The sequence below is a fragment of the Magnolia sinica genome, chromosome 10, assembly GCF_029962835.1.
Source record: "Magnolia sinica isolate HGM2019 chromosome 10, MsV1, whole genome shotgun sequence".
Lineage (NCBI taxonomy): Eukaryota > Viridiplantae > Streptophyta > Magnoliopsida > Magnoliales > Magnoliaceae > Magnolia > Magnolia sinica.
In genome coordinates, this window is record NC_080582.1 from 13,720,458 (window position 1) to 13,829,031 (window position 108,574).

Here is a 108,574-nt window from a genome sequence, read left to right on the forward strand (position 1 = left end):
ATGGTGAACTTTTAATGTCCACTTATTCCCATAGTGTAGTCCAACTGAGACTTGTATCTACTTCATTTCTAGCCTCACAAACTAAAAAGAGCCGAAAAAACTGATGGACGGTGTAGATATTCTAAATATACATAAAGGTGGGCCCCACAGTCAGGGCCGCACCGTGTTGGGTGAGGCGGGGCTGTACCTAATCTGCTCCCTTCTACGATGCGGCATACATCCACATCTATTCAGATCGTTCAAACCGTGATCCTGGCCGTGCATGGGCCAGAACCCACAAATTGGTCTTATAAGATGATCCTAACCATCGAATCGATTGTGATAAAATAGACTTCAATCTATCGGTCAGATGGCTCAGGCAGTTCCATTATCCAGGGTTCTAGGATCCATGTACGGATGAGTCACCACCATTTAAGAATGGTAAGAAAACGCAAGTGGTAGTGTGGACTCTGGCCCTTTATAAAGAGACGATCGTACCTCTGTTTTTCTCAATTTTCTTCGTTATGCTAAACAGATGGACTCTCATTGTCTCTCGCTCTCACCTAAGGTAAGCATTTCGACTTCCAAGTGATTTGAGTTTTGAGGGTGCGTTTGGTTGCACAAACTATCACCATAATTTATCTAATTTCTTTGGCCATGATATGAATACTCTCATTTGTTCATTTGACTTTTGAGGGTTCGTTTGGATGCACAAGCTATCACAATAATTTTGCTAATTTCTTTGATAATGATATAAATACTCTCATTTGTTCATTTGAGTTTTGATGCACAAGCTATCACAATAATTTTACTGATTTAGGTTGATGCAAAAATTTGGTCCATCCTCTTTAACCCTTCAAGTACCCATGTACAGGAAAAAGATAAATGAGACCCTGGCTAGAGTAGTGGACCCTCCGATGCCAAAGTCAAAGTCAAGCTAGGAATCTAGGTTTTGTAGTATTGACGGGTTTTGGGTGAAAGATTCTACATACCTTTCACCGTAGGCAGATCCCTTATTTATAGCCTTTTAGGGCGGCGACGTATATGGCAACGACTCTTAGATGGTTATTGCGTATTACGGAAGATATCATCCTCCGGACGTGTCTTAATTGATTTTCCGAGATCCTCGAAGAATATCTTGGAGGGTAATCTTATCATATCTTAATATACTTCAAGTGTATTTGAATTTCAAGTTGGAGGTTAGTGACCGAGGCCGATGTCAATATTCGAGGTCGACCTCCAAAGTTAGTAACCAAAGCCAAGGTCGATATTTGAGGTCAACATCAAAAGTTAGTAACCGAGGCCGAGGTTGATATTCGAGATCGACCTCCAAAGTTAGCAACCGAGGCCGACCTCTGAGGTCAAGGTGACATTTAGGGCCAAGGTTATTTTTTGGCTCTCAAGCAATCTATAGACTTCAAGTATGTACATCTAGTCAGTCCATTTTTACTCATAACAATAGCCCCCTAATTCCGAGCGTTCTTTAGGAGGTCAGGAAGTAAGTTAGCGTGGACTGACACTGTATGATGCCTTACGCCGAAGAAGTCGGATGGAGTAGAGCTAGTGGGACAAGTAATCGTTGGATCAATAAGTCGATTGTTCAGTGGTAGATCGCGCATGATAGAATTTTTATTCCTTTCAACTGAGGGAAGTCTCAGTCATTCACATAGTAGTAGGCCGAGCACTTGGTAGAAGGACTTTCTTCCCTTATACTAAGGGAAGCCCTCATAATTGATCGTAAAGTCGGATAATAGGGAATTGAAAGAAATTCTCTCCCCTGATCTGTGAAGGTTCTTTCATAGTAGAATTCAGAGCGGATGACTTTCTTCCCTTATAGTAAGGGAAGCCCTCGTAGTTAGTCATGTAGTCCGAGTAGGGTTGTCAATTAGTGGTCCAACCTTTTTTCTATGTGTCAGGTGACTGGTTGAGGACTATTTTTTCCATGTACTAAAGAAAGTCCTCAACAGACTGTATAGTTCGAATAGTCGAGAGATCATTTAAAAGAATTTTCTTCCTAACTTAGGGAAGTTCTTTTGTTATAAAAGCCCGTAAAGCAGTAGAAAATATAATAATAGAATCATGAGCATATTTTTCCCCTTTTAAAAAGGAAGGTCGCTCTTAGTCGAATAGGTTGATCAATCGACATGCTCCTTAGTATCTGATGTCGAGGTACACTGCCATCGATCTTATCGTCCTCTTTCTTTTTCTTGGTGTTAACAGTAGAGGGCTCCCCTTATTCCATTTGCTTCATATCCTTAGCCATATTGTTTCCTTTTCGAGTAGCTTTTTGTGAACTAAAGAACTCATCAACATTGAAATATTTTTTATCTCAGTTAAGTGGGTCAGCGAGGGTAGTTAGGGGGTTCTTACCAATAGAGAAGAGAAACTTTCTTCGTTTAAGGCCGGCCACCATGGCGGCCAATGTTATCTGGTCAGAATAACCATCGACTTAGACAACTTCAGTATTGAAATGGATGACGTAGTCTTTTAACAGCCCGTCCTCCCTCTAAATAATCGTAAGGAGGTGGGTCGATGGCTTTCTCATATCTTTCCCACCGATGAACCGAGTGATGAAAGCTTTGCCGAGTTGTGTGAAGGAGTTGATGGATCTCGGCTTCAGCTGACTATACCACTTTCGTACAGTCTCTGACAAAAGCAGGGAGAAGGCTCGACACATAACCGAGCTCGACATGTCATAGAGCTCAATCCATGCCCTGAACGATTCCAAATGCTCGGCTTGGTCACCAAATTCTGAGTAAAGGGCAATTTACGGCTTTCGAAATTTTGATGGGAGTTGGGCTCCCATAATATCATCGATAAATGGCGGCTCGGTCTCCTCCAGCATAGCCTTGATGGAGGTTGGTATTTGGGTGCGGTAGACTTTTAGTGGATATCATCAACCTGACCTCACAATTCATTGAGTTTTGCCTTCAAATGGCCATCATTCTTGGCTACCGCCATGGGAGCCTTTCCACGCCTCTTCTTCTCCAATATGTGACGTAAGTTGGAGTCGGCGAGCATGACAGTTCACGAGATATGTGGGACCGCATGGCTTGGTTGCCGAGGATGTTGCATGGTTCTCTGCGAGTAGACTGGTGCTTGAGGTGGTGCAAAACCCTCAGTGGTTTCCCGTGCATCTATCCCCTGGTTGGGAAGTAGGTTTTGTCTCTCTAAAATCTGCATTAATCAGTTAATGCTTCGACTTAATGTTCTAGAGAGACGAGCCAACCTCCTCGATTTCGGGACCGATGCGCAGGGCCTACAGGCGTAGAATCAGCCTGGAGTTGGGAAGGCGAATCTTCTTGGTTTGCGGACTATTCCGCTGGCACAAGAGCGGTTGCAGTAATTGCGGCCAGAGCTCTCTTTCTTCCTTTCGCCATTGTGATTTTCTGGTAAAGTAAAAACGACGCAACTTTGATGTCGTTCCCATAGACGGTGTCAAACTATTGATGCAAAAATCTGGTCTATCCTCTTTAAACCTTCAAGTTCCTGCATAGGAAGAAGACAAAGGAGACGGTGGCTAGAGTAGGGGACCCTCCAATGCCAAAGTCAGGCAAGGAATCTGAGTCTGGTAGTATCGAGGGGTTTTGAGTGAGAGATTCTGTGTACCTTTCACTATAGGTGGATCCCTTATTAATGGCCTTTTGGGGCGGTGGCATATATGACAATGACTTTTGGATGGTGATTGCGTATTACGGAAGATATATTCCTCCGGACGTATCTTGATTGATTTCCCGAGATCCTCGATGAATATCTTTGAGGATAATCTTATCATATCTTAATATACTTGAAGTGTATTTGACTTCCGAGATAGATGTTGGTGACCGAAGCCGATGTCGATATCTAAAGTCAACCTCCAAAGTTAGTAACCAAGGCCAAGGTCGATATTCGAGGTCGACCTCCAAAGTTGGTAATCGAGGCCGACATCCAAGGTTGAGGTCTTTGGTCGAGGTGACCTTCGAGGCTGATATTATTTTTCAGCTCTTAAGCAATCCATAGTTTTCGAGTCTGTACATCTGGTTAATCTATTTTTACCCATAACAATTTCTTTGGTCATGATATAAATACACTCGTTTGTTCATTTGAGTTTTGAGTAGAGGTGGGCATCGAGTCGAGTCGGACTGGATTGGGTCCAACTCGACTTGATCCGAATTTTTCAAGTAACTGACCTGAACTCGATCCGATCCAGGACTGAGTCTGTGTCAGCTGACTCGATCCAATCCGAGACCGAGTTCAGGTTAGCTGACTCAATTCGATCTAATGCACTGTTGGCCTGACCCGAATCGAGTCGGATCAAGTTGGGTACGGTTCGGATCGGGTTGGGTCAGTGGGTCAAATTATGAGGTATGTGTTATATCTAAACCGTCCATCCATTTAGAGAACTTGTCTTAAGGCTTTAGCCGAAAATAAGACAGATCTAAAGATCAGTTGGACCACACTGCAAAAAACAGTGGGGGATTGAACATTTACCATTGAAACCCTTTTGGAGATCACGGAAGTTTCGTATCATTATGAAATTTGTTTTTCCTCTTCATCCATGTATTTTTAACCTTATTAACAGATTAGATGGAAAACAAAATTATGGTGGGCCCTATGAATTTTTTAACAATGAAAATCATTATCCTCGTATTTTTGGTGTGGTCCATTTGAGCTTTCAATACGATTTTTTTTTTCTAAAGCTCTAAAATGATCTCAAAAAATGGATAAACGGTATGGATATAATAATACATCATTATGGGGCTCATGTGTAACATCCCGAATTTTCACAGCTAGAGTTTAGACTCATGCCCGAGAAAACTGGTTGTTAATAATGTAAGAAATGGATGTCTCGAGGGCTTGCCTTGAGATTTCTCTTATTTAAATTTCATCCAGTCACATTCGTAATGGTAATCATTCACAAGAATAAAATTAACTGCATATCTCATTCCAAAAATAAATTATCAAATGCTCTCACAATGGGAGCTTATTACAAGGTTCTGAGTTGTGTAGTGGAAGCATAAATAAAGGAAATTATAAACTATATTTTTATTCTATTCAGCATGATCTTCTATCGGGAACTGATCTTCGGAGTCCTCAACTTGTATGTCACCTGCATCATCTGTACGGTTGGAGATGGTCAACGTCTCATTCATAGTGATGGTTATCCTTCAAGATTAATGATAATTCAAGAGATGTATAATAGGAAGGTAAGGGTTCTGATACGTCTCGTACTCCACCACTACAAGAGTATCAGCACATGCAAACAACCTACATGAGATGCATATCTAGCAATGCGTGTGCGACTCATCATATATAGTAATCATTATGATGCAGAATGCAATTCATAGAAAACTCGGATCACCCCGCATTCTTACACTATGGAGATTCACTGGCATATCCAACGCTATCGTAGATTTACGTGAATACCTCGAGGTGGCACAACACATGAGTCAGATGAATTATGTGACACAATTTGTTCATGGAGCAACTATTTGCTGCATCCAATTCTGGAAGTGATGTGACACTACATTTGCGAATTACACACATCGATTTATGCACCACTATCCAAAACCCATGAAATTATGCGTCGACTAAGAAGGTCTTTACCCAGAGCACATTACGTCCATGATAGAATACTTAAATCACTAGTTGTCATACCTCTTAACACATAATCACTTACATTATTAGATAACATAAACTGAATCATGGAGATTTTGGAATAACAAGACACATACCCAAGTCCTTTAAAGATAGCACAAGGCCAATAACATAAAGAGAAAGTGGCAATGGCCAATTCAATAAAGATAAAAGTGGTAATGGCCAACATAATAAAAAAGAGAGTAACAATGGCTAACTCAACAAAGAGGAGTGGCATTGGCCAACTCAATAAAGAGACGAGTGGTATTAACCAACTTATAAATAAAGAGAAGAGTAGGCCAACTCAATAAATAGATGAGTAGAAGGCTAACTCAACAAAATTGGTAAGGGCAAAGGCAAGGCTTGTATCCATCGCCTTACATAAATTTATAAAAATCACTTGTAATCAACATTATACTGTAACGCAAAAGGGCAAAGAATTAATGGTAACCCATATAATTACAAGGAGAATTTATAGTAACATGAAGGCATGTAAAGGCACGATAAATATAACAACTTAAATTAATGTAAACTTAAAGGATAAAACCTCACCTCTAATGTTATTCCTTTCTTAAAGGTAGGTGGGCATTGAAGGTTTAAGTCTTTAATCTAGGATTAACGATTTCTTTTGAGTGATTAGCTTTGATTTAACATCATTGGTTTTTTAAGTTGAAAAAGGAAAAGAGGAAGAATTCTAGGTGTTGAAGAGGGTGGGCAACCTACCTCAGATCTTAACTCGTCGTGTAGCGAGTCACTCACTCGAACAGAGTCGGTTACCAACAACCTCTTTCTCTCTCCCTCTTTTTCTCTTTCTTTTCTTTTCTTTTCCTTTCCTTTCCTTTCTTTTCTTTTCTTTCTTACTTTCTTTTTGTTTGCTTTCCTCTTGACATGCTTCCTACCAATGTCGTGCGAGGGTCATTTATATAGCAGCGGGGAGAGCTTTCCAGACTCTTCTTGCGAAAGTGTGATAGCATGCATAAACCACACGTTGTGTTGCGCAGCACGAAAATACATTGCATTGCTACCCTGTTTTTTCTGCGCAGCATCGATCAAAACCATGTGAAGGCCACCGTTCTTCTTCTGATGACTTCTTCCAGCGTGGGAGTGGTCAGATTCAACGTTTCTAGAGTTGATATGGCTCGAATCAAGGCTACGATCCAGATCTTGATCGCCCAGCGAGCTGGAATTTCGGGTTGCGTCCGGTTCTTCCGCCAATTGCATTTGTTGCAGAATTCGTTGATCTGCGTTATTCGGTGGGGCCCACGATTGGGAATGTTTGGGAAATTCACTCCTTCCATTGGGCTCCTCTCGACATTCTGGTCTAGTATGGTGTGGTAAGGATCAAGTTTGAGGTGGCCCATGCGATCCTCTGAACGGATGGAGATCTGTTTTTGCCTCCCTCTTAGCAAGTATTCTCCTAGGCTTTGATTGGAAGGTCCGTCTAGGCCTGATGGACGGTTCAAATCTATCATATGGGTCGATTAGGTGGCCCATGAGTGATGTCAGCAACATTTGTTTAAATTCTTGCTACGGAGGGAATGTTTGTTAGAGAGAGAGGACTCTCTCTTTTAATGGAAAACACGGGTCAAACCTAGTTTGATCGTGCTTACGAATGTTGTGTACCATGGGTGTGTGTGTTCTATGCACACGCACCTTGTATGTGGGGTCCATGGTAGTGTTTGGGGAAAATTTACTCCACTCATTCATTTTATGGAGTTGTAATATTGATCGCCTTGAAGTCTATGGGGTAAACAGATCTTAATTGGCCCATATTCATCAATTATTCCTCTAATCTAACTTACGGGTCATTACACATTGTAACTTTGATCTCATTTGAGTCGTTTATACAACTCAGAGCTCGAGGCATGTCTGCACTCGTCTTTGCACGACACATATCTACACCAGCTGTACAACTGGTGTGTTGTACACGAAATTGGACTCAGTATGCTCTTATCATACTGAATAAACTTTGTTGGGCCCACCGTGAATGCGTGTGATTTATCCACGCCATTCATTCGTTTTTCCAGATCATTTTAGGGTCTGAACCCAAAATTGATGCATATCCAAAGCTCAAGTAGACCATACCACAGGAAAAAGTAGAAGTATTGATTTCCACCATTGAAAACTTTATAAGGCCCAAGTGATGTTTATTTGTCATCCAACCTGTTCATAAGATCAAAAAGACATGGATGAAGGGAAAAAACAAATATCAGCTTGATCTAAAACTTCTTTCGCCCCCAGTAATTTTTCAATAGTAGATGTTCAATTCACACTGTTTCTGGTGGTGTGCTCCACTTCAGGATTGGATACACTCCATTTTTGGGATAAAGCCTTAAAATTATCTGTTTAAAGAGATGGACGAATTGGATAAATTTCATGAATGACAGTTGGGCCCACAGAGTTTACTCAGTACACCCGCTTCCATGGTACACCAGTTAATTCGCTTCTGAACCAAGTTTCAAGGTCTAGTACACCTACCCAACGCAGGCCTCATCAATGTGTCACCCACTGGCCAGCGCCCTCACGTCACCTTTCTTGGGAAATGGTTTAACCCTGGCCCTTTGTTTCTTGATGGTTAAAGATGCAAACATCCAATGGCTCTATTTCAACTTCATACGACTTGACTGGATCAGATCGGATTCAATCGGATCGGATCGGTTTGGATTGGCCATTGATCCGAACTCAATCCAATGTACGGTCGGATCTGAGTGGGCCTACTCGATTCGACCTAATCTTGGCCTTCAGTTCTGATCAGATTGGGTCAAATCCATCAGATTGGGTCGAATTCTGCTAAGCTCTAGTTTTGAGGATGCGTTTGGATGCACAAATCATCACAATAATTTTGCTGATTTCTTTGGTCATGACATGAGTACTCTCATTTGTTCATTTTAGTTTTGAGGGTGCATTTGGATGCACAAACCATCACAATAATTTTGCTGATTTCTTTGGTCATGATATAAATACTCTCACTTGTTCATTTCTGATCAATTTCAGCTCTGAAATTGATGGGTACGGAATGACCGTGAACCGGACGGTGGGGCCCACCGTGATGTTTGTGAGAAATGCACCCCGTCCATCCTTTTCCCAGCTCATGCTAGTACATGAATCCAAAAATGAAGCAGATCCAAAAATCAAGCGAGCCACACCACTGGAAACTGGGGATTGAACACCTACTGTTGAAACATTTACGAGCCACAAAAGTTCTCGATCAGGCTAATATTTCGGCATTTTCAGTTCATCCCAGTAGAATAACCTTATGAACGGTTTAGATGGCATATAGACATCAAGGTGGACCCAAGAAGGTTTCAATGGTCTCATCACTTTTTCCTCTCGTTTACCTCTCTTCAGCTTTGGATCTGTTTCTTTTTAGGGTGCATGTCCTAACATGAGCAGGTAAAACTGATGAACGGAGTGGATTTATCACAAACGTCGTTGGAAAATTTTTCGCGGGCCACTCACCGAAAAAATTATACCCACCGACTGTTGGATTTTTGTTCATTTATCGTAATTTAGAAAACACGAAAACTAGACTCGACCCCAAACGACTCAAAACTCCGAAGAGTTTCTGAAAAACTCGTACGAGTTGTTTGATTTTGCAGTTGTATTTAATATTTAAAGATAAATGATTACATACAACTGGTTGGACAAACAGTTCCAGTTCATCAGCGGATAACTTTCAGCTTGTCATTTGCATGAGGAATCCCACCCGTCCAATAGGTTGGCCCTCATAAGATCCCCTTTTGTAACAGTTAGCACAATCGACTCATCAGTTGGAAAAAAAACTTGTACTTCGTTAATTATCAGCAGCTGTAATTTTTTTTATGGCATGGCCCACCTGATGAGTGGATGGAGCTGATTTTCTGCATACGAGTGACCCTTAGGTGGTGCCAACCTATTGGATGAGGTGGATTTCCTACGCACGAGAGACCAGTTGGACGGATGTTAGGATCTCTCATGTTTGAAACGCGGTGTTCTCGAGTCCAACCGGCTGGAAATCGGATTGCATACTGAGTTACTCGGTTGGCCCCACTGTGAGTGAACTCAATATGCTTTTATAGTATTGAGTAAACTCTGTTGGGCCCACCTTGAATGCGTGTCATTTATCCACGTTGTCCATCCGTTTTACCACTTCATTTTAGGAGTTGATATAAAAATTGAAGCATATCCAAAGCTCAAGTGGACCACACCATAGGAAACAGTGCGAATAATGATTTCCACCGTTGAAACCTGCTAGGGCCCACAATGATGTTTATTTGTCATCTAACCAGTTCATAAGATCACACGGATATGGACGAAAGTTAAACACAAATATTAGCTTGATCCAAAACTTTTGTGCTCCCTAAGAATTTTTCAATGGTAGAAGACTAGAAGTTCAATTCATATTGTTTCCTGTGGTGTGGTTTACTCTAGGTAGGGCTGAAAGTTGGGCCGGTTCAACCTGACCGACCTGACATTGGGTTGGGCTTGGGAAGGATATATCGGGTTTAGTCTCGACCTTGGGCTATATAAACACCAACCTGATAAAACTTGGGTTGGGCTTGGGTTAAGGTCTCGGGTTGCCAGGCCCAACCTAAAACTGATCGATATATAAATTACTTATAAATTATAATGAGTGTAGATAGTATCTGTTGAAGGCACAAGAAATTTCAACGCCATCAAGTCTCATTGGTCCACGTCATTTTCGATTGCTCAAGCTAAGAAGATATGCCAAATTTCTCTCTCCCAAATAGATTGTGTGTTACACAACACGACTTTTAAATGAATATTTGTCCTATATTTTAGCTTGTTTGTTTAGATAAAATGAAATTCTTTACTATAAATAACTGTATATATAATTAAGAAAATCATGGGTACAAAAAATAAGATGTGTATTGAAATATAATAGACTGATGTAATAATGAAATATTAGCATGTATCTACTTGACCAACCCGACCGAGCCGCTTGGATTGGGCTTGGGTTGAGAATTCCCAACCCGAGGTTGGGTTGGGTTAGGGTTGAGGTATAGGAACCTTGGGTTGGGCTAGGGTTGAGCACCAACCTGACCCAAACCAGCTCGACTTTCAGCCCTAACTCTAGATTTAGATATACTTTATTTTTGAGCTTAAGTCCTAAAATTATCAGATAAAGTAAATGGATAGAGTGGATAAAATACATAGATTACGGTGAATGGACGGAGTAGATAAAATACATAAATTATGGTGGATCCTAGAGTGGACTGAGCTACTTGGTAGGCAATCCTCTTCCAATCGACTGAACCTAAGTCATGGTCTACTCAGGGGATAATTTCTATGCTAATAAATGCATATGATGTCACGACCTAGATTCCGGGTACTTGGCATATATTTTAGACTCGAGATCCACATCATGACTTGTACACTAAGTGTACTTAAACTATTAGACATGCTTACATAAATTTGCCTAGCTAGTAATTCTACAATGAATTTAAGTTCTACTCATACTAAGCCATATCTCATGAATAAGAAATTGACCATTCATTCCAATCATAAGTCATTAACATAGTTAAGAACCCTCCCATTCGAAGTCTTATGTAATGAAATAAAAAAATTTCAACAACTTGGAAAAAATAATTAATAATCCAAGAACATTAAATATATTTAAAGTAAAAAATCATGTATAGTCTAGAGCAGAAACTTCTTCCTCTATCAAGTAGGGACACGTGTCCCTTAAGTCTTTGCAGCTCGACCATGTACTCATGTTCTCATGTTCTTAAGCCACTAGCTCACCCTTAATCACATCGGTTCAGTTTTACATCAATACAAGGTAAGCTGTCCATGCTTAATGAGAAGTCTCAACATGGTTCTTTACATCAAATTAGAATATAATACCAATAATCATGCACAATGTAATTTTTAAAAAATGCAAATATTATGCAATGTATGAATGCATTAATGTATCAAGTGGAAATTCGTCTACTTGTCTAAGTTGAAAACCTGTCAACCCATATCTGCCCCTTGACAGGCTTATACCATCTGGTAGGCATAGCAAGGCTCACATCTACTTCTTGAGTAAGCTTCCACTAGTATAGTGGGCTTCTGGTAACGATTCTACCATGTATACCATTCAGAGAGGTTCCTCAAGAATTCAGTACATGTTATGCATAAAAATGATAGATGCATAAAGCATAATAAGTAGTCGTGAATCTTGCATTATATAAATCATTCTGATTTTCATATGTGAATCAACACAATCTCATATTATCCAGTAATATCAGTGTATTATTCAATTCATGTCTAATTAGTAATTCAATATATAGGTTGCATCAATACAGTAACTCAGATAATTGATTATATTAATACATTAATCAAATCATATCATTATTATTATATTAATACATTAATCAAATCATATCATTATTATTATATTAATACAGAAATCATATGTTCATCCAAATCAAGTAAGAGTACATGCCAACTATATTAGGATAAGTAAAATCAAAGAACCGGTGACATTGGTTCGGTTTCAGTTTGGGGGTATGTAGAACCAAACTGAACCGTGAACCGATCTGTAGAACCAAACCGTGGATCCAATCCGTAGAACCGAACCGATGTATTTTTGCACACCTTATAATTATTTTCTCTAGAACAATTATTTTTGTAAATGTATTTTTGCACACCTTATACAATATCTAAAGAACCGAACCAAATCGAACCGTGTGCACCCCTAGAGGGAAACACATCGAGATCACTCAACTTGATGCGGTAGAGATTATTTCGTAACTAATATTTTGATTTGAATTAGAATTTTCTAAAAACACATAAATGAATTTTTTTTAAAAAAAATTTACTAGTTCACATGGTGGGGCCCACCTTTAATTGATTTAAATTCATTTAGTATGTCTCATTTTAATGAATTTATATATTAGAAAATAATATTTCAAATATTAAGGTGTTGTTAGATTTAGCCCTTGTGAATTTCTGCATATTCGGACTGTTTTCAGTAACAGTACTTAAAACTGAATTTTTCGAAAGTTCAGGTGACATTTCGTAATATTCTAGAATATTATGCTAGAACTCCATGACTTTACAAAAAAAAAGAAAAAAAAAATTATTTTTAACCCTGAAATTCTGAATTTTATGCAGTTTGTGATTACTTACATGAATTTTAGGGAATTTATTTACTTTGATAATTTAAGGTTCGAATTACCTTTAGTAGATGAATCAAGGCCAACCATTGATTGTCACTTGATTAATTTCAAGGGACAACTGATGATCATCTTGATCTGATTATCTATACCCTAATTTACTGCAGTTCTAATGATCACATTGATTGGTCAATGTGGCCCACTAGATAGTTAGATCGATCATTAAATTTTGATGCCAACATCATCTAATATTCAAATTTTGATAGTCAATCGAGATCAAATTAAATATCAACCATATAATGGTTCCACATAATGAATCAACACATGATTCATTATCTACCATTTCTTCAGATCAATGTGGCTCATCCAATGGTTCGATCGGTCTGGAATTTAGGATTTAAATTTATTTTATTCTTAAGAATCTAATGAATTGTGAGAATTTAATCACGCATTTCGGATTATGTCATATAATTTTCTATATCAAGTTATAGCTTGCGCAGAGAATTACTCTTTCAGTATTAATTCAATTTCGTTAGATTAATGAAGAATCTTGGTAGATCCATGATCGATATAGTCTATTGAGGTATCGAATTGGTCTGATTCTTAAAAATATTACAGGATTGAGTCTTAGAACACTCATGAACTGCACAGATCATATTAATCGTTGTCCGTAATGAAAAAATTCCACCTTTTGTTCATCAGCCCTAATGCCATGCGCATCAGTGTACCTTTCCACATGTATGAAATAGACCTACAAAATGGATGTATTATTTATTCATTCCTTCAAATGTATAGATCAGTGCCAAATTAATTACTTTAGAAAGAAAACAAAGAAAAAAAAAACATTACGCTAACCTTAATAGACGAATTCCAAAAACCACCTTCCCATTTTCCCTTTTGTTTTTTTTTTTCTATGAGTTTTTTCATTTGCTTTTTTAAGTTTTAGCAGGATTCTCGTTTTCACATGCTCCCTATTTAAGAAAGAGGGTTCATTAGGAGATCATGGGATATGAGGGAGAGTTTTGAATAAAGAGATATAAAAGGAAAGATGATGAGATCAGTGGATCTATTTCTCACTCAAAATTAAATTTAAAATTTTTAAATTATACACACGCACACACACACACATGGGTGTTACATGTGACATCCAACCCTTTCAATGGGTTGGCCCACCATAAGGATCATTTTATAAGAAAATAAGTTGTATACCTCTCAAGTGGGCCACAAAATGGAAAACATTGTCAAGACATCCATAAGTAGCAAAATACAAGTGTGGCACTCTCTCTAAGAGTAGATGTGGTTGCTTTTTGCAAAACATGATCATCGTGATGTGGCAAGCCTATTACACGGTTTGAATGTTGGATGCAGATGAAAGGTTGGAAATTATCCTCCAGTTGGATAGTAATTTAGGTCCAACCGAATGGACTTAAGACCTCTGGAAAATAGCAAGGGAATTTCGTAAAAGGTAAAAAGAAAAGAAAAAACTACCATATGGATTTTACCTTCTCATGTCTATTTCAAAAATGTTATCAAAAGCTACCTCATTCAGATATATAATTTTCTTCCACTACGTTCCATTCATAGCTGTCATGCGAAAGCAAATGGGCTAGTGGATATAATGTTTATGTAAAATTCACCCATTCTTCAATCTATGTTATGCCAAGGGCCCAAGGGCCTAAAAATCAACTCCATTTACAATTTGAATGAATCATAAGATTAGAAATAATATACAGGGCAGCGCTCACCCTCCAAAATGTTTCAATTATTATGCTTATGTGAATCATGGGCGTGTATGATTTTTAAGCCATAGGCCTAATTTTTTTGTGGAATCTGATTTCATATAATAATCATTGTTAAAAGTTAAGGGTGGATGTCTGTCACACCCCAAAATCTGGGTACAGAGTGTGCGCCCTCTTGATCATTTTAATCAAAGGTGATGATTACATTTAGTCTAAGTTCCACCATAATTCCAGTCACACATACATAACACTTAGCACCATTCAACCAGGCATATATAAATCTTGACGACCATTAAAATAAAATAAATCTTAAAAATCATTCATTTATTATATCATCATACTATGAATATGTTTATTCCATACTAACATTGCTTCAATAAAATAAATCTAAACAATTTATTAAAATCTCATAATCAATATCAACATGCATTATATGCTAATCAAACTATTCTAGCAAATAAATTACATAATCAGAAATGGTCTAATACCGCAACTTCGTCTTCAGACAAGTATGACCACGTTTCACATGGGTCGTGTTCAAGTGCGGTGGATCATTCCGGCTCCTGCGCCACATTATCTGCTAATGGCTCCTCTATACGGTTTTTTCATTAATAAAATGGTAAGCTGGTCAGGCTTACTAAAATAACCCAACATGATTCATATTTATTGAAATTAAAATATAACAAAAGCAGAGTATGCACAATGATATGGATGTAAGATGTATGAATGCATCAGATGGGATGATTGTCCATCTGCTTAGGTTGGAGGTTGTCAACCCGCATCCACCATTTGGGTAGGCGTCCACATTTTGTTAGGCATGAGCATGCACCACATCTGGTAATGCTCTACCAGGATTACATTTCTTACAAGGAGGGCCCCTAGGATGGACAATGCAATATGTTTGTATGATGGATGATATGTAAATGCATCATTTTCATATTTGGCATAGTTGTCTTGATCAGAACATTCACATATGAATTTAGCGCACAATTATCATGATAAAATATTCAAATCAGTATATAAATCAATCAAATAATCACAAATGATTTATTTTAATTTTAATGAATTATAAGACACGTTGGGTTACTCATCGGAGTCTGTTAGTATAGACTCCGTAAGACAATTGGGTTGGTTTGAATTCCAAGGTCCTATCAATTATATCAACGATATTATTATTCATCTAATTTTATTACATGGTAGGGCCCACCTTTTATTAACATTTTGGCCAAATCCTAAATAATCAAATAATTAAAATTTTTATTTAGATTTTTATCTTTTATTTTCTTTTTAAGATTATAAAATTGAATGGAAATTGCTTGATCGAGGTGGCCCATTGGATGATTAGATCATTCAGATTCTTGAGGTGTTATCATGTTTTACCTCTACACATTACATGAATGGTGTAGATCTAACCACACGTACATCGATGGTCCATCTTGATCTTCTATACCAAGTGATATCAACACTTGCGCAGAAATCTAAACTTTCCTTATTAACCATTTCTAGATCTGACTCTTGTGGCCCATTCGATGGTTGGATTGATCTAGAAATTAGGAACCTTGTATATTTTGGCTTCATGGATCGTATGATCCGTATAGATCTAATCTGATCCGATCAGATGCACATCAATTACAATTACATAATTTTAGACTTCTCTCACCTTTACATCGAATCTACCTATAATTCAATGCAATGAACGTGTGGCCGATTGACACCGTTCATTACATAGATCGAATCAAATTACGTTAAATATATAAAAATAGTAAAAGAATTACGATATACATATCTAATATAAGCTATTCAAAATTCTTTCTTAATGTATCTGTTTTCGCAGGTAGCCTTTTTATTAATATCTAATTTGAATTAGAACTCTTTTTACGACCTACATCTGAGTGTTTGAATCTTGAGAGATGCGGGGAGAGTTATGAATATATATAAGGTAGACGGATTAGTAATATAGATAAGATAGGTAATAAGATAGAGATAAAATAGATATAAGATTTTAAAAAAAAAAATCTTTTATTATTATTATTATTATTATTAAATTTTCACAGGCGTTACAATGTCCCTCTCCCAATTGTGTTCAAACCAACAGAATCACATTTCAGCCTAAATTTTCCTCTTTGAACCTAATATGAGAGTAAATATCTAATGGTTGGAGTGGATCTCACGTAAACTTCACTTATGGGTTCCGTTAAATTAAGAGCGGTGTCCCATATGGTGGTTCCCTTTTTCTCTCTTTGAATAATCCCTCTAGAGAGATGGGGCGAAAAAAATAGTTGGGAGAGAGACATCCTCCCCTGACTTTTATATGGCCCACCAAAATGTTAATATGAAATCCACTCAACCATTAGATGCGACATTAAAATTTGGGCTTAAAAATTAGTCCATTGTAATTCAGGTGGGCCATACCAAGTGAAAAGTTTGAAGGGCTATTGTTGCATTGCACAGTATTTACAATAATATGGTCCACCTGAATCATAGATGGGGGTTAAATTTTTGACATTGCATGAAATGACGCACCTAATGGACATCAGGGTGGGGCCCACCTACCCTGCTGACCTCTTTGAACCCGCCATTAAAAGAAATGCAAGGCAGTGAAATGATAATCATATTAATGCCATTAGTGAGGTAGCTTTTTGAAAAAAGATAGCAGAATGTAAATTCTAGGTATCTTTTTGTAAAACACCCAATTACAAATAATTCATAAATTATTCGAGTTGTGCCGAGTCAAGCTGGGTTTTACGAAATTCTATCTAGTTTTACCGAGTTTCTATACATGAATGTCTAGATCTTGTATATCTGTGCCACGTGTATAATATTGAAATCCTTTCTGTTTTCAGGGTTCTAGACAATCTTTCCGGTCATTCGGATCAGCGGTTGAGATTTACCGTCAATATGCTCGAGAAACCCATCTGGGCCTTCCAATCAGCATCTCCAGTCCATCAGTCACCGATTTCATCCGAGAGATAAGCAGTCCTTCGGTCACCGACTTCGCCCTAGACTTCGGTCAAGATCAGGAAGTGGGGCCCACTGCTGAACCAACGGCATCCGAGAAGCAAAATGTCCCACAACCATGGGCTAAAGTAATCGTCGTGATGGCCTTCACATCCGTAGTGGGCCTTCTGAGTGTCAGTTACACAATCAACGGTAATGGCAACCTTACCCCAGCCACCCTATTTAGTGGACGGCCTGTATCGTTCGGATTCTTTCTCTTGGTAGTCATGGTCACATTCTATATCTCCATCATAGCAATGATCATCCGGCCAGTCTTGCCATTGATAGCCAAAGTCCTTAACACAATGGCCTTTGTTTGTGTGGTTTTAGGGGTCACGGTCCTGTTGTGGGCCATGCTTCCTAAAAGCATAAGCTGGGTCCCATGGATTTTTTTTGCGGTCACGATCTTGATTGCTTTTGGAGTGATAGTTTATGAGTGGTTCGTTTATGAAAAGAAGGTTAAAGAGAAAGGGACTACAATAAGGCCCACTACATAAGATGGGCCCACTATGTATATAGATGAGGAATTGGATGGATGGTTCGTTTGTATGAGTGGGTCCATGGTTGGATGATCAGCACCATTGATCTGGTAGGCCCCACAAAGGAACCAAAAAATATCTCATTTAGGAATATCCTAGCTGTCCATTCTCTTTAGATTTTCATGTAAAATGGGACGGTTTTTGTATTTTTTATTTTTTATTTCCTGATCTGTCTATTTGTACTCGCCTGATTAGGCCTGGGATTGTCGCATCAGGGATATTCATGTATGCCCATCAGATCAACATTCGGACTATAAACTATGGACGTGTTTGTACTGATTGAACGGTTCCTCGTTGGGGTGGCTTCAGGCCAAGGTATTGATGTGTATCCAGTTGTACACTTTCCAATAAATTTTAGATTATTTGTTTATATATATATATATATATATCTGTGTGTGTGTGAAATGGTTCTATGCGCTGTGAAATGGTTCTATGCGCCCCCTTAAATTATAGGATATCCCAAGAATCAGCCGTATATGGAACTCAGGTTGGCCATACCATTTAAATTCATGTGAAGACATGTCTAAAACATATAAAAGCACTTGGTGAGGCCAGCCTAAAATTCAGATGCATCTTAAACTGGGTCTAACCCCTCATCCAAGTGGGACACACATAATGAATGGGCTGGATTTGTGAACCACACCTCCGTGGGCCCAAAAAATGATTATGAATGTTTTAATGGGAGGGTAACCCTGCTCAACTTTTGTTCGTGGTGTGGCCTACAAAAGTCATCAATTGACTTCAATTTTAAGCCTAAGCCCCACCATGGAATGGTGCATCACAGTGGGGCCCACATAGCTCGACCTCATGGGAAGTTCCCATGAGTTTGATGTATTTAAAATTAATGTTTTTACAACAAAACTCAAGTGAGCCTGAGCTACAGGATATAATGAGGATTGAACGTCTGCCTATGTAAATATTCATGGCCATGGAAGTTTTAGATATCCCTATATTTGAAAAATATAGCTCGTGTCAGCAGGCATTTCTTGTGCTTTCTGAGAGTGGGACGCGGATTTCCTGCCAAAGCCTTTTGCAAGTTCCTGCGCAAGGATGCAGGTGGGCCAGCCGAGATGTTTTTGAGAAATCCACCCCGTTCATCCACTTTGAGAGCACATTTTAGAACCTGTGACCAAAATTTATGTCTATCAAAAACTTAAACGGGTCACACGAGAGGAAACAGTGGGTTTTCAGTGTGAATCGTAGTTACATTCTTTGGACTATAAAATTTGTGTCACGCAATTTTTTCGGTATTTTCACTTCATCCTAGTGATAATGACCTTATAAACAGTTTAGATGGCATATAAACATGAAGGTGGAAGGTTTCAACGGTAGAAATTTATTTTCCCAATTTCCCCTCTCGTGTTACCCGCTTGAGTTTTGTATCCACCTAATATTTGGTATCATTTCTCAAAACGGATAGACAGTCTGGATTTCATAGAAACATCTAGATGGGCCCCACACAGCATCCTTTAAGCAGGAACTTCCCGCGGAAGGCTTTGGCAGGAAATCCGCGTCCCTAGAGTGGATCAGGCCCGGCTTCACTCAAGACGGTGCGGCCCTTGCCGTGGAGCTCACTTTGATAAATGTATTATGTATCCATGCCGTCCATCAATTTTTACATATCAATGTAGGGCATTATTCCAAAAATTAAGTAGATCCAATTATCAGGTGGACCATATCATGAGAAACACCACCTTAATGTTCCCTCAGGCTTATGTGACTTTATCAATCTTAATAAACATTACAGGAACATTAAGGTGCGCTCTAAGAAGTTTGTAATGGTAGGACGGTCAATCATCACTATTTGTTTCTTATGGTACGGTCCACCTGAAAATTGAATCTTACTTCATTTTTTTTTGGATAATACTCCACAAGAATCAGGAAAAAACAGATGGGACCGAGTGGATGCATTATCCGCTCTCTCGCTTTTCATGGGTGGGATATGGGTGCAAACTGTCCAAGACCTAGCTAGAGATGGACGGTCTTGTTATGAGCTCCATGGGCCCACCATAATGTATGTGTTTTATTCAGGCCGTCCATCCATTTTGAAAGAAAAAAACTTTAGATGATGAGATTTTAAAAAAAAAAAATGAGGTAGATTTAATGTTGAAATGGACCATACCATAAAAAAACGGTGGGGATTGAATGCCTACCACTGTGACTGAAAACTTGTTGTGGGCTATAGAAGTTTTGGAGCAAGCTGATATTTATTTTTTCCGTTCATATATGTCTATATGATTTTACATTACTGTGGGCTCTTGGAAGGTTTTAATGGTAGGGTCCTTGTCACCACTGTGTGGTCCACTTAAGCTTTCAATCTGCCTTCTTTACAGTCTTATGCACTAAAATATTCTCTCAAAATGGATGGACAGCTTGGATAAAACACTTATCATGATAGACCTCAAAGAGCCCCTACCTAGATAGAGACAGAGGGTGATATTAGGGGCCACGTGGGAGGTGTTAGCAAACCAAATTACAACGCACGTGTATAAATTAGTAGGTAGTAGGGGTGTGCATCGAGTGGAACTGAGTTGAGCTGGCCTCAGCTCGACTTGGCTCAGCCACTAGCTGACATCAGCTCGAACTCAGCTCGGCTCGGTCCTCAAGGCTGATTGGCCGGCTCGACTCGGTTCAGTCAGTAGCTCAGGCCAATTCGAGTTGAGTTCGAGCCGAGTTCACCATTGCAGCATTTTCACAAATGCTTGGATTGCACTTTCAAAATCTCACTGTATTTGAGACAACAACAATGGTTTTACATGTATTTTATCAAACACCTTCTAAGCAACATAAAAATCAAGGAAAAAAGGGTGTTGGTTTCATATACATGCCTTCCTTGCCACCAGCCACACTTCTTTGAGTCATTTCATCAAACAATTGGTGAACAACATCAATATCAAAGTAACCGAGTCACCGAATTGATTCGATCCGAGTTCGATTTGAGCTGGGTTCGATCCGTGTCGAGTCGAACTGGGCCCAGCTCAAACTTGGCTCGAACTCATTTTCGAGCTCAAAAATTCAGCTCGACTCGACTCGAACTCAGCTTTGAACTGAGTCGAATCGAGCTTTTTCAAGTAAAGTCGAGTGAGCTAACCGAGCTAGCTTGGTTCGTGTACACCCCTATTAGGTAGGAATGCTGTCAACATTTTGAAAAATGATTTTAGGTGATGACCTTAAAGATGAAACAAATTGAATGCTCAAGTGAAAACAATAAGGATTAAATGCCAACGGCTAAAAAACCTCTTAGGAGTGACGGAAGGTCTGGATCAAGCTGATATTTATGTTTTCCCTTCATCTAAGTTTATGCCCGGTTGTAATACTTTTGCACCAGCAGTAGACTCCCGAGGGTTTCAACACCAGGTCAAGGGTTGGAGTACTTATAGGTGGTGAAATCCTACCACCGCGTGGGTGTGTGCATGTGAAAAAAAAAAAGTACATGTAATTGCATGCTAAAGTATCATAATTACATCTTCTTTTCTTCTTTTTTTTTTTTAACTTGAAGAGATAAATTATTCAAATAAAACCCAATCTTATTTCATTGTTAAAACTCCATGAGCTGCACTCTGATGTATGAGTTATATCCACACTGTTTATTCATTTGTTTATATCATTTAGTATATGATCTTTAAAATGGGCAAATCTATAGCTCAAGTGGACCACACCACATAAAATAGTAGTTCAATAGTGGCGTTATTATTCCCACTACTTATGATGTGGTCCACTTAAGCATTGGATTTGCCTCATTTTTAAAGTCATGCCTTAAAATGATCTGGAAAAAATAGATGGACGGTATGGATATAGTGCACACATCATGGGGGCATACTTGGTATGCCTCATTTTCCGAGTCAAGATCCTACATTAATTTCTATTGACATTTACTATTTACTATAGTAGTTAATAAATATTAAATTCATGCAAAATACAAGTAATACATTGAAACAAAAACAAAAACAAAAAAGAGGTAGACCCAAATCTCAAGTGGGCTGCACCAGAGGAAACAGTGGTGATTGAACGCGCACCATTAAAATCTTCATGGGCGCCATGGAAGTTTTGGATCAAGCTGATATTTTTGTTTTTCCTTCATTCAAGCGTGTTACATAATCAGCAGGTTGGATGGCAAATAAAAATTGCAGTGGGTCCTAGACATGTTTCAACGCTGGGTGTTCAATCATCACTTTTTTCCGTGGTGTAGTCCACCAAAGATTTGGATCTACCTCATTTTAGGGTTCATGCCTTAAAATAATGATGAAAAAAAAGAAAAAAGAAAAAAAAGATTGGACAACATAGATAAAATATGGTGGGACCATTTAGCTTTTCCAACATCGACTGCTTGCGAGATCTTGGTGTTGAAGTAGTCAAATATTCTAAATCGAAATCCAAATATAAAATTTCCAAGTAGTCAATGCAGAATCGAAATCTAAATATGAAATTTCCAGTCATGTTTTTAGGGGTGCCAATGGGCCAAGCTAGCCCCATCAGGATTTCGGGCTTGGGATGGAGTATCAAACCTAGGGTTAGGATTAGACTTAAGTTTCAAGCTCATTTTCAAATCGGTCCAATCTTAGGCTAAGGCATCCAAAAAAACCATTAACCTGCCATGACCCGCTAGAATTAAACTTTTGGCAGAAGGTAGAGAGGGAAAGCTATTTCACCATTGCCTAAAAGGATTTGCCAATTGGGTGGGTCCCACTATGGTGTTTATACAAAATCCACCCGACCACAAGCTGTGTCACCCCATGTTAGGCCTAGGTATCAGAAGTCAGTCCTATCCGTGTTTCAGGTGGATCACACAAATGGAAAAGGTGTATAGGGTAATGCTTACCATCCAAATTGTTTCCCTTTGTGTGGATCATATAAATAATGGATGGACCTACTATTTCGGCCCTAGGCTTTAATTTTGGTTTGGTATATAATGGTTGGAGTGGATTTTAACTAATCATGATGGTGTGCCCTATATATATCAAGGGTACATGTCTCTGGTGATTGTTTCCCTAGCGTGGCCACATGAATCACGGATCATCCCGAGATTTTGGCCATTGACATAAGATAGGATTACATATATAATGGCCGGAGTGGATCTCACATAAACATCACGGTGGATCCCCTATAAAATAAAGGGTTGGTTCCCAAGAAAAGTTATGTTGTACACCTAAGGGGATAGATTAGGTGCGGTCCCTACCTTACCCAAGATGGTGGGGTCCTTACTGTGGAGCCCACCTTGATATCTTTATTTTATATCCACTTCAACCATTATATGTATACTACTTCACTATGCATGTGGGAAAAAATATATATGAGGGTGACTAGTGATTTAGGTCGACTGCAAGAAGGGAAAGAGGTTGGAGAGATATGTCTCCTCTTTATGTTTACATGACCTAATGTTGTTATTATTATTATGTAAAATTCACTGCAACCAATCGATAACAAACTGAAACTTAGGCCAAGGGTCCAAACATCAGCCCCATGCATTATTCAAGTGGACCACACAAAGGGAAATATTTAGAGGGTGAATGTTGCCCTATATATTGTTTTTCAATCATAAGGTGTATAATTGAAACACATGTGGGGTGATGTTTGGGCCCTAGGTTTAAAATGAGGTGACACACCTTGTGGTCGGAGTGGATTCAATAAAAACAAAATGGTGGGACCCACTTGAGGTAGCAACCCTCATCAATTAGCTCATTAAAAGTACCCGACGAAATACAATATAGAGTATCCACCATTCCTTGGTTAATATCGTCGATCCATAGTGAATTCCACTTATATACACTGTGGACCATGGATATTAATAATGGCCTGCTAATATTATTTGCAGTCCATAGTAAATATCAACGATCCGCTATTAATATTTGTGGTTTACATGGAATATCACTAGTTCGCATTCAATATTCGCGATCCATGCGGTTCACCATTTATATAATTAAAAAAGAGACCTACACTCTCCTCCCTTTCACAAACTCTTTCCATTCATATAATTTAAAAAAATAAAAAAATAAATAAATAAAAATAAATAAATAAAAAACTCATAGCTCACAATCCACTTCTAAACAACATTGAGGACGTGTAATATATAAGTTGATTTTTTTATTTTTATTATTTTTTTTTTCACGTAAGTACAAGTACACAAGTGCTCTTTCACATGTGTATTTTAGATAATATAATTTTTTGACAAACTTACATAGATACACACGTATGTACACACATGTGTATTCGAATACACCTTATAATAAACTTCACACCTTCATATATCATCAGATACTCGGTCAAACCAACTATTGAAAAGCCTACTTGTTACTAGATTAAGATATTCAATGGTCACTTCACTTTTGGTCCACATGATCACAATAAAAATTGACTACAAGATCTTCATAACTACTTGTACATACATCCATTTAAAAACCCGATTTGTTCATCTTGTTCGTCACCTATGTATATGTTTAAACTACCATTGAAAAATCGATATAAGGAACTTGCTTAGTATACAAAATACCTAAATCTAACAGTGCATAAGCCTTACCCATGGAATAATCTAAAACCCATCTTTTTTACTTATGTGATACATCGAACTGACTTACATTACCTTATATAAAGATTATAGTCCTACAATCTGATTACTCTGATTATAACTCATCATCTAACCATTCATCATATTGGGATCTGTTAATTGGGCCACTAAAATACCAAGGTAAACCATCTAATATGAAGCTCATGGAGTATACTTCTAATCTATAGGTTAGTTTCCATATGGGCAACGCACACATGTCGCCAGACATGAAGTGATGTAAGCCGTTAAAATGCGCCTTCATGACCGTCGAGAGATCATTAGTGATATTGGGTTTGTTGAATAACAGGCCACAATCAAGATTTGTCTCGGACAGTTTTCCAACTAGAGATTTATGTTTGAAACTAGAGAAACTTGGAGGTCTCCATCATATCCAACGCATTCAACGTATGGGACGAGCATCCTGCTATAATAAAGACTTGAGAACAACGCCTACTTTACACTTGAAAAGTCTATTGTAGGTGGTATATCATTATTTTAGAGAGACTAGGCACGAGGGGATGACCTTATACAGAGGCATTGTGTGAATAGTGAGCAGGTTCATAGCAATAGGTGAAGTATACCAAGTTTGTAAGCCGAGTACAGGTTCTGTGCTGGCAACATAAGATTGGCAAGTGATCCTCACTTTTGGTTTTCTCCTCTTGTTCTTTTATCTTAAATTGTAATTTTCTTTTTTAGGTCCTAAGTAAGGGGCCTCATATGAATGTTTCTTCTTGAATTTAGCTTAATCAAGTATTTGAAACTACTTCCTTTTAAGTTCATCTTTTTGTCTCAATTTTAGATTTTTTGCCTCAGGTTTAGCCCTTTTGTTTAGGGTTTAGCCATTTCGCTTGGAGGAATGCCTTTTTTTTCTTTTTTTATTTTTTTTCCTTTTGACTCAGGAGCTTTCCTTTAATGTCTTTACTTGATTCCCGGAGTTTTTGATTTGTTCCTTACATTATTTAATTCCTTAGAGCACCCTTTTGTTAAATCACTTAAATATTAATAACTTTTCAAATTTCGACTTTTATTTACTTCCTTGTACTATGTTTTAATATTGTATTGTTACAATTGTTGCATTGTTAATCTCTCTCGAATTATTGTTGAGTATAGATTTTTTGTTAAGTTGTTCATTAATGGAAATTACATGCATCATGATTATAGTGTGCTTAAACTTGATTTTGGATTACACTATGAGTGCTTGAGAATTGATTTATATTGTATCACCATGAAATACATATTATTTGATTTGAATAATTAAAATTAAGAACTGTGGATATTTGTATTTGAAGTTTGGTTAGATGACAAATCAGTGATGTATGGTTGATTTGCTCACCTACGTGCATAATTGATTTGTTGCCTTGCTTGACTGGTTAGGTAAGCATGGTTGATTTTTTAAAGGTTCTTGACGTTTATAATCGTGTGAGATTTTGTCGCTCCATTGGATTGTTGAGCATGGTTGATTTATTCACCCATGTGCACAATTTATTTGCCACTTCGATATGGACCGGTAATGTGAGCATGTTTGAGTTACGAAAAGTTCCTAAGATTTAGAGCCATGTAAGATCTTATCTCTCCATTGGATTGTTGAGTATGGTTGATTTGCTCACTAGCGTGCATGGTTGATTTTCCATTTCATTGGACCAATTATGTGAGCATGGTTGATTTACAAAAGGTTCTTAACGTCTAGAGCTGTACAATATCCTGGTTATTGTATGTCCTACTAGAACGATTCAATGAGCATGGTTGATATACAAAAGGTTCCTAACTGCAAGATCGTGGACCGGTGAATTTAAGTATATGCATCGCTGGACTGGTTAGATGAGTATAGTTGATTTATGAAAGTTTCTTAACATCTAAAGCTATGTGAGTTCGTGGAAATCTATTAATTAAATTTGGATGTGATATACAATTGTATACACTATTACATTTATGGTATTGTGACATCATTCATGATATCTTTGTTGTCAGAATAGATGTCTTAAATCTGTTTTGACAGGCTCAACCGGTCGAGGGCCTGACTCAACCGGTCGAGTGGGTTGCTAAACTAGTCAAGGCCCGCTCGACTCAAAGTCCAACGAGCTTGTGTTTTGGGTGTCCGTGATGCTCAACTAGTCGAGGGGATGGCTCGACCGGTCAAGGAGGTCCCTCAACTGGTCGAGGCCTCGACTTGACTAGTCGAGGTTGCGCAGAGCCTGCGCGGACTATGTAAAATTGAGGCAGTTTCCGGACTTTTCCAAAGGAGGTGCGTAAGTGGAGTTTCCTAAACTATAAATAGGGGTCCCTAGGGCTATCATAAGGTATTATAAAGCTTTCTAAAAATTTTCCAAGGGTTCTAAGGTTATCAAAGGGACTAGCAAGGGTGAGATTTGAGGTTGTTTGAATCGGGTAAGTCCTCTCTCTTGTAAATTTTTTTTTTGATAGTGGATTTATGTCGCTTTGTGCCGTAATTTTTTCCCATAAGGGTTTTCCATGTTAAATCTTTGTGTTCTCTTGTGTGTGCTTGTTGCCATTGGATTGCTATCCTAGATCTAGGTCTGTGTGATTTCGCAGCACAAATCCCCAACAAGTGGTATCAGAGACAGGTTGGGGCACAGATCTGAATCTAAGGGATTAGTAATAATGAGAAGCACTAGGTATGAGATTGAGAAGTACTCAGGGAAAAATAATTTTGAGTTATGGAAGATCAAGATGATGAGTTTGTTAATTAAGGAAGGTGAAGATGGTGCTCTTGAGGAGCGAAAGTCTACTATGACTGATAATGAGTGGAATACTCTTGATAAGAAGGCTTTATCATCAATCCATTTATGTCTCACGGATGAGGTTCTCTATAACGTTATGAGGGAAAAAACTGCGGCTAAGTTATGGGCGAAGTTAGAGAATGTCTATGCGAAAAAATCCTCTAAAAACCGCTTAAACTTGAAGCGGCAATTGTATAACTTCAAGCTAGCAAAGGGTGGAGATCTGGAGGCTCACATCAGCAACTTTAATAAATTGGTTTACAAATTGCTAGATATAGAGGAAGTAATGAAAGATGATGAACAAGCATATATGTTACTGAATTTTCTCCCGGCATCTTATGAGTCATTTAAGGACACAATGTGCTCGACGAATAAAACCCTGAGTGTCAACACTGTTATCTTAGCCCTTCAAGGGAAGGTTATAAGAAAGCTTAACGTCAATATGTGGATATCTATTGATGCACTAGTTACAAGGGGTAGGCATTATGAACAAGGTTCATGTTCTTCAGGTTCTAAATCCAAATCCAAAGGCAAGGGCAAGGGAAAGGTAAAGTGTTAGAACTGTGGGAAAGAAGGACATGTGAAGAAAGATTGTGAAAATTCTAAATCGAAGAGAGAAGATTCTGAGGTTCATATAGGGAGGCCAATGATGCCACATCAGATGGATCGAGTAGATGTGATGGTGATGTTTTGTCTGTGTCTTCGCTCTGACGACCATACGACGATCGTACGGATGAGTGGATGCTAGACACAGGGGCATCTTTTCACATGACTCCTCATCAGAGTTGGTTCACCAACTACAGGGAGTGCGATGGTAGACAAGTATTTATGGGCTATGAACGTGCCTGTAATGTTGTGGCTGTTGGTACGGTGCGTATCAAGATGTTTGATGGGGTGGAGCGTACCTTGACTGATGTCAGGCACGTTCCTGACTTGAAGTAGAATCTGATTTCTCTTGGTGTGCTTGAGGCAAAAGGATACAAGTACACAGGTATTGATGGTATTCTTAAGGTATCTAAGGAGGCATGGGTAATCATGAAAGCGCAACGACTCGGTAACATGTACAGGTTGATCGGGAGCACTTCAAAATGTGGAGCTAGCTCCAATTATTGTAGCGGATTCCACCTCTACACGTGTGTGGCATGTTGGGCATGGCCACATGAGCGAGCAGGATAGAAAGGCTGAGACGTGCGGACGGAGATACAGAGCAGATGGAGCAGCCACCTGTGAGAAGAATCACATGGCATGATCACAAGATATCGACAAGGTACATGGACGACTCCAATATCGCAAGAGTATCTGTCTTCTATTCTGATGGCTCTAGGTGAGCCTGGTGCTGAAAAGTGGAAGGCGACTATGGGCAATATGATGGATTTGTTGTACCAGACCGACATATGGGAGCGAGTGGAGCTTCCAGTGGGCCGGAGAGCGGTTGGATGTAGGTGGATTTTCAAGATGATATAGCATAGATACAGGGCGAGGTTGGTGGCAAAGGGTTATGATTAGAGAGAGAGAGAGGATCAACTTCTTAAAGATATTCACGACGACGGTATAACAAGTGTCTATTAGATCCGTGATTGGCGTTGGTTGGCCAATGTGATCTTGAGCTGGAAGGATAGATGTGGAGTCTACACTTTTCCAAGGGAAAGTGAAGAGCAGATATACATGAAGCAACCAGAGCGGTTTGAAGTTAAAGGGGCTGAGAAAAGACTTTGCAGGAGGTCGTGGTTCGACCTGTCGCCTAGGCAGTGGTTTGATTCATGGTGAGTCAAGAATTGATGACATGTATATCGCCAATTATGACATGTTTGAAATCAATGTACTCAAAACTCGGTTAAGTGGGACATTGAGGATGAAGAATCGGGGGGCTGCAAAGATGGTTCTCGGCGTTGAGACTGAAAGAAGAGTAGGCTTTGGTTCTCTCAGGTAGAATACCTTGGGTGTAGGTATTGATCAAGGAGGTGATGAACCATGTAAAGCCGGAGAGCGTTCCCTAAGCGTCTCTCCTCAAGTTTTTCTCAGGACATGTCCTAAAATAGATGATGAAAAGTAGGATATCTCATAAGCCTTATTCAAATGTGGTTGACAGTGTATGTCATGGTCTATATTAGATCAGTTATTTCACAGGCTATCAGTGTTGTGAGCAAGTACCTTGGCAAGTAATATTGGGTAGCAATGAGATGGTAAGAAGACTACGTCTTTACTTTTGGGAAGACAGGAACAAAGTTGGTTGGGTATGTGGATTCAGATTCGGCAGATATACTCACCAAGATCGTTCCTTAAGAGAAGTTCAAGTTTTGTACAACTTCTCTAGGCTTGACGATGACATAAAAGGAAGATGGAATGTGCATGAGAAGCTATGATGTGATACAAAGATAAGAGAAGAGGTCAAGGAGTTACATGATTGAAGATTGAAGACATGGTGAAAATTGTTGTCAGAACAGATGTCTTAAATTTGTTTTAGCAGGCTCAACCGGTAAAGTGGGTCACTAGATTAATCGAGGCCTGCTCAACTCAAAGTCCAGCGAGCTTGTGTTTTGGGTGTCCATGATGCTCGACCAGTCGAGGGGATGGCTCGACCGGTCGAGGGGGTCCCTCGACCAGTTGAGGCCTCGGCTCGACTAGTCGAGGTTACGCAGATCCTGCGCAGACTGTGTAAATTTGAGGTGGTTTTCAGACTTTTCCAAAGGAGGCGCGTAAGTGGAGTTTCTTAAACTATAAATAGGGATCCCTAGGGCTATTCTAAGGTATTTTAAAGCTTTCTAAAAGTTATTCAAGGGTTCTAGGGTTATCAAAGGGAGTAGCAAGGGTGAGATTTAAGGTTGTTCGAATCGGGTAAGTCCTCTCTCTTGTAATTTCTATTTTATAGTGGATTTGTCGCTTTGTGCCACGATTTTTTCCTACAAAGGTTTTCCACGTTAAATCTTTGTGTTCTCTTATCTGTGTTTGTTGCCATTGGATTGCTATCCTAGATCTAGATCTGTGTGATTCCGCAGCACAAATCCCTAACAATCTTGACGTAAATTACATTCGTGACGTTATTTTGTTGATATCCTATTTACTTTTGTCTGTTATTGAACTATTCTGTTTGGTGCCTATTTTGGAATTCAATGGTAGTTGATATGATCTTATTGGGCTTCTAGTTCACCCAAATTAATTACTCTCACAAGTTATCGAGATGAGAGTGGAGTACTGGAGGAAAAATACCTTAATAAATACTTCCATTAGATCACAATCATTTATATTATTTTTATTTAATTAAAAATTTATATTAAACTTAAAGAAGAAAGTAATGAAAGAGATTTAGTAGGAGTAAATGATTTTGATTTAAAATTATAAAGCTTATTTTGAAAATTAAGTTGTAATTATGGTTTGGTTTAGATAAATGATAATGTTAATATAATAGATAATTGCATAAATATTAGTTCATACCCTAAAACTAGGGATCATGATCACCGTACTCAGGTTCTGAATTTTGAGGTGTGATGAGATAATGCCTTTAATTGAACACTCGTGAGAAAAAAAAGGGAGGGTGACAATTCTTTGAGGTCATTTAGATGCTTGTAAAAATTTTAAGTTGTAAGGGGATTACAAATAATTAAACTGTAGGGATTGTTTGGATACCTACATTTGCATGTAAAGGCTTTGTATGCCATAAACACATTATAACTTTTAGTTATAATTTAAAACTTGACAACAAGCTATGTTTCAAATTCTAGGCAAAGTCTTCACAACTAAAAAAATTATTATACATAACATAACACAATGATTGGTGCACTCATGATGTGTTGGGCCCACCGTAATGGTACGGTACATCCAATCAGTTTCATGTGCTTCCCTTGATGCTTTCCCTGTTGGAGATTTGTGTTGCGGAATCACACAGATCTAGATCTAGGATAGCAATTCAATAGTAACAAGCAATTATAGAAGAATACAAAGTTTTAACGTGGAAAACCCTTGTGGGAAAAAACCACGGCACAAAGCGACAGAAATCCACTATGAAAAGAAACTTACAAGAGAGAGGACTTACCTGATTCAAACAACTTCGAATCTCACCCTTGCTACACCCTTTTAATAACCCTAGAACCCTTTAGAATACTTTAGAATAATTTTCCCTTATCACTAAAAAAGCCCTAGGGACCCCTATTTATAGTTTAGGCAACTTCCTTTCGCACCTTGCGAAAGACTGACTCAAATTTTCGCAGTCCGCACCAGATTTAAAAACGAATCTGTGTAACTACGACTGGTTCAAGGATGGCCACGACTGGTCGAGAGACCCCCTCGATCGGTCGTGGTATCCATTCGACCGTTCGAGCATCCCGGACACCAAAAAACTAGGCTCGCTGGACTTTGAGTCGTGAGGGCCACGACTGATCGTACAACTCTCACGACCGATCGAGACAGTCCCTCGACCGGTTGTGCACAGTAATAACCAGATTTTAGATATCTAGTAACAATCTCCACCATGTCTTCAATCTTCAACCGTGTATCTTCTTGACCTCTACTCTTATTTCTATATTACATCATAGCTTCAATCAACGCTTCTCGTACACACTTCGTCCTTCTTTTACCCCATCGCCAAGCCCAGAGAAGTTGCACAGAACTTGAACTTCTTTGTAGGAACGACTTTGGTGAACATGTCTGTTAGATTTAAGCTGGTATAAATCTTTTTCAGTGTAATGCCTCCTTCCTCAAGCACCTATCGGATAAAGTGGTGACGAACATTAATGTGTTCAGTACGTGAGTGATAAACAAAATTTTTAGCCAAATTGATAGCGCTCTCGCTATCACAGTTAACCGGCACGGCCTCCTGCTAAAGCCCCAACTGATTTATCATGCCTCTGAACCAAACACCTTCTTTAAACGCTTCCGTCACTACCATATATTCTGCTTCGGTCGTGGAAAGAGCCACCACGGACTGAAGCTTCGACATCCAACTGATTGCTCCACCCACTAGTACAAATGAGTATCCTAAATAGACTTCCTGGAATCTATACTGCCTGCGTAGTCGGAATCCACATACCCTACCAACTTTGTCCCTATTTTCTCAAAAGTTAAGACGTAGTCTTTCGTATCTCGAATATATTGAAGTAGTCATTTCACCGCTTCCCAATGTTGCTTATTGGGGTTTGACATGAATCTGCTCACAACACTGACTGCCTGTGAAATAACCGGTCTAATCCAGACTATGACATACACTGCCAACCGCATTCGAATAAGGCTCATGAGATATCCTGCTTTTCCTCATCTGTTTTGGGACATGTCCTGAGGAAAACTTGAGGAGAGACGCGTAGGGAACGCTCTCCGGCTTTACCTGGCCCATCACATCCTTGATCAATACCTACACACAAGGTATTCCTCCTGTGATTACCAAAGCCTACTCCTCTTTCAGTCTCAACGCCGAGAACCATCTTTGCAGCCCCCGATCCTTCATCCTGAATGTCCCACTTAACCGAGTCTTCAGTACATTGATTTCAGACATGTCATAATTGGCGATCTATATGTCATTAATTCCTGACTCACCATGAAGTAATCAAACCACTGCCTAGGCGACAGGTCGAACCACGACCTCTTGCAAAGTCTTTTCTCAGCCCCTTTAACTTCGAACCGCTCTGGTTTCTTCATGTAGATCTGCTCTTCACTTTCTCTTGCAGAAGTGCAAACTCCACATCCATCCTTCCAGCTCGAGATCACATTGGCTAACCAACATCAATCACGGATCTAATAGACACCTATTATACCATCGGCGCGAATATCTCTGAGAAACCGATCCCTTTTCTCTTAGCATAACCATTCGCTACCAACCTTGCCCTGTATCTATGTTGTATCCTCCTGAAGATCCACCTACATCCAACCACTCTCCGGCTCATTGGAAGCTCCACCTGCTCCCATATGTCGGTCTGGTACAACAAATCCATCACATCGCCTATATTCACCTTACACTTCTCAGCACCAGGCTCACCTAGAGCCATCTGAATAGAATGTGAATCTCCTGCGATATTGGAGTCGTTCATCTACCTCGTAGATATCCTGCGATCATGCCGTGTGATTCTTCTCACAGGTGGCTGCTCTACCTGCTCTGTATCCCTGTCTGCGCGTCTCAGCCTTCCTGCCCTGCCCGCTCATGTGGTCATGCCCAGCATACCACACATGTGCAGAGGTGGAATCCACTACATCCACTGCAGCTCCACCTTTTGAAGTGCTCCCGATCAACCTATACAAGTTACCGAGTGGTTGTGCTTTCATGATTACCTGTGCCCCCTTCGACACTTTAAGAGCACCATCAATACCTGTGTACTTGCATCCTTTTACCTCAAGCATACTAAGAGAAATCAGATTCTGCTTCAAATAAGGAACGTGCCTGACATCAGTTAAGGTACGCTCCACCCCATCAAATATTCTGATGCGCACCGAACCAACAACCACAACATTACAGGTAATGTCATTGCCCATAAATACCTTTCCACCATCGCACTCCCTGTAGCTGGTGAACCAACTCCGATGAGGAGTCATGTGAAAAGATGCCTCTGTGTCTAGCATCCATTCGTCCTTATGATCATTGTATGGCCGTCTAAGTGAAGACACAGACAAAACATCACCATCACATCTACTCGATCCATCTGACGTAGCAGCATTGACCTCTCTGTATGAAGCCTCAGAGTCTTCTCTCTTAGATTTAGGATTTTCACAATCCTTCTTCACATGTCCTTCCTTCCTACAATTCCAGCACTTTACCTTTCCTTTGCTCTTGCCCATGGATTTGAATCTAGAATCAGAAGAACCTGTACCTTGTTCAGAATTCCTACCCATTGTAAGCAGTGCCTCAGAAGATATCCCCATGTCGACGTTAAGCTTTCTCATAGCCTTCCCTTGAAGAGCCAAGATAATGGTGTCGACACTTAGGGTTTTATTTGCAGTGTACATCGTGTCCCTGAAAGACTCATATGATGCAGGAAGAGAATTCAACAATATACATGCCTGTTCCTCATCTTTGGCCACTCCTCTATATTCAACAATTTGCACATCAATTTATTAAAGTTGCTGATATGGGCTTCTAGATCTCCACCCTTTGCCATCTTGAAGGTATAATACTGTAGCTTCAAGTGTAGGCGATTTTCAGAGGATAACTTCGACCACAAACTAGCCGCAGTTTTCTCCTTCAAAACATTATAAAGAACCTCATCTGTGAGACATAAATAGATAAAGGCTAAAGCATTACTATCAAAGTTTTCCCATTCATCATCTTTTATGATAGATTTTCGCTCCTCAAGAGCCTTAATCTCGACTTGCTTGGTTAACAGGCTAATCATCTTAACCTTCCATAATTCAAAATTATTTTTTCCCGAGTACTTCTCAATATCAAACTTGTCGTTTCCCATTATTACTAATCCTGCAGATTGAGATCTGTGCCCCAACGATTGCTTTGATACCACTTGTTGGGGATTTGTGCTGCGGAATCACACAGATCTAGATATAGGATAACAATTCAATAGTAACAAGCAATCACAGAAGAACACAAAGTTTTAACGTGAAAAACCTATGTGGGAAAAAACCACGGCACAAAGCGACAGAAATCCACTATGAAAAGAAACTTACAAGTGATAGCACTTACCCGATTCGAACAACCTCAAATCTCACCCTTGCTACACCCTTTTGATAACCTTAGAACCCTTTAGAATGCTTTAGAATAATTTTCCTTTATCACTAGAAAAGCCCTAGGGACCCCTATTTATAGTTTAGGCAACTTCCTTTCGCACCTTACAAAAGATTGACTCAAATTTTCACAGTCCGCATCAAATTCGGAAACGAATCTGCGTAACTACGACTGGTCGAGGGACCCCCTCGACTAGTCGTGGTATCCCTTCGACCGGTCGAGCATCTCAGACAACAAAAAACTAGGCTCGCTGGACTTTGAGTCGTGAGGGCCACGACTGGTCGTACAACTCCCACGACCGGTCGAGACAATCCCTCGACCGGTCGTGCACGGTAATAACCAGATTTAAGACATCTGGCAACATTCCCATGGCCTAAAAGCCTTAAAAAAGAAAAAAAAAGAAAAAAAAAAAAAAAAAGACAGCTTAATTGATCATCCAATGGATCACATGAAAGAGAATGATGATAAGTCCCCGTTAAAAAATTTAGAGTGCATTTTGGGGCCCACTGTGATGGGTGGAGGACATCCAATTCATCAGTACATGCCTACTTTAATGCGCTTAAGTCCTTTTCGCATGATTTAACAATTTTTGTAGGATTTACTATCTTAAGCTCTGTGTTGTAAATATACTTTATACATTATAAATATTTCACACTTGAAATTTCAGTTCTGAAGTGTTTACACCTTAATACATTAGAATTTTCGGTATAAAGTGTTTTCAACTTAAAATTTTATTAGTATCAAATCACTCTTTTAAGGGCTATTTGATTTTCCTAAACCAGTAAAATGCAAATGGGTCATCATTATCTTTTACAATTGTATATATATATATATATATATATATATATATATATATATATATATATATATATATGTTATACATATCAGGTGGGGTGGCCAACCACGTGGGACCCACCTTACAAAATATTTGTAGACACATAAATTTAGGTCCTACTATGATGAATATGTTATATCTATGCCGTCAATTCGTTCCACAAGCTTTTTAGAGCATATATTAGAAAATGAGGCAAATTCACAACTCAAATGGACCACATCACATGAAAATATTGGTCATAACGGACCACAACAGTTGAAAGTTAATGCATTCATAGAGCATGCATTGATGTTTATTTGGCATTCGACTAGCCCATGAGATCATACGGACAAGATAGAGGGAAAAAAAAATCAGCTTGATCCAAAATTTTCGTGGCTCGCAAGCAAGTATCAACATTAGCCATTCAATTCTCACTTTTTAATATGGTGTGGTTCAATTGAGCATTAGATCTGCCTTAATTTCAGGCCCGTGCCATAAAATGAGTTGAAGAATTGGAATGGCAGGCATGGATAAGATCTATACAACATGGTAGGCCATATAAATTTTGCACCCAAAGTTTCTTCCCAGCTTCAGTTTTGCGCCCAAATTTGTGACGTGTCAACGTCAACTTTGGGTAAAGAGGAAATGCGAGTGGAAGGAAGTGGATTGGCTGGTGTATACATCAACAAGTTCTGTAGATCTGATCATGAGGTATGTGTTATATCCAAACCGTCCATCCATATGGCGAGCTTATCTAAAGGCATGAGACAAAAAATAAGACATATAACTACCACACTGCAAAAAGCAGTGGGGATTGAACATCTACCATTGAAATTCTTTTTATAATCATGAAGTTTTTGATCAACATGAAAATTTTTTTTCCTCGTAATTTAGGTTTTTATGACCTTATGAATAGATTAGATGGAAAATAAACATTATGGTGGGCCCTACGAATTTTTTAACAATGAAAATCATAATCTTCGCTCTATTTATGGTGTAGTCCAGATGATCTTTGGATATGATTCATTTTCTTAATCATGCTCTAAAATGATCTCTAAAAATAAATGAACGGTATAGATATAATAAATACATCACTATAGGGCCATGTAACTTTGATCTCCTTTGAACCGTTCGTCGGAGCTCGAGGAACTTCGGTGCTCGTCTTCCCACGACACGCTAGTGTGTGGTACAGCTGCGAATCTCTTCCCAAGTGCCAGCAGTACCCGGATTAGCTACCGCCTACAGACAGGTTGAGTAAAAGTAAGTTACCGAGTTACGTGAGTCTCACCGGGACGTATTTTTGTATCCACACCCTCCTCCTACTCAGAGAGATACTTCAGGGCATGAGCCAATATATATGTTGTTCAGTCTTTCACGTCTTTTTGCACTTTTGAACGAGTTGGATTTCAAATAAACATTATGGTGAGGCTTACGATAGTTTCAACGGTGGGAATCATTCTCCCCGATGTTTTCTGTGGTGGGGTCCACTATATATTTTTATATGCCTTATTATTTGGCTGATGCCCTAAAACGATATCTCAAAATGGATGTACGGTGTAGATACAACACATAAATCACAGTGGCCCCACAAGACTTAGTGACGTCACTTCAGTAGCGAGTCCCGCTACTCAACCTGTCAGTAGCTAATCCGCGTCCGTCTAAGTACTGATAACTATTTCCAATGCTTTTACATTATAAATTTATAATATAGAAATCCAAAAGGCCTTTAGGGTTTTCATCACCGACACTCCGGCCTGGATTTTTAGGCCCTCACATTGTCAGTACTTGTTCCTCTCTCTTTTTAACATCTCAGCTCAATGCTTAAATGAGTCCCGTGCAGAGATTTCCTGATCTGGTTTGTGTCAACTGCCTGTAATGTGTTTGATAAAATGCTTGAACGGGTTTCTTGGTTATTTTTCTTTTAGGTTTTCTTGTTTTGATTACTTATTTGTTCTCCACTAGTATCCTCTGTTATTAACCATGTTGAGGCCCTATTATGCCCTCTTTATATCATCAATTCATCGTCCTTAGTGTGTGAGATGAAATGTCCAAACGGAAATCCGATCATTATCCTTTGAGCATCCGCCATGTAATGTCTGATTACCTTTGTCTATGATCTTTGCCTATAACGAGTTTGATGGGATGTCTAAGTGAAACAAAAAACGAAACCCCCTTCTTTTTACTCTCCTTGAGTCACTAGCCATGATCATGTTTGTCGTTGATGCTCGTTCTCATGCTTAGGGTCAACCAAACAAATCGAAGCGGACTGTCACTTTATCCGGGAGAAAGTTAACAACGGTAAAATTTCTACACTCTATTTCTAGTCTTAAGATCAACTTGCAGATGTGTTCATGGAAGCTCTCAGTCTGAAGGTCCAACCCTAACCACTCTTCTCTTTTCTGTTCTTTTTCTTTCCACTCTCTTCTCTTGCCTCTTATCTTTGTCTTATATCACAAACCAACAGAGGTCACTAGATTGTGAGCGAGCATGTGTGTTGGGGTTGGTCGACCTTACTGTTAAGTAATGTTAAGGTTGAGCTTTGTGGGCCACACTATGATGTGAAATGGACATCCACCCCGTCCATTAGATGTGTTGGCCCCTGTGCAACCATCTAGTAGGTTGTCCGCATCATGAGGAGTACCTTGTGCAAAATTCAACCACATCTACTTGAGTGTAACACACTTGTATTTTGTTATTTACCAATGGACAAACATTGTTTTCTATAGTGTGGCCCAACTGATGAGTGGATGCGGCTGATTTTGCACAAGATGATCCTCATGGTGCAGCCAATATATTGGAAGGATTGAATATTGCATGCACTTGATAGGTTGGAAGTTATTTGCTAGGTGGATCATAAAGCATGATCCAACTGTTTGGACCTGAGGCCTCATACATACATACACAAATATTGGGTTTTGCTAAAGTCCCCACCTTCATGGGGATGTTAGCCATGTCTCCAACATCCTAAAACCTTTTAAATGGCACATAAGGTGATCTATTGTTGATCTGAACCATTCATTCATACACCTAGGAGCAAGCCATGATGCAAAACTCGTGCCAATTGGGTCATCCCAAGCGTCCAATCAATAGCATGAAAAAGACAATCAATATTGATTTGAGAAACATATTAATTTGACGATTGTAACCATGTGATTTATGGCTCGTAAACAATGGACAGTTGTAACAAATTGGCCCCATTGCGGGGGAGCCCATTGCAAGGTAAGGAGCCCACTGCAGGGGAGTCTGACTCACTGGAATGGAGCCATTCCAACAAAGGGGAGTTCTCAGTTAGGTCGTCATATTTGTGCTGTCTCGTGCGTCGGTGGTCAACACTCTCGGCCATGCTTTTTTATTCGTGGTGTTGTGGTGCGCCTCCAAAGGTGGTGGCATTTGCCTGGTTAGCTGGTAGAAACACAATCCTCACCATTGACAACCTTTGAAATAGGTCCTCCATAATCCCAAACTGTTGCCCTCTTTGATTAAGTGCCAAAAAATAAAAAAAATCAGTGGACCACCTTTTCTTCCATTACTCTTTCTCTCGAATAGTTTGGTCAGCCATTTTGAGACTTGCTTCAGTCTTCTTGGTGATGCCTCTTGCGGTCCTTGATTTGCTTCTTATTTGGCACTCTGAAGGAGGCTCCCTCGGAAGAAGAAAGTGGAGAGTGGCATTGTTGGCTTCTTTTTGGTCTATATGGCTGGAATGAAATAATCGCTACTTTTGTGACTCTGCTGAGTTGGGTGTTAGGGTACTGGATAGGGTAGCTCTCTCTGTCAGGGAATGGGCTCCCTAGTATGTTTGTTTCTGTGTATTCCTCTTGGGTTTGCTTTCTAGCAGTTGGGGCTTTGTTTCTGCTTCTTTTAGGCTTCTTTTCTTTGCTTTCTATGTTCTCTTTAGTTTCAGTTTCTTTTCTTTCTTGTTGCGTTGCTCCTCGTTTTTGTTGTTGCCAGTTTGTCTTAATAAAATTATCATATTTCAAAAAATCAAATTGGCCCCATTCAATGGGATCCTATCAGCGTGATTCTTATACCATGGCTTGCTCCTAGTTGTATGAATGAGTGAACAATTTAGATTGACAATAGGTCACCCGGTGTGCCATTTGAAAGGTTTGGGGACGTTGCTCATGTCCCCACGATCAGGTCAGATTGACGATAGGTTACCATGGGTCTTGTTTTTCCATTTCACTATATGAAGGACGTCCATTAAACCATAGGTAAGTCTTATCTTACTACATCTACCCATGTCCTTTTGGACCTTCCCCTTACCCTTTTAGAGCCCTCAACTTGAAGTAAGTCACTCCTAACTAGTAAGAGAAAACTGCTAACACAGGGTCAATTGCAAAAGAGAGATTTCTTCCTTCCTAATAGATGTTCTTTGTAGAAAAGAGCAAAGAATGAGCTTGTCATTTCTTGTCCTGCCCTTTCGGGTGGTAGGAGTCATTCCTCAACGACTCTCAACCATGCTGGTGGGCATAATCGAGAAGGGCGATCATCATTGGCAAAGGTTGTACATGTATCATAGAGGTCTCCAAGGCAAGGTGTTTGGCTCAAAATTTGGTTGTTGGTATTTGTTTATGGTGTTAGGCATGCTAGAGTTTAATACGACTCCATTCGAACCAAACGCCTTTGACCCCAAGCGTCGAGATGGATAGAGAGAGACGTTGAGTGATCATTTATGACTGAGAACTAAGAAGTTCGACTGTCTATTTAGACACCTATAAAAGAGACCAGACAATTTGTGAACGGGAGGGTTCGTCATTCTAATGAGTTCTTTTTACCTTTCAGCCGAAATGATTTTTTCTTACCGTGATAGTTGTGATTGATTAATTAGAAAAAATAAAAGTAGGAATTGAATCACATTAAGAAAAGATAATAAAAACTTACAAAAGACAACCCTTGACGATCCAACGATTGTAGGTAAATGATGAGGTCATAAAGTTAATATCTTCCTTGATGTAGCGACTTGGGTGTAGACGAAGGGAATTATACTACTAGAAGAAAAAAGAAAAAGGTCTTCCTTGGTCCAGTCTAAGGACTTGGGCGTAGACGAAGGAAATCACACTACTTCTAAAGTAAGTCGGTCTGGAAACAACGTAGACAAGATAAACTGACTGGATTACACTATTCCTAGGCTAAAGCTAGTCTAGCGCAACAACGTAGTTAGGTTAGATTACATCAAGTTAAGTTAAGCTAAGATAAAGTAAGACAAGATAAGCAGCATTCGCTATAGAGTTGTGTTGTGTTGGGTTGGGTTGATGAGGGCTCGAAACTTTTCGATATTCCTCATATTTATAGGACTTTGGGTCAGTAACTGAAGAGAGATCTTCATTGCCACTTCTCACGTCTATTGATGTGGAAGTAACTATCTAGTCCTGTAAACAATTATGACTTGTTATGTAATGTCGCATGTGTTAGTCATTTGTCATGGGTTGGTCATTGGTTGCGTGCATGTCCTGCACCCATGACACGAGGGGAGAGTTCTCATAATGCCACGTGTTGGTGATCGTTATCATTTCTTCGCTTAAGCGTGTTATGCGCCATGAAACTTGACTAACATGGTATTGTTGTTATGTTGCTTTATAGTTCCTTAAGCGATTTTGGCTGTGAAAGTTTTTTTTATGCGATGCCATGGTGCATTGATCGAATCCATTATTAGCCATGACCGTATTTCGGTCTATACCCATTGTCGGTCATATGGGAACTATGGTGAGTAGTCGACTTTACCACGTGAGCGAAATACGTGATACGTGTCCCATGTCAGTAGCTAGTTAGACTTACCTCTTTTAGGCTACTCATGAGTTTTCGGATTCTAATCAAATTTGGCCATTAGAGCAGCCAAAGAGATCTTCCATTTGTCTCTTATTGAGATCTCACTGATATGTTGCATCATTTGAGTCGTTAGATTTGACACGGTCAGATTAGGCGTAAACAATGCTCCCACATCTCTTCGCATCCAACTAAAATGTGAAGAGACGTAGCCGCATTTCATGGAGAGTCGCGCCAACGTCTCCCATGTGACAGTGTTTGGTTGATCTGCAATTTACAAGGGCGATGAAGCGGCGGATCTCTCCCACAGGAAGACGAATCAGTGTTTCCATGTGGCGTAACCCCATTGATTCGTTGACCGCCTTCACCGTCTTTGCTTTAAAGGTCACTTATTGTCATGATTCCACATTGAATGCGAGCACAATCTCACGACGATCTTTTTTCTGTTTAAGATCCTCCTACCCTCGTTCCTTCCTTCGCCCTACTCGTTCATAGACTATTTTGGTGCAAGTGCTTTCCCTAGCAATGGCAACAGATGCCTCATCCCCTCTGGAACTACATTTGAGATCCATACTACATCTGATCGGTCGAATGAAATTGGCTTTCAATACCCGTTCGACCTCTTCTTTGATCTTTAAGGTCACTTCAACTTCAACCATCACTAGATGTGCGAGCTGCTTGAATGGCTGGGTAACCTTCCTTGATTGGGAGATGATGCTTGACCAACCTTCTATCGAGCCCTGACATCTCACGGTACTCCCAAGCGAAACAATCAGAATACTCCTTCGATAGAGCATTATCTTTGCTTGGACTTGCGGCTCCAATAATTCGTTGACGCACGTCGGCTGAGGGTCATGTTCAGTCCTTAAGTTTCTGTTAGAGGGTCTTGAACGTCAGTTAGAGAATCATCTCGTTTAGAGGCCTCCTCTAGATCTTGAGAGTCTATTCCATCGTTAGAGACTTCATCTCTTTCCAAGACACATTCAGCTATGTTTACGAAATAACCATTCAACAATCCTGTATGTTGAAGATGCCCTTTTATTTTATCTAAAATGTCCATGATTTTGGTCGATGCTCCGACTGATGACGCTCCGCTCATTATGGAATCTCCTTGATGATGCATCTGTTTGACATCGGCCAATAAGGAATGATTGTAGTTAACCAATTCGGTTTAGGCACCTCTGTGATATTTGTTGCAAGCATCAAATGGTCAATGGAGGCAGTAATGTTGTGAGTTAGCCATTTTTGTCCTTACTATAAAATAAAAAGGCCCTATTTCATCACCATATAGATAGCCCTGGGGTGAATTTGAATTGGCCACAAAAGGGCGGCTATTGGCCCATAACCCTTGACCTTTAAAAAAAAAAATCTAGAAAATTAGGAAGTGATGAAAGGAGGAAGGGATGTAACAATTGGAGTGTATAAAATCTTCCCCACGCAAAACATTATAGCTTGGAGAGGATTCAATCACGAAAAAGGTCGACAAACCTTTATTGCTGTCGGCTAATAATTCGACGAGGTAAAACCCCTCGAGTATCAATGACACCACCTGCAAAGTTGTTGATAATGACTTCGGTTGTAATTAGATCTTTTTAAGTTTTTCCTAGTTTCTTTAAAATAGAAACTGGCAGTATGCTGATGATTGCATTGTTGCCAACCAATTATTTGGTCGCAAGGCATTCGTTAAAGTGTGCCTAGACGTATAAGGACTTTAGATGTTGAGTCATTTTATAGGTTGGTTTTGCTCTCAAGACTCTTTACCTGGCTCCACTATAACGAGGAGAACAAGTTTGCTCTTGGTTTTTTCAATAGGAGCGTCGTCTTAAATGACCACTTTAGCTCTATAGTTTTCCACATCTCTTTTTTGAATCCTTTTGGATATCGCTTTACATTTTAAAGTTCATGATTATCCTATGTGTAATAATGTGGGTAAAACTTTAAAAGCTACCCGGGTTATGCATATGGAAATTACTACAATTAATTATAGTAAAATCACACTCGTATATTGGTAAGATCCTCTAGTCTAGGAGCCTTGGTCACGCTTCTAATCGTCCATCGCTCCAATGATTTCATGGTTAAGGTGTTTACGCTTGATTTGACCACATCAGATTTAGCGACTCAAATGATGCCACATGGCAACGAGATCTCAATAAGAGACAAAATGAAGATTTCTTCAGTTACTCTAATAGCTGAATTTGATCAGAATCCGAAAAGTCATGAGTAGCCCAAAAGGGGTAAGTCCAGCTGGCTACTGCCATGGGACGTGTGTCACGTATTTTGCTCACATGGTAGAGTTGACCACTCATTGTAGTGGCCACGTGATTGACAATGGGTATCAACCGAAATGCGGTTACGACTAGTGATGGATTCGGTCAATGCACCATGGCATCAAATAAAAGAAACCTTCAAGCCGAAACCGTTTAATGAGCTATAAAGCAATATAAAAACAACACTAAGTTAGTCAAGTTTTATGGTGCATAGCACATGTTCAATAGAAAAAATTGATAACGATCACCAATATGTGGCATTGTGAGAAGAACTCTTTGCGTCATGAGTGTAGGATGCGTGTGCAACCAATGACCAACCCATGACAAACGATTAACACACATGACGTTGCATAACAAGCCACAACTGTTTACGGGCCTGGACCGCTATTTTCATATCAACAGACGTGATAAGTGGCTGCAAAGATTTCTTTCCAGCTACTACCTCAAAGTTCTATAAATATGAAGAATATCAAGGAGCTCTGAGCCCCCACTAGCCCAACAAAATATAACTCTACAATATAACACTGCTTATCTTATATTAGTTTATCTTAGTCTAGCTTAGCTTAGTGTAATTTAACCCATCTATGCTGCTACATTAGAACAACTTAGTTTCAGAGTAGCGTAATTCTCTTTATCTACGTGGCTTCGCACAAGTCATTGGACCAAAGAAGACATTTTTCTTTTTCTTTTAGTGGTGTAATTCCCTCCGTTTATGGCTAACTAAGGAAGACCTTAGCTTTAGGACCTCGCCATCTACTCCGTAGTCGTTGGATCACTAAGGATCATATTTTGTAAGTTTTTATTATCTTTTATTAAAGTGATTTAGTTTATTCTATTCTCACATCGTTATAATCGATAAATCTCTATTATCACGGTGAGAAGAAGTCCTTTCGGTTGAAAGGCAAAATGAACTCATTAGAAGGACGAACTTTCTCATTCGCAAATCGTTTGGTCTCTTTTACGGGTAGCTAAATAGACAGCCGGACTATTTAATTCTCGATCATAGAAGACCGCTCACAGTCTTTTTGTCTATCTCGATGCTTAGGGTCAAAGGTGTTCTGTTTGGATTGAGCTAAGGCTTTAGCACGCCCAACATATACACACACACCAACAACCGAATTTTAAGCCAAACACCTTCTTTGGCATGCCCAATGGGACTGTGTGCAATGCTTTATTCGATTCTACAACGCAATGAGTAGAAGGGTTTGCGAGACTTTTTGCCAATCCAGAAGATTAGGAGATGCCTCATTCATAGGAAGAAATTCCTGCAGAGGTTAAGCCTCAACTCTTGGTCCTCCAAATCCGGCGCCCTTGGAAGCCGGATCATCATTCTTGAGTAATACCTTCGAGAGCATTACAGGTGCTTTGTACAATGTTCAAGCTAGCCTGCAACCTCTTTCCAAACAAGTTTGAATGTTTACTTGGTGTAATTATAGACCAGGTCATAAGAGAGCATGGGTGAGAGTGGAAAGGATACTAGTTACATGGAGTAGGTAAGGGAATTCTCTACCTTTAAAATCTCCCACCTCTCGTCTCTTCTCTGATCACTCTCCTATTTTGGTGCCAGTGAAAGAACTAGTGGATAACTTCCCAAAGCCATTTAGCTTTCAGAGAATGTGGACAACTCACATCAGATTTAAAGAGGTGGTGAAGGAAATATAGGAGTTGTTTGCATCGCTGATGGTTCAAGTCTTTTTGAAAATGAAGAAGTTGAAGCTTAGGGAATAGAACAAGGAATTCGGGACATTTTCCAAAATGTCTGAGTCACGGAGGATGCAGTTTTGAGGCTGAATGTGATCTCACGTTTCCAAAATGTCTGAATGAGGCATCTCCTAATCTCCAGAAGATTAGGAGATGCCTCATTCATAGGAAGAAATGCCTACAGAGGTTAAGCCTCAACTCTTGGTCCTCCAAATCCGGCGCCCTTGGAAGCCGGATCATTATTCTAGGGTAATACCTTCGAGAGCATTACAGGTGCTTTGTACAATGTACAAGCTAGCCTACAACCTCTTTGCAAACAAGTTTGAATGTTTACTTGGTGTAATAATGGATCAGGCCATAAGAGAGCATGGGTGAGAGTGGAAAGGCTACTAGTTACATGGAGTAGGTAAGGGAATTCTCTACTTTTAAAATCTCCCACCTCTCATCTCTTCTCTGATCACTCTCTTATTTTGGTGCCAGTGAAAGAACTAGTGGATAACTTCCCAAAGCCATTTAGCTTTCAGAGAATGTGGACAACCCACATCAGATTTAAAGAGGTGGTGAAGGAAATATAGGAGTAGTTTGCATCGCTGATGGTTCAAGTCTTTTTGAAAATGAAGAAGTTGAAGCTTAGGGAATAGAACCAAGGAATTCGGGACATTTTCCAAAATGTCTGAGTCGTGGAGGATGCAGTTTTGAAGGCTGAACGTGATCTCACGTTGTCCAGATCGGAGGAAAGTGGCACATCCCTTGAGGGTGCGAAATCCGAGCTAGTTATGGCTCTCCTTCATGAGGAAATCTTCATGGAGCAGAAGTCTAGGAACCAGTGGCTGGTAGAAGGAGAACACAACACAAGATTCTTTTATGACCCTTGCAAACTGGATAAAGATGGAATTGGATTTTTTTTTTTTTGGGGAATCTCAGTCAGAAATTGAGACTGAAGTGGTCAGGTTCTACAGCTCCCTTTATACATTGGAAGGTGATGGGCCAACATATGATATCCATAGCAGCATCCCCAGCTTACTTTTAGACCAAGATAATGATGATCGTTTACATGCTCCGGATAAAGTGAAGGTGACAACATTTTCTACTACTCAGGATCAGTGTTTTAAATAGCTATGCTATGTAGCATGTAGCTTATGCTACGTAGTGTGGCTTAGCCATGATGCTACGTAGCTCATGAAAATAGTTAAAGTCGCATGTAGCCTACGGTGCATGATTAATTTGCATACACTACATGCCTCATAGACTATGCCACATGCTATGTAGCTCACATTATAAGTTGTTTTTCACTGCAACATTAAAATCAATTAATGTTTTCAATGATTAGTTAACATTTTTTAAAATAAAAATTAGTTAATCATTTCAATGCTTTTAGTTTTTAGTATTAAGTAAGTTTCATTGTTCTTTCTTTACCTTTATACTTAAAATCATTACCCTTTCCTATTATTTTAGGTTGCATTTGGTTGCACCAAATATCATGAAATTTTGTTAAATTTCTTCATTAATCAATCTAATTTAGTACAGAATATCTTGAAATTAGTGCAACCAAGCGAGCTTGATTAAAAATCTAGAAGTAGTGTGTTGCTTACTCTGCATGCTATGTAGCTTATGCCTCACGTTTCAGAGGGGCGAATGCTACGCTACACGCTATTCACTATTTAAAACACAGCTCAGGATAGCACGCCAGGACCGGATGGCTACTTGAGCAGTTTTTGCATGTTTCTGCTAGGATGTTATAGGGGAAGATATTTTTAATGTAGTATGCAAGTTCATGGAAGGGGGAGAGATTCCACGAGCCTTTGGTAGCTCTCTGATCTGCATGTTTCCTAAGATCGCGAAGCTTGAAAATTGTCAGATTTCGGCCGATAAGCCTCTGCAATTGCATTTACATGATTTTCTTGAAGCTTTTGGCCTTGTGTGTATCCAAGATTCTACCAAAGCTAATTTCTGAAGAACAAGGGCCATTTGTGCAGGATAAAAGTATCTCAGAAAACATTGTGCTTGCCCAAGCAATGTTTGGGGAGATCGACCGAAAGGTGAGAGGAGGTAATATGTGGTCATCAAGTTAGATATGGACATGACGTATGAAAGATTGGAATGGGGATTCATCTCTCAGGTCTTGGCGAGCTTCAGCTTTGTATCCTAATGGGTCAAATTGATGGAAGGCTGCCAGAATAGTTGCTAGTTCTCCACATTGGTGAATGGTAAGATTTCCAGTTTCTTCAAGCCATCCAGGGGCCTATGCCAGGGAGATCCCCTTGCGCCAAGGCTATCTATTCTAGCCACAAATGCTATAATCAGGGTTTATCTCGGCTATTTGAAAGAGGTATCTGCCAGCCTTTCCACCTTCTTCGTGCTTGCCTAACCATTTACCATCTCCTTTTCTCCCATGGTTTCTATTTACAAATGGTAGAACCTCATCGATCAAGAATCTAATGGCCTTTCTTCAGGACTACTAGAAGGTGTTGGGTCAGCATGTAAATTGGGCCAAATGTTGTTTTCTTACCCCAACAAAAGCAGTCCTTGCTCGAGTTTATAGATTGGAGCAAGTGACAGGATTCAAATATGCCAATCTTCCAATGATCTAGTTGGGAGTGCTGATCATGAAGGGTCATTCAGGGGCCATCCATTTCCATTACTTGTTACAGAAGGCTGTGCACAAAATTGCAGGGTGGAAAGCTAAAATCCTCTCTCCAAGTAGAAGGTTAACGTTGATCAAGCGTGTCCTAGCTTGCTTCCCTATTCATACCATGGCAACTCTTGGGCTCCCACAGTCTTGACGCGTAGAAAGTTGAAATTGGTGGTTGCTAATTTTTTATGGGAAGGACGGTAAGGCGAAGAGGCATTGGGTGAGATCGCCAAAAGTTTTCTTGCCCATTTTGGAAGGTGGTCTCAAATTAAGGCAGGTGAGGGATGAAATGTCTTAGAATGAAGATGTGCTTCTCTCTTCTCTAGTGTAACTCAATTTGGGCCAAGTACATGGGTGTGAGATATCTCACTAATGTCCTTTCTAACCCATCCAATTACAAGATGAATGGTTTGAAACTGTGGTGGAACATAGTCTGATGACTGCCTTTTGTGATCCGCCATTTGAGATGGATGATCATAAGGAGAAGGGTGAACTTCTAGAGCTAGAATGACAGATCTCTGAAAAAGAGGGAGTGTAGATTTCATCTGAGTGCAGAATGGCAACCATGGCTCAAGTCGTGTCGAGTCAAGGGGAATGGAACTTGAATAGCCTTGAAAATGCAGTTCCGAGTGATCTTCTCTGCCAGATCAGTGAGTGCAGGATTAAGACAAGCAATAGAGAAGATTACCTAGTTTGGGCTGCGTCATCCTCGAGCTTGTTTTCAACCAAGCAAATTTGGAACCAAATCCGATCGTCTGAGGGCAACAAATCTTGGGCCTTAATGGGGAACAAATTCATGCCAGTGAAAATCTCTATTTTCATATGAAAAGTTTTGAATTGTGCAGTTCCAGTGGACATGGCAGTCCAAAAAACTAGGAATTCATTTGGCTTCAAAATGTCTATGTTGCATGGACAGGTATGGGGTGATTCGTCAATCCATTAGGCCTGGTATAGGCCAGCTACTTATCTCATTAGATCTCCATCTAGTCTAGGTGATCTTGGTGCAGCATCAAGAACCTATTGAAGCTCTGTAGTGCTCTTGGGGGGATGGTTGTTTAGAGAATCTCCAATGTCATGCTGCATGATGCTTGGAACAGATTAGAAGTGATTAGGGAAGGCAGAGAGGAGTTCGGGATGGATCTGCATAGGCAAGTTGTGCTGTGAGGAGTTTGATTTGTTTAACTGTTCTTTTGCTGTTGGGGAAGCTGCTTTTAGGCCAGAGGTTTGCTGGAGTGTGTATATGTGCAGGAACTGTTTTGATAGTGTGCATCTTGTGACGTTGGGCGGCTGCGCTCATGCAGCTTTTCAGTTGTTTTGGAGGCTGCTGTGGTGGCATGGAAGCTGTGGCATTTTTTCTGCGTTGTTTCCTTTTTGCTGTTGCAGGGGCATTGTTTTATCTGTCTGGAGTCATTCTCTTTAGTTTTGCCTGTTTTTATTTTTGTTCTCAAGGCTGTTGTGGATTGGGGTTTATATGATGGGTGAGGTCCGTCATTTTTGTGGAGCCCACCTGAATGTCTGTATATCCAATTATCATGTCTACGGAGTTATAAGTTGTGTGCTCCCACCTTTCTGTTAAAATGAAAAAGTTGTGCTGCGATAGGTTAGAAGCCAAGGGGCGTCCTTCCAGATGGAAGGCCTCAATGATTGGTGATGGCGAGATCCAATAGGACCCAACTAATTGCAGGTATTGAGAGTGAGACACGACATTCAGGGGCAGGTACAGTAGAAGACCTCGATCATCTCTTCAGTGGTAGCTCTCTCGCACATGCGTTTGTCCGTTCCCTTGCAAGGCTATCCATTCATCAACAACTTCTCCACTGGTTTAGCCTTGTGGGGCTCTCGTCCAGATTTCAACAGCTGAAAGCAATTGCCCCCTGCTTAATCATTTGGGAATTGTGGTTAAATAGGAATACTAGAAGATTCAAAGATAAATATGCCCCTGCTAAGGTGGCGATTCACAATGTCAACCACTGGATTAGAGATTACGTGAGAACTCGAAATGTTCCTTCCTGGAAGACGTTGGCTAGCAGGCTATAGGAATCAATTGCCCAGCAGAACCAAAAAAGGCTACTCAAATAATTAAATGGATAAGGCCAGGGTAAGATTGGGTTAAACTGAAATGGATGGTTCAGCGAGGGAAAATCCAAGCATTGGAGGAGTCCGGGTACTGAAATCAAAATGGAAATCTTATGTTTGCCTTTCACAAATCTTACGGTCAAGTAACAGATACTGTAGCTGAGGCATGGTCTGTCTTGAATGGTGTGAAACAATGCCAGATTCTTGGCTTGTAAAACATGGTCTCAGACTCGGAAGTGATAGTGGATAGCTTCGATGGCTCCCTCCACAACTCCTCTTGGTAACTATTGTATATCCTTTATGATTCAAGACTTATCTTTCAAGCCTTACCCATAAGATCAACCATGTATTTGGAGAAAGCAATTTGGTGGTTGATCGTCTGGTGCAGTTGGAGAGCAGCAGGGATAGCTTCCTCATATATAACTTGAGAGTGGATCTTCCTGAGGAAGTTAGGGGCTGTATGTTGCGGGACAAAGCGGGTCTCAGTAATGTGAGGAAGAGGTAGTACGTCAAGTCTATTTTCCAATAACCTAGTGTGATCTCTCTCTCCAGCTGCTCTCTCTCTCTGTTATCAGCTCTAGCAGAGACTCGGGCCAACTTTTAGATTGCGACCACCAGTCCGTGTGCATATTGGATTGTTTTTTTTAGTCCAATTCTGTGTGTTCTGCTCGGATGCATCAATTCTCCTTTAGATTAGGAAAAAAAATTTATGGTGTAGGATTGTTGTCTTACAGGCGCGGCCCTGGTTTCCTGGCCCAGCTGGTGGTCTGTGTTCTACTCTCTGCAGTATCTTAAAGTGGTGCATCCATGTTCAAAGGAGAAGTGGGATTTGTGGTGGATGGCAGTGTCTTGCAGATTGGTTTGTTTCATTTGGATGGAAACTGACCATGGCCATTTTCAGTCTCCCAAGTCTCGTTGCTGAATTTTGCTGAATTGCTAGTGGTGGATGTGTTTTGGTTTCCCGTGTTGTATGTTGCTGTAACGTCTTCTCCAGATGGCTTGTTGCAGTTCTTCTCTAAGTCATTCAAGCGGGGGCTGCTCCCCCTGTTGATGTGGTGTCGTGCTGGTGATGTTTTGCGGAATCTTGGATCAAGTACTTGTGATCTATCTTCCATTGGTGTGCCTTTTTTTGGGTTGGGACCATCAGACAGCCTGTAGTCATTTGTTGGGCTTTTAACGATCCCATTCTGATGATCTGATGGAGAAATGTGGGTTGTCCATTGGCTAGCTTGTGACCATAGATCGGCTACACTGATGGCCTGCTCTTTAATTAAAATGATCCGGCTTGCATTGGATGGCCACGATGACCCCATTAGCACACCTTTTCTCTCCATATCTCTCTTCCTTCCTCTTTCCACATGCATTCAGGTGCCATACCCTAGTAACTAGTAACCAGATACAAAAAGAACATAAAATTACTTTAAATTCAAATCTTAAGAGGGATAATCAAACTGCCTATGATCTTTTTAAAATTGAATTCCTTGTGAACTTTTAGATGCAATGAGATAATAGATTATAAACATAATAACGTCAAAATTCTAGTTAGATCCAAACGAGCAAAGGGCTAGATGGGCAGGCCAGATCACAAATGTAGGATTCAACAGTATCTACATGATCTGAGATGAGGTGGACATTATCAAAGCCAAAGATGTATGACCTTCTCCCAGTGGCTCACCAAGACACCATAGGAGTGAGATGGAATTATTCCACCCCCAAGATCCATAGTTGGGATAGCCACCGGATAACAATCTATGATTCTGATTGTATGATTGAAGCTTGAGGACAAGCGAATTTAAACTTCTCTCCTCTCTGCTCTCTCTATTGGCTTCATCCGAGGGAATTCCTCTTTATATAGAGAAGAGTTAGAGAGGATATTGTAGGAGTCAATTAGGATAGGGATAAGATATTATCCTATCTTCTCTAGTCTATCTGTATCTCCTTTTACCCAAATTTGAATTTGATTAGATAGGAATGAGAGAATATGTACATGGAGTTGATCGACAGGAAATCATGTGGGACTCACCCACTAATGGAGCTTTTTTTCTTCAGAAATTTACAACAACAATGGAATGTTGTCTTGGCAGAAACAGTGTTTCCTCAGTTTATATACAAGTACTGACACATACCAATCACCAATCAATCAAAGATTCTATCATATCCGTGTGAGGATAGGAAGGTCCCAAGATTAGTGGCAAGGATCTTCGTTCACACGAGATTTCTAAGACACCGGCCATCGACGCGAGATGCAACAGTCTAACAGTCTTGATCTTGGAACTGTGGGCGTTGATCTTCATGATTAAACAAATAATCCCTTGTGACGTTCATGGCGGTTGATGAATTGGATGATGAGGATCACTGCAAGATACCGACTTCTACGACAACAAATCAACCATCATAAGCTAGAACTCCGGACACGACGTAGTCTGGGAGAGCACTGCCATGAATTCAACAGCAGTTGATGGGAGGAATTGCGTATAATTACACTAGGACTGTGAATAGTGGGACACCAGAAATGATCACGATAAAAGCAAGGAATCTTGTCCGTTGATTTTTGGGTGGCCCACTCCCATGCTTGCACAACTGATGCAGCCAAGATGGTCGCTGCGAAGAAGATCCATGGGACCCACCCGAACTTATTAGGCAGTAGGGCCCACAACAATACTGTGACAGCCAGCACTACAAGAACCAAGGCAATGAGGTTGAGAGTTCTGGCTATGTTGGGCCGGAATCGGCAAAGAATCGTTCCAATCGCTGTGAAGTAGAAGGTTGCCACGCCAATCACGACGAAAAAGCATAAGGACATCGGATGCTGACGGAATAAAGCCGTCGGGCTATGCTTGCTATCATCACCGTTGATTGGAAAGTTAAGACCCAAGAGGCCCACCATGATTGTTGATCCCAAGGCGATGATTGCAATGATCGCTTCCACCGACGGTTGTGAAACGTTCAGATGCACGGGGGGCATCGTTTGTTCTGTTGCTTGTATACCTTCATTGCCAATGCCTGATTCTATGCTGAAAATGGACGGTCTCCGAACATTGGCCACTCCAAGTTCGATGTCATGATGATCGCCCATTTCGTCTGAATCAAACCGTCCGAATGAACGCTGCAACATCAAACCCTCCAACTATTAGTTTGGATGAAATATCAGCAAGAAGAAGTGCAGAAGATGAGTGGATTAGATTTTACCTCATATTGTACGGTCGATGGAGCGGGAGCGTCGGCCATCATATATGAACAACCTAGGGTCTTACAGATGATGGAGCGGGAGCATCCCATCTATATATAGAGATAGCTAGGGAGGTTTTGGTTTTGTCCCAACGTAGGGTCTTACAGATGATATGTCCCAAACGGATTTACGAATAGACGATCATTACAGTCCATGTGGTGGGCCATTATTTTGATCGAGGAATGGCAATTCCCTGTTTCAAGATGTACGATTTTACAAACTGAAATTGGCCTTGGCCATGTTTATTTATGGCCATTGGACTTAGGGCCATTAATCGTACGGATAAAATTCCAACGAACGTAATATCTATATTGATATTCATCTGATGAATTTCAATCGGAGGGATGGATCTGATCATCCGTCCATTGATCCCTGTGGGCCCCAAGGTGAACTGCGCTTACAACACTGTCCAACGCAACTGACCGAGTCGGACGCGTATTGTTAATTTCCGTTGGAATTTCCTCGCGTATTCGAAGTAAATAACTGAAGAGCCGTGCAAAATTCAGCTTCGCGTCGTAATAGATGCAACTTTGTGCCAGATGCAACTTGCTTGCCACGTGGGAATATCACATGAATCTGCCTCCAAGTTATGCCACGTGGTGGGCCGTAATACGGCCACACGTGGTCTATTGTGCAACTGCGAATGCCCATGTGCTTAAAAAAGCGCGTGCTGCTTGTCACACGTGTGTGAGATCCAACACGTCAATGAGATGGGGCTCTAGGTTGATTCTTTTTAACGTGTGTGAGATCCAACACGTCAAGCAGATAAAAATTTCATGTGGACCGCACCACAGGAAATAAAACAGTGGTTACTGACCATTGAAAACCTTTCAGGGGCCACGAAAGTTTTGGACCAAGCTAATATTTTTTTTTCATCCTTTCATCCATGTCTTTATGACATTATCAACACGTTGGATGGTCAATAAACATTACGGTGGATCCTAGGAATTTTTTAACGGTGAGTGTTTAATGACATGAAATTTTTATCTACTTAATTTTTAGGATTATGTTCTGAAATAAGCTGGATGGCGTGAATATACAATCCATGCTTGGGAATGGGCCCAGTTTTTAAATACTCTGCCTGCTTATGGAGTTTGATACACTTGGAAATATTAATACTAATTATGGAAATTTCCGGAGGAAGCGATAAGATATTGTTTATTGAGCCGGTGATAGGTCAACGCCGCGTCGCACCTGGAAATTTCCCTCTGTGCTTATCTGGATCGGTCGGATGAGGTCAAATGCGGACGTTGGCTGCACAGCGTGCGGGAGTGCCGTTGTGTCAGAGTCTGGTCGACCCCGATTTCCATGTGGAGAGCGGATTGCCTGTGACCCTGGGCGCATAGGAATACCTGTGCCTGGGGCTGTGTGGGGCCTGTTGAGATGTCCTTAGTAAATCTACTCCGATCATCTGTTTTTAAAGACAACAATACGACTGGAGTCTAAAAATCAAGAAGATTCAAAGTAATGTGGGCCATATCACATGAAACAGGGGGATTCAATGACTGGGGGTGATAGAAGTTTTGAATCAGAATGATATTTCTGCCTATAGTTTATCTGAGTGGTAATAACCTATGAACGGTTTGGATGGCATAGAAACATCATGGTCAGTTCTAGGAAGGTTTTAATGGACCTTTCCATTCGCATTGTTTCCATTGGGGTGGTCCATCTGAGTTTTGGATCTTTCTGATTTTTATAATCATGTCCTACTGTGGTCTTTAAAAACAGATGGACGGAGTAGATTTGTAAAGGACATCTCTATTGGCCCCACACAGCCCTGGGCACAGGTATATCTCTTTTAAGGCTGAAAGTGGGCTGAAAGTGGGGCGGTTCAAGTTGACTGACCGGTGACTTACCCGACGTTGGGTTGGGCTTGGGTAAGATGTATCAGGTTTAGTCTTAGACTTGGGCTATACAAACACCAACTTAATAAAACTTGTGTGGGTCTCAAATTGCTTGACCTAACTCGAATGCGATCGATATATAAGATCCTTATAAATTATAAATGAGTGCGGATCGCCTATAAATTATAAATGAGTGTGGATCGCCTGTGTCAAAGGCACATAAAACTCTAATGCCATTGGGTTTCAATGGTCTCCGTCATTTCCAATGACTCAAGCTAACAACATATGCTAGAATTTTCTCTCCCAAATAGATCGTATAACACGATTTTTAAAGAGTAGTCCAATATTTTAGCTACTTTAAAAAAAAAAAAAAAATAGAAAAACTAACTTCTTTATAATAAATAACTACACATATAATTAATAAAATCATAGGTACAAAAAATAAGACATGTATTGAAAATATAATAAAATAATGTAATAATAAATATATTAGCATATATTCACCCGACCAACCCGGCCAAGCCGCTTGAGTTGAGAATTCCCAACCCTGAGTTGGGTTGAGTTAGGGTTGAGGTATAGGAACCTTGGGTTAAGCTAGAGTTGAGCACCAACCCGACAAACCCATTTGACTTTCAGCCCTAATCTCTGTGCCTAGGGTCACAGGCAATATGCTCTCATACATGCAACCCATTCCATTTGTTTCACAAATCATGTTAAGATGTGATTGGAAAAAAAAATGGCGGTTAAAAAATTCAGATTGGCCACACTACAAGAAACGGCTGAGAATTGAAACCCACCATTGAAATGATATTGGGCCCACCATGATGTTTATGTACCATCTGACCTGTTCATAAAGTGATTCTAACAAAGAAAGGAAAATACAAACATCAATCCAAAACTTCCATGGATCCAGGCATTCAATCCGTACTTTTTTCTTGTGATGTGGCTCAACTGAGCTTTAGATCTGTCTCATTTTGAATCGCATTTTAACATAAAATATATACAAAATTGATTGACGGAGTAGATGTCAAATGGACATTGAGATGAGCCTCAGAGTGTTTTGAGCTTCAATTTGGAAAAAGAGACATTAAAAGGAATAAAGAGGTAACTCCGGTTAACAAATATTTGTATAATACTCGTACCATGTGTATATCAGTGCACACTTAGAAAATTGGTTTAGTTCGCTATTTATTTATTTATTTTATTTTTTTAAATTTTTAATTTTTTAACCTACGAATGAAACACATATACTACATGGTTGATATTTATTTGAGTTTTGGCTGGTCCTTGTTTGGTCATAAAGAGAATTGTTCTTATTAAGTTAGGGTGGCTGCCTGGGCGTTACCCACGGTTAGTAATGGCACAGCTAGAAGAAGACAAACAATTTCATAAGGTCCCATAGACATGGGTGAAGAGAAAACACAAACAGCAGTTTGATCCAAATTTCTTTGGTCCTCCAAAAGTTTTCAATGGTACGTGTTCAGTTCCCACCATCTCGTGTGTAGTCCACAAAATTTTCCATGGTAGGTATCCAATTCCCATTATCTCGTGTGTCGCCCACTTAGATTTGGATATGTTTTAATTTTGAGCTCATGTCTTAAAATGAGTCGGAAAAACATATGGACAACATGGATAAAACACATACATCATGGTGGGTCCATAGAGTTTTCTTACCACACAATTTACATATCACAGGCAAAAACTAAAACAAATAAAAAATAGAGAATTTCACTTGAAATTTTCTTTTAATATATGATCTTCCAATATATGATATTTGACTTAAATTTTCTTTTAATATATGATACCCCGATGTTCGATATTTTACTTAAATATTCCTCGTACCGTACAGACAGAAGGTTAAAAGTCTAATTTATACATCATAGTGGGTCCTTACTCTTACTTTGGTGGTAGACTCTTGGGAGTTTCAACACCTGGTGGAGGGTTCCCATACCCATGGGTGGTGAAATCCCGCTACCTACCGTGTGAGTGGGTGGTGTGTTTAAAAAAAAAAGAAAAAAGAAAAAAAAAAAGAGAGACCAAAAATGAGGTATATCCCAATCTCAAGTGGACCATATTACAAGAAATTGTGTTGAGTGAACGTTGACCATTAAAAACTTTTTGGGGGCCATAAAAGTTTTGGATCAAGCTGATCTTTGTTTTGTCCTTTCATCTGGACCTGTATGACCTAATCAATAGATTGGATGTCAAATAAAAAGTACAGCGGGCCATATGAGGATTTTAATGGTGGATATCTAATCACTATTGTTTTCCTGTGGTGTGGTCCACTTGAGATTTATATCCCTCTCATTTTTGGGATTAAGCACTCAAATGATCCGAAAAATGGATGAAACACATACATCATGGTCCACTTGAGATTTATATCCCTCTCATTTTTGGGATTAAGCACTCAAATGATCCGTAAAAATGGATGAAACACATACATCATGGTGGCTCCCAGAGAGCACCAACCACCAGCCACCAGGCTGATGGCAGGGGGAGGAGCCAATCCAATTCCGTTTTAGCTGGTAAATACAGAAAAAGAGAGAATCCAACAGTCAGGGTTTACGAGGATCTACAAGTGAGGAATTTGCATGGGATTTCCATAGTTCCCAACAAATGGGGCCCATGCTTATTCGGTAAGCTAGATCATGTAAGCCATTAGAAAACCATTCACTTTTCTTCTCTCCTAATTCTGGCCCATGGAATGGAGGAGAGTATTGCCCTCATTTATGGGACATATCATGTTAAATGTGGGTCCCATCTAGTGATTGGACTGTTGAGGGAGGGGTACGGACTCCAATTGCGTCGTGTAGAACACAGCACCAACCTCAGCAATGCGTATACGTAAGATAGCTATGTGGGTCCCACCATTATCATGTGTTTTATTTATATCATCCATTCATTTTGTCAGAACATTTTATAGCATGAGCTAAAAAAAAAAAAAAAAAGAAAAAAAAAGAAAGAAAGAGAGGAATATCCAAAGCTCAAGTGGACCAAACCATAAGAAACAATGGGGAAAAGCCATGTAAGTTTTGTATCAAACTGATATTTTGTGTTTTCTCTTCATACAAGTCTATGCAACAATATGAAGAGGTTGGATGGCAAATAAACATCATGATGGGACCTAGGAAGGTTTTAATTGTCAGTGTTATTACCCCATTACTTCTTGTGTCATCCACTTGAGTTTTGGATCTGCCTCATTTTTTGGCTCGTGAGTGCTATGTTCTACACTATTAATTAGGGGTGTCAACCGGCTGGCTTAGGGCTGGGCCAAACTCTATCCAAGTCCAGCCTATATTATTCAAAATAGGCCCAAACCTGGCCCAGGCCCGTGACAATTGATCAAGGTGAGATTGGGTCATTGGGATAGTCATGCCTTTTCACTTCCTGTTCGATGTTTATAACTAGGGAAGTTGATTATCTTGCTGCTCTATCTCGAGATCACGCACATGTGGCAACTTAGGATACACGTGCGAGGTAAAGGATCCTATACTGGAAGAATGCAAAGAGAAAAAAGCTGCTAACAGAGCCCACTACAAGAGGGAGAGATAAAGAGCTGGAACTTGATATATATATATATATATATATATATATATAGAGTCATGCTCCCCTGCGCACCTTTGCACATGTGTAATGGGTGTCTAATCTGAACGGTCCATGTGATGCGAATCCCATGAAACCCCCTGTGATCTAAAATTCTGGTGGGCCATAACAAAGAGAAATACAAATCAAGGGAGGAAACTGTTTTCATTTTTCATGGCCCATCAAAGTTTTAGATCAAAGTAAAACTTGGTTCAGGGGGTTTCACGATGTGCTGCTTCACATCAACGGTTCAGATTTTGGATACACATCACGTATGATGGGTTCTCAAAAAAGTTAGTATGTAGTACGTAAGAACTGGTTCGCAGGTGAGTGTTTCCGTGATATATATATATATATATATATATATATATATATATATATAAACACACACACGCTTTAAAGAGTTTTGAGAGGGAAAATTTTTAATTTAAAATTTGAATTATGCTTTAAGAGTTTCAAGAGGGAAAAAATTTAATAAAAATTTTGAATTTTTAGACAAGTAGGTATGAGTTCGGCCCACTCAAGAAACGGGCCCTCCGGCCTGATCCTCCATACTAAGTCCAATCTTTGGTCAGTCAACCCGGCCCATTAACAGCCCTAATACCAATCCGAGTCCGAGGCGTACACAAACTTTCTATGAATTTAAAAAGTGACCTAGGCACATGATCCCGACATGTCAGACATTGATTGGGTGATCCAAACCGTTGAACAAACGCAGATTAACAGCTGATGGTGTTTGGCTTCAAAATTTTCAACATAGAAAGATAATAACCTTCTTATCAACGGCCCATGAACTTACGTTTAAGGAGACAGTACATTGTTAGGGGAAAAATAATAATCGATCAAAGGTTTGAAGTACTGCAATACGTGGGTTCTTATTCGTTGTATTCCCTCTATGCTAAGGTCCATCGTAGGAACGGTTTGGATCACTGAGACATACCCCACTCAGGATCCAGCGTGTGTGTGGAATAGCCCACTTTGGAATTCCGCCCCCCCCCCCCACTTTACATAGCTAGGCTTGGGATAGCCTATTTTTATCCCCTCTTATATAGCTAGGCTTGGGATAGCCTAAAAGATTTTTGGCTGTGATTGGACAACGTGAAGCCTGACATGGTCCATTGAGAGCTCTACTGATTAGACGATTATAACCATCTTTTCAATACCTCATACAATGGATGCTCAAGATCATCTATAGAAAATAGGCCTAATCAAAGGTTTGAAACGTCTATTAGTTGGTGTCCATTATTGATCGCTCAGGTTGTAAAGAATCACATATCACATTTTTCTTATAGTAGCTCAGATAATCAAAAATAAAATAAAAATAAAAAATAAAAAAAATTCAAGTTCAGGCTGTGACTCTGCAACCCAACGATCAATGGTTTGAACCATTGCTGAAGCCTTTATTTCCCATATTTCATCGAATGTGACAACCATCTTCTTGGCGGCAATATTAAAGGCCTCTTCTTCGTTGTCGGTGACACTAACCACGGTGGGACCCGACCCACTCATTGTGAACCCCAAAGATCCAGCATGAATTGTGGCATTTTTAACTTCTTCGAAGCTAGGGATCCAGTTTGACCTCACCGAACCTTCTGTAGCAATAGCTGCGCAGTTGAAAATTGGTTTGAAACTCAGCATGTGGTGGTCCAATCCCTTGATCAAGGAAATTTTGATCAACCCTTAAGGGAGTGATGGATCGGCCGTACTTGTAGCCATATCTCCAACTCCTTGAATGGCGCATCCTATCATGCCATTGTGGGGGCCCAAATCGGCAATGGTTGCTGGTGCAAACGCTGTTGCAGATTTGAAGACACGAGATGTGCATCATTGATTGCTCATGTTGTAAAGAATCACATTTTTTCTTATAATAGCTCTGATTACAAAAAATAAAATAAAATAAAATTCAAATACAGGCTGTGACTCTACAACCCAATCGATCCATGGTCTGAACCATTGCCGAAGCCTTTATTTTTCATATTTTATTCAATGTGACAACCATCTTGTCCGCAATACTAAAGGCCTCTTCTTCGCCATTGGTGACACCAACCACGGTGGGACCCACCAACTCATTGTGAACCCCAAAGATCCAGCATGAATTGTGGCATTTTTTACTTCTTCGAAGCGAGGGATCTAGTTTGACCTCACCGAACCTTCCGTTGAGAGAACACAACCCAACGTCTTTAAATCACCTTTTGCCACAAAGGATATAAGCTTGAGTGTATGATTCTTTGATTCCTGCTTACTTATGGAGCATTTATTGAGATTGAGAGTTACTATTACAAAGAACAGATGGGCAGTCTTCGGCAATCCTACCTTCTATGCATCAAGCCGATGATAACTGTAGATTATTGCAAACTCACCCAATCCAGCAACAATGACATGGTCACCCTCAAGGCCTGATATCCTATTTGACGACATGCATGCCTTTTTGATATCCAGATTCGTCATGCCTAAAGCCAAATAGATCATTTAATGCTGCGAAAGTCGCAACTGTGGTGTCTGTTGTTGAACCCAGTCCCATATCTATGGGAATGCCCTTCTAAAGGCTTATCGATATACCCACTACGGAATTTACATTCATCATACTCATAAATGAGTTTGCAGCAATAGCTGTGTAGTTGAAAATTGGGTTGAAACTCAGTATGTGGTGGTCCAATCCCTTGGTCGAGGAAATTTTGATCAACCCTTGAGGGATTGATGGATCGACCGTAACTGTAACCATATCTCCAACTCCTTGAATGGCGCATCCTATCATGCCATTGTGGGGGCCTAGATCGGCAATGGTTGCCAATGCGAACGTTGTTGCAGATTTGAAGACGTGAGATGTGCATCATTAATTGCTCATGTTATAAAGAATCACATTTTTTGTTATACTTACTCAAATTATAGAAAATAAAATAAAATAATTTCAAGTACAGGCCGTGACTCTACAACCCAATCAATCAACGGTCCGAACCATTGCTGAAGCCTTTATTTCCCATATTTCATCGAATGTGACAACCATCTTGTCCGCAATATTAAAGGCATCTTCTTGATTATCGGTGACACCAACTACTATGGAACCCGACCCACTCATTGTGAACCCTAAAGATCCAGCATGAATTGCGGCATTTTTTGCTTCTTCGAAGCCAGGGATTCAATTCGACCTCACTGAACCATCCATCGAGAGCATACAAACCAGCATCTTCAAATCACCTTTTGCCATAAAGGATATAAGCTTGAACATATGATTCTTTGATTCCTGCTTGCTTATGGAGCATTTGTTGAGACTGGGAGTTACTATTACAAAGAATAGATGGGAAGTCTCCGGCAATACTGCCTTCCATACATCAAGTGGATGATAACTGTCGTTGATTACAAACTCACCCAATGCAGCAACAGCGACATGGTCGCCCTCCATGCTCGATATCCTATCTTACGACATGCATGCCTTTACAATGTTCGGATTTGACATGCCTAAGCCAAATAGATCATTTAATGCTTCGAAAGTCGCAACTGTGTTGGCCGCTATTGAACCTAGTCCCATATCTATGGGAATGCCCTTCTAAAGGCTTATTTATATACCCACCACGGAATTTACATTCATCATACTCATCAATGAGTCAGCAGCAATAGCTATCCAGTTGAAAATTGGGTTGAAACTCAGCTTGTGGTGGTCCAATCCCTTGATCGAGGAAATTTTGATCAACCTTTGAGGGACCGATGGATTGACCGTACCTATAACCATATCTCTAACTCTTATAATGGCGCATCCTATCATGCCATTGTGGGGGCCCAGATCGGCAATGGTTGGCAGTGCGAACGCTGTTGCAGATTTGAAGACATGAGATGTGCATCATTGATTAATCATGTTGTAAGGAATCACATTTTTTCTTATAGTAACTCAGATTACAAAAAAAAATAAAAAATAAAAAAAATCAAGTACGAGCTGTGACTCTACAACCTAATCGATCAATGGTCCGAATGATTGCTGAAGCCTTTATTTCCCATATATTACATCAAATGTGACAACCATCTTGTCTGCAATATTAAAGGCCTCTTCTTCATTATCAGTGACACCAACCACGGTGGGACCCGACCACTCATTGTGAACCCTAAAGATCAAGCATGAATCGCGACATTTTTAACTTCTTCGAATCTAGGGATCTAGTTCGATCACACCAAACCTTCCGTCGAGGGCATACAACCCATCGTCTTCAAATCACCTTTTGCAATAAAGTATATAAACTTGAGCATATGATTCTCTGATTCCCATTTATGAAGCATTTATTGAGTCAGAAATTACTATTACAAAGAAAAGATGGGCAGTCTCCGGCAATCGTACCTTCCATCCATCAAGCGGATGATAAATGTCGATGATTACAAACTCACCCAATGCAGTAGCACTGACATGGTCGCCCTCTAGGCCTGATATCCTATTTAACGACATGCATGCCTTTACGATGTCCAGATTCGACATGCCTCAGCCAAATAAATCATTTAATGCTGCGAAAGTTGCAACTGTGGTGGCTGCTGTCGAACCCAGTCTCATATCTATGGGAATGCCCTTTTGAAGGCTTATCGATATACCTACCGCGGAATTTACATCCATCATACTCATAAATGAGTCCGCAGCAATAGCTGCGCAATTAAAAATTGGGTTGAAACTCAGCGTGTGGTGGTCCAATCCCTTGATCGAGGAAATTTTGATGAACCCTTGAGGGACTGATGGATAGACCGTAACTGTAACCATATCTCCAACTCCTTGAATGACACATCCAATCGTGTAATTGTGGGGGCACAGATCGGCAATGGTTGCCGGTGTGAACGCTGTTGCAGATTTGAAGACGCGAGATGTGCATCATTAATTGCTCATGTTGTAAAGAATCACATTTTTTTCTTATATTAGCTCGGATTACAAAAAAATAAAAAATAAAAATTCAAGTACAGGCTGTGACTTTGCAACCCAATTGATCAATGGTCTGAACCATTGCTGAAGCTTTTATTTCCTATATTTCATCGAATGTGACAACTATCTTGGCCGCAATATTAAAGGCCATTTCTTCGTTATCGGTGACACCAACTACGGTGGGACCTGACCCACTTATTGTGAACCCCAAAGATACAACATAAATTACGACATTTTTTACTTCTTCGAAGCCAGGGATCCAGTTTGACCTCACCGAACCATCCTTTGAGAGCATACAACCCAGCGTCTTCAAATCACCTTTTTCCATAGAGGATATAAGCTTAAGCGTATGATTCTCTGATTCCCGCTTACTTATGGAGCATTTATTGAGATCGGGAATTACTATTACAAAGAACAGATGGATAGTCTTCGCCAATTCTATCTTCCATACATCAAGCAGATGATAACTATCGATTATTACAAACTCACCCAATGCAGCAGCAACGACATGGTCGCCCTTCAAGCCCGATATCCTATCTGACGACATGCATGCCTTTACAATGTTGAGATTCGACATGCCTAAGCCAAATAGATCATTTAATGCTGTGAAAGTCGCAACTGTAGTGGCTACTGTCAAACCCAGTCCAATATCCTATGGGAATGCCCTTTTGAAGGCTTATCGATATACCCACGTAGAATTTACATTCATCATACTCATAAATGAGTCCCCATTGCAGTTGAAAATTGGGTTGAAACTTAGCTAGTGGTCGTCCATTCCCTTAATCGAGAAAATTTTGATCAACCCTTGAGGGACTGATGCATAGAATGTAACTATAACCATATCTCCAACTCATTGAGTGGTGCATCCTATCATGCCATTGTGGGGGCCCAGATCAGCAATGGTTGCAAGTGCAAATGTTGTTGCAGATTTGAAGACGCGAGATGTGCATCATTGATTGCTCATGTTGTAAAGAATCACATTTTTTCTTATAGTTGCTCAAATTACCCAAAAAAAAAAAAAAAAAAATCAAGTACGGGCTGTGACTCTACAACCCAATCGATCAATGGTCCGAACCATTGCTGAAGCCTTTATTTCCCATATTTCATCGAATGTAACAACCATCTTGGCTGTAATATTAAACGCCTCTTCATCGTTATCGGTGACACCAACCACGGTGGGACTTGACCCACTCATTCTGAACCCCAAAGATCCAACATGAATTGTGGCATTTATTACTTCTTTGAAGCCAGGGATCCAGTTCGACCTCGCCGAACCTTCCGTCGAGAGCATACAAACCAACATCTTTAAATCACCTTTTGCCACAGAGGATATAAGCTTGAGTGTATGATTCTCTGATTCCCGCTTACTTATGGAGCATTTATTAAGATCAGGAGTTACTATTACAAAGAATAGATGGGAAGTCTCCGGCAATCCTACCTTCCATACATCAAGCGGATGATAATTGTCGTTGATTACAAACTCACCCAATGCAGCAGCAGCGACATGGTCGCCCACCATGCTCGATATCCTATCTTATGACATGAATGCCTTTACGATATCTAGATTCGACATGCCTAAGCCAAATAGATCATTTAATGCGGCGAAAGTTGCAACTGTGGTGGCTGATGTCGAACCCTGTCCCATATCTATGGGAATGCCCTTCTGAATGCTTATCGAAATACCCACTGCGGAATTTACATTCATCATACTCATAAATGAGTCTGCAGCAATAGCTACGCAATTGAAAATTGGGTTGAAACTCAGTTTGTGGTGCTCCAATCCCTTGATCAAGGAAATTTTGATCAACCCATGAGGGACTGATGGATCGACCGTAACTGTAACCATATCTCCAACTCCTTGAATGACGCATCCTATCATGCCATTGTGGGGGCCCAAAGCGGCAATGGTTGTAGGTGTGAACGCTGTTGCAGATTTGAAGATGCGAGATGTGCATTATTGATTACTCATGTTGTAAAGAGTCACATTTTTCTTATATTAGCTCAGATTACAAAAAATAAAAATAAAAATAAATAAAAAATAAAAAATCAAGTACGGCCTGTGACTTTACAACCCAATTGATCCATGGTCCGAACCATTGCTAAAGACTTTCTTTCTCATATTTCATTGAATGTGACAACTATCTTGTTCGCAATATTAAAGGCCTCTTCTTCGTTATCAGTGGCATCAGCCATGGTGGGACCCGACCCACTCATCATGAACCCCAAAGATCCAGCATGAATTGCAGCATTTTTTACTTCTTCGGAGCCGGGGATCTAGTTCGACCTCACCAAACATTCCGTTGAGAGCATACAACCCAGCCTCTTCAAATCACCTTTTGCCACCGAGGATATAAGCTTGAGCATATGATTCTCTGATTCTCGCTTACTTATGGAGCATTTATTGAGATCGGCAGTTACTATTACGAAGAATAGATAGGCAGTCTCCGACAATCATACCTTCAATACATCAAGCGGATGATAACTGTCGATGATTTACTCACCAAATGCAGCAGCACCGACATGGTCGCCCTCCAGGCCTGATATCCTATCTGACGACATGCATGCCTTTATGATCTCCAGATTTGACATGCCTAAGCCAAATAGATCATTAATTGCTGTGAAAGTTGCAACTGTGGTGGCTGCTGTTAAACCCAGTCCTATATCTTTGGGAATGCCGTTCTGAAGGCTTATCGATATACCCACTGCGGAATTTGCATTCATCATACTCATAAATGAGTTCGCAACAATAGTTGCGCAGTTGAAAATTGGGTTGAAAATCAGCTTGTGGTGGTCTAATCCCTTGATCGAGGAAATTTTGATCAACCCTTGAGGGACTGATGGATTGAATGTAACTATAACCATATGTAACGCCCCGAGTTTTCGGAACCCGAGTATATGACTCGTTCTCCAAAAACTGAGTGTTAACCTTTAAAGATAGTTAAATTCAGGTATATTTTTCTTCTTTTCTTTTTCTTTCAGAGTTAATAGATTAGCGAAAGATGAACAAATTAAACATAAAGGAAAACTTGCATTTATATTCAGAATATATGAGCGACTGCCCACAATGACTTTTACGAACCAATGTCCCAATACTTACGATTACAAAATGAAATAATATCGCATGTGAGACAAAGTACATTATAACTAATCTTAAGCTGTAAAATCACATAGTAACTCTTGGTAAGTACAATCATGCATCCATGACAATTGTACCCTGCTCCTCATCAATATGAACATGAATATCATCTAGGCAACCTGCACTACCTGTGCGGTTATATATTCGATGAATGAGTGACCAACTTAGTGTGAATTCCCCTCAAGATTACACACTGCCACATTAGATAAGCATAGTTATAAACAAAAAGGCATTCAAAACCATACATGATGCAGTCTTTTTAAATGCATGGATGCGTGAGTGCACATCAACTGGGGATGCTCATCCAGTTGGCTTTTGGGCGAAATCCATGCATGTCGCTGGTCACCAGCGAAAGTACATTGTACATGCGTAGTGCCAAGCTCACTAAAAGTGGGCCGATAGTTTGTGGTCTGAGAGTTAGCAAAATGATACCCCAATTAAATCCTATTAGGCATGTACTATAACATCCAGAATTAGCCACCCATCATCGCCAGTATGCTATAAATGCATGATTAGCCCAACCATTATTATTCCATTTACAACTAGCCAATTTAAGAAAGCTCAAAGGTCACTACGGGGGTTTCATCACCCAGTGTAAGTCGACAGCTAGACATAGTGTCCCATGACCACCATCCCCGGCTCATGAGGCTACTACTTCAAGATGTTTAATAGGAGCCTATTGACTAGTGGCCAATCATAATTTAGCATATGGGGCTTACCATCGCATGGTTGTACAAAAATAATATATCGAGCCCACATAGGGCAAATACCAAAATAAAGCCTCATAGGGAAAATATCAAAACTAAGTCGCTTAGGGCAAATATCAAAATTATGCGATAAAAGATCATCCTCAAAAATCACTTATACACAACAACCCCTGGATGGTAGGCCCATATCAATATTCCATTTAACTCATCATTCAAGTAACCACTAAGTCGAAGGTCCATTATAACCACGATCAATCAAGTTACTTCCCAAGTTTAAATGTACACATATAAGTGAGGTTTCCCCATGATGTATCAATTTAAATTCCATAAGCAATCCACAAGTAATCCACAAGCATGAGAAAATATGCAGGATAAATATTTAGCATATAATTTAGCATTCAATTTCAACAACTAGCACATGTAATTATAAGATAAAGGTATCAATTATCAACCGAAATAAAATAAAAACTATCACTTAAGTTAATGAGAAAATGGAAAGCTCAAGAGGAAGAAATCATCATCTTACGAGTCGAATCGCCAACTAATGCTACTAGGAAGTGCGTGCACCCTTAGAATCGAATCCTACCATGAATTTTGAAGTTGTACATGAGATCAATGTTTTACAAAGTATCTATGGTCGAGATTAATATAACTTAGGGCTTAGATTACTTATTTTTAGGGTTTTGGTGTAGAACTAGGTTTCCATCCTAGAGTTCAGTGCTAGACTTATATTTTAAGATTTGAACGCTAATTAATGTAAAATTAATTACAATGCTAATCTAGTAACCATATCATAATTATTAACATTAATGATAGTATTAATATTAGCTAATCGTGGTAATAATATCATTATGATGGTAGTAATTAGTACTATAATACCTCGGGTTTTCAGGGGCCATGTAGGAACTCGGCCTCCAAATTTTTAGGTGTCTCTTATATCCTAATTATGGTGATTCGTATATAAATTAGTTTAAATAAGTAATAAAGGAATCGGCTGGAACATAAACCACAACCACCACTAATCTACTGAAATAAATGCGACTAAGAAATATAAATCTATAGGAATATCAAACGGGTCGCACAAGGTGTCGCCCGATAAAATTTATATAAGAAACGCCCAAAAAAAATGGTGCATTAGATCCCTACTCAACAACCCATAAACAACTTGCACAGTATACGGTGATCCATCTATAAGCTGGAAGTAGGAAAGCTCTTCTTCCCTATCCATGCTCACCTCGCTCGGCTCGTCAAGCTTGCCTCACCTGCATCTATTAAAGGGTCTGGTTGGTGTTTTAAAATACCGTCTCAGAGTGGGAGTGAGTAACTAACTCAGTGGGTGCCATCAACCATAAGTTACATCAAATAACAATTTCATGATGAATTTAATGAAAAGGACACATTCATAAATCACTAACTAGTCTTTGTTAATGCATATGCATGAGTGGTGTATGATGCATGACCTCACCCACAAACACTCCCTCGAGCGACTTCATCTCGCGGTCGCGGATGACCAACACTCCCTCATTATGACCTCAACTGCCGAGTCACCAAATCCTAGCTAATGTAATACATGAATAATGTTAGCTGAGTATTTAGTTAATTCCGTTAATCCAACTGGTTGGGGAAACTAGTACACCCCAACGATATCAATGCCCTCATCCATTTGCGAGGCCCGGACTCCTCAACGCTCGAGGTCATAACCCTGCGATCTTTGATCCCATCGGCGTCCCCACCCTCAATTGTAAGTACATGGGGAGCACTAGAAAGCGGAATCGCTCGCGGACACTACGGGGAGACTCGTCACCCCAACGTAGGTCGACAGCTCGGACACAGTGTCTCATTCCGCCATGCCCGGTTCACGAGACCGTGGATCAGTTTCTAGCTGTTGTCAGTGGGCGAGGGGTGTTCCAAGTTCTAAACAGGCGTGAGCAAACATGATTAACAAACATAGTTGGTCAGTCGGTGGACTAGACTGCCCAAGTTCAGGCGAGCACATAATGCACGACGTTGGGTGCAAGCAACCCATGTAATCCCACTACTATCGCCCATTTGTGTCCGCTCAAATCAGTCAGTCTGGTCACAGGGCAGTCCAACCAACGGGTCCAACCCCCACAATTTTCAGTTCCTGACCAACCTAGAGAATGGGTTGTATTTAATAACACTTCAACAATTAAGAGTTCATCTTCTAACACAAGTGAAATCATGCGCAGAATACGTCGAGCATGAAGTTTCAGGTTTTTAATATAAATGCAATTACTCTTAATAGCATGAGTTAGACATGTGTGCATGTGGTGCTGGATTACCGAAGAGACCAAAGACAACACACCACTTATAGTACAAGAATACAACAATAAATAATACAGTTATACATGTTATAGGAAAAATCATGCAAGAATCAAATATGAAATGATCATGCAACACCAATTTCATACTCAAATATGTTAAAAACCAAACAAATAGCAATTTATCATTGTATGAATGTTAGTGGACCTAATATGTAGGTTTCTAGCTAAATCTTTCCCCAAATCACTCATGCACATCACTCTAGCATTCAAAATCATTAAATTTATCCTAAAATTGGTACTTGGCCACCTAGGGATAATGGTCCGCACCTACGGATCGTTGAGAGCTTGAGGAATCGACCTAGGGTTGCCGAACTCGCAGGTCGATTTGTAGAGATCCTGAGTCAAACGTACTTGCATGTTAGAATACATGCATGGCCTAACTTAATATAATAGCTTTCTAAAAAAGAAGAGTGGTTACTTACCCAATCGATTGAAGATTGTGTTTGCAGTTGTGGATAGAGGGTTTCTTGAGGAAGAGCGAAGAGGGTTTACAAGATTCTACCTCCTTTGGGCCTACCTTTCTCTCCCTTCTTCTTTCTCTCCTTCTCTCTTTCTCTTTCTCTTCTCCTTCACCAAGGTAGGGCATGAAATTCGTATGGGAGAAGGGGGTGCCTAAATGAGGCCCTTTTATAATGCCAGATTTGGTGTAAATGGTCCCAAGGGTTGGGTTTTTACTATACTAACCCTATGGGAGGATTTTTCTAACCTCTAGGGCCCACTATAGGGTATACATATTGATATATACCATAGGATAGTTAGCCCTAATGATGATTTACGTATAGACATGATCGGCCCACCATTTGGATGCGCCGATCGACAGATATGATTAGAAGTCTGTTCAACGGTCACCGATGGTCGATTGGGGTCGCGGCTATACAGATATAAACAGGAAAATATCCTTACTCCACGTGTGAATTTTGGTCATAAACTGACGGTCCGAAATTCTCAACTTTGCATAAGAGTGGCTGACCCAATTCACTTAAGTTTCAGCTTCTTCCTTTAGGGTATTTGCACTTCTTATGCACTCGTCCTTTGGCTCAAGTTGAGCAGTTCTGGACAATACCCAGGTCGGATTCGCGCAATGGATATCAAGCCTAGTAAGACGGACATTATTCTATAGTTTTGGAACTAGTGACCCACCAATGAGCGGTCTAGAGCTTGTTTAGAAAATCGTGGCATTTTTTGAATGAATTAGGTATTGAGATTTCTCGTGGAAAATGATTAGGGTTTGGATTAACTATGTTTATAGTGTGGCCTATTTATAGATAGTGAAAGTGGAGATTTGGTCATGATTACTATAAATCGTCAGTTTTAGGTTAAAAGAGTAAAGGGGTTGATTTGGTCTATTAGTCAAGATCTGGGCCTTATCCAACTCGGCTTCGATTAGATCTTTAATTTAGTTATGATTGTCTTGATTAGTTAGCGATGGGTCGAGTAAATTTAGATCGTATGTGAGTAAATCATGGGGCAAAACTTGATGTTCAAGTGATCGGGTGGATTCGTTGTCTTCCTACAGTTAATTAATCAGACTTGTGTGGTTCTTTACTAGTACCGCCTGTTTATAAACTAACATTGAGTGCAAATAGTTAGTAAGTGATATTATAAGTTAATTACAAAAAAAAAAAAATCAAGGATTTTTTGAAATCCAAAATAGTGAAAATCCAGGATGTTACAAGTACACTTCTAATGTCAATGATAATATTTAGGAATGGTGAATAAAATTCTAATATCTAGTAGTTGTAGTTTTACCTATAATAACTAATACTAGTATAAGTAATATGCTAGAGGCTAATCAGGTTTAATAATCGCAATAATTATGGTAATGCTAAAGATAATTAGAAACAATCTACTTTGGGGAGAAAGATAACTTACATTAGTTGCTCAATCCAACCCACAAGCTTGATTTGCTCCCCACTTAAGCAGCTCAACTCAGCGAGTTTCAGCCGAGTCGACTCGGCGACACGTATCGACTCCTACTCCTCTTTGTTCCTTGCTTTCTTTCCCATTCTTCCTCCTCTCTCTCTCTCTCTCTCTCTCTCTCTCTCTCTCTCTCTCTCTCCCTGCTGGAACTCCAGTCATGCCTGGACCAGGCCCAAGCATGACCCAACCCAACTGGACTCGGTTCCAGTCGAGTTAACTCTGTTCCAGCCGAGTTGACTCAGTCTCTTTTCTCTCTTCTTATTTTCTTTCTTTTCTTTCACCCTTTTTCTGCTTCTCTTCTTCCTTTCCTTCCTACTGGAACGTTAAGCAGGCCTCTAACTTTAGCCAGCTGACTCGACGGCAAGTCAGCTCACTCTCTAACCCAAACTCTCTCTCTCTCTCTGATTTTCTTCTTCTTGATTTCTCTCTCTTTCTTCCCTGGGGTGAACTGGACTGAACCAGGCTTGCCCCAAACTTGAATTGAGTCAGCGACTCGGTTGGCTAAATAGTAACGTGGTGCATCTGCACCACCCCAACTCTCTCTATTTCTCTTCCTCTCTCCTCACTATTGCTTTCTCCCTCGCCTTCCCTTTCTCTTTTAAATATGATGTCCAGCCACCCTAGACTCAGTTAGGTTCAACCTGAAACTCGCTCGAACTCGATAGCTGCAACGCTTCACAGTTGAGTCAAGCTCGACCCATCGTTCTTCCTTCCCTCTTCTATTCTTTTTTTTTCCCTTTTCCTTCTCCCACTTCTCTCTGGACTTCCACATGGTCTTGACTCGATTTAAATAGCCCAATTCAGCCAGTGACTCGAGGTGACTTGGTGTAGCTCGAACGAAGAAGAAGAAGACGACCATTAATGACGTCTTTGACATCTCCACTTTTTCCACAAATCTGACCCTTGAAAGCGGTCCATATGGACCCTAGGAAGCTTGCAGATAAGATTCATCGAAGCTTCGAGGGGATTGGGTTAGTTGGTTCGAAGGTAGGAGGGATAGGCAGATTTTTGAGTGCAACTGCCAGAAAATGGAGGTGCTCCTGCTGCTTGATCCTTACACCTTTTATGCTTACCCTAAATCTTCTTAGACTATTGGATTGAACCTAAATGGTTGGGATATAATCTGTTTGAAACCACTCCCAAAATCGGCTGGTAATGTAAAACCGGCTGTTGTTTTAGTTTGGCTACAGAAAAGAGCCCTAAGTTGAAGGGCTGGGATTGCTTTGGTATGAATGGTCGAGATAGAGGATGAGGGGTGCACGTGGATTACCAAGCTAGAAGCAATGCAGGTTTCCATTTTCAGAAATTACCACACGCACTTCTATTTGGGCCCTCATTTGTGCGCATGCACATATGCATGAACTCGCATGAGTGGCATGGTTTTGGTCATGTTTGAGGGCTTTACAAGGTGGACGGTTTGGATTGGTTCTAGGTGGCCCACCTTGATCATAACGGATTAGTTTCGGAGTGTCTGGAAACACAACCTTGCTTGCACGCTAGACCGTTTGCGTCTGTTGCTGTGCGAATGCACGTGTGTATGGATTTGCAAAAAAAGACGTGATTCTAATCAGTTTTGCCGTCCCGTCACGATGGACGGCTCAGATCATGAGGGTGGAATCAGATGGTGGGCCTCCAATGACGCAAACGGACGGCTTCCGACTGTTGGTAGAAAAATCCAAAAAGGGAGGAGAATCCCTTCCTCTTTCGGGATTCATCGGGTCAAACCCGATTTGACCGAGCTTTTGGTCCGGTGCACAACAAGTGCATCACCCCTGGTGCACATGCAACGCCTATGTGGGGTCCACGTGATGTTTGTGAGAAATTCACTTCGTCCATTAGGTCCTAGGGGTCCAATTAGTGCCCTTGACCAAAGATGGGGCAGATCTAAGCTTAGGTGGGCCATAAAGCTCTAATTGAGGATTTCTGTTGAATTGGTGATTGGATCGTTTTGAATTTGAACATCAACGGTTAAAGGGTCCCAAGAATTCATTTAAATGACCGGGACCACCTATACTATGAATTGAGAATATTAAATGTTGTTATTAGAATAAGGTTCACATTTACCGTTGTTATTGTTATTATTATTATTATTATTATTATAAATTGAAATTGTAGGGCCTACCTCTAATCGGAAGTATTTCTCCAGGTGAGTCAACCACTTGGAGTCTTGTACCTCATTCTTCCACTAATTTTAACTGTTAAGTGAGCCACACCAAGTGAACGATTCACTTATCAACTCTCCACATCCTAATTATTCAAATGACTCATCTTTAGTTATTAATAGTCATAGGGATCCTAAGAAATATTTAGGTGTGATCTGGTAGTCAAATATGGGAGTAGATGATCCGGTTTGTGTTTTCAAAGGATGGATAATCCAACAGGATGTTATAACCTAATGAACGATGGATTTCATGATCCATAAGCTTTAAATCTACGATGGTCGGTGAGATTTGTCTATCAATGAAATTAGAATCCTAAGAATAGGTTTTTCCAACGACATGATGGTCCATTTTGAAAAATAACGGATGGATAGCTTGATATATGGGTGTGGACAGTTTTCAATGGTCGGATTTTAACTGAAATGCATGTGAATGTTCATTTAGGCTAGGTTTGTACTTGTACTAAATTGGGTCACTTGGTAGCACCCGAGTATTGAAAGGTACGGGGCGTTACACCATATCTCTAACTACTTGAATGGTGCATCCTATCATGCCATTGTGGGGGCCCAGATTGGTAATGGTTGCTGGTGCGAACGTTGTTGCAGATTTGAAGACGCGAGATGTCATCATTAATTGCTCATGTTGTAAAGAATCACATTTTTTCTTCTACTAACTTAGATTACAAAAAATAAATAAATAATAAAAAAATCAAGTACGGGTTGTGACTCTGCAACCCAATCGATAAATGGTCTGAACCATTGCTCAAGCCTTTATTTCCCATATTTCATCTAATGTGACAACCATCTTGGCTGCAATATTAAAGCCCTCTTCTTCATTATCGGTGACACCAACCACGGTGGGACCCGTCCCACTCATTCTAAACCCCAAAGATATAACATGAATTGTGGCATTTTTTACTTCTTCGAAGTCAGGGATCTAGTTCGACCTCAACAAACCTTCCTTCGAGAGCATGCAACCCAGCGTCTTTAAATCACCTTTTGCCACAGAGGATATAAACTTGAGCATATGATTCTCTGATTCCCACTTACTTATGAAGCATTTATTGATATCGGGAGTTATTATTACAAGGAACAGATGGGAAGTCTCCAGCAATCCTACCTTTCATACATCAAGCGGATGATAACTGTCGATGATTACAAACTCACCAAATACAGCAGCACCGACATGGTCACCCTCCGAGCCCGTATCCTATCTCACGACATGCATGGCTTTATGATGTCTAGATTCGACATGCCTAAGCCAAATAGATCATTAATTGTTGCGAAAGTCGTGACTGTGGTGGTTGCTGTCGAACCCAGTCCCATATCTATGGGAATGCCCTTCTGAAGGCTTATCGATATACCCACCATAGAATCTATACATTCATCATACTCATGAATGAGTCCGTACCAATAGCTACGCTGTTGAAAATTGGGTTGAAACTCAGCTTGTGGTGGTCCAATCCCTTGATCAAGGAAATTTTGATCAACCCTTGAGGGACTGATGGATCAAATGTACTGTAACCATATCTCCAATTCCTTGAATGGCGCATCCTATCATGCCATTGTGGGGGCCCAAATCGGCAATGGATGCCAGTGCAAACGCTGTTGCAGATTTGAAGACGCAAGATGTCCATCATTGATTACTCATGTTGTAAAGAATCACATTTTTTCTTATAGTAGCTCAGGTTTTTTTTTTTTTTTTTTTTTTTTTTTTTTTTTTTTAACATTAAGGTACGGGTTGTGACTCTGCAACCCAATCGATCAATGGTCTGAACCATTATTGAAGCCTTTATTTCTCATATTTCATCGAATGTGACAATCATCTTGGACGTAATATTAAAGGTCTCTTCTTCGTTATCAGTGACACCAACCATAGTGGGACCCAACCCACTCATTGTGAACCCCAAAGATCCAACATGAATTGCAGCATTTTTTTACTTCTTCGAAGCTAGGGATCCAGTTCGACCTCACCGAACCTTCCGTCGAGAGCATACAACCCAGCGTTTTCAAATCACCTTTTGCCATAGAGGATATAAGCTTAAGCATATGATTCTCTAATTCCCGCTTACTTATGGAGCATTTATATATTGAGATCGGGAGTTACTATTACAAAGAACAAATGGGCAATCTCTGGCAATCCTACCTTCCATACATCAAGTGGATGATAACTGTCCATGATTACAAACTCACCCAATGCAACAACAGCGATATGGTTGACCTCTAGGCCTGATATCCTATCTAACGACATGCATGCCTTTACGATGTCCAGGTTCGACATGCCTAAGCCAAATAGATCATTTAATGCTGCGAAAGTCACAACTGTGGTGGATGCTGTCGAACCTAGTCCTATATCTATGGGAATGCCCTTCGGAAGCTTATCGATATGCCCATGTAATGTCTTGGAAAAATCTGTACAAAGATCGAGTACCACCTCAGGCAGATATCATTAAGGACCAAATCCTTTAGAAATTAGATGAAATTAACTAAGTGATAAACTAGATTATCTATGAAATTAGTGTTAATTACTTTAAATATAAACTACAAGACCCAAAACTTGTAGAATCATTAACGCTATATTAGCCTGAAATCCATAATCAACCTCTAAACCCGTTTGCTCTCGGGAGCACACCGAAACTCTGTATCGGACCTGTACCACACGTCGAAGGTCCGATTACCCCAAAACTATACGGTTATGACTGCATTACTGGACCTGACAACCACCTCAGAAATCAAGTCCTAGTAGTACCCAGAAATGCACAATTTGGGCCCGGAGCGAAGTGTATGAGAAATGCGAATATCTTTAGGAAATGTACTGAAACTTAAGTGAATTGAGTCAAATCTAAGGATTCAGACCATCGGAATCTGACTCAATTATACTCTCGGATCAGAAAAAATTTCCAACACATGTCAGTGTACTTGTGGCCTTGGTCGAATACCGGTGACCGTTGAATTGAAACTGGTCCTCCATGGTCGATCTATAAATCCGATCGGACTGAAAACTTAGCTCAACCTAGATCCAACGTCAGGAAGCTTAAGTCTGACTGCATGTGAAAAAGGGGCCTCCAAAACAGTTCTGTTGGACCGAAACAGATAACTTTTGGCTATAATCTAAGTATACCATGACCCTGGGGCCATTCCCATCAATTTGGGTCTATATAAGCACCTTAAATCCTCTCTCTCTCATTCCATACAAATTTACAACCCTAAGAGAGAGAAGAGAGAGAAAAGAGAAGAAGAAAGTGAGGAGAAGAGAGAGAGAGTGTTAGAGTTTGTTCCTGGGACTCTTCCCTGCCACTCCACGCGCTTAAGCATCGCTACCGTGTTGCTACACCGGCGATCCTAATTCCATCTTTGGGTAAGAAATCTTAACCCTAACCTATTTTATGGTTTCAATTAGAGTAAAGGATAAAATAGTTAATCTATTTCATACTGTAGGTTGCAGTTGTGCCGTAGATGATGAGTTAGAACGAACTGAGTTCGTTATGAGTCTACTGGAGAAAGGTGTGGACTATAAACGTTTAGATTATGGTTTTCAAGGCTTTCAATGTCAGTCAATGATTTATGACTGACTTGAGTGCTATCATATTTGCGTAGTTAGGATGTTTCAACATTACACATTCATGTAGGTTAGGCTATTTCGAATGCATTCTAAGTATTTGTTAAAATGTTTGAATGAATATAGAATTATGATTTGTGCTTGCTATGATTATTGATTACTAATACATGATCGTTGTGCATATGAAAACTCCTATGTAAGAGGATTTGGTATAACAAGTGTTTTAACTGATTTATTACATGTATGTAATATGTGTAGACTAAGTGTTTGATAAAATGCCTGAATGAGAAAATGCTGGTTTAAATGTATGTAATGAGGGTGTTGAGATAGGATTCTCAATCACCTTAACTATGGTTATAAATCCTTTATATAACCTATCTTACTACTATGTGCTGTATGGATGAAATGTCTGTGTATGTGTGTAGTATGTGTTTGTTAAATTGCTCAAGTAGGATTTATATTTGATTTCACTTATCACATGCTATTTTGGATTACTATATATAAATGCTATTGTTTAGAATGTAATTGGGGGTACGATATAGCCCAAGCAATCAGTAATTGTCTGTGAACGGTGGTTGAACTTCTTAACCACGACAGACACGCCCAATGAATCCAACTCGTGAGCCGAATACGGTGGTATGAGACATTGTATTCGAGCTGTCGGCTTACGATCAGGTGACGAGCCCGTAGTGACCTCGAGCATACACTAGAAACTATGTTGAGGTGACGAGCCTTTCCGTAGTAAACTAGAGTATAAACCAGGCCTACGCTGACTGTGACGAGCCTCTCTGCGAACTGGAAACCATCTATCGTATGTGACTATTAGGATTGATGACCCTAGATGGATCAATGTTTGGGTTATGATATAAAGGGAGATGCATTAGCTTTCCAATCCTGCTGTATGAAAATGTCTAATAAGAACTCGGTAATCACGCTCATACACCGCATTGCATGTGCCTTAGGCGTTGGTGTTGAGCACAGAGGAGGGGCTGTATGTTGCGACCGTAAGAGGAAGATCGCAAAGGGAGTGCAGGCGAGGGCATGCATCATTAATACATATCATTTTTACATTAACCAGAGTAATTAGGAATGCTTGATTCTATTGCTTTATCATTACTGCTTGATTGAATTGATAGCATGTTAACCTTTGCCTTATAGCTCCACTGAGTTGATCACGCACTCCCATGTTCTAGGACGATACTTTAAACACCAACCAGACTTTGTCTTAGCTACAGGTGATGGCAATGCTTATGAGGCAGAGCCGGGCTATTACGATGACGAGGACGGGTTCTCCTATATGCAAGTCTCTGGCGGGTTTATATAGACCTGGAGTTGCACTGACAGGGCTACAGGGTTTTGAATAGAGAACATTACACTTTCTAGTTTTGTACATTTTTTAATTAAACCTGTAATTATTTAACCTGGTGATATTCATACTCTTAGGGCTTGCTATTACTTTTGTACAATTTATATTCATATCACAGTCTTCCGCTAGCGTACTTTAATTGCCTCTGGAGTATGATATGTTGTTTTGGTATAATCTCATTCATGTTTAAGGCACTAATAAGGACGACATTTAATCATCATTATCTATGTTGCATAAGTGATGCGTTGGAACTCGGGAGTTGAGTCTATGCTCGACCCTCGATTTTCAGGGCGTTACAGCCCACCTTGGAATTTACATTTGTCATACTTATAAATGAGTCCGTAGCAATAGCTGAACATTTGAAACTCGGCTTGTGGTTGTCCAATCCCTTGATCGAGGAAATTTTGATGAAACCTTGAGGGACTGATGGATCGACAATAATTGTAACCATATCTGCAACTCCTTGAATGGCGCATCTTATCATACCATTGTGGGGGCCCAGATCGGCAATGGTTACCGGTGCGAACGCTGTTACAAATTTGAAGACACGAGATGTGCATCATTGATTGCTCATGTTGTAAAGAATCACATTTTTTCTTATAGTAGCTTAGATTATATATATATATATATATATATTCAAGTACGAGATGTGACTCTACAACCTAATCGATCAACGGTCTGAACCATTGCTGAAGCCTTTATTTCCATTATTTCATCGAATGTGACAACCATCTTGGCCGCAATATTAAAGGCCTCTTGTTCGTTATCGGTGACACCAACCACGATGGGACCCGACTCACTCATCGTGAACCCCAAAGTGAGTTGCGGCATTTTTTACTTCTTCAAAACCAGGTATCCAGTTCGACCTCACCGAACCTTCCATCGAGAGCATACAACCCAGCGTCTTCAAATCACCTTTTGCCACAGAGGATATAAGCTTGAGCGTATGATTTTCTGATTCCCGCTTACTTATGGAGCATTTATATATTGAGATCAGGAGTTACTATGACAAAGAACATATGGGTAGTCTCCGGCAATCCTACCTTCCATACATCAAGCAGATGATAATTGTTGATGATTACAAACTCACCCAATGCAGTAGTAGCGACATGGTCGCTCTCCAGGGCCGATATCCTATCTGACGACATGCATGTCTTTACGATGTCCAAATTCAACATGCCTAAGCCAAATAAATCATTTAATGCTGCGAAAGTCGCAACTGTGGTGGCTGCTGTCAAACCCAATCTCATATTTATAGGAATGCCCTTCTGAAGGCTTATCAATATACCCACGGTGGAATTTATATTCATCATACTCACAAAAGAGTCTGCAGCAATAGCTGCGCAATTGAAAATTGGGTTGAAACTCAGCTTGTGGTGGTCCAATCCCTTGATCGATGAAATTTTGATAAACCCTTAAGGGACTGATGGATCGTCCATAACAGTAACCATATCTCCAACTCCTTGAATGGCGCATCCAATCATGCTATTATGGGGGCACAAATTGGCAAAGTGCGAATGCTGTTGCAAATTTGAAGACGCGAGATGTGCATGTCACGGTGAGCGAACCGTGAGTGGGGGTCGACTGCGGTGATTGGACAAGTGGAATGTATGGGGTAGATGGAAGAGATTGGGAATTTCGACAAGAGAAGCCATGGAGATAGTAAACAGAGTTAAACAGAGAATAGAAATATCGTCAGGAATTAGGGCTTAGATGGAGGAACGGATATTTCTAAAATTCTCGGTAACATGTTTTGGCAGGAAAAGATTCGGTAGTTCGTTAGCAGTGGGCGCTTGCCTTAACCGAATTTCCAAGGGAGTCGTTTCGTTAGTAGTGCATGGCGTGAATTTCTAAGGGAGTTGTTCACCAAAAAGGTCCCATTAGGGTTTCAACCGAGGAGGATTGGCCGGTGTACCACACACTACCGATGTGGCTGGTGTGTTGACGTTACCAAGTTCTGTGGGTCTCATCACGTGGTATGAATTATATCCAAACCGTCCGTCTACTTGATGAGCTCGTCATAAGGCTTGAGCCCAAAAATCAGACATCTCCAAAAATCAAGTGGACCACACTGTAAAAAGCAGTGGCGGATTGAACACCTGCCATTGAAACCCTTTTGAGGGTCATAGAAATTTTGGATCAATATGATTTTTTTTTTTTTCCCTCTTCATCCAGGTCTGTGTAACCTTACGAACAGATTGGATGGAAAGTAAACGTTTCTGTGGGCCCTACGAATGTTTCAGCGGTGAGAATCATTGCACCCACTTTTATTCGTGGTGTGGTCCACCTGGGCCTTGAAATTACTCATTTTTAACGCAGAACCCCAAAATGATCTTCCCGAATGGATGAACAGTGTAGATATGATAAATACATCATTATTGTGGGGCCTATGGAACTTTGATCTCCTTGAACCGTTCGTACAACTCGGAACTCGAGGACCGTGAGCGCTCGTCTTCGCCGACACGTACTTACACCAGCTACATCGGTGGTGTGTGGTACACCAGCCAATCTGCTTCCGGAATTGGGAGGTTGGTGGGCCTCGGATGGCGGTGGAGAGAGAGACAGTTTCAGTTTCTTCTTTGCTTGGGTCTGAGTGGAGGTCAGGGCAGGAGGGATTTAGGCTGTGACTGTGGGGCCACCTTGATTCATGTGTTGTATATCCACGCCGTTCATCCGTTTTTTCAGCTCATTTGAGCACAAAAACGAGCATATATAACCATAGGTGGATTACAACGGACGCGGATTAGCTACTGACAGGTTGTGTACCGAGACTCTCCTATTGAAGTGACGTCACCAAGTTCTATGGGACCTCTATGTTTTGTATCCACACCATCCATCCATTTGGAAAGATCATGTTAGGGCATGATACAAAGTATGAGTTAGATCCAAAGCTCGAGTGGACCCCATCACAGAAAACAGTGGGGAGAGTGATGCCCACCGTTAAAAACTTCTAAGGGCTACAAAAGTTGATCAAGCTGATATTTGTTTTTTCCCCTATTTAATGTCTGAGTGAACACATGAACAGGTTCGATCTTAAATAAACATCGTGTTGCACCTTAGGAAGGTTTCAACGGTGGATGTCACTCTCCCCACATTTTCTGTGGCGGGGTCTACTCGAGCTTTGGATCTGACTCATTCTTTGTATCATGCCTTAATATGATCTTTCCAAATGGATGGACGGTGTGGATATAAAACATACATCATGGTGGGGCTCACATAACTTGGTGACGTCACTTCCGTAGCTAATCTGCGTTGGATTACAACACTGAAACAGTGGTGATTGACCATTGAAAACTTCTATGACCGTGGTGGGCCCCACCACCTGAATTTATAGATTTTAGGCATGATTTTATATTGATCCCTATGAAGTGGCCCACCTAAGTCCTGGATTGGATTGAATTTATGATACTCGGTAAAAATGTGTCGATACATGCACATCTGATGGAAGGGATGAATTTGATGCACATTCTACCCTATTACTGACATGCACGCTGCGTCCATCAGTTTCGCTCAGCTCATTTGGGCCAATCCACACGCAACATCGGTGAACAAATGCCGACCATGTGGGACCACCCTAATGTCCATATGCGCCACAAAACTGCTGAACGGCGAACACAAATATCATCCTACTTCAAAATTTATGTGGCTTCTATGAAGATCTTCAACCTAGGTAGATGGGCAACATCTCAAAACTATTTAAAAGTTGAAGATCTTGATCGTGTGGGACCCACTTTTGTGGCCAATACGTCTTGATATTTACTTTGACAATTTGATCCATGTCTAAGATCCTCACCACCATTGATATCCCGGATGCCTCTCATATGTGTGGTTGTGGCCGTCTCTGTACGAGCGTGAAAGACGTCCTCACCTTCTGAGCTTTCTCTCCGTTTGTCAATCCTGGTTTGGTTTGCGAGAGGTAAAACTGTGTTTGACTTGAAAACACTGTTGGCTAGAATGTGGTTTCAGAATCTAGACAAGAGCTTTGTTATAGAAAAGGAAAGGATTAGGCACCCTTTTTTTAAATGGTGTTATATGGTTTTTAGGGGGATTCAAGTAAACTTCCAATGTTACCTAATCAAGCCAAACTGTATTGGGCTTTAGGGCCCAGATAGGTGAAATAAAGAAAAGTAAAATGAAAGGAGCAGTAGAATAGAGAGTTAGGCTACTAGGTTCCAAGGAGCTCCTTAAATAGACTTTGAGGGCCATTTCCGGGCCAATAATTCTACCAAACGCAAATTATCACAAATCAAAGCATGACAAACAGAGGGGCAATGCCTTTGATTGGACCAGAAACAAATCTCGACAAGCCGTTCTACCTAGAAATAGACCTTTCTTGTCTGTTTTTATGTAGATCACCATTTTTTAAAAATAGGCTATGGGTCCAGTGCTTCGTGAGTGCTCCTATGGACCATACTCCCCTTTCTCTCTACCACCTGTGTGTTCTGGTGACAGCCGATCTAACCTGATGACTATGTTCAAGGCTTGCCCTAGAGCTGGGCATCGAGTCGAGTCGGACAGATCCGGTTTTGAAATAAGCCTAACCCGAACTTGATACCAAGTCCAGCATGCCTAACGTGATTTGAGTTCAATATGGCGTGGACTTATCCGGACCGAGTCTGATCTGGTCAGAAGTACCGAGTCAGGTCCAGTTGGCGCCGAGTCAGATTGAGAGATGTGGGAAGGAGGGGAGAGGGGAGAGAGGAGGAGGAGGGTGATGGTGGTGGGTGGTTGCCGGGTTTGGAAGAGGAGTAGGATGAGGGAGGGAGGAGGAGGGTGATGGTGTTGGTGGCTGCCAGGCTTGGAAGAGGAGGATGAGGGAGGGAGAGAGTTTGGGATCGGGTTGGGGTAGGGTGTGGCAGGTAGGGTTAGAGAGTCGAGTCGAGTCTAACCGAATCGAGTTTCAGGTCGAGTCGGGTCAAGTTATTGGGTAACTCGAACTCAACTTGGTTTGAGTTCGAATTGGGTGAAGCCTACTCAGTTTGGACCGACTCACCCATTCAGTTCGGATCGAGTCGGATCAGAACGAGTTGGACGAGTCGAGTTAACCGGATCAAGTCATCTTGTGCCCACCTCTAGCTTGCCCTACATCATACCTTGTCTAACTTGTACATCCAAACAACGAGTGCCAAGCTATGTGGACGCTTTTGATTGACACTAATACTGAAGTCATGGGGGCCACACCTAGAAACGGCAGATGTTAGTTCGTTATCTCCAAGACGGTCCTTGTAAGACCGTTTTATCTAAAAATGGTCTATGCTGGATTATTTTTTTCCAAAAACAGTTCAAACAGATGCTCCCTTTGGCAAAAGTTGTGTAACCGAATACCAAAGCGAGTGGACACCTCACCTCTGGATTAGATGCAGATGCGATCTGACCTATTCCTTACCGGAGTGTTGTTGTCAACATGCTTGCTTGGTTAAAGCTTAAGGTAGACGTCTCATGAGGGTTGGGGAAAATATTGCAATCTATAGCGAACTAACAAAAGACGGATCAAAGGCTACAAAATAAAACTGACGCTAAAAGTAGCCATTGCTACTGGAGCCAGTAGTGTAGAAGCAACAGCTAATTCGTAGCCAAAAGCAGGGCTAGTTCCGTAGCCAAAAGCCCAATGGTACCAGCAGCTACTGACCAGATTCGTAGCCATTTTATTTTAACAAAGAAAAAAAAATAAAAAAATAAAAAAAAAATAATTCTGGGAAGCGGATTGGCATTTTGTATGCAGATAAACTTGATTTACACAATAAAGAGTGGAACTTCTACACATACACATCAACATGAGTGTAGCTTTCGACTTCACAGCAGAGACGAAAACAGATCCCGCAGAAATCCAAAAAACATGCATGCATAGAGCACAGGCTTACTAGCAGCGAAACAGGCCTACATCCAACTATCTACACTCGTACTTGAGATGATGGACCTGGAATCAGTTGAAGTATGGCTCGCAATGAAGGTGCACTTAAAATAACGAGAGAGAGGCAGCAGAATCTGCACAGAAAGAAAGCAACCCACTTGAAATCAATCAACATTTTTCTAACACATTCTCTCAGACGCTCGTCCAATCGAACCCATCCATGATGATGCCCGAGCAGTCTCGATGTAGCAAATGCGTTCCCATGGGAGTGCATGTGACATTTGGGTGTTATACTAGCATTACTATGAAAAGAAAACAAAAGATAAGAAAAATAGGTGAGAGTGAAAATCAGGCTACCTGCTCTTTGAAAGTTTCTTCATGCTTTAGGATAGCCATCTTCATGGATTCTTTATCATACTGCTTTAACTACCTGTCCATTAGCTTAGCTTTAATGGATAAAACCAGCCCGCGAATCTTCTTTCAAAGGAACCTTCCTAAGATCAGCTCTAAAAAGTTCACAACTTCGGCTTGTCGTTAAGTATCTACTCCAAAAAGCTATCCTGCCAAACAGGAAAATCTTCACATATTCAAATTCATAATGACGATTTCGCTATGAGAATATTGTCTAATTACTTTTGGTTGAACAAAGGTGAGGCCTGGTGGGTTGCTCTGGATTGACAGGTTCTTCTGGAGCAGAAAGGATCTGGATAACTACATGTTCTTGCAATTCGGGTACAGGACATACAAGTTGGTCATCTCTCCGAAGTCAAAGGACGAGTTTATCTTTCTTCATTGTTAGAGAAACCTCCTAGGTCTCTATGATTGGATTTGTTATTGCCTGGTGATTTCTTTTTATATGATCTTGATCTTGGATAACATATAATAGTTTATTTCTTTGCAATTTCATCAGTTTCATGTTTTAGGACTAGCGAGGTGATAAGCTGAGTCATGCACGAATGAAAAAATGCAATCCATGCATCATTGCATCTGCTGATTGGCCCACTCAAGCAAGGGCTGGTGATGGAATGTTGGTAGCCACAAAATCCTCCCATGTTCTTTGCAATTTCATCAGTTTCATGTTTTAGGACTAGCGAGGTGCTAAGCTGAATCATGCGCGTATGAAAAAAATGCAAAACATGCATCATTGCATCTGCTGATTGGCCCACTTAAGTAAGGGCTAGTGATGGTTTGTTGGTAGCTACAAAATCCTCCCTTTTTAAGGTCGCCCAATCAGTGTGCATACTTCAGTCTCGTCTGCATGACTCAGGTTAGCATTCTTCATGTAATTTCAGAAACTTAAACAAAAGAAACTGGTGGCTTCTCAAATATAATCATCTCTGATCTCTTATTACGGATAACTTGGTGCATGACCTGTGCAGTGCAGATGTTGCCCCATAGAACTGTTTCCTAGCATCCAATTCTTCTGGACAATCATTCTTGAAGCTGATGCCCAAGGATTATTATTTGTTAATAGCTATAAAGAAGATACAGTTCAAAACCCCACCTGAATTAGTCTCGCTTCAGAAAAGAGGTGGGGACACCCTGTGTCTTCAAAAAAAAAAAAACCCCAACTGAATTAGAATTCCAAGTCTGTGTGGCAAATACCTTACACAAATATCTAAACATCTGAGTTGGGTACTCCAGTTTTACCAAATGATCCAATTATTGTAGGTTGTCCATATCTATCATATATATCAGAAAAAAAAGAAGAAGAAGAAGAAACTGTTGGTACTCCTTGTTAAGCTACAAAACAAGAACAAAAAGGACTGAATCACGATCTTTGCCCCATATGGCATAAATGGAACAGAAGTCTTCATCAAGGATTTCATTAACATTTTTTAACTACAAGAACACAAATACTGGCATGTCGGAGTATTTTCCAGCAGCAGCAGAGGACCCATGACTTGAGGTTCCATTCCCTCCAGCTTCCCTTGAAACTGGTCTACCCAATGAAGACGGAATTCACAGAATTTCGTCTTCATTGGGTAGTTGAATTCAACCTCTATGTTGATGTAGCCGAATTCATAGAATTTCTAGAATTCTAATAGAAGCTTCGTTGATTTTTTGAATTTATATAGTTTTGCGAACCTGGTGGAAACATAACAAGGAAGAGAAGAAGCAGAGAGCCATCTAATCCTGGTGGCCAGTTTACCTCCGCTACTGTACACAAATTCGATGATCAAGACCGTTGATCTTGATCTTTCATGCAAGGTTTAGAGACCCATTTCAAGTTTTTGACCGTTGGGAAATAGGGCAGGAATGTAAGGTTTAGAATTGTCCAGAGACCTGAAAAACAGTGATATTACTTTTGTATGATAGTGGTATTGGTGTGGCTTTGGGAAGGCTAGCAGATGCAAACTAAGACCAGTGTATATTAACATTGCAATAGACATTTCTGAGTAACATTTGTTAGCTATAACTCTAACCACATTTCACTGGAAGAAATCATTATCCTTCATGTCTATCTTATTTGTTGGGTTCAAATCTTCCATTTGCATTAAGGGCTTACCATTGGCGAAAAAGAGACAGCATTTGATGGAAAAAATGGAAGGGCCATGATGCATTCGGATGCGACAATGTCCTGTTGCAGCATGTCCATGCTAGTGGGCCCACAGTGGTAATTGTCACATGATGCACTCTGATGTCTGCTGCAGAACACTTCTTTATAACCCAAACATTGATCCATAGTTTCTGACAAAATCAGCATGTGAAATACCCATTATCTGTTGGGTCCATTGCCAACCAGTCCAAGCTCAGCCATATAAGGCCTGGCACAACCATTGAGGCATCCAGTTACCACTATTACTACTGACTCATTGTACTTGAGGCCAACCTATAACAACAAAATACCATTTTCAAGCATCTGGGCAACCCTATGGAAAAACAGGTTATGCCTATTTCTGCTCATTTTGAATTACATGATAATATTTACATCAAGTTAAACACACCCACATGCCACACCAAGGATTGACTATAACGCCTCTTAACCCCATTGGAAGAATTCAACAATGCATATTTAAATAGTTAAAAGAAACAAATGAAACAATCGATGACCACTGAGCGATCACTATTTCAAAACTGTGCTACTTTCACACAACAATGCTTGTGAGGCCCTCGCCAGTTCCTCATCATCATTGACAATGTATTATATATAAAAAGGTCATTAATCACAAGTCACAACAACCAAGGAGTAATAACAGTACCGTCTCTAATAAAAGAATTCTTGGGTATTTTCAGATCTCTATTTTTATAGGGTCATTGGTATAACCATCTATATGCAGCCCACAAATCAGATGGATATGATAGTATGATAGTCTGGTGATAGCTTCTCATAACCTCACTCACTCTATGGACTGTCCCGCTACTTACTCATTTTAGATTGGAGCTTACATGAGACATCGTGCTCTTCCACCATCATTGAGTTTTGGATTTCCAGCAACTCAACATATGTTTCAGAAAGCCTCCATATAAGATAAACTGAGAAATATAGACACAGAGATGGAAAAGAGAAGAAAAGAAAACCAACATCAAAAAATTCCATAGAAAAGAAATTAAATAAATACCAAGGACGAAACCGGAAGGACAGAAAAAATAATTTTTTTTTATAAAAAAAAGGAATATAAATAGAAGAGGCATTGATGAGACAGAGATGAAGATTCAGAAAAACAACCCAAAGGATTATGATGAATTGACTTTCATTGAATATGAAGGGAGTTTTCAAGGCTTAGAGTGGCCTAGATAATCATGTTCCGGTAATACCCTTACACTAAAAGCGAACCAGCAAAGTTGTTGGAAAATATTGGCAACCCTCCATGAAAAGGCATTGATGAGACAGAGAAGAAGATTCAGAAAAACAACCCAAAGGATTATGATGAATTGATTTTCATTGAATATGAAGGGAGTTTTCAAGGCTTAGAGTGGCCTAGATAATCATGTTCCGGTAATACCCTTACACTAAAAGCGAACCAGCAAAGTTGTTGGAAAATATTGGCAACCCTCCATGAAAAGCTAAAGCCTCCGCTCAAGTTGCATCCCTTTTCCAACAAGACTAGCGAATGAAAAGACACCCTCAACGAGCCACTAATACCCATGCCATCCCCAATAACCACATAAAATCAGCATATTACAGTTCATAGATTTCATTCTAAGCCTCCACTCAAGTTGCATCCCTTTACCAACAAGACTAAAGAAGGAAAAGACACCATTTTCATTTCTCAACGAGCCACTGAAACCCATGCAATCCCCAATAACTACCTACAATCAGCTTATTACAGTTCATGGATTTCAGTCAGGTTGGGTCGATCGGGTTTGGGATGACATGAGCGCAAGTCGCAGCCCCAGTTACATTAGTATTATTATTATTTTTCTTTTTTAGCAATTTCTGTAGAGAAAAGAACAAGACATTGGATATGTGGAATTCTCCTTTGCATGTTTTCCATCTGAACCTTCTTGTGAATTGTTTGGTAGGTAGGTAGTCCGTTTGCTATTGGAAAGAATGATCACCACTACATCTAATTGGACTGATATCCAGACCATCCAAATCATCGGGCACATTATGGATCGGGCGTGCATCGAAAATCACACGCATCAAGCAATCCTGATCATTCAGTTGATCGCTATCAAATGTACGGTTAAAAGTTAAATAGTGAGTGGTCCAAATTCCAAAGAAAAAAATAAGACAATTACTTTCTTCTATCTTCTTTGGTTATGCTTCATATACGATTGGGCCAGTGATTTGGATGGTCTGGATTTCCATACAACTATTTCATGTGTATGGTTGAGGAGTCATCACCATTCTGGCTTCTTGATGTAAATTTTGGGTTGTGCTCCATCCACGATCTGTGTTCGGCAATTCGGATGGTCTGGAATTCTGTTTGATCATTGCATGTGTATGTGGAGTCACCACCATTTTTGAAACCGTGCTGAATTATCACTAGAGGTTCTACTGTTGTGTTTTATCTGAATATTTTCGTAGATATTTTATGAAAAGAAACGCCGATCTGGGTGTTCTTGCTGTTTTTTTAATGTATGGGGTTTATTTGATAACATGTTGCAGAGATTTCATGAAAATTGTTAAATTTGTGTATTTTTCTGTGTTTATATTATAAAAGTTTGGATGTTTTTGAAGTAAAATTTTAAATCTTTTAAACTTAGATAATTACTGCAAATTGTTGTTTGGAAGCGGAACCTGTTGCTACTATGTCATTCCTACACACATGGGGCATGCATTGATGGCATCAAAACTGTACATTCAGTAGGTCCTCGAGTCGGACATACTCTAACAAATCAGCACTGTTTGGATGATCTTGAATCTTTGATCATTGGTGTGAAATGGACTAAAAGTAACATTAGCAAGGTCTCACACAGTCTGGAAAAAAGTTCATTTTTAAATGGTTGGGATGTTGGATGAAGTCAATTTTTGGTTGGTGGGCCTATCAATGGTGGAGCCTGTGGGATGCCCTCAAATGTGGGGCACACACGTGAGATCCGGACCATTCACCTACTGGGCCTTACCATGGATGGGCTCTACCTCCAAAAATACACTAGCTAGATTATCCTAGATGCTGATTGGAGTACCTAATCCATTGAATGTTGAACAGTTGGTTGGGATTTTTTATTTTTTTTTCTAACCATTCATTTCTAATCCTATTGGCATATGATCATGTTCTTGGCAACAACAAATAAGTTCCACATTTTCATTTGTGATATTCATCCAAATATCTATACAACTAAATTAGTTAACCAATGCATCCAGGATATATAATCATATCAACTAATATATCACATTCCACTGCATTGAATCGTTTGTGATGTTTTCTTGCGCTTCAACTTTCAATCCTTTCATGCATGATGACATGAATTTCTTATTGTTGGGTCCAGGTTGGAGCAGAGATGGATAGAAGTTACAAAAGATACACAAGTTGATGTTCTCATTAATGCTGGAAAGCAAGGTTTTAACTCTCAAGCAATAGATTCTGATGATGATGGTAGTTGGACTATGGTGTTTGCGAATACTGTTGATGCGGTCAAGTCGGTGGCTAAAATATTGCAGAGAGTTGGTGTTGAGTGCATTTCTTACCACAGTGACAGCTCTTTGGAGGAGCGGGCTAAGGCATGCTCATGAGCAGGATATGCATAATTCTTCATCTGAAATTGCACATCATTTTGAGTTGGTTTAGTTACATTTCGTTCCCATATGTGAATCTATCCATGTTTTGTAGGTGAAGAGCGATTTGTAAAAAGAATCTCGGCTGCAAGGACAGTGAAGCTGTCCATCACCACTTATATCATTTTTGTTATCTTTATGTTTCTCCATCTTTTGCTTGTTTTTTGGCGTATTTTAGTTAAATATCTTTCTTCCTTTAGAGAATGCTGGATCAGGCTGAAGTTGTGGAGAAATCTTCAACATTAACACTACACAAATCTGTCACTGGGGATCCAATATGTACATTATGTCTATGTCTTTTCTTTAATGCTAGTCCAAATCCCCTTCATAATCAATTGTTCTTGATGGAACTTCTGTTTTTGTTTCTCTATCCTCTAGCCTTTACTTATCTAGGTCAGGTTGTTCTACAATGGTTGTGCTGTGAAGGGTACCTTGCTTGTCAATAAAAAGGTACAACTATTTTCATTTTCATTTTCATTTTCATTTTTTTTCCATTGATTTTTAGGTGAAACTTCTAAAGATAATGTGAGATTTTGGTTAAGACCATTATTAACACTTGCCTGATTGGTGTGGTGCTTCTCAATTAGTAATACTAGCTTTGTTGGCAAATGTGTTATGGAGATTTTAGATTTTTATTTATTTGACTTTCAACATGAGTCCATGCCTGTTTGATTGGTGGGAAAAAAAGGAAATATGAAATAGAATGTAATAGTTATCCAATAATGATTTCCATGACTGCAATTGAAAATGTATTCCCGTGGATTCCATTAATGCCACCACCTATATGGGCACCTCAACATGCACCATACGTATGGCCATTGTTTTTTTTCCCCCCCTTCTCAGCATGCACCTCATTTTCTGGGTTTCTGGTTTACGGGTTCTTGTTGTTTCCTCTTCTTTTGGAGTCTTTATTTTAATTTTCTCTGCCTATCCATATCGCTGTAGCGCTTCAGTGGGTAGTGTCTCAGAAAATGAGATTGGGTTTTGATTTTTCTAGTCTTCTGTCGATTTCTCTTGTTTTGAGGATTTGGGTCCTGTTTAATTTCAGGAACATGGGGTTATAATTTGGAATTTTTCCGTTTAATTCACGCCATGAAACTCCTTTGGTTTGTTAGGTTGTTGGTTTTCTTCTGGTTGGGAGTGCTTTTGAATGGGTTGAAAGGACGTGTTACTTCAAGCCCCCTTTTGTGAACATTGGAGCTATTTTCACTATCAACTCTACCATTGGGAGAGCTGCGAAGATTGTCATTGAGACTGCCGTGGAAGATGTAAACGCAGATCCCAGCATTCTTGGTGGGACAGAGCTGAAAGTTGAGATGCAGGACTCTAATTGCAGTGGGTTTCTCGGAATTGTTGAAGGTAATTGCTTTCTTGTATTTTGGTTTAAGATACTATGTGTGTTGAATATAATTTAAAGAATGGTATCAACTATATAAAACCTTGAATTAGTGCAATTTGGTAATGGATCCTCGCTAATTAGTGGCCCACCTCTTGAATGATATCTGGCCCAAAAATTGCGTTGATTAGAAGCTCATAACCATCTGTCCATCGCCTGTTTTGAAATGTTGAGAAAAGTTTAGAGAAACCATCTACAAAACTGGTCTATAGATCAAATGGCTGAAAATATCCAATCATTGGAACTTTTGACCATTGGCCATCACGAGGTGGCCATTAGGATTGATCAGCACATTTGCTAATCTTATAGACAGTAATGTTGATCCGAACGTCATCCAGTCTCATATCTTTTGTTTGTTCACTGATCAATTGATGCTTTCCTTTATTTCATTTATAGTTTTAAATTTTCGTAGTTTGCCAATCTTGATTAGATAGTATGATTCTCATGCTTTGGTTTGACGAGTTTTATAATCTGATAAGGCTTCACATTGTTGATTTGGTTTTGAGTCAAGGAGGTAACTTGATATTTTACTTTAAGACAGGTCAGTCATCATCCAATGATTGTTGCATGCCACCGTGAAGGTAGAGGATGAAAATTTTGGGAAGACAAAGCAAATTTTGGGTTCGTTCAATTCAGCTTGATCCTGTTGGTTTTCTAACTCTCAAGTTTGATGATGGTAAAGTTTTTCAGTGGAGCAAGGTATGGAAATCATGAATGAAAATAGTAACATTTGTTTCCTCATGGGGTTCAAGCTGAAATATGTATTTCTTTTTTATTTTTTCCTTCAGGTCACAACTTTTATGTTCTACTAATCACTAATCACCAAAACTTGGACTGTTCCCTTTCAGGAGATAATTGATATGGTAAGACCATTCCTTTTGTGTCAATTTCATTCCTCTTTGAGTTTTTATTAATTCATTAAGAAAAAAATAAAAGAAAATGGTCATATATGGTGCACTTCTTTCACTTTGTTTTACTTTTACCATGACTATTTGTAGGATGATGGAATATATGAGTGATGGATGACGGAGATGTTTCAGACTCTCGCTGCACGCTTACCCATCGATGCCCCACCACCTCCGCCTTCATCTTTGTGATTTTTTGTATTTTATTTATGATGTTAAACTTATATGTATTTATGAGTGATGTAGTTTATGTTTGGATGGATATACCGACGAAAATGACGTGAAAGGGTTGTGATTAGTGACCCGTAAAGCCGCGACGAATGCGTAGGGGATAATCACAACGTTTTCCTCAACCCTCATGAAATGTGTAAATCATCTCTTTTTCAAGTAATCGACTGACAATGATACAATGATAGGCGATAGATTCAAATCACAATCTTCTCTGACCAGAAAGGTGGGGTGTCCACTCGCTTTGGCCTTCGGTTGCTTGCAACCTCGGCCAAAGAGGGGCATCTGTAGACACCCCACCCAAGCTAATATCTCGAGAAGGCTAAGACAGTCTAGGAACCATGAGCATATCCTGAACCCAATCCCAGCTTATATCTGACAAATCATCCTTAAAACCCCCAAATTGCCAACCCGCGACCAGAAACTAGGATCCAAACCATTCAATCCACATACAACCCCGTCTTTATCCTATACCCTAACTAGGACCCCCTTATCCAAACCTAAGCCCACTTATCTGAGCTGTAAAACTCCAAAAGAGGACTACCAGGTGAACCAACACAGTGAACAAAACCCGCACGCTTGAACCTGGCCCGAGCGAGGCCCGAGTGGTAGTCGGACTACCGCCTCCGGCAATTTGACTACCACGGCAGTACTCTGAGTACCACCGCTTGCGGCCCGCATGTGGACAGTTGTTCCAGCGCTCAAAAGTCAACTTTTTCCTGAATTTACCCCCCCTCTTCACTATTTACCATTTTACCGACCTCAAGAGCTAATGGGAGCGCGCCACGTGGCGCTCCTCTCTCCCTAGCCAATCACAAGCCTCCATGTCATCATTTTAACCCTTACCTACCCCCTTATTTACCATAGAGCCATTAGAGAAGGCTATAAATAGCCCTCTCCTCTTCTCATTCCAACACACCCAACAAGCCACTTCTCCCTTTAAGCTTGAGAGAGTAAGAGAGAAAGAGAGTGTGGAAGAGAGTGAAGGAGAGGAAAAGAGCTCCCAAGCCTTCAAAGTTCTGATTTTTCAAGCCATTCCCTAGCCTTCCTCTCAACCTTTCCAGCCCATAAGCCTGGCCCGGATTTGTCATGGTTTAGTCCATGTCTTAGCTTACTCAAGATCAAGCCGAAGATCTATTCGTTTTTACACACAAGCACTCACCATGACATCTATTCCCTTCTCGACCCTCCTACTCCTCTAAGTCTCTAGTGAACGTATGCTCTGTGACTTGCCGTACACCGGATCTTGTCATATAAGAAATTCCTAGTGATCTAGTCCACTCTTCTTTACCTTTTTACATAAGCATCATCACATCCGCTTTCTAGACACGCCGTTGGATGTATGCTCTGTGGCTTGCCGAAATCTCGAATCTTGTTACATCAAAAATCTGCGTGTGTGCCTAGTCCCATCTTGACCACAACATCTATCATCCCTTGAGATTATTTTACCACACTAAGTAAAGACCGTACATCTGTACGGGCAGAGAGGGTGCCTAACCCTTTCCCTCTTTGTAACCGAGGTCCTTTACCCGGAATCCCGGATTGCAGACCAGGAGTCAATCTAAGGAAGGAGAGTCTTTGAATTTCTCCAACCTTACGTATTCCGTGGGTTCTAGCCAACCACAGGTTTTGAGATTAATTAGTTAGTGGCAACTCCAACATCTACAAATCAACCTACTCACCCCCACTACCAAGAACATAACATACGAATCAGCGTGGGCGCCGATTTTCAGTGTCTACAAGTTTATTTGCTAATGTCTCAACCTGATTTTGTGATGAGTGATATCGGCTTCTTCGATTTTGAGATCGCTACGTCAGTCCTGTTGGAGTTGACTTGGTGTGCAGATGAGAAGATGAGTTTCGCTGACCAGCTGGCTCGGGATTTGCGACAACAGGTGGAGGGAGTACTTTCTTTCTTCCTTTCGCCATTTTGATCTTCGGTAAAACAACAATGACTCTTTGTACTGAGTCCCACAGACGGTGACAAAATGTTGATGCAAAAATCTGGCTCACCCTCATTGAGCTCTTAGATATGAGCACCTGCACAGGAGAAAGATGAAGGAGACCCTGGCTAGAGCAGGGGACCCTCCGATGCCAAAGTCAGGCCTGGAATCTGGGTCTAAATTGAATAGATGGGGTTTTGGGTAAGAAATGTAGCGTAACTGTCTCAATGGAATTACCCTGTACTTATAGTGTAGGGCAGGACATGGGAGTTGGCTGATCTCAGCCATCAGGCTAGAAGTGCGTGACTGGTGATGTTGACAGTTACACTAAGATTGCGCGCCGGATGTTACTCCTATCGTATGTTATTGGAGTTGGTTTCTAGGCATGATTGTAGATCATCTCTTGTCCGAGCCAAGCTTATAAAGTCCGAGCCCAACCTAAAATGGGCCAAGCCTGATGGCTCGTTGACGAAGATCTAATCTAGGTTGACAACAAAGTAGACAATTTATGCTGACCCCTTGCATGACCTACTCTGTTCTAGAATTGGTTAATACTCGGGATCATTTACCTTGCACGTGTATCCCAAGTTCCCACATGTGTGTGAGCTTTTGATAGAGCAGCAAGATAATCAACTCCCCCTTGTTATGAACATCGAACAGGAAGTGAATAGGCATGAAAAATAGAGAGAGAGAAATGAAAAGGCACGAACGTCCCAATCTCACCCTGATCAACTGTCACAGGCTTGGGCCAGGTTTGGGCCTAGTTTGAATAATATAGGCTGGACTTGGATAGGGCTTGGCCCGGCCCTTACCCAGCCGGTTGACAACCATAATTAGCAGTGTATAACATTGCACGCACAATGCCAAAAAATGAGGTAGATCCAAAACTCAAGTGGACCACACCACAAGAAGTAATGGGGGTAATAACACCCACCATTGGAACTTTCCTAGGGCCATCATAATGTTTATTTGCCATCCAACCTCTTCATGTGATCGCAAAGACTTGTACGAAGAGAAAACACAAATATCAATTTGATACAAAACTTACATGGCCTCTCTCCATTGTTTCCTATGGTTTGGTCCACTTGAGCTTTGGACCCTCCTGTTTTTGTTTTTGTTTTTTTTTTTTTTATTTGGTTTTGTTTTGTTTTGTTTTTTTTTTGTTTTTTTGTTTTTTTGTTTTTTTTTGTTTTTTTGTTTTTTTTTTTTTTTTGTGTTTTCTAGCTCATGCGGTAAAGTGATATGGCAAAATGAATGGATGACATATATAAAACACATGCATCATGGTGGGGCCCACGTAGCTTTTTCACGTATATACATTGCTGAGGTCGGTGTTGTGTTCTACACCAGGCAATTTGAGTCCGTACCCCTTCCTCAACAGTCCAATCACTAGATGAGGCCTGCCTTTAACATGATATGTCCCGTAAATGAGGTCAATCCTCTCCTCTATTCCATGGGCCAGAACTAGGAGAGAAGTTTTTGAGATCCACTGTATCGTTTATTTGACATCCAATCTGTTGATTAGGTCATACAGACCCAAATGAAGTGAAAAAGCAAATATCAACTTGATCCAAAACTTTTATGGCCCCCAAAAAGGTTTTAATGGTCGACTTCATTCAACACTGTTTCCTGTAATGTGGTCCACTTGAGATTGATAAATACCTCATTTTTGGTCTCACACCATAAAATGATCTATAAAAATAGATGGACGGCATGGATGGAACACATACATCATGGTGAGGCTCACATAGCACCGACCACAAGCCAATGGCTGGTGGCAGGGGAGTAGCCAATACGTTTCCAGTTAAAATGGAATTCGCAACAAGAGAAAGCTGCGGAACATGTTTAAGAACCAATGCTTTCTCCAAAACAAACACTTCGCAGACATAAGCAATTTGTATTTTACCCGACTAGTTGATATGAGAACATCAAGGAGCAAAGGCTAATTATGAGAGAAAGATAGACCGACCAACTAATATAGGCCAAGTCAACACTACAAACGGAAGCAAGTGTGACTCAGCAATCTTGACCCCATCTCCTCAACCAAGTGTAGAGAGAGGCCGAGCTTGACCTCTCAGTGCAAGATCGGGATAGCTGTTGACCGACCACGATGTCACCTTTAAGTTGGTAAGACCCATCTCTTGACCGATGCGACCCGACCGCAATTGCGGGGACCGGCTAGGATTACCTCAGGTTGGCTAAACTCACCCTCCACATAATCCGACCTGACCTCTATCTAGTCCATCAGGGATCTCGGACGAAGATTCAAGAAACCAACTTTGACACGAATCTACCTGAGATTTTAGCCAAGGATCCAGAAAGATCCTCTTGCAAAACAAAGAGTTCGAATCCTACCATAATTCATTCTTACCAAACGAGGTAAAGATCCTCCATGCCACCACCTCTCTCAATCTATAAATAAGAGTAACTATAATGGTAAAAGGTACGCACTATCTTTAGTCCTAAACCCTCGATATTCAACTAAACTTAGATCCGGATCTTCTTTGTCCATTTCTTGTGCAGGTCAATAGGGCCAGAAAGGGGCTAACCAGATAACAACATCAACTTAGCCAGAAAACATCATCAACAACAGGTTTGCATGACTAATTGTAGGTTCACCTTAAAATTTAAATGCAAAATGATGCATTGACATGCACACGTCTGCTACAAGCATATGATACATATAAAGCAACCTAGTCCCTTCAAACTGTGGGTCCAGATGAAGATAGGTCAATTCAACAAAACAACTGCATTATCAAATAGGGATTGGATCGACGAGTAATGATGCAATACGTTCCTTAGTCTGTCCTGCAGAATCAGTATATTCATCGCCATTCTGGTACAAGACTTCCATCATACGGGCGAGATTGAGTGATGGCGCAAGGATGGGCCCAGGGAATGGTGTGGGCCTAAGGCACGCCTTGTTTATATCTTTCCATGCATCAGTTACCAGCTTTTGTAGGGCTTGGCAAGCTTCTTCGTCGGTAACACCGTGTTCTTTCATGTAACATTGGACACTTGAAGCATTGTCTCCTCTAGATTGCTCAACCTTCAAATGTTTAGAACCAAAATGTAAACAAGATTCGTATTGAAATGGCCACTCAGTTTCGGCCCAAGATCTGACCCATTCATTTATCGGCCGAAATTCCAACTTTGGGCTTCACCCATTTTCGAGACCATGATATTCATAAATGGGTCAGGCTCCATTGGAAAGATCCCAATTCTCAGCACTGGCTTCAGTCCATTTAATATGTGAGACTGATGTAGAGTGGGTCACGGATAATTTCATGGCCCGATCGGAGATGGAGATGATCCGGATAGTCAGAACTTAAAACGGATGTATCTCGCAAACCAGAATGAGTTATTAAATGTAAAATATAGGGTGTACACGAACCGAACTAGCTCGGTTAGCTCGCCCAACTCGACTCGAAAAAGCTCGATTCAACTCGGTTTGAAGCTGAGTTCAAGCCGAGTCGAGCTGATTTTTTGAGCTCGAAAATGAGTTCCAGCCGAGTTCGAGCAGGCCCTAGCTTGACTCGACTTGGATTGAATCCAGTTTGAATCTAGCTCGAATCGAACTCGGATCGAACCAATTTAATGACTCAGTTACTTTGCCATTGATGTTGCTCACCAACTGTTTGATAAAATGACTCAACGAAATATGGCTGGTGGCAAGGAAGGTTTGGCCGGTGGCAAGCAAGGTATGTACATTAAACAAATACCTTTTTTTGTTTTTTTGTTTTTTATGTTACTTAGAAGGTGTTTGATAAAACAACCATAAAACCATTGCCTCTTTTTGTAAAACAATGGGTTTTTGAAGTTGCAGTTGAGGTGTTTTTGAAAATGCCTCAATGGTGAACTAGGCTCGAATTCGACCCGAGCTGGCCCGAGCTACTGACCGAACCGAGCCGAGTTGGCTAGTCAGGCTCAAGGACCGAGCCGAGTTCGAGCTGAGGCCAGCTCGACTCGGTTCGACTCGATGTACACCCCTAGTAAAATATATGATTTTGGGGTAGGATGAGCTACTTTAGCCACCTGACCCACTATACCAGGTTGCGCAAGCCGGATTTGCGAAATACCTTTAGATCAACGGTCCTTTCCTGTTTTAATTCCGTTTTTACTGTAAATAGTTTGATTACAACTCATCCATTGGGCGAGTTGCACCCAACATGAAAAGTAGTTAGAATAATTAGGAGAAGAGAGTGGTGATGCCAAATAGGAAACTATTTTTGTCTGAAAACTCTGCGCACTAGTAGACATCACAACCGTTATAAATAGTAAGTTTAATATTTATAGTAAGTTGCGAATTCTAGAAGTTTTAGTTGTAGTTTGATTTCGAAACTTCTCACATTGCTTAGTATCCTTATTTAAAGAGTCGTGAACTCATTTATTTCATTTATCAGTCAATTTTGAATTTTATAGAATTTATTTTCTATTTTCTTGTTCTTTTGCTCATGGATTCAAGGAATTTCTGTGAGGAGTTCAAAGAAGTTCCATGGATCGATTCGGAACAGTTATCCCCTTGAGGAAGATGATGCTCGACCTCACGTCCTTTCCTTGCGTCAAAGACCCATTGATTTCCAAGCATATATAGAATTTCCATGGGCTAGCCGGCATACTTTCTTGGGTCAGCCCAATCAAGCTCATGGAATCCATGAAAAAAGTGGGTCATCTATAGCTCAGTTTATCATACCTTGTTCGTTTGTAAATCATCTACGACACGAGCGATTAGACCAGTGGACCATACGATCTTAGGTACACTCAGCACCCAATCGAAGGCTTCCTTCGTGGCTACATCTCCCAAACCGACCAGGGCTTGGACAGCTAGCATCGGGTAACCACTGGACATGACTGCAATCTCCAAGTATTCATCCAAGGTTGGAACATGTCCCGTGCTGAACCAGTGGGCCTCCATCAAATAGGCCCTTGTCAAAGCTTTCATCTGCCAGTAAACCCAACCACATTAGAGATTGGTTATGATTGTCTTCCTGCATTTTATCTACTTCGAAAGCTAATCTTATCTCTTAACTAGAGTTTCAATGAGGCTAAGATGGACTGTAGGTCAATTTGGGGTACATACGTGCAAGGAATCTGAACTGTAGGTCAATTTCTCTTGACCGTTCATGTGTTTTAGTACAGATGAGGCTATATATATATGGGAAATGGTACTATGAGGTCGAGCTGTGTGGGCTCCACCATGAAGTGTGTTAAACATCAACACTTTGCATTTGATGGTTCTCATTTAGTTTATGGGATTTCCCAAAAATCAGCTGTATAGGGGACTCAGGTGGGCCATACCATCTAAAACCATACGAAGACATGCCTAAAATATATAAAAGTACATGGTGGGACCCACCTTAGTTTTTTAATGCGGCTGAAACTTGGTATGATCCCTCATCCAAACACACACAATGGATGGTCTGGATTTGTGAAATACATCTTGATAGGCCCAATATGTGTTATGAATGTTTTAATGGGTGGGTAACCCTCTCAACTTTTGTATGTGGTGTGGCCCACCCAAGTAATAGATTGAATTATTTTTAAGCCTGTGGCCCATCATGGAATGATGCATTTAATTGATGGGGTAGATGTTTGACACACATTAAGGTGGGGCCCACACAACTTGACCTCATGGGAAGTTCCAAGGAGGTCGACCTCATAGTACCATTACACACACACACTCTCTCTCTCTTTCTCTCTCTCTCTCTCTCTCTCTCTCTCTCTCTCTATAGAGTAATGGCTTCTTACGAACCATCCCGCAGGATACCTTGGTGCGGTCCAATTCCCACTCCAGAGACCTTTGTGCGTGTGTGAGACTGCGTGTGCGAGACTGCTACTAAAGTAACGTCACCAAATTCTGTAGCCCCACCATGATATATGTTTTGTATCCAGGTGGTCCATCCATCTGGAGAGATCATTTTAGGGTAATATCTAGAGAATGAGTCACATCCAAAGCTCCAGTGGACCCCACCATAGAAAACAATGGGGAGAGTGATGCCACCGTTAAAAACTTCTAAAGGCCACAAAAGTTTTGGATCAAACTTATATTTGTATTTTCCCTTCTTTAATGTCTTTGTTAACTTTTGAACAAGTTGGATTTCAAAAAAAATCATGGGGGGCCTTAGAAAGGTTTCAATGGTGAGCATTAATTTTCCCGTTGTTTTCTGTGGTGGGGTCCACTAAAGCCTTGGATCTGACTCATTCTCTAGCTCATGGCTTAAAATAATATCTCCAAATGGATGGATGTTGTGGATACAACACATACATCATAGTGGGGTCCACGAAACTTGGTAACGTCACTTAGGTAGTTAGTCTCGCAACTCAACTGTATCTAATCTCGTACCCTTTATGCACTGTACCTCCCAATCCTCTTGGGAACTTAGATAGGGTGGACCATATAATGATTTGTACATGAAATCTACTCCGACCATTAGGTAACTGTTGGAAATTTAGCCGTAGGGTTAAGATGACGGTTAGACTTATGATTAAGGTGGGATAGTCAGACTTATGATTAAGGTGGGCCACACTAAAGAAAACAATGGAAGAAGGGATGCGTATCATTGCATTTTACATGGTTAATTGTACTTTCTATTTGAAATCCACTCCAAGCATTAACTTCATTGAGAAAATTTATACATAGGGTATAACAATTATACTCATGCTTGATTTATGTGAGCGAACCGAATGACACAGTTTTGGATGGTGAGCCTCCCCTTGCCCGTTCCTTTTATGTAGCCCACTTTAATCATCGTTGTAGCTGATTTTTTAGCTATATAGCTAAACATTTTTTTTTTTTTGCTAGTCTTATGGGCAGAGTAGATTTCACGTACACATCATGGTGGTGCCACCCTGGCGTTAGGTCACGTTGACCAAGGCAGCAGGTAAACAATCAGGTTTGTGACGTGTCAGAGCTTTGTGTGAGCAAATCAAGATGGGAAGAGCGTGGATGGGCACATAGTGATGTGTATTTGAAATCCACTCCAATCACAGGGTGTGTGATGCGAAATTAGATATAGGCTAAAACATTAGACAGATTCATAATTCAAGTGGGCCACATAAGAAGAAATAGTGCAAAAAATAGCTTTCATTCAAATTTTTTCACTTGGTGTTACCCACATAAATTACTCATGGGCCTAATTTTTTGTCCTCATATATGAATTTTCATGAAAAAGATAATAGTTGGATTGGATTTCACATAAACATCACTGTGAGCCATGTAAAAATCCAATGGTAGGTGTCCCCTCTCTGATTATTTCCCCTAGTGTGGCCCACCTGAATTATTAATTAGGATAATTTTTTAGCCCTATGGATAAATTTCCATCAATAAAATAATAGTTAGAGTGGATTTCACTAACTTATTATATTACATCCACCTTGTCTAAGTTCCCAATACCATTGGAAATTGTATGGCACCGAGTATCTTACGGGATGGTTCGCAGGAGACCATTAATTACTCGCACTGAGTATCTTACGGGATGGTTCGCAGGAGACCATTAATTACTCGCACCGAGTATCTTATGGGATGGTTCACGGGAGACCATTAATTACTCTCTCTCTCTCTCTCTCTCTCTCTCTCTCTCTCTCTCTCTCTCTATATATATATATATATATATATATATAAAATCTAAATGATTGAGATCGCCTGAAGAGCGGCTCTGATCTCGTGTGAGGTGAATGCCAATAGAATTCATCAAGGTTAGAAGAGAGCTGATATGAGTGAGTTTCATGTCATACAGCTTCTTTGGAGTAGTGTGCAGTGTAGGATCGTCCTTCATCTGTGGTCTTCTCCTCAATTTCCTTGACAACGTTGTAGAGTGCATGGAAACAGACTTGCATGTATTCTGGCAGCTGATCCATGGTCCCAATGTCCCACCTGAAAATTAAGTGACCCATGTATCAGCCGTTCGTCTCTATGCAACCAACATTGCACACACGTGCATGATCTCCGCTTTTGATTAATGTATGCCCACAACTAACATGTCTCAATCCCAAATCAAGCTGGTCCACTCATCAGGCGGTCCACATGTATAAATTGAAAGTGGACAGTAGTTCCTTGTCTTTTTTTTTTTTTTTTTTTTTTTGAACCCAAGCTCTGCATTTACGTACGGCCTAACTTATTGAGTGGACCAGGCTGAGTTTTAGACCAAGGAATGTTCAGATGGACCCCACTATCATGGATATCAACTTCATGTATATTGTATAGTATATAGACTGAGTCTAGTTTCATACTGTGAATAAAAATCCAGGGATTGCTTACAAACCGTTGGATTGCTTCTGTGAATGGTTTGAGTTCCTCCAGTGTACCGTACACATCGTATATGTCATCCATGACAGATGCAATGGATATAAGTTTTGTGACCGCGATTCTACCAAATGAGTATTGTGGCTCAAAATACACACCCAATATCCAAAAGTAGCACTCAACCAAACGGTCCCTAACGAAAGGTAATTTTGAGGCAAAATCAACGGCTCTCCACCACCTGCCAATGAAGTTCATTCAACACAGTACAATGAAAATTCAAAATTGGAAAGATTGTGATTGCAAAGGTACAAGATCTTGCCCGTTCATCAGATGGGTCCCACACTGTACATCACATGGAGCGAAGATCAAAAGCTGGTTCACTCATCATCTAGGTGTAACATGTATGTTGGATAGAGAATGGTGGCCTTTTTTCCTGTCTATTTCTCAAATATATATGTGGCTCGCTGGGTAAGAAGAGCCTGATTTTAGGACAGGACATGTCCCGTTGGGGCCCACCTGATGAATGGCGAGGTCCTCTAACGCACATAGGCAATTGACCTTAACATTACTCTAGATATGTAGTCCACTAATTATGGAGCCCAAGTACAGGAGTAATGTGATTTTGAGTCCCTTTTTGGAAGATAATTATATAAACTGACAGGTTTTTAGATAATTGGGAAGTTTTTTTGAAAAAATAAAAATTATAAAAACCATCTGAAACTATTAAAGAAGGCCCTGACTGTTTTGAATTTTCAAAAGAATAACCTCACCTATAGCACAATGATCAAAATTCCCTTGTTTTTTTTTTTTTCTTTTAATTTTTTTTAAAAAAAAAAAAAAAAATGGTATGGTGAGCATTGTGGGGCCAAAATAGCTTGTGTATGATATTCAGGCTGTCCAAATTTAAAGTGAACCCACTGTGATGAAATGCCCAAAACATAAGGCTGATCCAATTATCAGGTGGCCACACGTGGAATTGGAGATTTATGTGACGGGTTTGTGTTTTCTATAATGTAACTGACCAGCCTGATTTTTCGTTGTATGATAATCATGGTGGAGTCCACCTGTTTGATAGCTTAGATGTCATAAACACATCTCATGAGAGCTTGGATGTCATAAACACATCTCATGGGCTTGACAATGCTTCTTCAAAATTGACCAAATTGTATTTGATTAAATCCAGATTTTGTAGGCATTTCCTCATTTCCACTTAAGGAAGGACCAGGTACTGAATTTAAATCAATGAATCCGGTTACTGTCTCAACAACCAAAATCTGGTGGAAAAGGCCTAACACAAATGGGCCACCGATATTGGATTCAATCATGATTTTGGGGTACATCCAAACGATACATAACATGGTTGGTAAAACTTACTTCGTGGCAAAGCTTACCTCGAGAGTTCTCCAATCTCTCCCTGGTGCAATGACTGCAGAAGATTGAAATCCAACTTGGCAAGTTCGAGAAGTACATCGGTCCTGCACTCAAGCTCTTGGTACAAAGATATGTAGCGCCTGGCCTCTAGGCATGGCATGCCCTTGCGTAGCGGTAGCTCAAGGGCATGGGCTACTTGAGTAGAGAGAGGAGATTCAAGGTGGGCCACCATAGCCCTTAGGTTCTTGCTAGTGAAAGCAATGGCTTCGTCTAATATGCGTTCTCCTCGTGTGCTTAAATATGCTGCTTCATACAAGCTTAATAAACCCTTCACGTTGGTACATAAGCTGGCCTTGAAGTGGCACTCATCTTCTTTGAACTTTTCAAATACATCTGTTGCAAGAACACATAATTTCATGATACCAATATCTCTCTCTCTCTCTCTCTCTCTCTCTCTCTCTCTCTTTGTGTGTATATATATATATATATATATATATATATATATATATATATATATATATATATGCTCCCCAGCGCACTTATGCAGGTGCGCACCTTTGCACACGTGCCATGGGTGTCTAATCTGAACGGTCCATGTGATGCGCAATCCCATGAAACCCCATGTGACAAAATTTCACCCTGATCTAAAATTCTGGTGGGCCATAGAAAAGAGAAATGCAAATCAAGGGAGGAAACTGTTTTCATTTTTCATGGCCCATCAAAGTTTTAGATCAAAGTAAAACTTGGTCCTGGGGGGTTTTACGAGGTGCTGCTTCACATGAACGGTTCAGATTTTGGATCCACATCATATATGATGGGTTCTCAAAAAAGTTTGTATGTAGTACATACGAACTGGTTCGCATGTCAGCGTTTCCGTATATATATATATATATATATATATATATATATATATATGGGAAGTAGCAGTACAGGACACATACCAGGTGGTATGTTGTATCCATGTTGTCTTAGCAATCGAAATTGGAGCGCCACTGCATGCAGATCATCACCACCATCATAATCACCGTTGATATGGGCATCATATATCTGGCGCATGGCCTCTTCAATCTCCATCTCAAAGTGATAAGCCACACCGAGACGTTGGATTTCATCAATCAAGCTCATTTTTTGAAATGGCCCACTATCAGTCCTTAGCATCCTCTTCACTTCTTTCTTCAGTTCTTCAATCCTTTCATTAATCCGTGCATCAGGCACCTGCATCATCAGCACCACACAGAAGGGAGACGCGTCAGTGAGCTTTGGAAACACCGACTTCGGTGAGGCATTGGTGGTGGGGCTCATCTTGATGTATTTGTTGTATATCCACACCATTCATCCGTTTTTCTAGCTCATTTTAGTATATGTGCCCAAAAATGAAGCAGATCCAAATGTCAGTGGGACCACATCATAGAAATAGTGGTGATTGCATGCCCACCACTAAGAACTTTTATGTCACAGAAGTTTTAGATCCAGTTGATATTTCTGTTTTCCCTTCCTCCATGTTTGTGTGACCCTATCCATAGGTTGGATAGCAAATAAACATTCCGATGGGCTCTAGTAAGTTTTTAATAGTTGGCATTCCAAATAAAATTTGGATCATCATTTTTTGGGCACATGCCCTAAAATGATCGGACAAAACATATGGCTGGCATGTATGTACAACATATACATCAAGGTGAGCCCCACTATCATGGCCTCACTGAATCCACTTATAGAATCATATAGGCATGAAAATTATCACGTATATCCTAGTAGACTTCGTGTATAGTGGTAGACGTGGGTCACCATGGGACTGCCCTTGCAACCTTTAAACCGTTTGGCAGCATGGATATGGCGTATTGAAGGGTATTCAAAATTTAGAAGTGTTTGGGAGCGTAGATTGGAGGGTATTTAGAATCAAGGGGATTGTCCATCATCACTTTTTTTGAGTTTTGCAATTTTTTCTTTTGGTGAGATTATCAATCATCTCCATTTTTTGCTAGTTAAGATAGTCACACCTGACACATAGGTGTCATTGGCTACTAATCTGTTGTGTCGTCTGGTCTGCCGGTGATATCCTTTTTTTACACCCACTTCCAGTTCACACTTCACTGTTAGCCACTCCCATTAGGGATGGGAAGGGATTGAATGGTACTGGGGTGGATGGCATGGATTTCTAGGTAATGATGGTGTTGTCAGTGGATTGTCTTGAGATCCATGGGATTGCTCTGTTCCTGGATTGCTATATCCAGTCTGTTTGGCAAGCCTGGCCAATCCCGGGATTAAACCTTCCCATCCCTTCCAATCCCTCAAACCAAACACCTCCCAGCAAATTTGAACGGTGGATTGGATGGGATTTAAAGGTAATGATGGTGTTGTCAATGGATTGTCTTAAGATCCATGGGATTGGGATTAGATCCCCGACTTGGGATCAGATCCCCGACTCTGTTTGGCACGCCTGGCCAATCCCAGGATTTAACTTCCAATCCCTTCCAATCCGACCGGCCAAACGGGCCCTTAACGGAATTGATACCAAGACCTCAGTGTTGAAAAGAGGCATCTTTCACTCCATCTACCACGTGAGCTATGCATATGGGTGTCTGCTGGTGAAATCCTAAAACAATTATATTATCAGTTGTTATCACTGAAATTACATCAATAGAATTATCCAAAAACACTACAATAAAATTATAAATTTGAAACAGTTATGTCTTTGGTTTATGTTAATTTGAAACAATTTTAAACCATTTTAAAACCATGGGACACATAGAAGGCTTTAACGGTGGACATTGTTGTTCCCGCTGTTTTGTTAGTGTCTCCCACTTGAGTTTCGGATCTTCCTATTGTTTAGAATCAGGTCCTATTGATGCATTTAAAAACAGATGGATAGAGTGGATTTGTCGTGATCATCTCTGTGGACCCCACACAGCCCTGGGCACAGAGATATCTTTAAACTTGGGTCATAAGCAATCTGTTTCCCTTTCATTCTCCCTCTCGCTGCTCTCAAACCCATTTATATATATGTGTGTGTGTGTGTGGATCTCCCTCTCCCTCTCCAGTACACTGCATCTCCGGTCATCAACAACAATAAAACACTGTTGAGCTCCCACCTGCAGTACACCACATTAACGATTGGAGCACGTGTTGAATGGAGAGGGTGGAAGGCTCTTGGGACTTGCAATTGCTGTAGCATTAATCCTCTTTCCCTTTTACCCTCCTTCCTCAAGGATGAAATACAATACTTAAACATTCTATTCCTTTCACGATAGCATTTTTTTCTTAATTCTTTCAGCAAAGTGGATATATTTTGAGAACGGATCACATCTTAGATAACATTCTCTTTCTTTCACAATAGTGTCTTTTCTTAATTACTTTACCTAAGTAGATACATTTTGAGAACCAATCACGTATTAGATGCCTATGCCATTTTAGTCTCGGGTTGTAATAAAATATAATTACTTCGATAACAGGGGAGACTGACGCATCATACAAAGGCAGCTAGAAAAGTTTGAGAAACTACATACATGGTATATAAGTAGATCCTATACTTGTGGCCTATCCGGTTAAAAAATGTTTGTTAGTGATCCTATACATGTGGCC

The 108,574-nt window shown here is 40.3% G+C and overlaps 6 protein-coding genes and 3 long non-coding RNA genes across 11 annotated transcripts in view; 2 read left to right on the forward strand and 7 right to left on the reverse strand.

Moving 5' to 3' along the window:
* The first annotated feature begins 509 nt into the window (after positions 1-509).
* LOC131258030 (uncharacterized) lies at positions 510-17,952 on the forward strand. Its single transcript, XR_009177778.1, has 2 exons — positions 510-547; positions 17,281-17,952. It is a non-coding gene; the product is annotated as an uncharacterized LOC131258030 (long non-coding RNA).
* A 14,429-nt stretch (positions 17,953-32,381) lies between these two features.
* Positions 32,382-33,224, reverse strand: LOC131217358 (uncharacterized). Its single transcript, XM_058212272.1, has 3 exons — positions 33,101-33,224; positions 32,776-32,951; positions 32,382-32,687 (listed from the first exon to the last, which is right to left on the reverse strand). Exons 1-3 carry the CDS (start codon positions 33,222-33,224, stop codon positions 32,475-32,477), a joined length of 513 nt encoding a protein of 170 aa, XP_058068255.1. The 3' UTR covers positions 32,382-32,474.
* Positions 33,225-37,432: 4,208 nt separating this feature from the next.
* Positions 37,433-47,909, forward strand: LOC131258032 (uncharacterized). Its single transcript, XR_009177779.1, has 2 exons — positions 37,433-38,018; positions 45,318-47,909. It is a non-coding gene; the product is annotated as an uncharacterized LOC131258032 (long non-coding RNA).
* Positions 47,910-52,167: 4,258 nt separating this feature from the next.
* Positions 52,168-53,383, reverse strand: LOC131258031 (uncharacterized). The gene is made up of 2 exons (XM_058259056.1): positions 53,349-53,383; positions 52,168-53,265 (listed from the first exon to the last, which is right to left on the reverse strand). The coding sequence occupies exon 2, from the start codon at positions 53,233-53,235 to the stop codon at positions 52,552-52,554; it is 684 nt and encodes a 227-aa protein (XP_058115039.1). The 5' UTR covers positions 53,236-53,265; positions 53,349-53,383; the 3' UTR covers positions 52,168-52,551.
* A 10,419-nt stretch (positions 53,384-63,802) lies between these two features.
* Positions 63,803-64,279, reverse strand: LOC131217359 (homoserine kinase-like). The gene has a single exon (XM_058212273.1). The coding sequence runs from the start codon at positions 64,277-64,279 to the stop codon at positions 63,803-63,805; it is 477 nt and encodes a 158-aa protein (XP_058068256.1).
* A 450-nt stretch (positions 64,280-64,729) lies between these two features.
* Positions 64,730-65,221, reverse strand: LOC131217360 (homoserine kinase-like). The gene has a single exon (XM_058212274.1). The coding sequence runs from the start codon at positions 65,219-65,221 to the stop codon at positions 64,730-64,732; it is 492 nt and encodes a 163-aa protein (XP_058068257.1).
* A 15-nt stretch (positions 65,222-65,236) lies between these two features.
* On the reverse strand, positions 65,237-66,423 carry LOC131217361 (homoserine kinase-like). The gene is made up of 2 exons (XM_058212275.1): positions 66,204-66,423; positions 65,237-65,625 (listed from the first exon to the last, which is right to left on the reverse strand). Exons 1-2 carry the CDS (start codon positions 66,421-66,423, stop codon positions 65,237-65,239), a joined length of 609 nt encoding a protein of 202 aa, XP_058068258.1.
* Positions 66,424-84,585: 18,162 nt separating this feature from the next.
* LOC131257360 (uncharacterized) lies at positions 84,586-86,045 on the reverse strand. Its single transcript, XR_009177334.1, has 2 exons — positions 85,102-86,045; positions 84,586-84,878 (listed from the first exon to the last, which is right to left on the reverse strand). It is a non-coding gene; the product is annotated as an uncharacterized LOC131257360 (long non-coding RNA).
* Positions 86,046-97,948: 11,903 nt separating this feature from the next.
* Positions 97,949-108,574, reverse strand: part of LOC131258033 (beta-cubebene synthase-like) — a 17,724-nt gene continuing 7,098 nt past the window's right edge. For 2 of the 3 annotated variants that reach the window (XM_058259059.1, XM_058259058.1), the window contains exons 5-10: positions 105,937-106,210; positions 105,016-105,388; positions 103,644-103,862; positions 103,117-103,255; positions 100,076-100,324; positions 97,949-98,431 (exon numbers count right to left, since the gene is read on the reverse strand). In XM_058259059.1, coding sequence (XP_058115042.1) covers positions 98,138-98,431; positions 100,076-100,324; positions 103,117-103,255; positions 103,644-103,862; positions 105,016-105,388; positions 105,937-106,210 — 1,548 coding nt within the window. In that variant the 3' untranslated portion in view covers positions 97,949-98,137. The remainder of the gene's footprint in view (positions 98,432-100,075; positions 100,325-103,116; positions 103,256-103,643; positions 103,863-105,015; positions 105,389-105,936; positions 106,211-108,574) is intronic. The other variant, XM_058259060.1, reaches the window with a different exon arrangement.

Bases quoted from the DNA above. Each gene is read 5' to 3' on its own strand.
- LOC131217358 (XM_058212272.1), bottom strand. From the start codon at position 33,224: ATGGCTCTAGGTGAGCCTGGTGCTGAGAAGTGTAAGGTGAATATAGGC. The intron at 32,952-33,100 runs GTAGGTGGATCT...GATGTTGGTTAG, and splicing joins GAGCCGGAGAGTGGTTGGAT to CCAATGTGATCTCGAGCTGG. The intron at 32,688-32,775 runs GTGAGTCAGGAA...TGGGACATTCAG, and splicing joins AGTGGTTTGATTACTTCATG to GATGAAGGATCGGGGGCTGC.
- LOC131258031 (XM_058259056.1), bottom strand. From the start codon at position 53,235: ATGGGCGATCATCATGACATCGAACTTGGAGTGGCCAATGTTCGGAGA.
- LOC131217359 (XM_058212273.1), bottom strand. From the start codon at position 64,279: ATGTCGAATCTCAACATTGTAAAGGCATGCATGTCGTCAGATAGGATA.
- LOC131217360 (XM_058212274.1), bottom strand. From the start codon at position 65,221: ATGGTGGGCGACCATGTCGCTGCTGCTGCATTGGGTGAGTTTGTAATC.
- LOC131217361 (XM_058212275.1), bottom strand. From the start codon at position 66,423: ATGAATGCAAATTCCGCAGTGGGTATATCGATAAGCCTTCAGAACGGC. The intron at 65,626-66,203 runs GTGAGTAAATCA...AATCTGCAACAG, and splicing joins TGTCGGTGCTGCTGCATTTG to CGTTCACACCTACAACCATT.